The following is a 139,442-nucleotide window of genomic DNA, read 5'->3' on the forward strand; positions in this document are numbered from 1 at the left end:
TTTTCTGCAGGATGAAGTTCACAAAAGCTTAAACTTGTTTTTCATTCTTGCCATTCAACATAATGTATAATTATAAATGTGGTGACCCCACATGAAGGTTATTAGTTCTAAGGCTTTGTGTAGAAGGACCAATGACTGCTCTGTGCTGTGGACACCGCCCAAAGGGTCTCACAGCGTGGAAATTGTGTTAGCTAGCTGACATCACAACCCAGATGAGTCAAGACATTAGAACCAGGGTCTGCTCACATGGTCTTTCATCTTCCCCTCAGCCCTGAATAGCCTATGGTCCAGACACGCTGCTTCCTCAGCAGACTTCTGCTAAAAGTGTAGCTGAGCGTCTACGAGCATCTAGGCAGATGACAGGAAGTCGGTCATCAAGTTTAAGGCATCTTTATTTAAGCTGGTACCATATATACAACAATACTTTGCTGATTGGCTGAACATTCAACTGTCATTCACTCAATGTGCTCCATTCAAATAAAATTAGGACAGACAAACCTCTACTGTCTGGAAACGGCACAATAATTCCTGTATTAAAAGTTCAAAGTCAAGTCAAAAGTATTTTATGGTAATCGTGATAGGAAAACATTTCATACAGCGATATCAGAGATGGACAGCGCCCTCTAGTGTCCGGTGTGGTGTTCCACACCACTGATCATCCACGTTAAAGAGTCGGGTTGGTTCCTGGATACTTGGCTAAAGACGCGTCTCCGTGGGCGACAGAGGGTTTTGTAAATCAGTTCTGTTCTGGTCCGGACGTGTCGGAGCTCCAGGTGTCGACATGTCAGCCGCTGTGGGAGCGTAAAGCGGGTGAGCTTCAACCCTCCCTGACTTTGGCAGCGAGCGCGGAGTTCTCCTGCCGGATGGCCTTGTAGTCGTCCAGAATCCTCTCCAGGTTCGCCACCGTTTTGTTCCCGTGTTCCGTCTCAATCTGTAGATCAGAAGAGACCCAAAGTCAAGAAACACCAACAGCATCCACAGGTCTGACCTGCTATGTCAGAGACACCTTAACTAACTAGTAGCCCAGCTTAATTCTGTAACAAGAAGGCCCACCTGCTCCTCTAGATCCCGAATCTCTCTCAAGATGGTTCCGGTGTCCTCAATGGTTTGGATCAGATGATTGCAGTTCTAAAGAACGATGCAGGGGGAGAGAGAACCCGTTAGGAAGTCCTCTGAAGACGGCTAACATTCATGGATGTCATCCAGGTGTCATGCGTTTGGGACCGCACGCTAGCAGAGTGAGTAGTGCCTCACAGCAGGAAGCCTCTGGTTCCATTCCTTTCTATGTGGACTTCACATGTACCACTTACTTCATGCAAGGCAGCCAGGTACTTGTAGGACTTGCGGACGGATTCATCTTTTTTGGCATCCTACAAAGAAGAACAAAAATGTTTGAACACAACATGATCCAGAGCTACAGGTTCACAGCACCAACACTACAGGTCTGGTTGTAAAGGAAGAGCAGAACACAGTTCTGTGATTGGCCACTCATCTGTTGTTTGTTAACTGTGGTGTTAAAGTCCTCAAACAGAACAGAAGAATCTCGGGTACCTTGAAGACCAGCTCATCGGTCACAGCAAAGGTGCGGTCCAGCTTTCCTGTCAGGCTGTTGATCTCTTTCTGCAGCTCCTTAGTGTCTGACAGGATCTGCAGGAGAACATAGTGTTGATGAGAGGCTGCAGCAGGACACAAATTCATGTTTCCCGTCAGAGACATGACAGGTGGCGGTACCTTCGTGATCTCCTCTTTCTGTTTCTTGATGTTGGTGACGATCTCCAGAATCCTCTGGGTGTACGCGGACCGAGACGCGTCCTGAGGAAGACTTTCTAACTCTGTCACCTGTGTTGGAGAGCCCATGCAAAAAAAGAATAAATGAGGCCAGTTTTCCAGTTGTGAGCTTGTGCTACTAAACTTTAGCTCAAATGTATTGGCTAGCATCCACTAAATGAGCAGCAGAATCCATTACTAGTTGCTTGTATATTTCTTCCTTGCTCTTGGCCTCTTCTGTAGAAACACGGATTTTGTTGTGCAGGGACTTGATCTCAGACAACTTCCTGGTCGACTCCAGCTGGGGAACCAACAGATAAAGGATCAGAACCAGGTTCCGTCGGCTCAAATGGAGCAGACACTTCCTGTGAGAGCCCGGTTACCTCCTGGGTGCTGCAGATCTCTCGGAGTCGCCGGTGCTCATCGATGAGTGGAGCTCGGTGCTTCTCCCACTGAGAGGCCAGGCTCACCACACGCTTGGTGCTGGCCTCCACCACCGCCTGGAACGAGGAACATAGCGGCTCCAGCTCCGTGTGTCCTGCTGAGGGTGACGACATGAACCTCAGCCGGTCGTCCTACCTGAAGCTGGAGGAGGTTGTTGTCTGCATCTGGCAGGAGGTCAATGGTTTTCTTCTTCACCTGCATCCTTTCCTCCCTCTCGGAGTTTCCCAGCTGCCTCTGCTTCAACTCATCCAACACCTACAGGGGCACAGGACAAGTTCACGTCTGCCATACAGAGCAGATCAGTCAACATGAACACAGACGAGTCGACCGGTAACCAATCAGCGACACCACAGCATGACTGCAGCTTCTCTGGCTTCTAATTGGCTCAACCTCATATTATTACCCTTCTATCCCCAGGCGTAGCTCCTCACAGCTACACCTAACCAATACAAAAACACCAAGGCTAAAAGTACCAGCCAATCAGAAGCAGAGCTGAGTGAGTATTGGCCCACGAGGATCAGGGGTCAGGGGGATGAGAGCTTCCACAGCTTTCAAAAGTTGTGTACTGTACTGGTATGTGTTAAAGAGTTCGGACTCATCACAAAACTCCAGAATTAGCAACTCTCATGAACCAGGAAGAATCTCTGACACCAGACGTCACCACCATTCAGTGTCACTCCTGTGACGACAACCACTAGATGGCCTCAATACCCAAGTCATGTGATGCAGGTCTACAAGTCAAGAACACAGCCTCTGATTGGTGGACAGATTGAACTCTAGGTGTCACGTGATAGATATTGGCCGTCTGACAGGAAGTTCACAACTCATGGAGACTCTGCATTCAGCCTTTTTTAAATTAAACTGTATGTAGCTATTTCACGCCCTGGATCATTGATTCAGGCTAAAACGAAGCCACTGGACGAGCTGTGAATCCATCGTTCAACCCCAGGTTGGGGTGTCACCTGTGTCGAAGTGACGCTCATGTTCTTCATGTCTGCTTCCAGCTGCTCGATTTGACTGCTCAGCTGCTGGACCTGCTGCTGCAGACCCTTCAGCTCGTCCTGCTGTCGGAGCTGGACGTCCCCCTCCGACTGGAGGGTCACGGGGGTGGAGCTCGGTGGCGCCGCCTCCTGGACACACAGAGAACTCTGGATCACACTCTGACGCCTCCTGTCTGCATCCACTCATGGAGCTCTCCTCACCGGGGTGAAGCTGAACTTCTGGGTGTGGGTGAAGTGTGTGCCCTTGTTTAGGATGTCGTCGCTGGGGGCGGAGCTTCTGAAGGCCTGCAGCAGCTCACACAGGTCAGGGGTGGAGCTCGGAGCGCCAAAGGCACTTTCAGACGTGGGTCCAGAGGCGGAGCGCAGCTGCTCCTCGATACGTTTACGCAGCCGGGTCACTTTCCTGCAGCGATACTCCTGTTCAACAGAAAACCATTTAAGGTGGAATGTTTTCAGCAGCACTGCAGCCCCTCTGGATCAAGAGTCAGTAAGTAACTAACTAACCAACTAACTAGTTAACCAACTACCTAATAACTAACCAATTAACTAGCCATCTAATTAACTAAAACTAACCAACTCACTAAAACTAACCAACTCACTAAAACTAACCACATAACTAACTGCAGTAACTAAAACTAACCAACCAACTCACTCACTAAAAGTAAGCAACCAACCAACTCACTAAAACTAACCAACCAACTCGCTAAGACTAACCAACCAACTAAACTAAGACTAACCAACCAACTAAACTAAAACTAACCAACCAACTAAAACTAACCAACTAACTAAAACTAATCACATAACTAACTGCAGTAACTAAAACTAACCAAATATCTAACTAAAACTAACCAACCAACTCACTCAATAAAAGTAACCAACCAACTCCCTAAAACTAACCAACCAACTCAACTAACCAACCAACTAAAACTAACCAACTAACTAAAACTAACCAACTAACTCACTAAAACTAACCAACAAACCAACCAACTCACTAAAACCAACCAACCAACTAACCAAAACTAACCAACTAACTAAAACTAACTAAAAGCCTCCCCCTGCCTTTGTGGAGGGCGGCGGTGACTCAGTGGTAGAGCCACCTCTGCCCCACTCACTGACCGAGTAACTCACCGACTAACTAACAAACTCACTCACCCACTCGCTGACTCACTAACTAACCCACCAGCATATGGCGGGGGACACTTGCCTGTGGGGTGAGGCGGGACAGCAGCCCCTGACTCTTCCACTCGCTGTCCCACTCCTGAGCAGCGCTCAGCTCAGCCGTGTGCTGCTCCAGTATGGACGCCACCACAGAGGCACGGTGGGAAGGCTGGGCAGTCACAGGAGGAAGCAGGTCACGCTGGTAGTCCTTTACATCTGAAATCACAGCAGACACATGGTCCGTTGTCATGGGAACTGTTAGCATTGTTTAAGTTAACAGATCAATCCAGAGCGAGCACACTCAAAAGTAAAGAGTCTCTGGAATCTGATATCACTACAAGTAAACCCTGTTGTCCGTCACGGCCGGTGAAACGGTCGGTCTGTCAGACAGCATGACGGTCGGTCTGTCAGTTGGTCAGTCGGTCGTGTGACGGTCATGTATTGGTCGTGTGATGGTTGGTCTGTCGGTTGTGCGACGGTCGGTCTGTCGGTCGTTTGTCAGTCGTGTGACTGCCGGTGTGTGATGGCAAGTCTGTCGGTTGTGTGTTGGCCGTGTGATGGTCGGTCTGTCGGTCATGTGTCGGTCGTGTGATGGTCATGTGACACTCACCTCTGAGGCGCTGCTCTGACCCCTTGGCTCCGTGGGGTAAACTGAGGGGCTGCGAGTGGAACCTGTGAACCTGAACAGGAACAAACAGCCTTGAACACACTTTTAACGTCTTTCCTTCACGCCGTTTAAACTGATTGGTTTATCTGCTCATTCATCAGCACGCAGGTGATTCCCTCTCATTACTGATCAACAGGAAGTCAAGCATCTGTAAAGGTCCCGCCTCTTCCTGTTCCTCATCCTCTAACCCAGCAGTTCCCAACCTCTGTTTCTCGACCCCCCACGCCCCCAAAAGCCAGCTTGAATAGGCTCCAGCACCTAAGGATTTTAACGTTGCTCCGACAGACTTTACCTGTGTGTCGCCGTGTGTGGGGAGCCTGCAGTGGGGGGGCAGCCAGGGAACAGCCAGCTGGGCTCTGACAGCAGCGGCGACGGCCCTCTGCAGGACCACCGACTTTCCTACAGGAAGACAGGCGACCGGTTAGTGAAGACGACAAGTGACACACCGAGTCCAGAAGAATGGTTCTTACCAGGACGGTGAACCGTTCACAGAACAAAAACGAAAACCACAAACTCATATATTTCAGATGGTGGCGTTTATATTTTAATGTTATGGAACAGAATCGGTTTTGCAAAAATAACCTGTGGGCTGGTCTGAGGTCTCGGCGGGTTCTCGGGGCAGCTTCTCCACCAGGAACATGAGCAGGGAGCGGATCTCCGGCTCGTTGCTGTAGAGGAACGTCTGGTAGCCGATCTCTCCTTTATAGCCCACGTCCTGCAGGACAGACGTGGACACAAACGTCACCAGTGGAGCTCCACGGAACCACAGCATCACCCTGAGAGCCTCCCACTGCTTCTAGTGACATCTGGTGAACAGCCATCAAACGTGTTTGTATAAACGGAGCTGTCATCATCGTCATTCGACGACGACGACAGCGATCATGAGATGTGCCTGAAGCTCCGCCCACAGCTGGCAAGTCTGTTCAGTTAGTTAGCGGTTAATTCAATTAGGTCTACAACACAGCCCGGTTGTGTTTAACAAAGGTTCTGATGGGTTTCAGGATGGTTCTCAGGTGATTCAGCTGATTAATACTAACAACAGATTAGTGAGGCGCGCTGGAGAACACGTCGTTTGTCTTCATTACAGTCAATTCTGTCTCAATATTTGTCCTTTTAGCTCCTTTTCAACAGATGGTTGCTGGTTTGAACATTTTTAAACGTTTTAAGAGAAATAAAACTTTGTGACATCCTCAATCTTTGTATCTAACGGGTCAGGACGATCCAGGACCGATGGGTTATAACGGGTCAGGAGGATCCAGGACCGATGGGTTATAACGGGTTAGGTGGATCAGGACCGACAGGTTCTAACAGGTCAGGACGATCCTGAGTTCAACTCAGAAGAACCCCCCGGGGGGGGGGGGGGTCTTACCTGGCAGGCCTGTGCCAGGCTCATGCCCACCCTGAAGCGGGCAGACATGCCCGGGGGCAGCGAGGTGGGCAGCGTGCCCCCCAGGCCCGGATCGATGACCCGGATGCATCGGACCGCCGCCTCCACGATCAGCTCGCTGGTGAACTCTCTTATGCTGCCCGTGTCCTCACCGATGTCCCTGTGGACGGCAAACCAACACTGAACCCACTGACCACGTGACTCACGGCAGCAGACCCACTGACCACGTGACTCACGGCATCAGACCCACTGACCACGTGACTGCAGCTCACGGGACTGACAGGAGGTCTGCTCACCGGAGTCCACGCCAACATGTCACTCCGGGTGTGGGGCAGCTGACCCCCACACCCACACAGACCACCGGCGCGCCACACTTACGTGCCCACTTGTCTGAGGGCGTGAATCAGGATGTTGTCCACTTCTTCCATCGTGGAGGTTCACGAGCTGCAGGAGCACACAGGTGACACGAGAACGTCAGCTAGCAAACCCACTGACGACACTCCCCGTGGACGTCCCCACGCACGGCAGCAGACACGACCCGCTAACATCTCCTGCTAGCTACCGTCCGCTCACGGGCTAGCAGAAGCAGCTACTTTGTTAGCATAGCTGTGTAATTAAACGCTACCAACCTGCATGAGTGGAGCTCCACGCGTGTCCGTGGAACGACTGGCAGCAGTGTGTGTGTGTATGTATGTGTGTGTGTAGTGTGTGTGTAGTGTGTGTCTGCTCGGCCGGCGGTACAAACCTGACATCTGACTCCCGTTCCGCGACAAACGCAGCCATAAAGAACGGACACCGGTGGATTCTGGGATATGAAGTTCTTTACCTGAGTTTACTGGCCTGGAACGAAAGGGAATTGAGCGGATGAGAAAATACATGTCCCACGATGCACCACGACAGACAGTCTCATGACCGGAAACATGCTGGACAGTCCGCTCTCTGTCGCCCAGCTGGGAGGAGGGGGGTGGGCAGGAGAGGAGTACAGTAATCCCTCGCGCATTCGCACATCAACACTCGCGGCTTCGCTACACCGCTGACTTTTAGTCGGCAGTCACATGATACCGGACGCGCATTTTATTGGCTGACGACATCCGGAAGTGCGCTACGTTCCGTGAGTCTCTGATACTGGTTTTTTTAAACGGTATCAGAGTGTGGGAAATGGTAATACAGATAGAAGGTGGTTTAATATCAGTAAGGGGAAGGTTCATAAACGTTGAAATTACTGTAAATAATAAAATAAATAGCTCGTCACTATATTGCGGAATTTCTTTTTTGCGGTAGGTTCCTGGAACGCATTAACCGTGAGTAACAAGGGATTGCTGAGTGTGTTTTTGTGGAGACGGCGTGAAACTGAAGAATATTTGGTTTTTATATATATTTAGAGTGTGCGGTAGAGCGGGTCATCCAGCGCCCCGAGATCGGCGGCTCGATTCCCGCTCCCACCCCAAAAAAAAGAGGAGGTGCCCGCCACTCCACCTCCCTCTGCATGCGTACGGGCCCCCTGTGTGTGCTTGTTTTTCAGGGCCTGTACACACACATGCATGTGATTGGATTTGACTGACTAGAGTGTGCTCTTACTTTCCCTTTTGGGATTACTAAAATATACAAACTAAAAAATTTTTTTAAAATTACATCCCGCTTCAAAGCGGTGATGTATTGTAATTGTCAGTGTGCGTTGGTCTGCACGTCCGTCCGTTAGTCCACCAAATATCTTTGCAACCGTTGCAGATAGAAAGATGAAACAAAGAGCACATTACTGGGGCGGCAAAGGGGATGAAAATTAGATGATGACCTTGACCTCCAGAAAATTAGGTCAAGGTCAAATTTCAACTTTTTGTACACTCAGGAACCGGATCAGATAGAAAGACGAGGGAGGCCAGTGTGAGTATGACCAAAGATCAAAGCTAGTGCTTTGATCAGTGACAATAGGTCAGAGCATTAGCTTTGATCTTTGACCTACGCAAATAGGTCTGGGTAAAATGTAGAATTTTAGGGGTGTCGCAGGATGTTGCAGTCTGTGACTGCCTTGTTTGATTATTACAGATTTGCTGACATAGTTTTAATATGACAGAACCCGACAGGAGCGACCCAGTGACCCATAGCGTGTGTCTGTGTGTCTGTGTGTGCACACGCGTGTAGTATGGTGGGTGGGAGGGTCTTTCTAATAGTTTTTCTTTCTTCAATTGTTTATTATTTTTAATAATAAACGATGTTCGTGAATGAAATGTGCTTTATAAATAAAGTTAATTTTATATTATGTTGTATTTACATTTATGGATACTCTAAAAAACTTTGCTCATACATTTAAGAGGTTTATAATTTTTAAAAAAACGTTTTTTTCCGTCTAAGAAAGCAAACGGCAACACTTCCCCATTTTAATGAGAAGTTCTTGTGCCGATTTGTTTTTTATTATCCTGATTTTTTTTTTTAATATGTTGATGGGTTGTTGGGGTTTATTAATTGCCAATGTTGATGTTTTTCTTTGTTTTTCTATGTTGTTTTGTTTTTTTCTTGCGCCAGAAAGTCAGGCCGGCGCTCCGTGCGTGACGTCACTCGTGAGGTCAAGGACCGTCCAGCAGGTGGCGGCAGCACGAGCTCCACTCTGTCCAACCGCAGAAGAAGAGCCGGACGCGGAGGCGCTCCGCTAGCTGCCCGTCTTGTTATTGATCACCATGTCGATAGAACACCCGCACCGAGTCGGACCCGCCGCCCGGTTCTGAAGTCCACGATGGCCGGCGAGGAGGAGAGGGGCGTGGTGCGCGTCAAGGTCAAGGTAGGCTGTGGGCGTGGGGAGTGTGTGTGGCTAGCAGCTAGCCGGGAGCTAGCAGCTAGCCCGGAGCTGTTTGTTTCACCAGCTGTTCGGCAAAACACGTCGCGGGGCGTCACGCAGAGAAAACACGCAGCGCCACGCGTCCACTCGTGTTTGTAGACCCAGAATGCGGCGCCGCGGAGGCCCTGATATCGATCCGTTTTGTTTATCGACAGCTTTATGTCGTTAGTGCTGTGTCTGAAGTGCTAATCGATATTTATTTGACTGACGAAAACACCGCAGGACACGTGACCCGCTGCGTCACTGCGTGTGGAGTCAGTGTTCAACCTGACACCCACTCAGCAGTGGACCCTCACGGACACCGCTGACGTCACCTGGAGGCGCGCGCTCGCGGGTGCACGAGACAACGCTTCGTGACGTGAGGTTTGCTGTCTTCACTTCCGGCTGTGGCTCACAACACGAACCGGTCCTCAGTGGAACGGGTCCACACAAGTGACGGCGTCACGCGCGGGTGTGGGTGGGGCGGTGCTACTGGAGATGTTTGATGTGTGTGTGTGACGTGTGTGTGACGTGTGTGTGTGTTTCAGAAGTGCGATGGCGTTCTTCCCGTGGAGCTGCGCTCCTTCGCTGTGGATCCTCAGATCACGTCGCTGGAGGTCCTGCAGCACATCCTGATCAGAGCCTTTGATCTGACTGGGTAGGTGTGTCCACTCATGACGTCATGTGTGTCTCCGTCCTCTGGTTTCACCTCTGGTTTGACCTTTGTAACAGGAGGCGGAGCTTCGGGGTCAGCTACTTGTCCCGGGACCGGGGGGGTTCTGACCCGTACGTGTCCCTGGGGTCCGACTGGGATCTTGACGCCGCCTTCATGAGTTCAGCCAAACCACACCTACAGCTGAGGATGGACGTCAAGCCAGCAGAGGACAGTAAGACATGTCTGTGTTGTGTCTGTGGACAGTAAGACACGTCTGTGGACAGTAAGACATGTCTGTGGTGTGTCTGTGGACAGTAAGACATGTCTGTGGTGTGTCTGTGGACAGTAAGACACGTCTGGACAGTAAGACATGTCTGTGGTGTGTCTGTGGACAGTAAGACACGTCTGTGGTGTGTCTGTGGACAGTAAGACATGTCTGTGGTGTGTCTGTGGACAGTAAGACACATCTGTGGTGTGTCTGTGGACAGTAAGACACGTCTGTGGACAGTAAGACACGTCTGTGGTGTGTCTGTGGACAGTAAGACATGTCTGTGGACAGTAAGACACGTCTGTGGTGTGTCTGTGGACAGTAAGACACGTCTGTGGACAGTAAGACATGTCTGTGGTGTGTCTGTGGACAGTAAGACATGTCTGTGGTGTGTCTGTGGACAGTAAGACACGTCTGGACAGTAAGACATGTCTGTGGTGTGTCTGTGGACAGTAAGACACGTCTGTGGTGTGTCTGTGGACAGTAAGACATGTCTGTGGTGTGTCTGTGGACAGTAAGACACATCTGTGGTGTGTCTGTGGACAGTAAGACACGTCTGTGGACAGTAAGACACGTCTGTGGTGTGTCTGTGGACAGTAAGACATGTCTGTGGACAGTAAGACACGTCTGTGGTGTGTCTGTGGACAGTAAGACACGTCTGTGGTGTGTCTGTGGACAGTAAGTCACGTCTCTGGTGTGTCTCTGGACAGTAAGTCACGTCTCTGGTGTGTCTCTGGACAGTAAGACACGTCTGTGGTGTGTCTGGACAGTAGTGTGTCTGTGGACCTGTGGTCATTAGTGTTTCAGGACAGCAAGACACATCTGTAGTGTGTCTGTGGACAGAAAGACACATCTATGGTGTGTCTGTGGCCAGTAGTGTGTCTGGTCATTCGTGTGTCTGTGCTCAGTATTGTGGTCAGTAGTGTGTCTGTGGTCAGTAGTGTGTCTGTGGTCAGTTGTGTGGTCAGTTGCGTGTGTGTGGTCAGTAGTGTGTCTGTGGTCAGTTGTGTGGTCAGTTGCGTGTGTGTGGTCAGTAGTGTGTCTGTGGTCAGTCATTTGTCTGGTCAGTAGTGTGTCTGGTCAGTAGTGTGTCTGTGGTCAGTAGTGTGTCTGTGGCCAGTTGTGTGGTCAGTAGTAGACGGTTAGCCGTGCTGAAGTTGATGCTTCTCCTGCAGGTCCTGTGATGGAGGACTGGGACATCATCAGCCCTAAAGACGTGATTGGCTCGGAGCAGCTCCTGGTGGAGAGGACCCGGTCTCTGGCGTCTGCAGCGCTGCCTTTCACCCAGACCCTCCTGTCCCAGGTTCGCTTGTCTTCCTCCATCTTCATCACACCCCACCTGCTCTGTAGAAACGTCTGTCGTTCATGTCCACTGCTGTCTGTCCAAGATCACATGTTGTATTAGTAGACCGACTGACTCTCCTCTCATGGCTGCTCACCATGTTCTACATTTAATTCGTTATTTGTCCCCAAGGGGCAATTAAAGGCACACAAAGCAGCGGTGGTGGTGCAAAAGACAGGATTGATGCAGAAAAAGGTAATGCGTAGTGGAAAGAGCAAAACACCGGACTAAATATACAGGAAAAAGAAAAACTAACACTTGAACATATAAACATGTATGTTCAATGACATAATCAATGTTTCCTCCTCTGTGTCCTGCAGCCGGGGCAACGGAGACGACGTTGTGAGGGGAACCATTCAAAGGAGGAGTGTAGTGACCAGCCATAGATTCCATCCAGAACTGTTGTGGTTCTAGATGGAATCAGATGAGTCAAACCTGTTGGCTGTGTGACACTGTGTTGTTTGGGACAGACAGAGTGGACCCGAACGAGGGCCCGATGAGACAGCCGTTGGGTTTGAGTTTGGTCATGGGTTCTTTAGGATCTCTATCGGATACGATCCAGAACAATACTAATCATTTTTATGGGAATCTGTTTTTGGTTTGGTTGGGTCCAGGTGGGTCGAACCCTTTCCAGAGTCCAGCAGGTGTTCAGCTGGTCTTATGGAGAGGAGATCAAGCCTTTCAAGCCCCCCCTGAGTGATGCAGAGTTCCACAGTTACCTCAACGGACAGGGCCAGCTGACCCGACCCGAAGAGCTCCGGCTGCGGATCTACCACGGCGGGGTGGAGCCATCGCTACGCAAGGTATAACACGCATGTTCGCTCTTGGTTCCGTGTCACACACGATTGAATGAAACCCGGTTGAGTGTGAGGTTGGACTCGGTTCTCTTGAGCACAGCTTCCAGGTTTTGTGTCTGGATTGGTCCAACCCGGGGGATTGAGTCTGTTTGTTCAGTGGAGCGGTTCAGCAGTGGGTGACTGACCATGTCTGGTCTGTAGGTGGTCTGGAGGTACCTCCTGAACGTCTATCCTGACGGCCTGAGTGGACAGGAAAGAATGGACTACATGAAGAGGAAGACAAGGGAGTACGACCAGCTGAAGCGTGAGTGGACGGCCCGGGTGGGCCTGGAGGACCTGGACTTTATCCGTGGGAATGTCCTTAAAGACGTGCTGAGGACGGACCGGGCCCATCCATACTACGCGGGCTCCGAGGACAGCCCCCACCTGACGGCCCTCACAGACCTGCTCACCACGTTTGCCATCACTCACCCCCAGGTAGGTGTGAGGTTTATTGACTACCATTGACCTGTAACGGGTTGGGTTCAGACTGGATCAGTGTCGGTTGTGTCTTTCAGATCTCATACTGTCAGGGCATGAGCGACATCGCCTCCCCCATCCTTGCAGTAATGGACAACGAAGCGCATGCCTTCATCTGCTTCTGCGGAATCATGAAACGGCTGGAGGGGAACTTCCGGCCCGACGGGCAGCTCATGTCGGTGAAGTTCCAGCACCTGAAGCTGCTGCTGCAGTACTCGGACCCCGAGTTCTACTCCTACCTGGTGTCCCGGGGGGCCGACGACCTCTTCTTCTGCTACCGCTGGCTGCTTCTGGAGCTCAAGAGAGAGTTCGCGTTCGATGACGCTCTGAGAATGCTGGAGGTGACCTGGAGTTCCCTGCCCCCAGACCCTCCTGAAACAGAGGTGGAGCTTCTTGGGCCCCCCCTGGAGGCCCATGAGGGTCTGGCCTGCAGAGACCAGAGCACGCCGGTGGAGAACGGCTTCGGAGACGACGAGCTGAAGGAGAAGCAGCGCAGACGACACATGCTGAGGCCTTCCAGACGCGATTCCGACCTGAGCAGGAACACCGTCGCACAGGAAGAGGAAGTGGCTGGGAGCGGCGGTGGGGGGTTCCAGTACGTGGTCCCTCGGGTGGCCCTGGAGAAGGTTGATACGCAGACCAATCCTTTGGAGAGGCAGACAAGCTTTGGAGAGTTTAAATACTACAGCGCCCGGCGTGAAGACAGCTTTGATCTGGAGGACGTGGAGCCCCCCCACGGCCTGGCCCCCCCCAGACGCCAGTCCACCGCTGACAGTGAGGACGACCCCGGAGAAAGGACGCCGCTCATCAACAACTGTGACGGTTGCTCGCCGTTGCCGCCCGTCTGTCCTGGTGGTCGACCGGCCTACCGGCAGCGTGAGCCCGTTGCCCCCCCCACATCTCCACCACCCCCCTCCAGCTGGCCGGGGGCGTCTCCAGACACCTCTCCAGAGTCCCCATGTCTGTCCACAGTAGGGGGCATCTGTCCAACAAGTGTGTCCGACGGATCGCCTTCCTCTGCCCAAGCTGTCCCCCCTCCAGCAAGGAACTCGCCCACAGCCCCCACCATAAAGACTCCGGCGTTATCTCCATGTCATAGCCAGAGCCCGTCCCTGCTCGCTTCACCCATCCTGTCTTATGGCAGACGTTCTTCGCTGTCTAACAACCCCCCCTCCCCCGGCAGCAACACGCCAACCTTTTGTAAAGCGGACCCCACAAACCTGAAGCCCTGCTCGCTGCCCCCCCCTGAGGAGTTTGGGCGGGGCAACCCCTTCATGCTGTTCCTGTGCCTGTCCATCCTGCTGGAGCACCGGGACCACATCATCAGGAACGGGCTGGACTACAACGAGCTGGCCATGCACTTCGACCGCCTGGTGCGGCGCCACCACCTTGGCCGCGTGCTGCAGCGCGCCAAGGCCCTGTTCGCCGACTACCTGCAGAGCGAGGTGTGGGACTCAGAGGAGGGGGACGAGGTCAGCTCGGACTCCCCCACGTCGGCCCCCGCTGCCCCCTGTTCACCCCCAGCCGTCTCCATCAGGCCCCTCTATAGCCCTTTGGGGTCACCCCAGTCGTCCTCACCGTACTCCACCTACAACCTGGCAACTACCATTCCCTCCTCAGCAGCTCACGCTGCTGTTTGTCCCACCCCCTGATTCTATCGGGCGTAGCTTGTGGTCGTTTGTGGGCCTCCTGTGGCCCACTGGAGGCTACCTGTGGCCCACTGGAGGCTACCTGTGGCCCACTGGAGGCTACCTGTGGCCCACTGGAGGCTACCTGTGGCCCACTGGAGCCCCACTGGAGGCTACCTGTGGCCCACTGGAGGCTACCTGTGGCCCACTGGAGGCTACCTGTGGCCCACTGGAGGCTACCTGTGGCCCACTGGAGCCCCACTGGAGGCTACCTGTGGCCCACTGGAGGCTGCCTGTGGCCCACTGGAGGCTACCTGTGGCCCACTGGAGGCTACCTGTAGCCCATTGGAGGCCCACTGGAGGCGGGGGGTCGGGTGGTTTCTTGGACAATATTATGAACTCATTGTCTCTACGCTTGACTATAAAGATTCAAGCTGAGCTTTTTTGTTGTCTTTCCTTAAAGAAGGAATGAAGGCGTTTGCTCTCTGGTTTTACTGGCATCCCATAATTCACGTGTTTATCCGGTCGTTTTGGTCGGACCACAGCCAGCCAACGTTAGCCACCTGCTGCATTGAGCCTGCCTTTGTTCTGAACATCTACAAATTCATGTTGCGTCCCATGAGGTAGAGAAGCATCAGTTCACCTGACATCATGAAGAGACCGCCAGGAAGCATTGACCTCGCTGGTTAATGCTTCCTGGCGGTCCCTACCCCCTGGTCTACTCTGTAGTCTCCACCCTGGTCAGCTGTTTTGCCTTGATGAACTCAGGCAAACCAGCATGTAAGATCTCCAGGTGGGATCTCCAGCGAGGATGCCGTTCTCACACCTCATCGTATTTCATAGACAAGTGAGTCCTGACACTGGGATAAGTAGTTTCCTCATGGGAGGATAGATGTTCTTGTGGACTAGCATGTAGCTGTGCTGGTTGTTAGCTGGGGGTGGGGGTGAGTAATCCAAAGTCAAAGCAGAGGGCCACAAGAGACTGTTGAGGACACTGAACAGGACCCAAAGAACAGAGACTTGTTCAGTGACTGACTGGCGTTCTGTTGTGAAAAAGACAATCTGAACCCTTGACAGAGATGAGGGGATTTCTGCTTCTGGTTCTGTTACTTCTCGCTCTCTGAGTCCTGCAGCGTTGCCCTGGAGAGATATCAGGCTCTGCCTGCGAAGAAGTCGCCCCGTGTATGTTTTACATTTGACTCTTTCATTAGCTGTCAGTCCATTAGCTGATGATAGTCTGGCGCTAGCAGCAGCAGGTTTAGCTGCTCTGCTGCTGTATTGTGTCTAGGGTTTTAGAGTTTGCATCCAGACACACAGTTCTGAGACAGGATGTTGTGTGTGTCAGCTGACTCCTTGAACCAGTGGGGTTGGTGCGTTCTGGACTTATACGTGCCTCCATTGTTTGACATGTTGCCTTAAAGAAGTCAGAGCTGTTGGAATAATGTCACTAAAGGACCAGGGTGACCCGCGAAGGTTCTAGGTGAAAGTCCTACATAATAGAAACAATCTGTTTAACTGTATCTGATTCATTTTATCTGGTTAACTGTATCTGGTTTACTGTATCCAGGTAATGGATGAATAACACATTAACCCTGGTGCCATTTAGTTTCTGGTCTCATGCAGACCGGTTCTTAGTTGACAACAACGGTCACCAGTACCTTCACCTGGAACTCTATGATGACAATGTGCAGAGAAACCTCTGAGGAGCTCAGAAGAAACTCATGGACAGTATGGATCTCTAGAGAACAGACATGTTCTCTGACCTCTGGAGAACAGATGTGTTCTCGATGGAACACTGGCTGATTGGGGGCGTTTACCACAGGTGGTGACTGCTTATAGAGCTTGACCTAAGTTATTTTGTGTATGTGTTGTTAGGGTTAGGGTCAGGGGTCAGGGCAGTTGCCTTTTTCCGTCCAAAGACTGGGTGTGTCAGACACCAGCTGCCCAGCTAGACAGACGGCTTAGAGAGAAAAGTGTTAGGGTTCTGTGTTCTTCTGGTTTCTGCTTTTAGATGTGCGTGAGCCAAACTTCCCGTTTGTCATTTTATGTCATTGTCTGTTGGTTGTAGGTTCTATCCTCTTCCACCATGGGTGCAGTGAATAACAGACATCTTTTAAGGGTTGTGTTTGTGTGACGTTCTGATGTGTTTTCACCCCAAGAAGAAACAGTTCATTTATTTTAAGTATTCAAGTCATGAGGGAAGACATGAAGGTAGTTGGTGTGAGAGAAGAGGATTCAAAGGACAGGGCTAGATGGAGGAAATTGATTCGCTGTGGCGACCCCTGAAGGGAAAAGCCGAAAGGAAAAGAAGAAGAAATCAAGTGTTGTCTTGATACTATAAAGCAGTGGTCCCCAAACTGCGGCCCGGGGGCCGGATGTGGCCCGCCTCTACATTTGGCACGGCCGCCTTAACATTACCAGAAAAAATGCATTTGAGGTGAAACTAGCACTGGTTTTGGAACAAGTGAAAAAACACAACTTCATCCATCTCCCTGCTACCCAACACCTCTCTGCAGAGAATCCGGTGTGTGAAACACTGGAAACATAGAAGGCGGAGCTCCTTGTGTGATTCCGTGAACTACATGCTAATGCAAAAGAAGTCCTCATTTTCCAGAACCCCTTTGTTTCCGGCATCGATGAAGCCCAGCCTTCTGATCAGTTTGAGTTGGCCAAGTTACACAACTGTGATGTTCTGAAATTCTGATTGGATTCTATTCCGCCCTCCCAAATGACATAATAACTGGGAAGGGTTATTAATAGTCGTGTGGCTTTCTGGAAGACAATAAATGTTTACCTCTAGGCACCCCTTTTCTGTTACAAACAAAGAAGGAAAAAGTTATGTGGCCCTTACAGAACGAAGTTTGGAGACCTCTGCTATAAAGGCATGGAATTGTGTTAGAATCAAAAAATAAATCCTTCAGATTAAAATTACAAACTCAAATTGTTTCTAGACTCCATGATAATGTCATGCAGAAATGATTGGATAAAAATAAATCGATAAATATTTCTATAGTCTGGTAAAAGTATGATTGTAAATTGTAATCCGATGAAGTCGTCATCCTCTAATGAGACTTCCTGCAGCTTCAGGTGGTGCCACGCCCTGAGTCGTTCTAAAGGTGTGTGTTTATAACGTCAGATGTTGTGAACGTCTTTGTGGGCAGCTGGTCGGTTTGTGGTGCGTTGAGGGGTCCGTCCGCGAGACGTCACAGGGATGAGTGTGGTTTTTAGTTCACTTCCATGCTGTTAGTAAATCTGGATGTGGCTCAGCCAATCAGTGCTGGGCGCTGCTTGGGCTGGACAAACGACAACCCTAACCTTAGCCCCACCCCCGCCCACCCTGGATTCGTACATTCAACTACAACAGCAGATGGAGTGCTGTATGTGATTGAAACATGTGGAGGAACTTGGATCTTTTTATCTCTTGTTACAGTTCTTTGACCGAGCCTTGATTCGTTCTCTGATTTCAGAGAAACCACAGCGACGTGTCTGAATCACACTGGTTTAATAGTTGCAGACGTTAATTATTGTTAGTTGTTTTTTTTTTAATTGTTAACTTATATTTCATTGGTGTGACAGACATGAGATCTGGTGTGATGCCGTTGACGCGCCTAAAGCCCAACAGGAAGTGCGTATTTGGCAGTGAAGTGCCTGACCGTTTCACACGTGTGTTTCCTTGGTGTCTCCATCATGTCACACTGGTTTACTTTTAAAGCCAGTTCAGTGTCTGGATGAAGTCGCTGTTGGCTGAACGTTTCTCATCTTCAGCACATCCTGATGGGCTAGGACTAACTCCTGACCCTGTGTTTCCATGTGTTTTCAAAGCTGGAATCTATTGATTATAAACCGTGTAACCGTTCACAGGAAACACCGCCGGTCAGCAACAGTATGCTGATGAGGAGCCGCTTTCCCCCTCTGTAAATTTATTTATTAAATTATAAACTGTTGAATAAATACAGAACTGCTGCCAATGGCTGCAGCATTACAGACAGACGGGGAACTTTAAGCACAGAGAAAACATCACACAGTGTGTTTGAGTGTCGGTGTGGAGAGGACACCACAACACATCAGGTTGGTACGCTGAGTTTCCTGTTTCAGTGGCAGAGCATTAATATGTGTGTGTGTGTGTGTGTATAAATATATATAATATATATATATTATATATTATATATATATATATATATATATATATATACATATAGTACACACGAGCTCAGTAGTGGAATGGAGAGGAGACGTCCTCCTCACGTGTGAAAACTTATGTCATTACTGTAGTTCATAAGGTTGGGTTGTGCCTCCTTTTGTAAATCAATATTTAATAGCATATTGATAACTGAACTGAGTAAGCTGACTCAACTACTTACATTTGGAAGAAAAAAGGTTTTCTCATGTTAAATTGTACCTGTGCACAAAAATCAAACTTTTTATCGTACCTCTCACGAAAATGTTACTGATTGTATATCAGACATAAATAAATAATCAATGCAACTAATCTGATGAGCAATGGCTGTCTTTTTTTAGTTATATTTGTCTCATTTGGATTCCGGAGCCATGAGAACGTGCAGGTTGAACGGTGAATTACAGCTTCATGATTTCCATGTCCTTGCATTTGTGGATGTCTAGGGTTGCCGTCTGGTTAAAAAGAAAAAAGAAAATTGTGTTTATATGTACACACACACACAAACACACATTATATATACTTTTTTTTTAAATTAAAAAGTATACATATACAGTATGTACTGTATACGTGTATATGCATGTATAGAAAACATTTTCCCCATAATTAAAATTAAAATAGTTTAATGTTTATTTTGGATTTATGGCAAATCATATTTTCAAGCATTTTTTAAATAGTTCAAGTATTATAATTTACTGCTCATAAAACAAACCTCTGGTGTATCATTGTTCATAACATCGTTTCAGAAATGCTTTATCAAACAGAAACGTTTAGACTGAGGACGCCCCTGCCTCCCCACGCTATGCATTGTGGGATGTGAATTGTGCTTTATAAATAAAGTGGATTGGATGGGATGTGAAGTTCTCTGAATGAGTCCTCTCGGGCGCTTTTCCTGAAATCACCCCTAGGTGGCGGCAAGACTCCCCCGGAAGTCACGAAGAAGAAGTGTAAACCCTGCAGTTTCCGTTTCCGGGTTACACTATCCTTCACGGAGCAGAGCGATGTTCACCCGACTGTCGCGGTTCGGGCCCGGTTTGGCCCGGTTGTGGTGTCATCCACCGGCCCGGCTCATCTCCCAGTCCAAAACCACTGGTTCGACCGCCGTGACGGAGCTACATCCGGTACCGGAGGCCGGTTCCCACGCGGAGGTCAGCCGGTACGTCAAGGTGAGCGGAACCGTGACGGGACTGTTGTTGGTTGTTGTCCGCAGAAGTGTGTCTGTGTGATTACAGTAGTGTGTTTGTTCCGGTGACTGGTCCGAACCGGTCACCGACTGATGTCAGTCTGCTACACACACTTCTACAGACTGTTACACACACTGCTACACACACACTGCTACACACACACTGCTACACACACTTACACACTGCTACACACACTTACACACTGCTACACACTGCTACACACTTACACTGTTACACATTTCTACACACACTGCTACACACCTTCACATAATTACACACCGCTACACACACAGTTGCACACTGCTAGCACTGTTACAAAATGCTACACAATTAGATACTGCACACACTAGTGGCAGTAGACACACTGTTAAACACCGCTACACACTGCACATACCGCGACACACTGCTGCACACACTGTTACACACTGTTATACACTCCACTTACACACTGCTGCACACACGTACACACTACACACACACACTGCTGCACACACTGTTACACACTGTTATACACTCCACTTACACACTGCTGCACACACTTACACACTACACACACTGACACACTGCTGCACACACACACTGCTGCACACACTTACACACTACACACACTTACACACTGCTGCACACACTTACACACTACACACACTGACACCCTGCTGCACACACACACTGCTACATGCTGCCACACACTCTGTGTCAGTGGACTCACAAGGTTGCAGACCTGTGAAGATGTCCAGACTCCGCTGGGTTAGAGCTAGGTGGCGGTGACGGCCTGTGGACTGACCCAGGACTTCTGGAGATGTTCCACTGGATCAGAGCTATGCTCGGGATCACTAACTGTGGGAACGCAGACGAGGAGATAGTTGTTCTAGAGTTTTGTGAGGCCCTCACCTGGTGGGAGATCTTCCTTCGCGCTGTGTGTCGGATGTTTCTCCTGACTAAAGTCTTGTTTTTGTGTTTGGACAGAATCCAGACTATCATGGCTTCTCCGACGATCCGGTGGAAGACGAGTGGAACGTGCGTTTGGGCTTCTTCTTTGGCATCTCGGTCGCTCTCGTCATGGGAGGAGCGTTCATTCACTACCTACCAGACCAAGGGTGAGTTTCCACTTCCTCATCCTAGCTGTGGTGGATCTTAGTGGGTTTCTCTTGAGAGCGCCCTGATGTGGGGAACTAGAACCCAACTGAACACATGTAGGGTTCCATCCCAGGTATTGTAACCCCCCTGTTCCATCACCTCTGATGTTCTGATGGTTCCTCTTCAACCTGGATGACCAACACCAGCCAGAACGCAGGAGTGTTCCACACCCAGAACAGTTTTTCAACTGTCCCGTGTGTGTGTGTGTGTGTGTGTGTGTTGCAGCATGTATCAGTGGGCGCGGCGGGAGGCGGAGCATGTGATTGTGCAGAGGGAGAAGGCGGGGCTTCCGCTGTTGGACGAGAACTACTACGACCCACAGAAGATCATCCTGCCGTCCGATAAAGAGGCGTAGCTCCCCCTGCTGGTCGGGCATCAACAGAAGAAGGGAGGAGAGTTGTAACGAGTTGTCCTGAAGGGACTTGAAACAATGATCACTGAGGCCCTGAACACCGGATTATCACAGATTAGCAGTCAGATTACTAACCTGTCCATCGTCACACATCCAGTCCAGTGAGCACAGCCTACGTAGGACGATTGGAGTCTGGGTCTGGAGTGTGTGATGTGTGTGTTCTCCCTAAAATTGAGTGTTTAAACGTCGCCTGTGTTAAATAAAGATGTTCTGTTCTCGGCTGATGTTCGTCCTTTAAGTTCTGCTCCGTTCTGCCGCAGAGAACCACAGAACCGAGCCGTGAACGTGTGACCGTGAACATGTGAATGTGAACACGTGTGTGTGTGTGTGTGTGTGTGTGACTCCCCTGAAGCACCACAGGAAGGGGGCGTGATTGCGACCCACAAGGTTTTTAACCCGCAGGTTCTGGGGGAGCGTTCCACACCAACCACCCGTTGCACCGTCACTCCACCAGGAGCTCACGTGACACAACGTTTAAAGCCATTGTAAAAATCCCAGAATGCACCTCTTCATGGAAACGTGTGTGTGGATGGATAGAGGGCGGATGAAGACCAGTGCACCAGTGTCTGGACCGAAGCTAGAACCGTTCCCTCAAGTCCACATGACTTAGTTTAGACAGACAGTGTGATGTCTCAGTGCAGTGAAATCCTCTCTTCTGATTGGTCCATTCGTTTTTATTTCACGAACACGTGTGAATTCGTCCACAGTCGACACCCAGTGAAGAAACCCGCAGTCACTGAACATCACAGACGTCAGGCTGACGTTCAACGGGAGTGACGTCATCACGTCAGCCACTCTCCAGGCCAGCAGGGGGCAGTATGTCCCCGAACAGGTGCGTGTCCACCTACACAGGAGAAGAAGTCGCGCATGCGCAGTGGCCTACACAGGAAATTGGCGGCAAGTTCGCTGAGACCTCTTCTTCCCACGGGGTTGTTCGGGTCCGTCGTGGGTACCGGGGGCTCGTGCCGTGACGTCATTGATCCCACCGCGGGGGGGAGGAGCGCCATGACTTCCCTGCGGCTGAACGGGGTGACGGTCCGCTTCCCGTTCCCGCCATACGACTGTCAGAAGGAGTACATGAGCAAAGTGCTCGAGTGTCTCCAGAGGGTGAGTGGCTCGAGCCCCGGTCGGCGCGCGCGGCAGGCGCGCGACATGTGACACGACACGGGTCATGTCAGCTGAGCGGTGGTGGGGCACGAACCCACGACCACACGTGATCCACTGGGGGAGGGACTCCAACCTCCCCCACGCCTGAAGGGACGCGCAGCACCTGGCTCAAGGGTTCCGGTCCCCACAGACCGGAAGAGGGTGACGTGTTCTAGTGTCAGGTGGGACTGGAGCCCACGTCCTGGTGTGAAGCGACCTCACACCCACCGGCCGCACAGGGTGAGGTGTGACGTTACCATGGCAATCGCCGTGGTAGAGAGTGGTTGAGGGTTTGAGTCCCACCTGCTGCTGTCATAATGAGTGTGAAGTGGAGCAGGAGATGAGGCGGGTCTCGGGTTCTTTCTGTTCCAGAGCGTGAACGGGGTTCTGGAGAGTCTTTCTGTTTGTTCCAGAGCGTGAACGGGGTTCTGGAGAGTCCGACCGGAACAGGTAAAACCCTCTGCCTGCTGTGCGCTGCCCTGGCCTGGAGGGAGAGTCTCAAAGATGCCGTATCTGCCCAGAAGATCGCAGCTCGACTTGGGGACCAGGAGCTGTTCCCTGACAGACCGTTGGCCTCCTGGGGCTCCGCTGATGCCGACAGCAAAGCCCCAAGTAGGTTCTGACCCCCAGTCCGTACAGGAACAGGAACCTGGGACGGGGCTGCTGTGTGGGTTCCGAACCCAGCAGCCCTGTCCCGTCTCCTACGTTAGGCTAACCGTTTGAAAGAGCGAACAGGAAGTGTTTATCAGGCAAGAGGAAGAAACGTCCGCTCTTACTTTTTACTTTGTTGGTTTGTTGATGTAGACTGTCTCTAAAAAGCACGACCAACTCAAAGACAGGTGATCGTTCAGTCATGTGACGTTCAGCCATGTGGTTGTTAAGTCATGTGATGTTCAGTCATGTGACTCGTCTCAGGGATAACTCGCTGTCACATGTTCTTGTTTTCCAGACAGCTACACAGATGTTCCCAAGATCATTTATGCATCAAGGACTCACTCTCAGCTCGCACAGGTCGTAAGTGAGTTAAAGAACACCTCGTACAGGTAAACTACCATTAAAGTACCTGTAAACTACCTGTAAACCACCTGTGAACTACCAGTGAACTACCTGTTTGACTAGCACACACACTGGTCTGGATCTACTGGTCTTTGTTGGACTGTAGGAGGTTCTACTGGTCTTTGTTGGACTGTAGGAGGTTCTACTGGTCTATGTTGGACTGTAGGAGGTTCTACTGGTCTTTGTTGGACTGTAGGAGGATCTGCTGGTCTTTGTTGGACTGCAGGAGGTTCTACTGGTCTTTGTTGGACTGTAGGAGGTTCTACTGGTCTTTGTTGGACAGTAGGAGGTTCTACTGGTCTTTGTTGGACTGTAGGAGGTTCTACTGGTCTATGTTGGAGGGTGTCTGCAGGTGATCCACATCTCAGTGTTTCCTGTTTCAGACCAAAGGTGAGTGTCCTGGGTTCACGAGAACAGCTGTGCATCAACCCGGAAGTGATGCGTCAGGAGAGCAACCATGTGAAGGTGAGCGTATGGAAGCTGTTCGGTCATGCCCATGGACTTATGGGTAATCTCTGTCTCCTGTTAATCAGTGGTCTGTTCCAGTTGTGTAACACTTCTTAACAAAGCTGCAGGTCAGATCCATAAGCTGTAACCTGAATCATTGTGACTGTTTGTAGGTCCATATGTGCAGAAACAAAGTCTCCACCAGGTCCTGTGTGTTCTACAATAATACAGAAGGTCAGTGCAGGTCTGGAGAGGACCTCAGTGCCTCGCTGGAGGCGTCTCCAGCAGTGACTTGAGCATCTTGTGTGATGAGGTCAGCATGTCCTGGTGAACATTTGGTCATGTTTGTCCTCTAGAGAAAAGCACTGACAGAGACCTGGTGACCTCCATCCTTGATGTGGAAGACCTGGTCAAATATGGCAACAAACACAGGTGGGATTGATGTTGGTCTAGAGAACCCAGAGCTTTGCTGAGTCAGTAGATTCATCAGGAGATTTTGAAGGTTTCAGAACATCTGAAGGGATTGATCCATCACTGCCTGAGGGGGAACTTACAGATTTATTGTTTCCTGATGCTGATCTGTTTTTGTACAGTTGGGTTAATTCGTAAGATTTCTAGAATCTCACAACAACATGTGGTCAAGAAAGAAACCTTGTGGCGTCAGCCATGTGTAAGGGGTGTGTGTGTGTGTGTGTGTGTTGTGATGTAACGTGATGCGTCGTGCTGCAGTTACACCATTCACCCTAATGTCAGCGCTGTTTGCAGGGCCTGTCCCTACTACCTGTCCCGCTCCCTGAAGCAGCAGGCAGACATCGTTTTCACGCCGTACAACTACCTGCTGGATCCAAAGGTGAGCCAACCACCGGGCTGCAGTAGAGAGCTGCTGGAGGCGCTGGTGACTTCCTGTAGGAACATCAGGAACATTTTTACCTTGAGCTCTGTTTTCTGTCTTGTAGGTGTTTATTAGTCAACGGTTTTTAACGTAGTCCAGGAATGATTGTTTCTATGCTGGGGTTGGGTGACGGACACTGACTTCCTCCTCTTTGTTCCTCAGACGCGTCGGGCACACAACATCGAGCTGAACGGGGCGGTGGTCATCTTTGATGAAGCTCACAACGTGGTAAGACTGTCCTGGAGATATGGGTGATGTCAGGTTTGATGTCAGAACCTTTTAAAGTCCATTACAGGCAGCTTTCGTCTGCAGGAGAAGACGTGTGAGCAATCCACCTCATTGGACCTGACCCCCCATGACGTGGCCTCAGCCATTGCCGCTGTGGACCGGATGCTGCAGGAGCAGGCTAAGGAGGTCGGTCACCAGGACGCCGGTGGTGAGGACGGGAACCTGGAGCCCCTCCAGTCAGGTTAGGACGCCTGTGTATCCTTGCAAAGCAGGTGGAATGGTTGTGAGCCAACAACACTCAGCTGGGCGTGTCGGTGTCTTACAGGGCTCAACATGGAACTCAGCACCATCGCTAAAATCAAACGTAAGTGTTCCTGCAGGGACACGATGAATCTTCTGGTTGGGTGTTTGGATGTCACCTCCTCGCTGCTCCACAGAGATCCTGCTGGACCTGGAGGCTGCCATCGATTCCTACGACGTACCGAACGACAAGGGCATCACCAAACCTGGCATGTAGGTGAACGTGGGCTCGAAGCCCGTCGTGGAACATCGGTCTGTATCCTCGTGAAAATGTTTGGCTGCAGTGACGACAGAGGAAGGAGCTGAGCTCCAGCCTCTGGTCCGCAAGGTCAACGCGCCAGGTCATGTGATCAGAACCCTCAGTCCAAACTCAGCCCGCAAGCATCAGTACCAACACCACCTGTAAACAAACAACACCTGTAAACAAACATCCTGTAAACAAACCTGTAAACAAGCAACACCCTGGAAACAAACATCCTGTGGTGTTGTTTACAGGGTTCTGTTTATGTGCTGTTTACGGTGTGTTGTTTATGTTATGTTGTTGTTTACAGGGTGTTGTTTACAGCAGCGTTGTAGGCCTGTATGCTCACCAGGCTCTTCTCTATGTCCAGTTTCATCTACGAGCTGCTGGAAAGAGCCCACCTGACCTACAGGACCAGGACCCCGGTCTGTGAGGCTCTGGAGCAGATCTGTGGACACCTGGCAGGAAGTCAGTGCTGTCAGCTGGTTCTGTAGCGTGTCTGGTTCACACCTGGAGGGGAGGTGGGCTCAGTCCAGAACTCACCTGTGTGACGCTTCTCTCACCAGAACCTGGAATATTCTTGAACACCAGCGGACTGCAGAAGCTGTCTGATCTCATTCAGGTGTGTTCCATCAGGAAAGAGGGGGTATGGGGGTAAACAAAGGTTTGGTTTGAAGCTTCTACCATAAGCTCAAACTGATGAATTCATGACTCATGAAATAATCAGCAGCATATGGTCTGAATGTTGTCCTGTAGTTGGTGTTCTGTGGAGAACCTTCAGAGACGGAGCGACAGCAGCAGATGCATCTCAACACAGTCCATTTTAAGGTGCACCTGTCACACGCCGTAGGTGACCATGTTGGAATCATGTGACCAGCATCATTAGACATGTTCCTCTGTTCGGTTCAGGTCCACATCCATCGAGAAACCGGCTACCACAACAGAAAAGGGAGCGCCGACGTGTGGACGTCGTCTTCATCGAAGAAACAAGGTGATGATGATGATGGTGATGATGATGCACAGCCTGAGAACCAGACTCATCCACAGGGTCCTGGTGTGATCACCTCATTATGTTGGAGTCTGAGGGTCAGGTCAGAAGAGCCTCTACAAGAGAGAAGTTCGTCATGGCTGGACGTGGTGAAGCAGAGTAGCATGACTCAGCATCACTCTGGATGACTCAGCATCACTCTGGATGACTCAGCATCACTCTGGATGACTCAGCATCACTCTGGATGACTCAATATCATTCAGCATGACTCAGCATCACTCAACATGTTTCTGCATGACTCAGAATGACTCAGTAGCAATTAGCATGACTCAGCACCATTACATGACTCAGATTGACTCAATATCACTCAACATGACTCAGCGTCACTCAGCATGAGTCGGCATCACTCAGCATGACTCGGCGTCACTCAGTATCACTCAACATGACTGAATTTTACTCGGCATGACTCAATATCTCTCAGCATGATTCAGCATCTCTCAACATGACTCTGCATCTCTGCATGACTCAGCATCACTCAGTATCACTCTGCATCACTCTGCATGACTCGGCGTATCCATTTCCAGGAGTAACCGTTAACAGAGTGAACAAGTTAATGCATCATGTGTGAAAGTTGTCCCCGTCGGTTTGCTGCAACACGAATCACACCTCCGGGGTTCCTGCTGGTGTTTTATTGATCGTTATTCCTGACGGGATTAGTAACGGAGTTCCTGTCGTCAGATCTTCGGTGGTAGATGTTTGGTCTGATCCCCAGAACTTCATGCGCTGCATCGTTCATTAACTGTTCCTGTCAGATCCGTTTCTGTGTGAGCGTCAGACCCACAGGTTGATCTGTGACTCCACTTGATTGATTCCTCTGAACCTCCAGGAAACGTCTTGAGCTACTGGTGCTTCTCTCCCGGCTTCAGCATGCAGGACCTGGAGCGCCAGGGGGTTCGCTGCATCATCCTGACCAGCGGCACCCTGTCCCCCCTGTCCTCCTTCAGGTCTGAGATGAGAATGTGAGTCACCGCCGACGAGTGAACGTTTGCCTCTAATACTGATCTGATCACGCGGTTTCCTGGGAGTTGATTGGTCAGGAGCTTGTAGTCAAGAAGTAAAGCAGAGTCTTCACCTGAGTTAACGTCTTTAGAATGACCCGTTAGCTTGAGCTTCAGGTGAGTCTGGAGGCTAAAGACCTGGTTCACACACACCCGGATCCGTCGTGAGTGTGAACAAACGAACCGGAGCTGTGTCGGTGACCCGTTTGGGTCCTGACGACAGGCCAACCAGGAGCCTTCAGCCGTGTTGTTTCTGCAGAGAATTCCCGGTGACTCTGGAGAACGGTCATGTGATCGAGCGGGACCAGATCTTTGTGAGCGTCGTCGACCGGGGTCCAGATGGAGTGAACTTGAGTTCAGCATTTGATAGAAGGTGGGTTCAAGACTCGTTTCGTCTCTCGGTGGGTGTGTCCGCCCATGATCCCATCACTCCTGGCTTCAAAGTGGTCCGACTGGATCGGTAGGATGGACGGAGAGTAGACCCGGGTCTGAACTGGACTCTCTCCTCTCTGTTGTAGGTTTATCCCTGAGAACATGGCGTCTCTGGGCAACACAGTGGGTAAGTTCACGCCTCAGGTGTCCTGTCGGGCCGGGAGGTTCTGTTCCCCCCTCACGTTGGTTCCTGTGGTGTCGCCTCAGCAAACCTGAGCCGGGTGGTTCCTCACGGCCTCCTGGTGTTCTTTCCCTCCTTCCCTTTGATGGAGAAGACACTGGACTTCTGGAGAGTATGTGGAGATGGAGATGTTTCTGAAGGAATCTGTGGCTGTAATGTGTAAGTTGTGTTACATCAGTGTGTGTGTGTGTGTGTGTGTGTGTTTCCAGGGTAAAGGACATGCAGAACGCATTGACCATGTGAAGCCCATGTTTGTGGAAACAAAAGGAAAGGGTGCCTTCACTGAGGTGGGACTTGACCTAACAACCTTCATGTCAGCTTAAGGAGCTGGTTGAACGGTTCCTGTGAGCTCCAATGTCTGTCCCCAGGTGATTGATGGGTACTACAACAAAGTCAACGACCCGGCGTCCAAAGGAGGATCCTTCTTCGCCGTGTGTAGAGGGAAGGTGAGGTCCATGAGTTTAAAGAGCACAGGAACCTCACCTGCTGCTTCCATCCAGCACGTGTTTGTGTTGTCTGGTCGTCGTGTGAACGTGAAGGTGGGATTGGACCCTGGTTTTGTCCAAACGGATCCCGCCTCAGGTCCGTTCAGCGGCGGTGATGCGATGTCCATGTCTTCACCGTGACGTGTCGTCCTCTCAGGCCAGTGAAGGGCTGGACTTTGCCGACACCTTTGGTCGGGGCGTCATCATCACAGGCCTTCCTTTCCCGCCCAAGATGGATCCCCGAGTCATCCTCAAGATGCAGTTCCTGGATGAGATGAACCTGAAGAAGACTCCTGAGCTGAAGGTGAGAGGAGGAGCCTCGGTGAGTCACTGAGCAGGTTTGGAGTCACAGTCTGAGTGTGTGTGTGTGTGTGTGTGTGTGTGTGTGTGTGTGTGTGTGTGTGTGTGTGTGTGTGTGTGTGTGTGTGTGTGTGTGCAGTACCTGTCGGGGCAGCAGTGGTACCGACAGCAGGCGTTCCGAGCCGTGAACCAGGCCATAGGGAGAGTCATTCGCCACAAGGAAGACTATGGAGCAATCTTCCTCTGCGACGAGCGGTAGGCTTGGAGCCCTCCGTCACCCCTGGGGTTCAGTTCCGGGTAGGGCTCCCATCTCCAATCCACTCATCTTCTGATCTGGTCCCACAGGTTTAAGGGACTCAATGCCCGGGAGCAGCTTCCCTCCTGGATCCGGCCTTACGTTCGTCTGCATGACAGCTTTGGGAATTTGGTCCGTGAAGTCTCGCAGTTCTTCAGGGTGGCACAGAAACTGGTAGGACTCTGGACTAACACGTCCAATCACGTCGTCCTACCACATGGGATTGTCATTGGTTTCCATGGTAATCCGCACTGTTTGAATGGTTGACTGAATGCAGGCGGGTGTGGCATGGATACCACGCGTTAGTCCTGGTTGTTGGGGTGATGGGGTGATGGGGGCTGGTCTGAGCAGCATGTCTGTGTTTGAATGTCAGAGGCCAGTGGAAGAGAAGAAACCTACAACAGCGGGTGAGACGCTACGTCCAGCAGACTGGCAGTCCTCCAGCACCTCTTCACGCTCATCCTCCCAAAGCTGCCACGCCCAGAAGGCCAAGGTGTTGGACGCCCACCTCCCAAGCCTGAAGAGGAGGAGACTGGGTGAGTGAAAGAGAGACGCCTCCTTCACAGAGCTAACGCTATCGATGAGTCAGGCTCTCATATGTGGGCTCTGATCAGATGACCACACAAGAGCCAATGACATGTCCAGGATCCTCAGTGAGTACGAGGGTGAGGGGCAGGGGAGGAAGACGAGGCCAGCCAGCCTGTTGGAAGCCCTGGAGCGAGTTGACCACTGCAGAGGAAAGGAGGAAGAGGTCGGAGAGGAGAAGGTAGCTGCACCTGTCCGAAAGAATGTTCACGTAAAGATAACAGTTGTGATGAGGGTAACGTCTGGTACAGCAAGGGTTAGGGTGACCCTACGCCTTACCCTGACCGGATCGGACTTTACTGATGCAGCGAAACAGTGGTGGTGACGACTTCCTGTGTGCGTTCTCTTCGTAGGCACATCGTTTGTCCACGCTGTCTCTTCAGTACGACAAGAGGGCGGATGATGACCTACGGGGCGGCAAACGCAAAATCAGACTGGTCCACGGACAGGTAGGTTACCTCAGTGACCATCATGACCAGCTGAGAGGGAACGTGACCTGAACTAACTAGCTAACTAACTAGCTAACTAACTCAACATGATGCACCTTAATACCGCAACTGCAGCATGAAGGTTGTTGATGAGGCATCTCAGATGGGGCATCCCATTTATCTATCTATCCACCCATCCAGAAGACTGACCAGCTGTAGTTCCTATAGTATATTAGGTGATGTATTTGATCATTTCAGTGATGTTAAATGCTATACGGCGGGGGGAATATGTTTATCATGTATGTCTTTCGAATGTATTGAACATGGTTATCCCTCGTTTCCACATTTCTTTGTTGAAGAAGAGCAGCCTGGAGGTGTCTGATGAAGTCAAAGGCAGTAGAGCAAAGGCTTTATTGGCAGAAATGAAGAAGTCACTGAGCCAGGTGACCTTTGACCAAATTATTCAAGCTCTGCAAAACTACAAGAAGACCGACAACATGGACATCCTTCTGTCTGAGATCTCTGTCTTAAGTGAAGATGTCAATACACACAGTCTGCTCAAGGGTAAGTCTGCTGCTCAGGGGTTAGTCTTCAGCTCAGGGGTTAGTCTTCAGCTCAGGGGTTAGTCTTCAGCTCAGGGGTTAGTCTTCAGCTCAGGGGTTAGTCTTCAGCTCAGGGGTTAGTCTTCAGCATGTGGCATATGTGACATCCTGTGGGCAAATGATGGCAGCAGAAATACACTCGTTCTGAGTCCCAGCTCCTCGTGTGTGTGTGTGTGTGCGTGTGCATGTGCGTGTGTGTGTGTGTGTGTGTGTGTTTCAGGCATCTACCAGTTTGTTCGTTCGCATCATAAGCAGAAGTTTGATGAGAAATGCTTGGAGCTGATTGGTCAGGGCTGCGGGTACACACCTGATCACTCATTGGCTAAAGGTAAGAAGAAACAGCAGTGTGGACACCCCCTGAAATGTGTGTTGCAGGACTACCGTCATGCTCCTGACATGGTTTGCTCAGAGTGACACCGTGTTCGGTTGACCCCCCCCCGAACCCTCCCAGGTGTTACGGGGGGTCGGACTCTGAAGTGAAGTGAAGACAAGCGGTATCTCAGTTTTGTTGCTTTTGATGCCACAGACAGACAGATGGTTGAGGGTTTGAAACCCTCCAGCGGGGCGTCAGGCTGCAGCCAGCTGAACACACAGCAGCTCAACAGAGGAGGACCCCACCTTAGCCAGCAGGGTCTCCGGGGACCTCAGCCTGGAGAGACGTCACTTCCTGCTTCTGCTTCACGCACCAGCTTTCAGTCCACGTTTGTGGCCGAGGTGAAGAAAGCCCTGGGACCCGAGAAGTCAGCGCAGCTCTTCAGCGCCCTCTGCAGCTACAAGAACACGGAGAACTATGACAACATGGTGACCACGGTTGTGAGCCTGTTCACTGAGAGGGATGAAGACTTCCACCTTCTTGTCCGTACGTTCCCTCATTGGCTGCACACGTTCCCGTTCCTGTAATGTGGATTGGTTCTTCATGTTTGGTCTTCAAATGTTCTTTCCTCAGGGTTTGGCATGTATATTCGTCCTCACCATAAGAGGCAGTACAAACGCATGTTGAACGCTCTGGCAGGTCTGCCCGACCTGGAAGAGGACGCTTCTGCTGCCGCTGAAGGTCAGCAAACACAAGGTACTGTATCATCGATCAAGCCTCTTCTTCTTCATTCTTTGCTGGTTTATTCCCCATTTATGTTCGACGCCCATGTTGACTATTGGATGTGCAAATGGAGCTCAGCCAGTGGGACAAAGTCGCTGCAGTCAGCTCGAATCAAGACTGTCGTGTCATTATGGAGCACTGACTGACCACGGCAGCAGTTTCCTTTTTAAATATCCATTTCCGCAAATACAACAATAGTTTCATATTTTATAAAATGAAATCATATAACTACTGTTTGATTGCAACAAGACTCAAACTAATTGTTCTGGGTTGTTTTTCCAGCTCCGTCATCACCTACTTAGAAGACGCAGAGCAAGACTTCCAGTTCCCCAAGCAGCCAAAGACAATAGAATCTATTTCACAGCAATAAAGTGTTGTTGGTCAGCTGAAAAAATGTATTCAGATGAAAATACATATTTGAATGATAAAGACTGACACTGAACTAGATGGAAAAGTGGACGAATGTCTGCTGAATTTGATGGCTGATCAGCCAAGTTTAGGAGAACCAGATCCCTGACCCTGGAAAGTTTCTCCTAAACTTTGGAATAATGTGTTGAGTCCTTTAAAAGATGTTTTCTCACAGGGGTTCTGGTTGAATTGTTGTTCCTGCACTCAGACCAAATTGAAACTGACCCCTCCACAAACATGGGTGTGATTGTGTTGATCTTTGAAAGGTAAAATGTTGAAGGGCTTGTCACTTTAAGGGCTTTCTTACGTAAGCCCATCGAATCTGTTCTGTACATGTTCTGTTCATTTAGAAACACAACTAATAAAGAGAATTGAGTTCATTTTATATCGACTTTGCTGTTTACTGCTGGCTCTTTCTATCTAAAGCAGGGGTATCAAACTCGTTTTCACCAAGGGCCACTTCAGCATAATGGCTGGCCTCAAAGGGCCAGGTGTAACTTAAAAATGTAACTCAACGTACAGTGGAGGAAAAAATACTTAGTCAGCCACCAATTGTGCAGGTTCCCCCACTTAAAAAGTTGAGAGAGGCCTGTAATTGTCACCATAGGTACACCTCAGCTATGAGAGACAAAAGGAGGAAGAAAAATCCAGAAAATCATATCGTCTGATTTGCTAATTATGTTGGAAAATAAGTATTTGGTCACCTGCAAACAAGATTCCTGGCTCTCACAGAGCTGTAACTTCTTTTTTTAAGAGGTTCCTCTGTCGTCCACTCGTTACCTGTTTCAATGGTACCTGTTTGAATTCATTAGCAGTAAAAAAATACACCTGTCCATGTGAAAAAAATAAAATAATCTCATTCACTCACCCACATAGTTAATTTTAAATACAAGGGGGATTTCATCATTCATCAGTTGGACTTCAGCGGGGCAGTTTTTTACCACCAGTTCTGGGACGGTTTGCATCTGAGTGCGACGCGAGTGGGATGAGGACTTGGACTCGGAGTTGGGCTTAAGATCTCACCTCTACTTTCAGTGCGTACGATCGGAAAGGTAAAGTGACAGGAGATACAGCTGACGCACGGATGGAACTGAGCAGGTATTGTAGATGGATGTTTCTCATACAGCGCCTTCTCTGTTTTACCTACATTATTTATTTTATAAGGGCATTCCGTAGTTTAATATCCATAGATCGTTTGAGATACATAATATAAATATAATTTCAGGAGTTCACAGAATCAGGAAAGTGTTTCTGGATTCATTATCATTTGTGTTCACAACACCTCCAAAAGGTGGATAGCAGAGGATGGTTTCGATCCATCGACCTCTGGGTTATGGGCCCAGCACGCTTCCGCTGCGCCACTCTGCTGTTGATCACCCCAGATGGGACTCGAACCCACAATCCCTGGCTTAGGAGGCCAGTGCCTTATCCATTAGGCCACTGGGGCTTCTGAATGGGAGAGGTGACTGTTGTGTCCATGTGCTTTGAGTTGCACCACAAAGCACCAGTGAAGTCCATTGTGTCATGATGAATGACGTACCAATGGTCCCAGATGTTGTTGTGGCAGTGATGGAAAAGTGGACAAGAGAAAGAGAAGAACACGATGAACCTGTGACTGAATGTCTGCTTGAACACTGTCATAGCAGGAAAAAGTGGTTTGTGTCTTTCAGGTGGTCCTGGATTGTATTAACCACGGGTAACCAGGGATTAGTGTAGACAGCAATACCTTTAGCTACTGTTAGCTAACACGTGTTACCTACCTAAGTATTTTGCTGTTAACTAACAAAAACGTAGGCAAATCTGACATTTCACACATCTGACCATTAATCTGATCACACATTATAATCTATCAATAACAAATAAGGTCATAAATAGAGAAATGACTTACATGTGTGTTGCTCTGTAACAATGAGCCTCTGGGTGCTGACACCAGGTGTGTTGGTCAGACAGGTGCATCAGAAGTGACAGATGACATCAGATGTGGACGTGGGACAGTAAAAGTTGCTAAGAATTAAAGATTCATACAAGATTCCATAACAAAAAAATCAAAGCTAGTGATTTGATCTATGAAAAGCACTAGCTTTGATCTTTGACCGATGATAATAGGTCAAGGTAAAATTTTGAATTCAGGGGTGTCGCGGGATGTTGCAGTCTGTGACTGCGTTGGTTCTTGTCTAAAAAAGCAAATGGCCTCTTGTCACAAACATGTTTTATAAAGAATACCTGGAATATGAATAACTTTTCATTTAGAAGCTTTTGGAAAATAAACAACCCCTGAGGTCATGGATGACCCCACCTGTGCGTCTGAGGGTTAAAGAGCATGTTTATATCTGTTGACAACATGATGGAACGTGTAACTGTTGAAGTATCTGCCACAAAAAGAATAGCTGTGTCTAGAGGGCAACAGGCAAAAATAGAAAGGTTGAAAATGCTGGTTAGTGCTTGAATAAACACCGTCTGTCTGCTGAGGGAGGTTAATATGATCATTATATTCATTTGGGGAACACTGGCAAAGTCATATTCCTGTTTTGACCATCTATGATGGTCAGAAGGATCATTTTATTCTTTACAAAGGAAATAGGAGATACACAAGACCTCTAAAAGGTGGATAGCAGAGGATGGTTTCGATCCATCGACCTCTGGGTTATGGGCCCAGCACGCTTCCGCTGCGCCACTCTGCTGTTGATCACCCCAGACGGGACTCGAACCCACAATCCCTGGCTTAGAAGGCCAGTGCCTTATCCATTAGGCCACTGGGGCTTCTGAATGGGAGAGGTGACTGTTGTGTCCATGTGCTTTGAGTTGCACCACAAAGCACCAGTGAAGTCCATTGTGTCATGATGAATGACGTACCAATGGTCCCAGATGTTGTTGTGGCAGTGATGGAAAAGTGGACAAGAGAAAGAGAAGAACACGATGGACCTGTGACTGAATGTCTGCTTGAACACTGTCATAGCAGGAAAAAGTGGTTTGTGTCTTTCAGGTGGTCCTGGATTGTATTAACCACGGGTAACCAGGGATTAGTGTAGACAGCAATACCTTTAGCTACTGTTAGCTAACACGTGTCACCTAATTATTTTGCTGTTAACTAACAAAAAAGTAGGCTAATCTGACATTTCACACATCTGACCATTAATCTGATCACACATGATAATCTATCAATAAAAAATGAGTTCACAAATAGAGAAATGACTTACATGTGTGTTGCTCTGTAACAATGAACCTCTGGGTGCTGACACCAGGTGTGTTGGTCAGACAGGTGCATCAGAAGTGACAGATGACATCAGATGTGGACGTGGGACAGTAAAAGTTGCCAAGAATTAAAGATTCATACAAGATTCCATCAGAACTATTAGGGAGATATTTGACTCCACTCGAGGAAAAGTGGGGCAGTCATACAAAAACTGCAATTTTTTGAAATTGATTACATTTTTTACAACTCTGTATTGTAATTGTCAGTGTTTGTGTGTTCGTCCGTCCATCTGTCCGTCTTTTAGTTAGTAATATCTTTGCAATCGTTGCAGATGGAAAGATGAACCAAAAAGCACATTACACGGGCAACAAAGGGGATGAAAATGACAGGATGGTCTTGACCTTGAGAAAACTCGTTCAAGGTCAAATTTCCACTTTTGTACACTCAGGAACCTGATAAGATAGAGGGAGAAAGCCAGGGTGAGACCGTAGATCAAAGCTAATGCTTTGATCTATGAAAAGCACTAGCTTTGATGTTTGACCTATACAAATAAGTCAAGGTAAAATTTTGAATTCAGGGGTGTCGCGGGATGTTGCGGTCTGTGACTGCGTTGGTTCTTGTCTAAAAAAGCAAATGGCCTCTTGTCACAAACATGTTTTATAAAGAATACCTGGATTATGAATAACTTTTCATTTAGAAGCTTTTGGAAAATAAACAACCCCTGAGGTCATGGATGACCCCACCTGTTCATCTGAGGTTTAAAGAGCATGTTTATATCTGTTGACAACATGATGGAACGTGTAACTGTTGAAGTATCTGCCACGAAAAGAATAGCTGTGTCTAGAGGGCAACAGGCAAAAATAGAAAGGTTGAAAATGCTGGTTAGTGCTTGAATAAACACCGTCTGTCTGCTGAGGGAGGTTAATATGATCATTATATTCATGAGGGGAACACTGGCAAGGTCATCTTCCTGTTTTGATCGTCTATGATGCAGCAGGATCATTTTATTCTTTACAAAGGAAAGAGGAGATACACAACACCTCCAAAAGGTGGATAGCAGAGGATGGTTTCGATCCATCGACCTCTGGGTTATGGGCCCAGCACGCTTCCGCTGCGCCACTCTGCTGTTGATCACCCCAGATGGGACTCGAACCCACAATCCCTGGCTTAGGAAGCCAGTGCCTTATCCATTAGGCCACTGGGGCTTCTGAATGGGAGAGGAGACTGTTGTGTCCACGTGCTTTGAGTTGCACCACAAAGCACCAGTGAAGTCCATTGTGTCATGATGAATGACGTACCAATGGTCCCAGATGTTGTTGTGGCAGTGATGGAAAAGTGGACAAGAGAAAGAGAAGAACACGATGAACCTGTGACTGAATGTCTGCTTGAACACTGTCATAGCAGGAAAAAGTGGTTCATTACTGTCGCCAACAATACTGTTGGCTACTGTTAGCTAACACGTGTTACCTACCTAAGTATTTTGCTGTTAACTAACAAAAACGTAGGCTAATCTGACATTTCACACATCTGACCATTAATCTGATTACACATTATAATCTATCAATAAAAAATGAGTTCACAAATAGAGAAATGACTTACATGTGTGTTGCTCTGTAACAATGAGCCTCTGGGTGCTGACACCAGGTGTGTTGGTCGGACAGGTGCATCAGAAGTGACAGATGACATCAGATGTGGACGTGGGACAGTAAAGGTTGCCAAGAATTAAAGATTCATACAAGATTCCATAAGAACAAATCAGAGCTAGTGCTTTGATCTATGAAAAGCACTAGCTTTGATCTTGACCTATGCAAATAGGTCAAGGTAAAATTTTGAATTCAGGGGTGTCGCGGGATTTTGCGGTCTGTGACTGCGTTGGTTCTTGTCTAAAAAAGCAAATGGCCTCTTGTCACAAACATGTTTTATAAAGAATACCTGGAATATGAATAACTTTTCATTTAGAAGCTTTTGGAAAAAAAATTAACCCCTGAGGTCATGGATGACCCCACCTGTTCATCTGAGGGTTAAAGAGCATGTTTATATCTGTTGACAACATGATGGAACGTGTAACTGTTGAAGTATCTGCCACAAAAAGAATAGCTGTGTCTAGAGGGCAACAGGCAAAAATAGAAAGGTGGAAAATGCTGGTTAGTGCTTGAATAAACACCGTTTGTCTGCTGAGGGAGGTTAATATGATCTTTATATTCATGTGGGGAACACCGGCAAGGTCATCTTCCTCTTTTGACCGTCTATGATGTTAACAGGAAGAATGTAAAGATGGTTATGCTCTAGGTTATATCTGGGACGAAGGCTAATATCTAGAATTGCAGAAAATTGGATGTAAGATGTTCTGACTCCACTGATAAGGGAACGGACAGTTGAAACAACAATGTGACACAATGGGTGTCAAGATTCACTGTTTGAACTGGTTGAAGACATATTTTGATAAATGAATTGAATTCTGGGGGCGGGGACTGCACACGCCAGACGGCTTCTACCCATCAGCCCCGGGGGGTTTTTTCTGGATGTTGTTGATGTTGTGAATGAGATGAAGGTGGTGGAGACTGTTGTAATGACATGTATGAGAGGAATAAATAAATAAATAGGTATATGAATAAAACTAGTGCTTTATAAATGTGTGTTCACACAGGCGTGTATTTCTGATGACTATCATGGTATAGATGGGAAGAGAAATGGAGTAGGAGTTATCTTGAAGGAGGAGTTTGTTAGGAATGTCCTGGAGGTAAAAAGAGTGTCGGATAGAGTGATGAGTCTGAAGCTAGAAATAGAAGGTGTGATGTTCAATGTTGTTAGTGGGTATGCTCCACAGGTAGGATGTGAGCTGGAGGAGAAGGAGAAATTCTGGTCGGACTTTGATGAAGTGATGCAGAGCATGCCTAGAAGTGAGAGAGTTGTCATTGGAGCAGACTTCAATGGACATGTTGGTGCAGGAAACAGAGGTGATGAGGAGGTGATGGGCAGGTTTGGTATCCAGGAGAGGAACGCAGAAGGACAGATGGTAGTTGACTTTGCAAAAAGAATGGAAATGGCTGTAGTGAATACTTTCTTCCAGAAGATGCAGGAACATAGGGTGACCTATAAGAGTGGAGGTAGGAGCACACAGGTAGACTACATCTGGTGTAGACGGTGTAACCTGAAGGAGATCAGTGACTGTAAAGTAGTGGTAGGTGAGTGTGTAGCCAAACAGCATAGGATGGTGGTGTGTAGGATGACTCTGGTGGTGAGGAAGATGAAGAGGACAAAGACAGAGCAGAAGATGAAATGGTGGAAGCTGAAAAAGGAAGAGTGTTGCATGACTTTTAGGAAGGAGTTAAGACAGGCTCTGGGTGGTCAGGAGGTGCTTCCAGATGACTGGACAACTACAGCTAATGTGATCAGGGAGACAGGTAGGAGAGTACTTGGTGTGTCATCTGGAGGGAAAGTAGATAAGGAGACTTGGTGGTGGAATGAGGAGTTACAGGAGTGTATACAGAGAAAGAGGTTAGCTAAGAAGAAGTGGGACACTGAGAGGACTGAGGAGAGTAGACAGGAGTACAGGGAGATGCAGCGTAAGGTGAAGGTAGAGGTAGCAAAGGCCAAACAAGAAGCTTATGATGACTGGTATGCTAGGTTGGACAGTAAGGAGGGAGAGACTGATCTATACCGGTTGGCAAGACAGAGAGATAGAGATGGGAAGGACGTGCAGCAGGTTAGGGTGATTAAGGATAGGGATGGAAGTCTATTGACAGGTGCCAGTAGTGTGATGGGAAGATGGAAAGAGTACTTTGAAGAGTTGATGAACGTGGAAAATGAGAGAGAACAAAGACTAGAAGAGGTGACTGTTGTGGACCAGGATGTAGCAAAGTTTAGTCAGGATGAAGTGAGGAGGGCATTGAAGAGGATGAAGAGTGGAAAGGCAGTCGGTCCTGATGATATACCTGTGGAGGTTTGGAAGTGTCTAGGAGAGGTGGCAGTAGAGTTTCTGACTGGGTTGTTCAACAGGATCTTAGATAGTGAGAAGATGCCTGAGGAATGGAGGAGAAGTGTGCTGGTGCCCATTGTTAAGAACAAGGGAGATGTGCAGAGTTGTGGCAACTACAGAGGAATAAAGCTGATGAGCCATACAATGAAGTTATGGGAGAGAGTAGTGGAAGCTAGACTAAGGGCAGAAGTGAACATTTGTGAGCAGCAGTATGGTTTCATGCCAAAACAGAGTACTACAGATGCAGTATTTGCTTTGAGGATGTTGATAGAGAAGTACAGAGAAGGCCAGAGGGAGCTGCATTGTGTTTTTGTAGATCTGGAGAAAGCTGATGACAGGGTGCCCAGAGAGGAACTGTGGTATTGTATGAGGAAGTCTGGAGTGGCAGAGAAGTATGTTAGAGCAGTGCAGGACATGTATGAGGACTGTAAGACAGTGGTGACAGTGGTGTGTGTAGGTGTGACAGAGGAGTTCAAGGTGGAGGTGGGACTGCATCAGGGATCAGCTCTGAGCCCCTTCTTGTTCGCTATGGTGATGGACAGGCTGACAGACGAGGTTAGACAGGAATCTCCATGGACTATGATGTTTGCAGATGACATTGTGATCTGCAGTGAGAGCAGGGAACAGGTGGAGGAGAAGCTAGAGAGGTGGAGGTTTGTCCTGGAAAGGAGAGGAATGAAGGTTAGCCGCAGTAAGACAGAGTACATGTGTGTGAATGAGAGGTACCCAAGTGGAAGAGTGAGGCTACAGGGAGAAGAGATCAAGAAGGTGGAGGATTTTAAGTACTTAGGCTCAACAGTCCAGAGCAATGGAGAGTGTGGAAAAGAGGTGAAGAAGCGTGTCCAGGCAGGATGGAACGGGTGGAGGAAAGTGTCAGGTGTGATGTGTGATAGAAGAGTATCAGCTAAAATGAAAGGAAAGGTGTACAAAACTGTGGTGAGACCAGCGATGTTGTTTGGTCTAGAGACAGTGTCACTGAAGAAAAGACAGGAGACAGAGCTGGAGGTAGCAGAGATGAAGATGCTGAGGTTCTCTCTGGGAGTGACCAGGATGGATAGGATCAGGAATGAGTACATCAGAGGGACAGCACATGTTAGAGGTTCTGGAGATAAAGTCAGAGAGGCCAGACTGAGATGGTTTGGACATGTCCAGAGGAGAGATAGTGAATATATTGGTAGAAGGATGCTGAGTTTTGAACTGCCAAGCAGGAGGCCTAGAGGAAGACCAAAGAGGAGGTTTATGGATGTAGTGAAAGAGGACATGAAGGTAGTTGGTGTGACAGAAGAGGATTCCAAGGACAGGGCTAGATGGAGGCAATTGATTCGCTGTGGCGACCCCTGAAGGGAAAAGCCGAAAGGAAAAGAAGAAGATTGATACTCAGTGGTCTGAGTCATGAAGACTTTAAGATTGGATGACGGGGGGGTCGGATCATTTTATTCTTTACAAACGAAAGAGGAGATACACGAGACCTCCAAAAGGTGGATAGCAGAGGATGGTTTCGATCCATCGACCTCTGGGTTATGGGCCCAGCACGCTTCCGCTGCGCCACTCTGCTGTTGATCACCCCAGACGGGACTCGAACCCACAATCCCTGGCTTAGGAGGCCAGTGCCTTATCCATTAGGCCACTGGGGCTTCTGAATGGGAGAGGTGACTGTTGTGTCCATGTGCTTTGAGTTGCACCACAAAGCACCAGTGAAGTCCATTGTGTCATGATGAATGACGTACCAATGGTCCCAGATGTTGTTGTGGCAGTGATGGAAAAGTGGACAAGAGAAAGAGAAGAACACGATGAACCTGTGACTGAATGTCTGCTTGAACACTGTCATAGCAGGAAAAAGTGGTTCATTACTGTCGCCAACAATACTGTTGGCTACTGTTAGCTAACATGTGTTACCTACCTAAGTATTTTGCTGTTAACTAACAAAAACGTAGGCTAATCTGACATTTCACACATCTGACCATTAATCTGATCACACATTATAATCTATCAATAAAAAATGAGTTCACAAATAGAGAAATGACTTACATGTGTGTTGCTCTGTAACAATGAGCCTCTGGGTGCTGACACCAGGTGTGTTGGTCAGACAGGTGCGTCAGAAGTGACAGATGACATCAGATGTGGACGTGGGACAGTAAAGGTTGCCAAGAATTAAAGATTCATACAAGATTCCATAAGAACAAATCAGAGCTAGTGCTTTGATCTATGAAAAGCACTAGCTTTGATCTTGACCTATGCAAATAGGTCAAGGTAAAATTTTGAATTCAGGGGTGTCGCGGGATTTTGCGGTCTGTGACTGCGTTGGTTCTTGTCTAAAAAAGCAAATGGCCTCTTGTCACAAACATGTTTTATAAAGAATACCTGGAATATGAATAACTTTTCATTTAGAAGCTTTTGGAAAAAAAATTAACCCCTGAGGTCATGGATGACCCCACCTGTTCATCTGAGGGTTAAAGAGCATGTTTATATCTGTTGACAACATGATGGAACGTGTAACTGTTGAAGTATCTGCCACAAAAAGAATAGCTGTGTCTAGAGGGCAACAGGCAAAAATAGAAAGGTGGAAAATGCTGGTTAGTGCTTGAATAAACACCGTTTGTCTGCTGAGGGAGGTTAATATGATCTTTATATTCATGTGGGGAACACCGGCAAGGTCATCTTCCTCTTTTGACCGTCTATGATGTTAACAGGAAGAATGTAAAGATGGTTATGCTCTAGGTTATATCTGGGACGAAGGCTAATATCTAGAATTGCAGAAAATTGGATGTAAGATGTTCTGACTCCACTGATAAGGGAACGGACAGTTGAAACAACAATGTGACACAATGGGTGTCAAGATTCACTGTTTGAACTGGTTGAAGACATATTTTGATAAATGAATTGAATTCTGGGGGCGGGGACTGCACACGCCAGACGGCTTCTACCCATCAGCCCCGGGGGGTTTTTTCTGGATGTTGTTGATGTTGTGAATGAGATGAAGGTGGTGGAGACTGTTGTAATGACATGTATGAGAGGAATAAATAAATAAATAGGTATATGAATAAAACTAGTGCTTTATAAATGTGTGTTCACACAGGCGTGTATTTCTGATGACTATCATGGTATAGATGGGAAGAGAAATGGAGTAGGAGTTATCTTGAAGGAGGAGTTTTTTAGGAATGTCCTGGAGGTAAAAAGAGTGTCGGATAGAGTGATGAGTCTGAAGCTAGAAATAGAAGGTGTGATGTTCAATGTTGTTAGTGGGTATGCTCCACAGGTAGGATGTGAGCTGGAGGAGAAGGAGAAATTCTGGTCGGACTTTGATGAAGTGATGCAGAGCATGCCTAGAAGTGAGAGAGTTGTCATTGGAGCAGACTTCAATGGACATGTTGGTGCAGGAAACAGAGGTGATGAGGAGGTGATGGGCAGGTTTGGTATCCAGGAGAGGAACGCAGAAGGACAGATGGTAGTTGACTTTGCAAAAAGAATGGAAATGGCTGTAGTGAATACTTTCTTCCAGAAGATGCAGGAACATAGGGTGACCTATAAGAGTGGAGGTAGGAGCACACAGGTAGACTACATCTGGTGTAGACGGTGTAACCTGAAGGAGATCAGTGACTGTAAAGTAGTGGTAGGTGAGTGTGTAGCCAAACAGCATAGGATGGTGGTGTGTAGGATGACTCTGGTGGTGAGGAAGATGAAGAGGACAAAGACAGAGCAGAAGATGAAATGGTGGAAGCTGAAAAAGGAAGAGTGTTGCATGACTTTTAGGAAGGAGTTAAGACAGGCTCTGGGTGGTCAGGAGGTGCTTCCAGATGACTGGACAACTACAGCTAATGTGATCAGGGAGACAGGTAGGAGAGTACTTGGTGTGTCATCTGGAGGGAAAGTAGATAAGGAGACTTGGTGGTGGAATGAGGAGTTACAGGAGTGTATACAGAGAAAGAGGTTAGCTAAGAAGAAGTGGGACACTGAGAGGACTGAGGAGAGTAGACAGGAGTACAGGGAGATGCAGCGTAAGGTGAAGGTAGAGGTAGCAAAGGCCAAACAAGAAGCTTATGATGACTGGTATGCTAGGTTGGACAGTAAGGAGGGAGAGACTGATCTATACCGGTTGGCAAGACAGAGAGATAGAGATGGGAAGGACGTGCAGCAGGTTAGGGTGATTAAGGATAGGGATGGAAGTCTATTGACAGGTGCCAGTAGTGTGATGGGAAGATGGAAAGAGTACTTTGAAGAGTTGATGAACGTGGAAAATGAGAGAGAACAAAGACTAGAAGAGGTGACTGTTGTGGACCAGGATGTAGCAAAGATTAGTCAGGATGAAGTGAGGAGGGCACTGAAGAGGATGAAGAGTGGAAAGGCAGACGGTCCTGATGATATACCTGTGGAGGTTTGGAAGTGTCTAGGAGAGGTGGCAGTAGAGTTTCTGACTGGGTTGTTCAACAGGATCTTAGATAGTGAGAAGATGCCTGAGGAATGGAGGAGAAGTGTGCTGGTGCCCATTGTTAAGAACAAGGGAGATGTGCAGAGTTGTGGCAACTACAGAGGAATAAAGCTGATGAGCCATACAATGAAGTTATGGGAGAGAGTAGTGGAAGCTAGACTAAGGGCAGAAGTGAACATTTGTGAGCAGCAGTATGGTTTCATGCCAAAACAGAGTACTACAGATGCAGTATTTGCTTTGAGGATGTTGATAGAGAAGTACAGAGAAGGCCAGAGGGAGCTGCATTGTGTTTTTGTAGATCTGGAGAAAGCTGATGACAGGGTGCCCAGAGAGGAACTGTGGTATTGTATGAGGAAGTCTGGAGTGGCAGAGAAGTATGTTAGAGCAGTGCAGGACATGTATGAGGACTGTAAGACAGTGGTGACAGTGGTGTGTGTAGGTGTGACAGAGGAGTTCAAGGTGGAGGTGGGACTGCATCAGGGATCAGCTCTGAGCCCCTTCTTGTTCGCTATGGTGATGGACAGGCTGACAGACGAGGTTAGACAGGAATCTCCATGGACTATGATGTTTGCAGATGACATTGTGATCTGCAGTGAGAGCAGGGAACAGGTGGAGGAGAAGCTAGAGAGGTGGAGGTTTGTCCTGGAAAGGAGAGGAATGAAGGTTAGCCGCAGTAAGACAGAGTACATGTGTGTGAATGAGAGGTACCCAAGTGGAAGAGTGAGGCTACAGGGAGAAGAGATCAAGAAGGTGGAGGATTTTAAGTACTTAGGCTCAACAGTCCAGAGCAATGGAGAGTGTGGAAAAGAGGTGAAGAAGCGTGTCCAGGCAGGATGGAACGGGTGGAGGAAAGTGTCAGGTGTGATGAGTAATAGAAGAGTTTCAGCTAAAATGAAAGGAAAGGTGTACAAAACTGTGGTGAGACCAGCGATGTTGTTTGGTCTAGAGACAGTGTCACTGAAGAAAAGACAGGAGACAGAGCTGGAGGTAGCAGAGATGAAGATGCTGAGGTTCTCTCTGGGAGTGACCAGGATGGATAGGATCAGGAATGAGTACATCAGAGGGACAGCACATGTTAGAGGTTCTGGAGATAAAGTCAGAGAGGCCAGACTGAGATGGTTTGGACATGTCCAGAGGAGAGATAGTGAATATATTGGTAGAAGGATGCTGAGTTTTGAACTGCCAAGCAGGAGGCCTAGAGGAAGACCAAAGAGGAGGTTTATGGATGTAGTGAAAGAGGACATGAAGGTAGTTGGTGTGACAGAAGAGGATTCCAAGGACAGGGCTAGATGGAGGCAATTGATTCGCTGTGGCGACCCCTGAAGGGAAAAGCCGAAAGGAAAAGAAGAAGATTGATACTCAGTGGTCTGAGTCATGAAGACTTTAAGATTGGATGACGGGGGGGTCGGATCATTTTATTCTTTACAAACGAAAGAGGAGATACACGAGACCTCCAAAAGGTGGATAGCAGAGGATGGTTTCGATCCATCGACCTCTGGGTTATGGGCCCAGCACGCTTCCGCTGCGCCACTCTGCTGTTGATCACCCCAGACGGGACTCGAACCCACAATCCCTGGCTTAGGAGGCCAGTGCCTTATCCATTAGGCCACTGGGGCTTCTGAATGGGAGAGGTGACTGTTGTGTCCATGTGCTTTGAGTTGCACCACAAAGCACCAGTGAAGTCCATTGTGTCATGATGAATGACGTACCAATGGTCCCAGATGTTGTTGTGGCAGTGATGGAAAAGTGGACAAGAGAAAGAGAAGAACACGATGAACCTGTGACTGAATGTCTGCTTGAACACTGTCATAGCAGGAAAAAGTGGTTCATTACTGTCGCCAACAATACTGTTGGCTACTGTTAGCTAACATGTGTTACCTACCTAAGTATTTTGCTGTTAACTAACAAAAACGTAGGCTAATCTGACATTTCACACATCTGACCATTAATCTGATCACACATTATAATCTATCAATAAAAAATGAGTTCACAAATAGAGAAATGACTTACATGTGTGTTGCTCTGTAACAATGAGCCTCTGGGTGCTGACACCAGGTGTGTTGGTCGGACAGGTGCATCAGAAGTGACAGATGACATCAGATGTGGACGTGGGACAGTAAAGGTTGCCAAGAATTAAAGATTCATACAAGATTCCATAAGAACAAATCAGAGCTAGTGCTTTGATCTATGAAAAGCACTAGCTTTGATCTTGACCTATGCAAATAGGTCAAGGTAAAATTTTGAATTCAGGGGTGTCGCGGGATTTTGCGGTCTGTGACTGCGTTGGTTCTTGTCTAAAAAAGCAAATGGCCTCTTGTCACAAACATGTTTTATAAAGAATACCTGGAATATGAATAACTTTTCATTTAGAAGCTTTTGGAAAAAAAATTAACCCCTGAGGTCATGGATGACCCCACCTGTTCATCTGAGGGTTAAAGAGCATGTTTATATCTGTTGACAACATGATGGAACGTGTAACTGTTGAAGTATCTGCCACAAAAAGAATAGCTGTGTCTAGAGGGCAACAGGCAAAAATAGAAAGGTGGAAAATGCTGGTTAGTGCTTGAATAAACACCGTTTGTCTGCTGAGGGAGGTTAATATGATCTTTATATTCATGTGGGGAACACCGGCAAGGTCATCTTCCTCTTTTGACCGTCTATGATGTTAACAGGAAGAATGTAAAGATGGTTATGCTCTAGGTTATATCTGGGACGAAGGCTAATATCTAGAATTGCAGAAAATTGGATGTAAGATGTTCTGACTCCACTGATAAGGGAACGGACAGTTGAAACAACAATGTGACACAATGGGTGTCAAGATTCACTGTTTGAACTGGTTGAAGACATATTTTGATAAATGAATTGAATTCTGGGGGCGGGGACTGCACACGCCAGACGGCTTCTACCCATCAGCCCCGGGGGGTTTTTTCTGGATGTTGTTGATGTTGTGAATGAGATGAAGGTGGTGGAGACTGTTGTAATGACATGTATGAGAGGAATAAATAAATAAATAGGTATATGAATAAAACTAGTGCTTTATAAATGTGTGTTCACACAGGCGTGTATTTCTGATGACTATCATGGTATAGATGGGAAGAGAAATGGAGTAGGAGTTATCTTGAAGGAGGAGTTTGTTAGGAATGTCCTGGAGGTAAAAAGAGTGTCGGATAGAGTGATGAGTCTGAAGCTAGAAATAGAAGGTGTGATGTTCAATGTTGTTAGTGGGTATGCTCCACAGGTAGGATGTGAGCTGGAGGAGAAGGAGAAATTCTGGTCGGACTTTGATGAAGTGATGCAGAGCATGCCTAGAAGTGAGAGAGTTGTCATTGGAGCAGACTTCAATGGACATGTTGGTGCAGGAAACAGAGGTGATGAGGAGGTGATGGGCAGGTTTGGTATCCAGGAGAGGAACGCAGAAGGACAGATGGTAGTTGACTTTGCAAAAAGAATGGAAATGGCTGTAGTGAATACTTTCTTCCAGAAGATGCAGGAACATAGGGTGACCTATAAGAGTGGAGGTAGGAGCACACAGGTAGACTACATCTGGTGTAGACGGTGTAACCTGAAGGAGATCAGTGACTGTAAAGTAGTGGTAGGTGAGTGTGTAGCCAAACAGCATAGGATGGTGGTGTGTAGGATGACTCTGGTGGTGAGGAAGATGAAGAGGACAAAGACAGAGCAGAAGATGAAATGGTGGAAGCTGAAAAAGGAAGAGTGTTGCATGACTTTTAGGAAGGAGTTAAGACAGGCTCTGGGTGGTCAGGAGGTGCTTCCAGATGACTGGACAACTACAGCTAATGTGATCAGGGAGACAGGTAGGAGAGTACTTGGTGTGTCATCTGGAGGGAAAGTAGATAAGGAGACTTGGTGGTGGAATGAGGAGTTACAGGAGTGTATACAGAGAAAGAGGTTAGCTAAGAAGAAGTGGGACACTGAGAGGACTGAGGAGAGTAGACAGGAGTACAGGGAGATGCAGCGTAAGGTGAAGGTAGAGGTAGCAAAGGCCAAACAAGAAGCTTATGATGACTGGTATGCTAGGTTGGACAGTAAGGAGGGAGAGACTGATCTATACCGGTTGGCAAGACAGAGAGATAGAGATGGGAAGGACGTGCAGCAGGTTAGGGTGATTAAGGATAGGGATGGAAGTCTATTGACAGGTGCCAGTAGTGTGATGGGAAGATGGAAAGAGTACTTTGAAGAGTTGATGAACGTGGAAAATGAGAGAGAACAAAGACTAGAAGAGGTGACTGTTGTGGACCAGGATGTAGCAAAGTTTAGTCAGGATGAAGTGAGGAGGGCATTGAAGAGGATGAAGAGTGGAAAGGCAGTCGGTCCTGATGATATACCTGTGGAGGTTTGGAAGTGTCTAGGAGAGGTGGCAGTAGAGTTTCTGACTGGGTTGTTCAACAGGATCTTAGATAGTGAGAAGATGCCTGAGGAATGGAGGAGAAGTGTGCTGGTGCCCATTGTTAAGAACAAGGGAGATGTGCAGAGTTGTGGCAACTACAGAGGAATAAAGCTGATGAGCCATACAATGAAGTTATGGGAGAGAGTAGTGGAAGCTAGACTAAGGGCAGAAGTGAACATTTGTGAGCAGCAGTATGGTTTCATGCCAAAACAGAGTACTACAGATGCAGTATTTGCTTTGAGGATGTTGATAGAGAAGTACAGAGAAGGCCAGAGGGAGCTGCATTGTGTTTTTGTAGATCTGGAGAAAGCTGATGACAGGGTGCCCAGAGAGGAACTGTGGTATTGTATGAGGAAGTCTGGAGTGGCAGAGAAGTATGTTAGAGCAGTGCAGGACATGTATGAGGACTGTAAGACAGTGGTGACAGTGGTGTGTGTAGGTGTGACAGAGGAGTTCAAGGTGGAGGTGGGACTGCATCAGGGATCAGCTCTGAGCCCCTTCTTGTTCGCTATGGTGATGGACAGGCTGACAGACGAGGTTAGACAGGAATCTCCATGGACTATGATGTTTGCAGATGACATTGTGATCTGCAGTGAGAGCAGGGAACAGGTGGAGGAGAAGCTAGAGAGGTGGAGGTTTGTCCTGGAAAGGAGAGGAATGAAGGTTAGCCGCAGTAAGACAGAGTACATGTGTGTGAATGAGAGGTACCCAAGTGGAAGAGTGAGGCTACAGGGAGAAGAGATCAAGAAGGTGGAGGATTTTAAGTACTTAGGCTCAACAGTCCAGAGCAATGGAGAGTGTGGAAAAGAGGTGAAGAAGCGTGTCCAGGCAGGATGGAACGGGTGGAGGAAAGTGTCAGGTGTGATGAGTAATAGAAGAGTTTCAGCTAAAATGAAAGGAAAGGTGTACAAAACTGTGGTGAGACCAGCGATGTTGTTTGGTCTAGAGACAGTGTCACTGAAGAAAAGACAGGAGACAGAGCTGGAGGTAGCAGAGATGAAGATGCTGAGGTTCTCTCTGGGAGTGACCAGGATGGATAGGATCAGGAATGAGTACATCAGAGGGACAGCACATGTTAGAGGTTCTGGAGATAAAGTCAGAGAGGCCAGACTGAGATGGTTTGGACATGTCCAGAGGAGAGATAGTGAATATATTGGTAGAAGGATGCTGAGTTTTGAACTGCCAAGCAGGAGGCCTAGAGGAAGACCAAAGAGGAGGTTTATGGATGTAGTGAAAGAGGACATGAAGGTAGTTGGTGTGACAGAAGAGGATTCCAAGGACAGGGCTAGATGGAGGCAATTGATTCGCTGTGGCGACCCCTGAAGGGAAAAGCCGAAAGGAAAAGAAGAAGATTGATACTCAGTGGTCTGAGTCATGAAGACTTTAAGATTGGATGACGGGGGGGTCGGATCATTTTATTCTTTACAAACGAAAGAGGAGATACACGAGACCTCCAAAAGGTGGATAGCAGAGGATGGTTTCGATCCATCGACCTCTGGGTTATGGGCCCAGCACGCTTCCGCTGCGCCACTCTGCTGTTGATCACCCCAGACGGGACTCGAACCCACAATCCCTGGCTTAGGAGGCCAGTGCCTTATCCATTAGGCCACTGGGGCTTCTGAATGGGAGAGGTGACTGTTGTGTCCATGTGCTTTGAGTTGCACCACAAAGCACCAGTGAAGTCCATTGTGTCATGATGAATGACGTACCAATGGTCCCAGATGTTGTTGTGGCAGTGATGGAAAAGTGGACAAGAGAAAGAGAAGAACACGATGGACCTGTGACTGAATGTCTGCTTGAACACTGTCATAGCAGGAAAAAGTGGTTCATTACTGTCGCCAACAATACTGTTGGCTACTGTTAGCTAACATGTGTTACCTACCTAAGTATTTTGCTGTTAACTAACAAAAACGTAGGCTAATCTGACATTTCACACATCTGACCATTAATCTGATCACACATTATAATCTATCAATAAAAAATGAGTTCACAAATAGAGAAATGACTTACATGTGTGTTGCTCTGTAACAATGAGCCTCTGGGTGCTGACACCAGGTGTGTTGGTCGGACAGGTGCATCAGAGGTGAAAGATGACATCAGATGTGGAAGTGGGACAGTACAATTTGCTAAGAATTAAAGATTCATACAAGATTCCATAAGAACAAATCAAAGCTAATGCTTTGATCTATGAAAATCACTAGCTTTGATCTTTGACCTATGCAAATAGGTCAAGGTAAAATTTTGAATTCAGGGGTGTCGCGGGATGTTGCAGTCTGTCACTGCGTTGGTTCTTGTCTAAAAAAGCAAATGGCCTCTTGTCACAAACATATTTTATAAAGAATACCTGGATTATGAATAACTTTTCATTTAGAAGCTTTTGGAAAATAAACAATCCCCGGGGGTCATGGATGACCCCATCTGGGCATCAGAGGGTTAAAGAGCATGTTTATATCTGTTGACAACATGATGGAACGTGTAACTGTTGAAATATCTGCCACAAAAAGAATAGCTGTGTCTAGAGGGCAACAGGCAAAAATAGAAAGGTTGAAAATGCTGGTTAGTGCTTGAATAAACACCGTCTGTCTGCTGAGGGAGGTTAATATGATCATTATATTCATTTGGGGAACAATGGCAAGGTCAACTTCCTGTTTTGACCATCTATGATGGTCAGAAGGATCATTTTATTCTTTACAAAGGAAAGAGGAGATACACAAGACCTCCAAAAGGAGGATAGTTTCCATCCATCGACCTCTGGGTTATGGGCCCAGCACGCTTCCGCTGCGCCACTCTGCTGTTGATCACCCCAGACGGGACTCGAACCCACAATCTCTGGCTTAGGAGGCCAGTGCCTTATCCATTAGGCCACTGGGGCTTCTGAATGGGAGAGGTGACTGTTGTGTCCATGTGCTTTGAGTTGCACCACAAAGCACCAGTGAAGTCCATTGTGTCATGATGAATGACGTACCAATGGTCCCAGATGTTGTTGTGGCAGTGATGGAAAAGTGGACAAGAGAAAGAGAAGAACACGATGGACCTGTGACTGAATGTCTGCTTGAACACTGTCATAGCAGGAAAAAGTGGTTCATTACTGTCGCCAACAATACTGTTGGCTACTGTTAGCTAACACGTGTTACCTACCTAAGTATTTTGCTGTTAACTAACAAGAACGTAGGCTAATCTGACATTTCACACATCTGACCATTAATCTGATCACACATTATAATCTATCAATAGACAATAAGTTCACAAATAGAGAAATGACTTACGTGTGTGTTGCTCTGTAACAATGAGCCTCTGGGTGCTGACACCAGGTGTGTTGGTCAGACAGGTGCATCAGAAGTGACAGATGACATCAGATGTGGACGTGGGACAGTAAAAGTTGCTAAGAATTAAAGATTCATACAAGATTCCATAAGAACTATTAGGGAGATATTTGACTCCATTCGTGGAAAAGTGGGGCAGTCATACAAAAACTGCAATTTTTTGAAATTGATTACATTTTTTACAACTCGCTTCAAAGCGTTGATGTATTGTAATTGTCAGTGTTTGTGTGTTCGTCCGTCCATCTGTCCGTCTTTTAGTTAGTAATATCTTTGCAATCGTTGCAGATGGAAAGATGAACCAAAAAGCACATTACACGGGCAACAAAGGGGATGAAAATGACAGGATGGCCTTGACCTTGAGAAAACTCGTTCAAGGTCAAATTTCCACTTTTTTACACTCAGGAACCTGATAAGATAGAGGGAGAAAGCCAGTGTGAGTGAGACCGTAGATCAAAGCTAATGCTTTGATCTATGAAAAGCACTAGTTTTGATCTTTGACCTATGCAAATAGGTCGAGGTGAAATTTTGAATTCAGGGGTGTGGCGGGATGTTGCAGTCTGTGACTGCGTTGGTTCCTGTCTAAAAAAGCAAATGGCCTCTTGTCACAAACATGTTTTATAAAGAATACCTGGATTATGAATAACTTTCCATTTAGAAGCTTTTGGGAAAAAAATTAACCCCTGAGGTCATGGATGACCCCACCTGTGCGTCTGAGGGTTAAAGAGCATGTTTATATCTGTTGACAACATGATGGAATGTGTAACTGTTGAAATATCTGCCACAAAAAGAATAGCTGTGTCTAGAGGGCAACAGGCAAAAATAGAAAGGTTGAAAATGCTGGTTAGTGCTTGAATAAACACCGTCTGTCTGCTGAGGGAGGTTAATATGATCTTTATATTCATGAGAGGAACAGCGGCAAGGTCATCTTCCTGTTTTGATCGTCTATGATGCAGCAGGATCATTTTATTCTTTACAAAGGAAAGAGGAGATACACAACACCTCCAAAAGGTGGATAGCAGAGGATGGTTTCGATCCATCGACCTCTGGGTTATGGGCCCAGCACGCTTCCGCTGCGCCACTCTGCTGTTGATCACCCCAGATGGGACTCGAACCCACAATCCCTGGCTTAGAAGGCCAGTGCCTTATCCATTATGCCACTGGGGCTTCTGAATGGGAGAGGAGACTGTTGTGTCCATGTGCTTTGAGTTGCACCACAAAGCACCAGTGAAGTCCATTGTGTCATGATGAATGACGTACCAATGGTCCCAGATGTTGTTGTGGCAGTGATGGAAAAGTGGACAAGAGAAAGAGAAGAACACGATGGACCTGTGACTGAATGTCTGCTTGAACACTGTCATAGCAGGAAAAAGTGGTTCATTGCTGTCGCCAACAATACTGTTGGCTACTGTTAGCTAACACGTGTTACCTACCTAAGTATTTTGCTGTTAACTAACAAAAACGTAGGCTAATCTGACATTTCACACATCTGACCATTAATCTGATCACACATTATAATCTATCAATAAAAAATGAGTTCACAAATAGAGAAATGACTTACATGTGTGTTGCTCTGTAACAATGAGCCTCTGGGTGCTGACACCAGGTGTGTTGGTCAGACAGGTGCATCAGAAGTGACAGATGACATCAGATGTGGACGTGGGACAGTAAAAGTTGCTAAGAATTAAAGATTCATACAAGATTCCATAAGAACTATTAGGGAGATATTTGACTCCATTCGTGGAAAAGTGGGGCAGTCATACAAAAACTGCAATTTTTTGAAATTGATTACATTTTTTACAACTCGCTTCAAAGCGTTGATGTATTGTAATTGTCAGTGTTTGTGTGTTCGTCCGTCCATCTGTCCGTCTTTTAGTTAGTAATATATTTGCAATCGTTGCAGATGGAAAGATGAACCAAAAAGCACATTACACGGGCAACAAAGGGGATGAAAATGACAGGATGGCCTTGACCTTGAGAAAACTCGTTCAAGGTCAAATTTCCACTTTTTTACACTCAGGAACCTGATAAGATAGAGGGAGAAAGCCAGTGGGAGTGAGACCGTAGATCAAAGCTAATGCTTTGATCTATGAAAAGCACTAGCTTTGATCTTTGACCTATGCAAATAGGTCGAGGTGAAATTTTGAATTCAGGGGTGTGGCGGGATGTTGCAGTCTGTGACTGCGTTGGTTCCTGTCTAAAAAAGCAAATGGTCTCTTGTCACAAACATGTTTTATAAAGAATACCTGGATTATGAATAACTTTTCATTTAGAAGCTTTTGGGAAAAAAATTAACCCCTGAGGTCATGGATGACCCCACCTGTGCGTCTGAGGGTTAAAGAGCATGTTTATATCTGTTTACAACATGATGGAACGTGTAACTGTTGAAGTATCTGCCACAAAAAGAATAGCTGTGTCTAGAGGGCAACAGGCAAAATGGGAAAGGTTGAAAATGCTGGTTTCTGCTCTAATAAACACCGTCTGTCTGCTGAGGCAGGTTAATATGATCTTTATATTCATTTGGGGAACACCGGCAAGGTCAACTTCCTGTTTTGACCATTTATGATGGTCAGAAGGATCATTTTATTCTTTACAAAGGAAAGAGGAGATACACAAGACCTCTAAAAGGTGCTTAGCAGAGGATGGTTTCAATCCATCGACCTCTGGGTTATGGGCCCAGCACGCTTCCGCTGCGCCACTCTGCTGTTGATCACCCCAGATGGGAATTGAACCCACAATCCCTGGCTTAGGAGGCCAGTGCCTTATCCATTAGGCCACTGGGGCTTCTGAATGGGAGAGGTGACTGTTGTGTTCATGTGCTTTGAGTTGCACCACAAAGCCCCAGTGAAGTCCATTGTGTCATGATGAATGACGTACCAATGGTCCCAGATGTTGTTGTGGCAGTGATGGAAAAGTGGACAATACTGTTGGCTACATGTTAGCTAACATGTGTTACCTACCTAAGTATATTGCTGTTAGCTAACAACAAAGTAGGCTTAATCACACATTTGACACATTTGACCACTAATTTGATCACACATAATCTATCAATAAAAAATAAGTTCATAAATACAGAAATGACTTACATGTGTGTTTCTCTGTAAACTTGCCTATTCGCCCTCCAGAGTCTGGGTCCTGCCCAGAGTTTCTTCCTCAATGAAGAGTTTTGTCCCGGCCACCGTCACTTATGCTTGCTCTGGAGGGCATTGTTGGCTTTCTATCGGTAAAACGCTTTGAAATATCTTCAGATGTGATTAAGCGCTATATAAATAAAAGTTGATTGATTGATAACAATGAGTTCCTGGGTGGTGAGCTTGCTGACACCACCATGGATATGTTTGACAAGCACACCCCCTCTCGGTGTAAGCACTTCTCATATCAATTAACACAACTTGTTTTGTTGTAGTCCTTTTATTGTGCACACATTGAAGTATCACAAGGACAAGGGGGTTGGTTGCAGCAGATGATGTACTTCAGTTCACCACCAGATGTCCCTGTTCTCTGCGGTTTCATAGCCCCAACAATTTGGTTAATTTTCCAGCACAATCAGTTTGAATCTTTTTTAAATGCTGGACAGGGGTCCTGCTACAGCCTATCCTAGCTGGCTAGGGGCGAGATATGAGATATTGGTTTCTGTTGGGTTTGTCCGTAAATTGCTTCAAAATGTCTGTAGATGTGGTTAAGCGCTACATATATTGATTGATTGATTGTTTCCTGCCTCATATCCTATTCCAGCTGAGATAGGCTCCAGCTCCCCGTGACCCACTACGGTGGATAAAGTGGCAGAAAATGAAAGAATGAATAGGTGGCACACAATGTGGCCCCTTGATCGATCGATCAAGGGACCAGGTTGAATATCCAAGACACATCATACTGTATAACGACAACCGCTGGTCATCTCTGGTGTCCCAACAATTCTCCGGGGTTATGAGATAGGTTAGGCCAGGCTAAGCTAGGCTGAACATTGCTCAGACTGCCTCCCGATCATGGGACAAAAAGCGGCGGGTGACACCAAAAGTCAGCCCCAAGATTCTCCTGGGGATTCTCCTTCGTAGAAACAGAAATAACCGACACCACCACCTACCACCTACCACACCTACTGCAAAAGCAACAGTTGTTGTCGTCACTGTAAGCCATGTCCACCAGGAACGGTTTTTCTCTTCAGCTGGGTCTTTGTCTTCACTTGCTGCCTTTATGGCGATAAGAGTTCTCAATCTCTTCCTCTCCTCTTCAATCTCCCAGTCAATCAGTTGTGGGTCCAGAGGATAGAATCTCCCAAGAGAACTTTGAAAAGCTTCAACATTCATTTCATCAACAGTAAACATCGCAGAACAACGTCTCAGAGCTGCAGCTCAAATATATATATCATCTACTTACGTATATCACCCTGTGTTTTTCTGTGGATGTTAGGAAATCTCTTTGATCCGGACCTTTGATATTCATCATCTTCATTTGGTCTTTGATCAATTGGTTTCTGCTTGTTATCATTCCTTTTTCACTCTTTGATGAAGTGAATCTGTCTTCTTGGTTCATCCTTTCTACTGTAGAACTGTAGCAAACTGCATCAGCGACTTCGACCACCTGAAGAGGTGACTTCTTGAGTTTGCTCCAACTATCTCTTTCAAATCATTATTTGTGTGATTGTTTTCAACGGCCTTGTTTACAGAAAACCTGTTAGAATGATGTCATGTGACGTGAGGGGGTCAGATCAAACGAATGGATCAGTGGTTCTGATGTCACTGTCGTCACTCTGGCCAAACTTGGAGATATTTTCTTCAGTGATGTCTTTCTGTAAATCAGATGATTTGATTTAACCCTAGACCATCAGACGTCTTTGATGTCTGAAGGTTTGAGTGTTTTACTACCAAAGAGCTCTTTCTCCAACACGCTGTATAGGAAAAATCTCAAAAGTCCCAAACAGCAAGTTTCCAGTATGATTTTGAGGTTTTTTCTGTCCTTGAATTCCTAATTTTTTGGTCATTTTTGAACATTTTTTAATCACACCAGTCACATGACGGTTAAAGAGGAGAGCAGGTGTCTGTGTGTGTGTTCTGTTGTACATCCTTGGTCAACATGACGCTGCCAAAGAGTCAACAACAGGTGAAGGGGAAGGGAGAACAGACATCACGGCCTTGTACCCTCAGGAGGAGTTTCTTGTCAGCTGCTGACAACATGGGGAGGTAGGGCCAGAATAGAGAAGAGTATGGCGTTCAGAGCAGTGGGCAGCAGTGAGCGTCCCATCAGGACAGACAGGTTCCCCCGGACCAGCATTCCTTCTCAAACTGATTTTATCAATTGAATTGAGAGCCCAGATTATCGTTTCCATAATTGGTCCCGATGGTTTCAAAGAGAGAGTGAAGACAGGAGTTCGCCAGAGAGGACAGAGGAAGCAGCAATGAGAGTTAGCGAGGGGAAAACAGGGTATGCCAGCGTGGGTTTTTACATCAAGGCGGTGATGTATTGTGATTGTCAGTGTTCGTCCGTTCGTTCGTCCGTCTGTCCATTGGTTAGTATGTCCACCAAATATCTTCGCAACCGTTGCAGATAGAAAGATGAAACAAAAAGCACATTGCTCGGGTGGCCAAGGTGATGCAAATGAGATGACCTTGAACTTGAGAAAACTATGTCAAGGTCAAATTTAAACTTTTTTACACTCAGGAACCGGATAAGATGGATGACGAGGGAGAAGGCCAGTGTAAGACCATAGATCAAAGCTAGTGTTTTGATCAATCACAGTAGGTCAGAGCACTAGCTTTGATCTTTGACCTATGCAAGTAGGTCTGGGTAAACTTTTGAATTCAGGGGTGTCAAGGGATGTTGCAGTCTGTGACTTCATTGATTGTAGTTAACATTGCATTGGTATGATGTTAAACTGCATCCAACCTAGAAAGGGATGGGCGCCTCCAGGCTAAGTTGCCATATTATGACAACTGCGGGTCGTCTGTGGTGCCCAAACGACCCTCCAGGGTTAGAGGATAGGCTAGGCTAGGCTAGTCTTTATTATTCTGATTGGCTGTCCTCTTGGCTGTGTGTGTGTGTGTGTGTGTGTGTGTGTGTGTGTGTGTGTGTGTGTGTGTGTGTGTGTGTGTGTGTGTGTGTGTGTGTGTGTGTGTGTGTGTGTGTGTGTGTGTGTGCGTGTGCTAATATGTATGCATGCTTTTGATTAAAGAAAAACTATCTAGAGTGTTCTCTCTTAATTTCCCTTCGGGTAACAGACAAGTGTACAAAATTTAAAAATTTCTTCTTTTTTTGCAGAAAAGAGGTTTTCCGCAACAAAGGCCAGCGCCTTATCCATTTGGCCCTGGGGTTTCTGAAATTATATCAGCACCAATGAACAAAGAGTAAATGTACATAGTAAATTTTTAATTTTATTTAAATGCAGGTCCTGCTGGAGCCCATCCCAGCCGACCATGGGGTATATCCTGGATTGCGTGTCCTCACTTCATGTCCTTCACACATAGGCAAACATTCACGGTCACGCCCTCTGGACAATTGGTTGTGACCAGTTCGCGTCAGCTGCAGGTCTTTGGAGGTGGGAGGAAGCCGGAGTACCCGGAGAGAACCCACTCAGCCAGGGGGAGAACATGCAAACTCCACCATAAACATCTTATATTCACCTGCTTGTCCCCTGTGCGGGTCACAGTGTTGCTGGAACCTATCGCAGCTGGCTGGGGGCGAGATGCGGGGTACACCCTGGACACGTTGCCAGCGCATCAAGGGGCCACATTTTTTAGATGTTGCAGGTTTGTGTTCAAAATTATTTTACTGACATTCTGAATATTGTTCAGAATCCCATCAGACCACAGATAAGGGACAAAAACGGTACCTGACACCAAGAGGTTCTCACACAGGATCTTCCTGTAGATTCTGCTGGGTAGAAATAGTAATAGCCTAAACCACCAACTACCACACCTACTGCAAAAGCAATGGTTGTAATCGCCACTTTAAGCCTCGTCCACCAGGAATATTTATACTCTTCTTTGTGTTCATTTGCTGCCTTGATAGCAACAAGAGTTCTCAATTTCTTTGTCTCCTCTTTGATTTCCTCCTCAATAATTTGTGGGTCCAGACAAAACACATTCCCAATATATCTTTGAGTACCTTCGAAATTCATTTCTTTGATTACAGACCACTGTCTCAGAGCTGCAGCTCAAATATATCATCCATTTATATCATCCTGTTTCTGTGGATGTTCAGAAATATCTTTGATCCGGGACTTTTGATCTTCATCATCATCATTTCTTTGATCTTATTTGTGACCATTTGTTCCTTTTTCCAAACTCCACCTCAGGGATAGCCACACCCTTATCCATCGAGAGGATGTGTCAATCAAACAATCTGTCAATCACTCTCTAATACATTTTCTAATGCAGAAAAATAGATTAAGAAATGGTTTACTTGAACCTCTAGTTTAGGAGGGAAGATCTGGAAATACAAATATTGGAGCACAAGTTAGAGATGGGTGATGGTCACAGGTGAATCCTGTTAACTATTATAACGTTAACTACTGTAACGATACAAAAACTAACTTTGGATTTGCAGGAAGTAAAGATGACAAAATAAAATGTGTATTGTATGTTTTTATTGCTGGCTGTGGTGATGCTGTGGTGGTGACTTAGACTCTGAAATGACTTCTGACAGATGGCATCTCTCACCAGTCTGCCGTCCTGGATAGCAAGCATGTGGGTGGGGTCATCACCGGGGTCTAAAGTTCGTAAAGTAGAGTATTGTTTTCCTCTAAGAGTATCAATACTATGAAGAACACAATTAACCCAAAGCCTGAGTCTAGCTACATTACTTTTGAGAGTCTTAGCATGAATGTACTACGGTCCTCAAATAAATGAACTGATTCCATTGAATTTGTAATTTTATATCATCCTTATGGACCACATTACTCCTTTCTGATAGAATTTTCTGAATTTTTTTCTAATTTGTCTGCAACCAAAGATAAGGTTTTAGTAAAAGGAGATTTCAATGTTCATTTAGGGGAGGCAGTGGCTCAGCGGTAGTGCGGGTCGTCAAATGCTCTAAGATCGGCTGTCCGATTTCTGCTCCTGCCCAAGACCCCCCAGAGTTTGAGCTGCTAGTGGGAGGTGTCAGCTCACCATCGGTGCACTACTGAGAAGCCCTTGAGCAAGGCGCTGTCCCCTTTACAAATTGCTCATTTGGGGCACACCAAAGCAGGAGCTGCCCGGCACTCTGCCTCCCCCTGTTTGCGTAACGGCCCTTTTGTGTGTGTTTATGTGTGTTCAGGGCCTGTACACACTAATACATATATATTAGTGATGATAGTTTCTGCATTGGGTTCAAGTCTATATGACTCTCTAGGATTATAGCAGGTGGTGGATGGTTCTAGCCATGAGCACCACCACACCCTAGATCTTATTTTTACCAAAGGCGTAGTTATGCAGCACCTGACCTGACTATTCTCCCACAAAACAATGTCTTGTCAGATCACTCCCTGGTTACTTTTGAATTTGCCCTAACTAACTAGGGCAAAATATCCAATTGTCTTTCGGTATCGGTAGTGTCTAGTCGTCTATTGGTAATGGTAGTCAGTCAGTCAGTCATTTTCTTAACCCGCTTAATCCGCTTACGCAGGTCGCAGGGGGAACCGGTACCTATCCCGGCAGTCTCAAGGCGTGAGGTGGGGGACACCCCGGGCACGACGCCAGTGTACCGCGGAACCACATAGAGACAAACAATCACTCACACACACACTCACTCCTACGGTCAATTTGGGACCGGCCAATCAACCTGAAGTGCATGCTTTTTGGAGGTGGGAGGAAGCCGGAGAACCCGGAGAGAACCCATGCGGGGAGAGCATCAAGTCATTTTTTGGTATTGGTAGTCTCCAGTCTCTCGGTAGTCTCCAGTCATCTGTCGATATCAGTAGTCTCCACTCGTCTGTTGGTATCGTTAGTCTCTAGTCATCTATCAGTATTGGCAGTGTCCAGTCATCTATTGGTATTGGTACTCTCCAGTTTTCTGTATATGTTTGTAGACATTTTAGTTGGACAGCCAAACTCCCTCGTAATGGTATTAACATGCAACTCACTTCAAATACTGTTGCAGAGCGAACTGAAACCCATCTACCTAATTAGACAAAACCAAGTTGATTTCTCGTAAATAAGAATAGAATGTGGTGACACTAACCTGTGTGCGTTGTTGCCATGACAAGGGACTCTGACACAGGCACACATATTACATGACCAAAAGTATTCGCTCACCTGCTTTGACTCATACTATGAACTGAAGTGCCATCCCATTCCTAACCCTGAGTTCAACATGATGTCGGTCCAACTTGTGCAGCTATTACAGCTTCAACTCTTCTGGGAAGACTGTCCACAAGGTTGAGGATTCTTCCAAAAGCGCATTGGTGAGGTTACACACTGATGTTGGTTGAGAAGGCCTGGCTCTCAGTCTCCACTCTAATTCATACCAAAGGTGTTCTATCAGGTTTAGGTGAGGACTCTGTGCAGGCCAGTCAAGTTCATCCACACAAGACTCTGTCATCCATGTCTTTATGGGCCTTGCTTTGTGCACTGGTCCACAGTCATGTTGGAAGACGAAGGGGCCTGCTCCAAACTGTTCCCACAAGGTTGGGAGCATGGAATTGCCCAAAATGTTTTGGTATTCTGAATCATTCAAAGTTCCTTTCACTGGAACTAAGGGGCCAAGCCTAGCTCCTGAAAAACAGCCCCACACCATAATTCCTCGTCCACCAAATTTCACAGTCGGCACAATGCAGTCTGAAATGTACCGTTCTCCTGGCAACCTCCAAATCAAGACATATCCATCAGATTGCCAGATGGAAAGGCGTGATTCATCACTCCAGAGAACGTGTATATACCTTATGCAAATGCGAACCGAAACCGAACTACCTAGTTAGCGAAACAGAAGCTAACTATGTAGCTCGGTTGCTTATAGGCAACTGTAATTAAGATAAAATGTGGTGACACTAACCTGTGGCCTGTGTGCAGTTGCCGGGTCCCGTATTGGCTGGGATGGATGGATGGATAGACGGACGGACGGACGGACAGACGGTCGGTCATTTTCATTTTCTTAACCCGCTTAATCCGCTAAAGCAGGTCGTGGGGGAGCCGGTGCCTATCCCGGCAGTCTCAGGGCATGAGGTGGGGGACACTCTGGGCACGACGCCAGTGTACCGCAGAGCCACATAGAGACAATCAATCATTCAGACACACACTCACTCCTACGGTCAATTTGGGACCGGCCAATCAACCTGAAGTGCATGCTTTTGGATGGATGGAAAAGTCAAAGAAGAGCACCCTGACGGCACAGCCCCCGTGTCCAAGTAGGGGAGCACACGGTGGAGGAGGTACAAGACAGCGTCGTCAACCCCAACCTTGGCCTGATAGGCGAACTGGAGAGGGTCCATTGCACCCTGCACCTGTGGACGCTTGAGCTCCAGGACCAGTCACTCTAGGGTCTTCATTACGTGGGAGGTAAGAGCAACTGGTCGGTGGTCGTTGAGCTCAGTAGGGCGTCTTTTCTTGGGTACAGGGACGATGCAAGAGGTCTACCACAGTGACGGGACCCTCCCCAGCCGCAGACTGAGGTTGAACAATCACTGCAGAGGATCCCCTAGTTCCAAAGCACAGGCTCGGAGGAGTCTTGGGGAGACCTTATCTGGTCCAACCGCCTTATTGGGATGGAGCCTCCTCAGCGTTGTCGTCACCAGGTCTGCAGTGATGACGGTCTCGTCATGGTGGGAGCAGGAAGTCGTGGCGAGGTTGGAAGTCCAGTGGTTGAGGTGGGGCCGTCAAGCTTCGCAGCTCTTGGAGTGGGCTCGGGAGGAGTAGCATGGGTGGAAGGAGAGGAAGCACAGGAGGAGGGAGCATCAGTGGAGTGGTCTGCAGGGCCAGGAAAGGCCTGGGACGAGGAGCTGGGAGTGGTGGGGCAGCTGAACTGATTGAAAACGCTGTTTAGTTCATTCGCTCAGTCACTATTCCATATTCCCTACTGATAGAAGCCGTTGCACCAGATTTCTATGTCAGTCCTAGATATAAAGAAATTCACCCTGAGGATGAACACCCTTATGTAGGGAGAGGTGGGTACTCTAGAGCAGATGGGCTGAGCTATGTCTGTCACTGCTGTCAATCACTCCCATCGTTATGTCACAAGGGGCGCTGATCCATTTTTCTTTTGATACATGAAGCGTTTATTTTCCAGTCTCTGAGAGTTGGTAGGGTTAGGGAGGACCACTCTTTATATGTAGAGACCTGAAAAAATCTGTTTTTGATAATAGGACCTCTTTAAGAACTCACCTGTACAGGCGGTCGAAGATGCTCCACCTCCTCCAGTCGCTGATGCAGTCTGTTGAAGTTCTGAGGCTACATATGAGATGAGCACCTACAACACACCTGACCATGTGATCAAGTTGTGAGAGAAAAATGCTTTATTTTCTGTGGAACTTAGTTATTGCTTGTGAAACCACTGTGTTACCCTGGGTTAATTCTCATGGCTGAGACACTTTACAATGTACTGTAATTTATTTCTTTCATTTAAGTTAGATACCCCCATTTACCTGTCATTAATGATTTTCAATTGGATTATCTGTAACCTACCAGGTGTTTAAATGCTTTTTCTTAGATAGCAAATTATTTCCCCAGAGTTGGGTTCAGATCAGGTTCAAGCCCATGAAATCTGTATAGGTGTCACAGTTTTGCAAATTTGCAATTTCCTCCAGCTTAATAAAGCATATATTTATCTATATATCTATCTAGATCACAATATGCAACTGCAAGGACACACCAATTTACACTCTTCACTTAGTTCCTCATCCAGCTGCTGCTCGTGTGAACTGAGTCCAAAACTTTGCATAAAGTTACAAAACCAAAGCTTAGATTTCAAAATCTTTATTCTTACTTCAAAATTAGTGATTACCTGTGTGTTTAACTGAAAGAAAAATGTCCTCCAAATTTCACCCCTACATGATCTATATTCACTAACTAAAGACAAAGGAAATCAGCAAAAATGATACAAACAAACGACACTCATTCGGGAAAATACTAACCTAAGCTGGAGGAAGAAACAAAGGATGAACAACTCATTCATTCATCTTCTTATCACTTATCATCCGCTGCAGCAGGGAGCTGGAGCCTATCCCAGCTATGCCATCTTGTTTTTGAAAGGTGGGCGGAAGCCGGACAACCCGGAGAGAATCCACGCAGACACGGGGAGAACGTGCAAACTCCAAAAAGAAGGGGGTTGCTCCAAAAAGACAAATTCACTTCGTCAAAGGTCGTCAAAGGTGGAAAAGGAACAGTGTTCGCAAACAGAAACCAAGAGATCAAATGATGATGTTGAACATCAAAGCCCCCGGATCAAAGACATTTCTTAACATCTATAGAAGCAGGATTATATAATGCAGCTCTGACATGTTTTCCTGCTGTTTTCTGTTGATGAGATGAATTTTGCAGCTACTCAAAGTTCTCTTGGGACTGTTTATTCTATGGACCCACAAATGCTTGACGAAAAAATCAAGGAGAATAAGAAGAGATTGAGAACTCTAATCGCTATCAGGGCAGCAAATGAACACAAAGACTCACCTGAACTGAGAAAACGTTCTTTGTGGACATGGGCTACACTGATGATAGTAACCGTTGGTTTTGTAGTGGGTATGGTAGTTGGTGGTTTAGGCTACTCTTTCTACACAGAAAAATACTGTGTGCAAATGGCGAGTACCTCTTGGTGTCGGATACCATTTGTCTGTGGTCTAATGGGATTCTGAATAATATTCAGAATGTCTGTAAAATTATTTGGAACACAAATCTGTGACCTCTAAAAAATGTGGCCCCTTGATTCGCTGGCGACGTGTCCAGGGTGTACCACACATCTTGCCTCTAGCCAGCTGGGATAGGCTCCAGCAGCACCCCTGACCCGCACAGAGGAAAAGCGGGTGAAGACAAAATGTTTACGGTGGAGTTTGTATGTTCTTACTCTGTTTGAGTGGGTTCTCTCCGGGTACTCCGGCTTCCTCCCACCTCCAAAGACCTGCAGCTGAGGTGAACTGGTCACACCCAATTGTCCAGAGGGCGTGACCATGAATGTTTGCCTATGTGTGCCCCCCTGTGACGAAGTGAGGCCACACTTAGACGATCCAGGGTGTACCCCCTCTCACCCATGGTCAGCTGGGATAGGCTCCAGCAGGACCCGTGACCTGCATTTAAAAAGATTCAAACTTCACTTTATATATTTTCTCTTTGCTCATTAGTGCGGATATAATTTCAGATACACCCGTGGCCGAATGGTTGAGGAAGGGAGTGAGCTAGAGGACAATTCAAGGGGTGTGGCATGGTGACCTCTGATGCGCCTGAACCCGATCTGAACCCGACGCTGGACAAATGATTTGCTATCCTAGGGAAGATGGTGACACTCCTCATGGATTACAAACAATCTAATAGCAAATCATTTGTGACAACATATGAGGACACATCACGTGAAGAACTGACTGCATCAATTGTGTCGGCCAGCCGAAAGACTAAAACAATATAACTCACTGGTTAACACGTGCTTATACAAGAGTCAACAAACTTTCATAAAGAACATCATATTTTGCTCAATTTCTCCTTTTTGTTCATACTGTATGTAACGACGAAAGAGACAAAGACAAGCGATACCCAAAAGCATCATATTAAGTTTAATATCCATCATAATAACAATACAACGATAACCTAAAGGACTTCCACAAGAGACAAGTAAGAAAACATTCACTGAAATAATGACCAATTTAAACACCTATCCTCGCCAAGTAAGCCACAGAGAAGAACCAATCAGAGAGATCACCTACGGCATCCTTAGCCATAGCATCTCACACATTGGTCATGGTTTGCAGGGCCAATTGAATTATATGTCAGCGTCATTCTCTAGAATAGATGTAGAACACGAGGATCCAACCACAACACAAATATCTTCTTGAGGGGCCATTAACAAATCGAGAACTATACAGCTTTATAATGTCATCAAATGGAGAGCTGTGAGTTCCTCTCCAACACCAGAAATAGCAGCTACAGTATAGATTGATTGGCCTAGGCTAACCTAGCCTCTCCCATAACCCGGGAGAGTTGTTGGGGCACCACAGATGACCTGTGGTTGTCATCATGTGGTGTGTCTTGGTCAATTGAACCTGGCAGCGCTCATCCCTTTCCAGATTTATTAACAAATGCCTTCAATCACATTGTGTTTGAAAGGCCTTAAAGTAAATTTCTGTAAATAATGCGTTTTTATCCCTGCCAACCTGCAGAAAAAAGGAGTAAGTGACCTTTTGACCAGTACTCCAACGTTTAAATTCTGCCTGAAGAACTTTACTCCAAATGTCTTCATCCCTTTGAACTCAGTCAAAGTGATACTGAAGAAAGATGATTCGCAATGTTAAAAACACACCCTGTGTACAACAGTACACAAAATGCTAGCCATATATATCTTGCAAAGGAATGACGTTCCTGTGACGTAGATTGCCGCCATAATCTTAATGCGACAGCGTAGATGAGAAACTCTGTTTATTTCAGGTCATTGACCAAGCAAAAACCAAAGATATGATTTGATCGTACAAAATAGGTTTAAATATCCAATTTTACCCGTGCGATCAGACGGCAGGCGCTGTTTTTCCTTGGGTTGAAGCTGTCCTGTACTTACAGTTAGTGAGTGACACGTGATCAGCTTGCGACCGCTCAGTAGTGCTCAGACGCTGACCACAAATAACGGTCAGCTGCTAACAGCAATCAAAAGAAGAAATTAGAAAAGATGGAGTGTTTGGAGACGAAAACGAGCATTTTCAGCGATCTGTGGAGCTGTTTTACGGTGAGGAAGATGGCGATCATGAGGTTTTATCTTCAAGACGAGACGAGCCGGTTTAGCTACGGAGCGATGAATCGCCATTGATGAGAGCATCAATGGCGACAAACTAACCATGAATATTTACATCTTTTTTTTTAAATTTATTACCATATTGTAAAAATTACAAACCCATTTAATATGCACATAAAGTCCTGTATTCATGTAGGTTTATATACATAGTAAACCCTTGTTACTCGCGGTCAATGCGTTCCAGGACCACCAGCGAAAAACAAAATTCCGCAATATAGCGACCAAGAAAATTTTTTTTCATTTATGGTAATTTAAACATTTATGAACCCTCCCCCATATTGATATTAGCTCACCTTGTATATGCAATACCTTTTCCCATACTCTTATAGGTTTTGTAACAACCCTGGTGTTTCTTATGGTGGGCAAGGATGACGCATACACTATTCCTTAAACGGTCTTTATTTGTCGTCCAGGTTTCTTTTCAGCTCTGTAGCCAGGCTGGCTAAGAAACACAACAGTATTGAGCCTACTATTACTTTAAATCTGGACTGCGATGATTTTCTTAGGTTCCTTCAAAACAAATCTTAGGTAGGAGATCTGTCACGTAGTGCCAAACATTATTCCGATAGTTGAGGAATCGATTGAAACTAGCAAAACTGTCCTGGAGTGCCTTCAGCAAATGGAACTGTCCGACTTAAATTCCCTCATTTCTTCTGCTAAACCCAACTCCAGTCTGCTAGACAAAATTCCAACTATGCTTCTTAAAGAGGTTTTAACTTAAATTAACTTATACTGTCAACAATTAACCAGTCTTTAAAAATAGGCGATGTGCCACATTCTTTTAAGGTGGCTGTGATCAATCCCGTCCTTAAGAAACCAAACCTTGACGTTAGCCTCTTCTCCAACTACATCTCCGACCTGCCATTCCTAAGATTCTAGAGAACTTAGCGGCCAAACAGTGAAATGACTACCTGTTGGAGACATATTCGTTAGAGGATTTTCAGTCAGGTTTTAGAACGAACTACAATATGGAGACCGTTAAAAGTAACAAATGACCTTTTAATAGCAGACCTGAGTGCAGTATTCAATACTGTTGATCATGATATTCTTCTCAGGAGATTAGAAGATGAAGTGGGCATTAAAAACTCGGCATCCGCACCAGATGCCCAAACTACCTCAACTGACTCCCTTCCACGCGAAAGAGCAGCGGCTCTACTCTGAGCCCCTCGTGATCAGCAGTGTTTCTCACCTTATCTCTAAGGGAGACACCAGCTATCTGCCTGAGAAAGACCATTTCATTCGCTTGTATCCGCGATCTCGTTCTTTCGGTCATGACGGTAGATGGAGAGCTTTGCCTCTTGACTGAGCTCCCTCCTTTTGACAACAGTGCGGTAAAGCGACTGCAATACCGCTCCGGCTGCCCCAATTCTCCATCCAATCTCACGTTCCATTGTTCCCTCACTCTTGAACAGGACCCCAAGATACTTAAATTCCTTCACTTGTGGAAGGACCTCATTTTTCAAATATTGTAATTCACTTCGCTAACATTGCTTTATCCTCTACTAATGATGTCAGGAACTTGGGAGTGATTTTTGATCAAGATCTGTCCTTGAACTCTCATATTAAGTCTGTGTCTTGGACAGCCTTCTTTCAGTTATGAAACATTGCTTAAATTAGAAATTTCTTATCCTTTAAAGACGCAGAAAAAAAATAATTCATGCCTTTGTTACTTCTAGATTGGATTACTGCAATTCCTTATAATCAGGATTTTCAAGATCCTCCATTGGGACTCTACAATTAGCTCAGAATGCAGCTGCCCACTGACTGACTCGAACATTGGCTCCCTATAAAATCTAGAATATAATTCATGATCACAAATTAATCTGTTCACTATAAGGCTCCGTCTTTCATTGAAGATCTCATTGAAGTGTATCACCCTCCCAGGACTATTTGATCTGAGGATACAGGATCTTTGGTAACCCATCAGGTAAGAGTAGAACAGGAGGCAGAAGCTTCAGCTATCTGGCTCCTTTACTTTGGAACGATCTGCCTTTACTTTGGAATGATAGCCTCCTTGAGAGTAAAGTAATCCCATGCACATCCGCGCATCAACACACGCGTCTTCACCTCATCGCAGATTTTTAGTAGGTTGTCACGTGATACCGTACGTGCATTCAATTGGGAAGTGCACTTCGCTCCATGAGTCTCGGAACACAGCACACATCCGTGAGACACAAAAGTGCCTTAAACAGTCTATCAGAGTGTGGGAAAAGGTAATATAGAAGGTGGGAGGGTTCATAAACGTTTAAATTACCATAAATAAAATAAAATAAAGTTTGTCACTATATTGCAGAATTACGTTTTTGCAGCCGCGGTGCACTGGCGTCATGCCTGGAGTGTCCCCCACCTCACGCCCCATGCCGCCGAGATAGGCTCCAGCTCCCCGTGATCCGCTGCGGCGGATATAGCGGTGGCAATCTGAAGATGACTGACTGACGTTTTTGCGGGTGGTTTGTGGAACGCATTAACCGCGAGTAACGAGGGATCACCTTAGACTCGAAACCCTCTACTTTGATGAAGCCTACTAATAAAAAGAACACAGATTCCACTAGATAAGCTGCTATAGGCCGAGACTGCTGAGGGTATTTTCTCTGTGGCTCCCGTTAAAGGGAGACACTTTGGAGCTTCTGTTATTTCTCTTTCTTTGCTTATCCTACTAATATTAAATTAGACTTTTCAAATGCTTGCAAGATACCGCCGCTGTCTTTGTGCTTCTGCTCGACAGGTGGGGAACAAGTATGGAAGGCAGGAAATCCAAACGCCTGGAAATCCTGGCAACTACAGCACAATTTGGACTGCAAATTCTATCTGGTCTATCTGTCACTCTCTCTCTGTCTGTCCTTCTCTTTTCTTTCCCCTGTCTCTATCCCCAGTATATATCCTTTCCTACCCAACCGATCAAGGTGGATGACTGCCCTCCAGAGTGGGTCTTGCCGTAGTCTGCTCCCCAGTGTGGGAGTTCTTCCCCGGCCCCATCGCCTATGCTTCCTCTGGAGGGTTCTGTTGGGTTTTTCTGTCTGTTAAAGCTCTTTGAAATTTCTGATGATGTGATTAAGTGCTATATAAATAAAGATTGATTGATTGATTAACAAGGAACAAACGAGAACGTACCAAGATCTCCCACCCGTACTCTCACTCTCGCTCTCACGCCAACCTCCAAGTCTCATCAACACATACAGAACACACACGCAGGCCAACTCAGACAACAAACACTACAGAACAACGCGGGTTACCACAGACTCCTTAAAATGGCTGTACACATTGCCTGTAAGTCTGCAAATGGGCCATCTCATAAAAGTGTCATACAGAATTATTTTTTCTTTCAATTCATCAGATCTTTTCAGTTACTTGAGACCTATCCATACATAAATATAAGGTTTATTATAATTTTTATTATAATCAATTATGTTTATATGGACTTTGCCATAGAACTTTGTTTCTCTTCCAATGGGAAAAAACATGAAATATGCAATATTTCCTAAATTAGATACAACACTGATATAAATACAATATTGACCATGCCAATAATTGGTAACAATATTAACTTTAATACACTTAGTTTTTGGTATAAGAATTTAAGATTTAACTCACACATTGTCTGAAGGTCCACCAATGGGTCCTCTCCTCTTCCTTTCCTTTTGGCTTTTCCCTTCAGGGGTCGCCACAGAAAATCATTTGCCGTACTTGCATTCTATTGGCTTACTGCAAGTGCTCTCTATTCCGTGCTTTAAAGTGCTTTAAACAGTCGATGAGAGTATGGGAATATCAGTATGGGGAGGGTTCATAAACATTTAAATTAACATAATTAATAAGATTAATTGCGTGTGGTTACTGGGACTTATTAACCGCAAAGAACAAGGGCGCACAGTTTCTGCTGCTAAATTCTTTAAAAACTGAAGTCATTGTACTCGTTCCAAAAACTGTCTAGTGATGTCATCACCTTGGATGTCATCACTATGAGGCCAAAACCACCAAAAATGATACCTGAGGAATCTAGGTATCATTTTTGATCATGATCTGTCTTTTAACTCACACATAAAACAGGTTTATAGGACCGCCTTTTTTCATCTCTGTAACATTGATGAAATCAGACATATTTTAAACAAATTGATGGTAATCTGAAGATGACTGACTGACTGACTGACTGACATGGAGAAATTAATCCATGCTTTCATGACTTCCAGACTAGATTACTGTAACCCACTTTTTCTAGGCTGCCCCAAAAAGTCACTGAAGACACTACAACTAATCCAAAATGCTGCTGCCTGTGTTCTGACCAGGTCCGGCACCAGAGACCAGGCTCTGACCAGGACCAGCACCAGAGACCATATTTCTCCTGTGTTGGCTTGTCTGCACTGGCTCCCTGTGAAATACTAATTCTCACCTACAAAGCCCTGCATGGCCACGCACCGACCTATCTGAAGGAACCTTTAGTTCCATATAATTCATCTAGAGGTAAAGGTCTTAATTTTGTCATTATACAGATATACAACAAAATTGGAAGGTCAGATATAGAGTTGTTCCAGAGCCACTGCACCTGGGTGTACCACCACCACGGGCCAACATGACCCAATCCTTAGAAGCATGTTTTTCCTAGAGCATTATGCTCCCAACATACTGCAGTGGTGATTTTTTTCGATGGAGGGTGAAAAGGTGCACCAGGTAACTCCAACTGCAATGCCAGAACAAGTTGCATTGTCTGTGTAAATTATACTTTCTTCAAAAAACTGTCCACTAGCGTCTCTGAGGTCCCATTCTCCTGTCATTTCAAAGTCAGAAAACTTTGTGTAGTCATCACTAATTTGTTTCAGTCGTTTATGTCCATCTACGCGGGCCCTTCGTCTTAAGGTGGAACTGGACACGGGCAGACTATTCTATTCATTTTTATCGAAGAAGAAATATAATAGAAACAGGAAAGACAGTGCAAGGTGTGTAATACGGACCGTATTTTGTAGATGTTTTCAAAAATGAATAGCGTGTGAATAAACCAGTGTAAACATCTTCAGTAATATTTTGTCATGGTTTATAATTGTATCAAAATGTATTACTTCATGCCAAGACTGAAATCACCCAATGTGTCTGGCAAGCTGCACCTAGGTCAGCTGTGATATTTACTATATTGACTTCTAGAGTCTTTCAATAAAAATATGTTGCATTTAAGGCCACTGAGGTACAAATTGGGAGAACTTGTTTGGACGTATGTTCTGGCAACAACAAAAAAAAACAATGTCCAGTACGGCAATGTCTGAGTGCAGTGACCCATTTATTTTCACATGTACTCATCTTTACACAGGTTAAACTTTACATGTCTATTATTCATCTCAGGAAAGTTTCTATTTCGAGTCCATCACAGGTAAGTATCCATCATTTAACAGTTTGGATCCCGGCACAATACGCAACTCTTTACAAACTTGCTGCCACACACGGTCAAAAACAGTTTGCTTGTCCCGGTTCACACACACCTGCTGCTCATCACCAGCACCTTCCCTAAGTTACCTGTGTTCCCATAGTAGTGCTCCACCTTGTGTATAAACAACAGAACTGCACATCCCCGAAATGAGTGAGATGGTGAGGTGGATCTGCTGATGTGAGGGCGTGATCGATACTCACTAACTAAAGACAAGGGAAATCAGTAACAATGATACAAACAAACACAAACAAACAACAGTCATTCAGGAAAATACAACCCTAAGCTGAAGGAAGAAACAAAGGATGAACCAAGGAGACAAATTAATTTCATGAAAGAGGAAAAAGGAACAATTTTCACAAACAGAAACCAAAGGAACAAAGATCAAATGATGAAGATCAAAGATCAAATTTCTGAACAACCACAAAAGACAGGATTATATAAGTGAATAAAATGTTTGAGCCACAGATCAAAATGTTTTCCTGCAACGTAAACTGTCAAAGAAATGAACGTGGAGGATACTCAAAGTCCTCTTGGGGCAGTTTATTCTCTGGACACACAATTGCTTGACCTAGAAATCAAAGAGGAGACAAGGAAATTGAGAACTCTTATTGCTATCAAGGCAGCAATTGAACATAAAGTAGAACCTGAAGAAAAAAAACATTCCTGGAGGACGAGGTTTAAAGTGGCGATAAGTACCGTTGCTTTTGCAGTAGGCATGGTATTTGGTAGTGTAGGCCTTTACTATTTCTACTTAAAAGACTCTGCAGGAGGTTTCTGTTGGTGTCAGTCACCGTTTTTGTCCTTTATCTATGGTCGGATGGGATTCTGAACAATATTCAGAATGTCTGTATGGAACACGAATCTGTGACGTCTAAAAACGTGGCCCCTTGGCAACGTGTCCAGGCTGTACCCCATATCTTGCCCCTAGCCAACAGGAATAGGCTCCAGGTGACCTGCATTTAAACAAGATTCAATCTTCACCATATGTATTTACTATTTGCTCGCTAGTGCTGATATAATTTCAGAAACGCAGGTGGCCAAATAGATAAGGCACTGGCCTTTGTTGTGGAAAACCTCTTTTCTGCAAAATAAGGAAGCAATCACTAAAACTGAAGGTCCTGTGCTCCCAGGACCAGTACCAGCACAAACCTTGTTGGGGAGCTAAATCTGTTTTTTGCAAGGTTTGAAGTTGGAGAGGATCAGGATGCCCCCACGCTGCAGCCCACTGACACCCTGGCCCTCACTGTGAGCACAGAGGGGTCAGGAAGGTGCTCCATGTTTAGAACCCATTGAAGGTCCTGACAACATCCAGGAAGGGATGTTACTTCTATTTTTACCTCTCACTGGCCACATGCTCAGTACCCAGTTGCCTGAAATCTGCCACCATTGTGTCCATCCTCAAGAAGTCAGCAGCCTTTGACAAATACAGACGTGTGGCTCTAACTTCTGCAATGTACATAAAATCTCGACTGCCTGTACACAATACGTTGTTGGAACATTTTTCCAAATCATGTATTCTGTGCAATGTATTTTTTGCAACTGCTGCTATCAAGCCCTCTGCTGCACAGTACATTCCTCCACTATTATCGGCTCATTGTTAATATGCTTCTGTAATTGCCTTGTTTCTTTTACCTGTTTTCTGTTTTATATACTTCTTCTTTTTGCATCTGAGTTTTAGCACCGAGTTGTCTTCAAAATGTCGTCACACACTGGTATTTGATGACAATAAAGGGATTCTATTGTATTGTATTCTGTTCTATTCTATTCTGTAAAAAGAAGTCATTTCAGATCAGCCCCTTAGTCATTCCTACCCTCATCTATGGTCATGAACGATGGGTCATGACCGACAGAACAAGATTGCGCATACAAGTGGCGGAAATGGGCTTTCTCAGGCAGATAGCTGGCATCTCCCTTAGAGATAGGGTGAGATACTCGGATGACACTGCGATTGTGATTGTGTGCAGGAAAAGAGATATGGACCATCTTAACAGACTCATCCGCAGAGCGGGCTCAGTGGTCGGGCTGAGCCTGGACTCTGTGGAGACAGTTCTGGAGAGCAGGACCATGTCTAAAGTTAAGGCTATCATGAACAACACCAGCCCCCCCCCACACCACCTTCTCCCAGCAGAGAAGCACCTTCAGCGGCAGACTGCTGTCACACAGCTCCTCCACAGAGAGGCTGAGGTCCTCCTTCGTGCCCCGTGTCATCAGAGGGTACAATGACTCTGTCAGGAGGAGCGGGGGGGAGGTGGTGAGGTCAGCACGGGGTTGAATATGGATTTAATTTAATTTTATACTGTTTATATTTTAGTTATACTCTAGTATATGTCCTGCTTGTGTCTGTTAGTGTCGTGTATGTCCTGTGATGTCAGTTTGTTTTTTTCCTTCCTGGTGTTTATCCAGTATTTATTCATAATGTAATGCCTGAGCAGTGGATATATGCAATTTCCTCCGGGATCAATAAAGTGTCTGTCTGTCTGTCTGTCTGTCTGTCTGTCTGTCTGTCTGTCTGTCTGTCTGTCTGTCTGTCTGTCTGTCTGTCTGTCTGTCTGTCTGTCTGTCTGTCTGTCTGTCTGTCTGTCTGTCTGTCTGTCTGTCTGTCTGTCTGTCTGTCTGTCTGTCTGTCTGTCTGTCTGTCTGTCTGTCTGTCTGTCTGTCTGTCTGTCTGTCTGTCTGTCTGTCTGTCTGTCTGTCTGTCTGTCTGTCTGTCTGTCTGTCTGTCTGTCTGTCTGTCTGTCTGTCTGTCTGTCTGTCTGTCTGTCTGTCTGTCTGTCTGTCTGTCTGTCTGTCTGTCTGTCTGTCTGTCTGTCTGTCTGTCTGTCTGTCTGTCTGTCTGTCTGTCTGTCTGTCTGTCTGTCTGTCTGTCTGTCTGTCTGTCTGTCTGTCTGTCTGTCTGTCTGTCTGTCTGTCTGTCTGTCTGTCTGTCTGTCTGTCTGTCTGTCTGTCTGTCTGTCTGTCTGTCTGTCTGTCTGTCTGTCTGTCTGTCTGTCTGTCTGTCTGTCTGTCTGTCTGTCTGTCTGTCTGTCTGTCTGTCTGTCTGTCTGTCTGTCTGTCTGTCTGTCTGTCTGTCTGTCTGTCTGTCTGTCTGTCTGTCTGTCTGTCTGTCTGTCTGTCTGTCTGTCTGTCTGTCTGTCTGTCTGTCTGTCTGTCTGTCTGTCTGTCTGTCTGTCTGTCTGTCTGTCTGTCTGTCTGTCTGTCTGTCTGTCTGTCTGTCTGTCTGTCTGTCTGTCTGTCTGTCTGTCTGTCTGTCTGTCTGTCTGTCTGTCTGTCTGTCTGTCTGTCTGTCTGTCTGTCTGTCTGTCTGTCTGTCTGTCTGTCTCTACCTACCTACCTACCTACCTACCTACCTACCTACCTACCTATCTATCTATCTATCTATCTATCTATCTATCTATCTATCTATCTATCTATCTATCTATCTATCTATCTATCTATCTATCTATCTATCTATCTATCTATCTATCTATCTATCTATCTATCTATCTACAACGGGCTCAGAGTAGTCGTTGCTCCTTCTAGTGGAAAGGAGTCAGCTGAGATGGTTTGGGCATCCACACCAGATGCCCAAAGGAAGTTTGGGGCTCCCTGTTGAAGCTGCTGCCCCCGCGACCCAACTACGGATAAGCTATAGAAGATGGATGGATGGATATCTGCCAATCTGACAAAATACTAAAATACTACTGTCAGTAATGACCCTGGTGTGGCTCTTGTGTATCACGTGCTGTGATGACCCCGTAACTTAGGTAGGAATCTTGATATTTTCTTTTAAATGAAGATTTCTTTTTGCTAGCAGTCTGAAACACTTCTGCGGTCTCATTGTTTTCCCCTGGAAAATCTCTCCAGGGACTTTCTTTTGGGATTCATTTTTTTCAAGGGCTAGCGCGTGCGGTTAGCTGATGTGTGAAACGATGCAACAAAGTCAAATGCGGCAGTGAGGCGAAGGTGGAAACAGTTGCTTTTCAAAATCAGATCCGAAGCTCTAATAAAAAAACAAAACAATTTGTACCATGAAAGATTTTTTTTGCGGCCTGGTCTCAAATGACCGAGGGTTGCGGGCCCCTGTTCTGGTTCGCTCCCTTCCTCTACCAGCCTCCTGCTCCTCTAAACCGAGTCCAAAGCTTTGAATAAAATACAAAGACAAATCTTGCTTTTCCAAATCTTTATTCTCGTTTCAGCTTTTGCAGAAAAGAGGTTTTCCACAACAAAGGCCAGTGCCTTATTCGTTCGGCCACAGGGGTTTATCAGCACTAAAAATATAGTAAATATATGAAGTGAAGTTTGAATCTTTTTTTAAATGCAAGTCACCTGGAGCCTATCCCAGCCAACCATGGGTGAGAGGTGGGGTGTACCCTAGATTGAGTGACCTCACTTCATCACAGGGGGTACACATGGGCAGACATTCACGGTCACGCCCTCTTAACAATTGGGTATGACCAGTTCACCTCAGCTGCATGTCTTTGGTGGTGGGAGGAAGCCGGAGTACCCGGAGAGAACCCACTCAGACACGGGGAGAACATGCAAACTCCAGCAAATAATCTTGTCTTCACCCGCTTTTCCTCTGTGCAGGTCAGGGATGCTGCTGGAGCCTGGCTGGGGGTGAGATGTGGGGTACACCCTGGACGCAGCACCACCACATCAAGGGGCCACACTTTTTAGACGTCACAAATTTGTGTTCCAAATGACTTTAGACATTCTGAATATTGTTCAGAATCCCCTCAGTTCACAGATAGGGATCAAAAAATGGTGGGTGAAGCCAAGGATCGACAGCTTCTACAATGGCTACTGCTGGGTGGAAACAGTAATAACCGACACCACCACCAACCACACCTACTGCAAAAGCAGCGGTTGCTATGGCCACAGTAAGCCTCATACACCAGGAATATTTTTTCTCTTCAGTAGGTTCTTTGTGTTCAATTGCTGCCTTGATGGCGATAAGAGTTCTTAATCTCTTCCTCTCCTCTTCAATCTCCCAGTCAATCATTTGCGGGTCGAGAGAATAAAATTTCCCGAGAGAACTTTGAGTAGCTTCAACATTCATTTCATCAACGGTAGACATTGGAGGAAACGGTCTCATAGCAGCAGCTCAAATATATCATCCACTTATATCACCCTGCTTCGTTAGGAAATCTCTTTGATCAGGCGCCTTTGATCCGTTTTATTTTTTATTACATCCCACTTCAAAGCTATGTATTGTAATTGTCAGGGTTTGTGTGTTCGTTTGTTTGTTCGTCCGTTCGTCTGTTTGTTCGTATGTCCACCACATGTCCTCGTAACCGTTGCAGATAGAAAGATGAAACAGAAAACACAAGACACAAAACAAAACACAAAGGGGAGGAAAATGGGATGATGGCCGTGACCTTGAGAAAACTAGGTCAAGGTGAAATTTCAACTTTTGCACACTCAGGAACCGGATAAGATGGAAAGATGAGGGAGAAGGCCAGTGTGAGTAAGACCATTGATCAAAGGTAGTGCTTTGATCTACCTCTGCACTAGCTCTGATCTATGGTCAAAGCTCGACTCGCTGGAGAGATTCTCTCTCTTGGTTGGCCCAGGAGAACCGTGGGATCCCCAGAGGAGTCGACGGCAGGGGAAGAGGAGAGGAGTGTCTGGGATTAAACTGCTGCCTCCACAACCCAGGTCTGGAAAACAGTTTGAAACTAAGCACATGAAACTAAATCTACTCATCGTCAGTCACTATCTCTGAAATGTCTCGTGTGTCACCACAGTTTGAAATGGTCGGACGCAAGTTTGATTTTAAAATGAGGAAAAGCTAAAAAATGAGCAGTAAAATCAACTACTGGACAGACAGAAAAGTGACACCGCTGTTGATGTTTCATCAGCTGAAGCTCCTCTTCTATCTGCTTTGCTTCCACACCGTTTACTTCCTGTTTCTGAGGCAGCTTCTAAAGGCTGGCAGAATCTAGAGGAAACATCACACCTTTGGTCCTCTGCTTCAGCTGAGATGATAGAATCCATGACGATTCCAACGAGACAACGTGTGTCCATCTTGAACGGACAGCTGCTATTGGTGGAGACACTGACGATGTCTGAGGCTCCTCCTGCTGATCAATGCCTGACCTGAGCTGATCAGATTGGGGCAGCAGTAAGTCTTGGACTGGGAGCTTTAGGGTCACCAGTTCAAGACCCCTGTCGGGAAAAACATTTTGGAGAGTGAACTGGTACTGGTGGAGTCAGGTCACCTCCTGAGCACTGTTGAGGTTCCCTTGAGCAAGACACCGTCCCCTTTATAAACTGCTCATTGGGGCACCGTGAAGGAGCTGCACACCTGCTCGTCCTGTATGTGTGTGTGTGTCTGTGTGTGTGTGTGTGTGTGTGTGTGTGTGTACTGCAGAAGCATAAAATAACACTAGACTGGAAAAATAATTTCCCTTCAGGGATTGATAAAGTTGATTTAATCCAATCTAATCTCCACCCTGCTATAGTTTCCACTATAATCCTCCAGCTCTGTGTTCCATTCATCATCCTTCGTCTCTGTCTTCCTCTGGTCTCTTCATTCACGTCCAGACGGAACCCCAGTAAATCAACCACATGGTGTAATACTCTTGGCTAGCACCAGATGGCGCTACGGTGAAACCAAAGTCTTGCAAAAGCATCAACGTGACTCTCCTCAGGAGAACTCTGGTGGTGTTCAGGAAGCATCCCACCATTTAAACCCGGTTCCTAAGACGACATCAATTCCAGTCCGGTTCTGATTGGGTCCTGGTCGTCTCTCTGACACAACCAGTCCTACAGAACCGTCCTGTCCCAGTAGACATCATGCTAGAGAATCAGAATCCCTCAGATTGAAACCCCTCCCCTTCCTGTTCATCACTTCCTGTGGTACCCATGCTGGTGTCAGGACATCTATGGTACGGATGCATGTCTCCGGGAAATGGTCCAGTCTGTACATGCATGTAGTCCTGCATGTAGGCTCGTCCTGCATGTAGGCTCGTCCTGCATGAAGGTTCTGTTCTCTTTCAGGTTTACTGCCAGTTATAACTGATCATAATCAAACACAGCCAAAGACCAAAACATCCGTAAGCAAGAACAAATGCAGTCAGAGACTGCAACATCCTGCAACACCCCTGAATTCAAAATTTTACCCCGACCTACTTCCATAGGTCAAAAATCAAAGCTAGTGCTCTGACCTACTTTCACAGAACAAAGTAATGTGCTTTTTGTTTCATCTTTCTATCTTTCTATCAACGGTTGCGAAGATATTTGGTGGACTAACGGACGGATGGACGGACGGACGGACGGACGGACAAACTGGCTAACGGACTAACGGATGGACCTACAAACGCTAACAATTACAACACATCACCACTTTGAAGCGGGATGTACCAAGATATTCATCCTCAAAAAGAGAAATATGAATCTTTGCTTCTAATTCACAGGCAGATCCTCCTTCAAACAACTTTATTTATAAAGCACTTTTCATATAAAATACGACAACAATGTGCCCGACACCCCAGCGCCCAACACCAGCAGGACATGGGTTCAGGGGCATCAAAAGGAAACTTGGTGGAGCAGCAGCCCCAGCATCCAGGAGGGGGGACCCAGACCAGGTCCAACCAGCAGGTTGTTGGTTCCAGTCTGTCCAGTCAGCATGTCGACGCCGCTCCAGACACCCGTCAGGATGCTTCAGGTGAAATCATGGATTCTGATTGGTTCTCCCTGTAACGGCATCCCCTTCCTACCCCATGGTACAGGATCATCACAACTCCATGTCATCGCCGCCCCTCTTGTTGAGCCCACATTCATGTCACGACCTCACCACTATTCTCTGGGTTTGAGTCTCAGCAGCTCCTCTTTCTGCCTCACCCCCCCCTCACCCGTCTCACCCGTGGTCTCTGCCCCCCCGTCTCCCTCTCATTGACCAGTGGGACCAGTTCAGCTTCCAGTCCAGCAGCTGATGTGGGCGTCGCCACTGACGAGCTGCCTCATGTGAGTGACAGCGTCAGCTGTTTAGCCCTCCTCACCCGGAGGGGGCAGGGGGAGGGCTGGAGGGGTGAGTCAGAGGGGCTTTGCAGTAGATGAACATAGAACAGGGGAAATCATTTCTCTCCTCTTTTATTCTGTTCTCTTTATGCTCCTCCGTCTGATCCCTTCCTCTCATCTATCTCCTTCTATTCCTGGAAATTCCCTGGGGGGGATCTAGGAGAAAAACACGCCCTAAATAAAGCTGGGGGTATGCCGTCACTCCTCCCTCCTGCCCTCCCCCCACCACCATGGCCCCGCCTGCTACGGCTCTGAAACCAGACATCACCTGAGGGACGCCTTATGTTAATAGGACACGTCACAACAATACTTCTTTACTGGCATTTCTGATTGGATGCTTTTGGGGATCAGTCAAGATTCCAACCACTCCATTTGAGTGTTGCTAAGTGTGCTATATATATATATAGAGAGAGAGAGAGAGAGAGAGAGAGAGAGAGAGAGATAGATAGATAGATATATATATATAGATATATATATAGATATATATAGATATAGATATAGATATATAGATATAGATATACTGCAGATACATATATAGATATATCATCGAGAACAATATTTAAAGTATATATGTATATGTATATAATTTGAAAAGTCTGATGTAGTGAAGCCACGCATCTTGAAGCACAAATAAATGGGGAATACTAAATATATATTTACAATCCGTCTTCGTTGTTTGTATATATACATATATATATATATATATATATATATATACACGTATATATATATATACATATAGTATGTACATATATGTAACACACACACAGACATATATATACACAATAGTATATTCATTCATTCATTCATTCATTTTCCAACCCGCTTAATCCGCTAACGCAGGTCGCGGGGTAGCCAGTGCCTATCCTGGCAGTCTCAGGGCGTGAGGCGGGGGACACTCCGGGCACGACGCCAGTGTACCGCGGAGCCACATACAAACAAACATACATTCACACACACACTCACTCCTATGGGCAATTTGGGACCGGCCAATTAACCTGAAGCACATGCTTTTGGAGGTGGGAGGAAGCCGGAGAACCCGGAGAGAGCCCACGCAGACACGGGGAGAGCATGCGAACTCTGCACAGAGCGGGACTCGAACCCGGGTCCGCCGTGTTGTGAGGCAGCAGCGCTAACCACTGCGCCACCGTGCCGCCACAATAGTATATATATATATAAATATAATTACATATACATATATAAATACAGTGAGCCCTCGCACATTCACGCATCAGAGATTGGGACTCCACCTCATCGCGGATTTTTTGGAGGCAGTCATGTGATACAGTACAGTCTCGGACTTACGTGAGACACAAAAGTGCTTTAAACAGTCAATAAGGGTGTGGGAAAAGGTAATGCAGATAAATGGTGGTTTAATATCAGTATGGGGAGGGTTCATTGACGTTTAAATTACCGTGAATAATAAGATAAGTAGATTGCAATCTCGATCGCAGATTCCTCAGTCGTGTGTGGTTCCTGAAACACATTTACCACAAAGAACATGGGCGCACTGCAAATATATATAGTATTCCCTCTTTTATAGACGCTTCAAGATGCGCGACTTCACTACATCGCGGATTTTTCAAATTATATATATATTGTATATTAAATATTGTTCTCAATGACGTGTAAGTTCCATTTCATCGAGGACAAGGGAGAGCAAAAGGCGAGGAGCAAGTGTCACCCATGAGCTGTAGTCACGTAATATCGTACGCGCATGCTATTGGCTGACAGCACCCGTGTGTGCACTGCGTTCCTCCTGCAAGTTTACGTTTGCCTTGCGAAGTGGAATTTTTTCTTTGTGAAACCATTGTAATGTCAAGGTGTTCTAACAATTTTTCACTTCTCCAGTACACATAAGATTGATTGATTGATTGATTGATTGATTGATTGATTCATTCATCTTCTTGAAGATGATCTTCTCCTCTTGAGCTGCTTGTCTGAAGTTTCAGGTCAAGGTTCTGCTGGAATATATCCCAGCTGGCTAAGGACGTGAAGCGGGGTACACCCTGGATGCATCGCCAGGTCTTATTGCTTGTATTATTCTTATTAAGAGTTATAAGATGAAGCAGAGTCCTAAATTCCTGTTCCTTTAGCCTGTATTCCACTATAGCATCTGTAGTGTAACGCAAAAATATTCTAGAATTTATGTTTTTCCTTTCCTAGAAATCATTTGAATGATTTCTAAAACGCATGTTCTGAAGCTTCGTTTCAACTTCAGCAGATATTAGCCTTCAACGCTAGGATACTTCTTAGCTGTGGTCTCTATTGTGTAAAGAGCTCTACAGCATTCTGTCCTCTTTATGCTGCTCTTAATAGACATAGCTGAACTAACCCTACCCCCCCCCCCACACACACACACACGTACACACACACACACACACACACACACACACACACACACACACACACACACACACACACACACACACACACACACAATGCAGGGATGCCTGTGTTTAAAGACAACCTGTTGCGTGAGCTAACAGGTAACTCTTGACCTTAAGGACTGATCGCTGAGTCTCTCCTCTCTGCTTCATGATGGACTTCCTTCTGCCGTCTTCTGTGGGACAAACGGTGGGTTTTAGTTATGAACAACCACAGCTGCTGTTGTTTCCATGCCAATGAGACAGTCCTCCGTGCATAAATAGATTCCCCCTGAAAGAAGTGACAGATTGCAAAGCCTAACTGCTTAAAATTCCAGAGTGTCCACCAAGATCAGCAGCGACTCCTGGACTCGTTGTCAGTCCTGGACTTGTGTTCATAGAAAAGAACCTTAAAATAATACACACATGAACAGCTTTGTCCACTGCTTGGGCTGAAAGCTGGACTCTGGTGACCGCAAGACCGTTTTAACCCCGTTTAGCTTTTAACCTTTAACTGAAGCCACACAGGAAAAGATTCACTCAAAAATTAGTGAGGATGACAAGCGGTAAATTGGGGAAAAAATAGCAATGTTAGCATTGCTATTGTATGTTAGCATATGCATGGAATGCTTTCAACACACAGATCTGTGTGGTTTGAGCCACATGCGTCCTAATCCTGGACACGTCTCAAAGGTTCTTCACCTGCAGCTACCAGGATCTACCTGTCCTACCGCTGGAGTTAGCCTTTCATTGGTTGACATGCCAATTCTAGTTAACCTGTGTGTGGCTGTGTGAGATGATTGTGTTTGTTCATTTGTTGATGGGGTGGGAAACCGTCGCTGAAACGGTTAGCGATGCAGTCGAGCGCTTAAGTTACAGATAAATAGCAGCAAGGTCGAGTCAGCGGCGAGGAAGGGGTGAAGGGTGGATGGATGGGTGAAGAGACGTGTGGGGGCGGAGAGCCCCTGCATGCACGGTGACAATGTGTGTGTGTGTGTGTGTGTGTGTGTGTGTGTGTGTGTGTGTGTGTGTGTGTGTGTGTGTGTGTGTGTGTGTGTGTGTGTGTGTGTGTGCAGTGTGTGAAATCAAGTGTCCATCTGTACTGAGATGCTCAGTTGATCTTGTGCCAAAATAACCTCCAGCTGCCGCCGCCTGCACTGTTTTCTTTTTTTAATAAATGTCACTGAGCTTGTCTGTAATCTAAATTTGGGGGATCGGAGCGTGAACCACACAGGGGGGGTGTCCATCAGCAGTTTGGCAAACTAAAGTTGAATTTGATTGGTTCTCCCTTGTCTGAGGATGAAGTCTCTTGTCCAATCCTGGTCATTTTCATTAAAAGCGCGGTGGGATGAGGGGGTACTTATTGACGGGGTCGAGACCCAGTCCCACCTGAACCTGGGAAGCAGGAGACTCGTCCTAAAACATCTGTCCACTGGTGCTGATCAGCGCAGCCAGCCGCCATGGTAAGACCCGGAAACAAAACGGTGAAGGAACTGTGGTTTGAACAATGTGCTTTTCTCTGATGATGAGGACGAAACCCCAGTGGATGAAGAAGGAGAGGCGCCCACACCCACACCCACAGGTCCTCCAGCACAGCTGGCTCCAGCTACCCCTACTTTACCAGCTGTAACATTTGGACATCCTGACATTTTTATGAAGTAGCGCTGGATGTGCTTGTTTTAACCCACTGCTGGAAGCTTCCGTCTACATGTTCATCCACTGGAACACTTCTTGTCCTGTGCTCTGACCCGACTATAGTTTTCCATCACCTCTTTGTGAGCGGGTTGCTGTCTGAACTGGAGGCACACTAAAGATAGAAGCAGCTGAGTAAAGTGAGAGGACACGTCGTGTCCTCATGTAGGGCTGTCACCTTGACAAAATCCGTCTCAAATCCGCTCCCAAATTTCACCTTTAAAATAGCTTTTGTAGGTAGGAGCGAGTCCAGATGACAGTGACGTGTTGTTAAAGAGATACATTCAGGGAAATGTTGTTTTAGTTACCCTGGACAGATTCCTGTTGTGTGTGACCTAAAATATTAAGTTACAGAATGTTGCTTCAGAGTGGCTGTGGAAACAAACCGGAGTGATGGTGGGACTGGGACAACGGGTGGACGGACTAACCAAAGGATGTTGGGTCAGATACAAGAAATAGCCATTAGAACCAGTGTCCTGCAGGACTGAGATGTTTTGTGGCGTCGCTCCTGAAGAGCCGTCATGGACAAATGAGACAGCTGGCAGAGGATTAGACACTTCGTACCTGACGCGGAGCTGTTTATAGCCGCTGTCAGTGGCTTTGGGTTTCAGTTTGTTTTCTCAATGGAAACGGGGATGAAGTTCACCGGACCAACGGACCACACAAAAAAAGCTCATACCCTCACTTCTGTAGGTTTTACCACACAAAACACGCTTTAGCAAACATTTACTCCAATCCTAACAACTCATTGATGTCTTATTAATGATTTATTAATGATTTATTAATGACATTAACAACTTTTTAGCACCTCATTAATGACTTGTTAATGACTTACCCACTCATCCACCCATCTTCAACCGCTTATCCGGGACTGGATTGCGGGGGCAACAGTCTGAGCAGGAATGCCCATACTTCCCCCTCCCCAGACACCTCCTCCAGCTCCTCCGGGGGGATCCCGAGGCGTTCCCAGGCCAGCCAAGAGACATAGTCCCTGTAGTGTGTCCTAGGTCTTCCCCGAGGTCTCCTCCCAGTAGGACATACCCGGAACACCTCCCTAGGGAAGTGTCCAGGAGGCATCTGGAACAGATGCCCGAGCCACCTCAGCTGGCTCCGCTCGAGGCGGAGGAGCAGCGGCTCTACTCCGAGCTCCTTCCTGGTGACTGAGCTCCTCACCTTAACCCGAAGGGTGCACCCAGCCACTCTACGCAGGAAACTCATTTCAGCCGCTTGTATCCAGGATCTTATCCTTTCAGTCATTACCCAAAGCTTATGACCACAGGTGAGAGTAGGAACATAGATCAAGAGCTTTGTCTTGCAACTCACCTTCTTCTTCACCACAATAGATCTATACAGCAACTGCATCACTGTGGAAGCTTCACCGATCCGTCTGTCAATCTCACGTTCCATCCTTCCCTCACTTGTGAACAAGAGCCTAAGATACGTAAGCTCCTCCACTCGGGGCAAAGACTCTCCACCGACCTGAAGAGGGCACACCACCCTTTTCCGGTCAAGAACCATGGCCTCAGATTTAGAGGTGCTGATCCTCATCCCACTCAGCTGCAAACCGTCCCAGTGCATGTTGGAGGTCTAGTTTTGATGAGGCCAACAGGACAACCTCGTCTGCAAAAAGCAGAGATGAAATCCTTTGGTCCCCAAACCGGATTCCCTCCGGATCCCAGCTGCACCTAGAAATTCTGTCCATAAAGATTATGAACATAACCGGTGATAGAGGGCAGCCCTGCCAGAGTCCAACATGCACCTGCAACAGGTCTGACTTACTGCCGGCAATCCAAACCATACAGGGATACAGGGACCGGATAGCCCTCAAGAGAGGGCCCCAAACCCCATACTCCCAAAACACTCCTCACATGATACCATGAGGGACGCAATCGAATGCCTTCTCCAGATCCTCAAAACACATGTGGACTGGTTGGGCAAAGTCCCACAAACCCTTGAGCACTCGATGGAGAGTGTAGAGCTGGTCCAGTGTTCCTTGACCAGAGCGAAAACCGCATTGTTCCTCCTGAATCCGCGGTTCGACTATAGCTCTAATCCTCCTCTCCAGGACCCTGGAATAGATTTTCCCCAGGAAGATGAGGGGTGTGATACCCCTATAGTTGGAACACACCCTCCGGTTCCCCTTTTTTGAAAAGAGGGACCACCGCCTCAGTCTGCCAATCCAAAGGTACTGTCCCCGACTGCCATGTGATGTTACAGAGACATGTCAACCATGACAGACCCTGCACATCCAGAGACTTGAAGTACTCAAGGTGAATCTCAAGGAGTTTGGCAACCACCTCGGTGACTTCAGCTTGAATGATTGAAGAGTCCACCTCTGAGACTTCAGGCCTCTTCTTCCTCTGTGTAAGGCATAGTAGCGGGATTGAGGAGATCCTCGAAGTATTTCCAATATCCTCAGTCGAGGTCAGCAACATTCCACCTCTACTGTAAACAGTGTTGGCTGTGCACTGTTTTCCCTTCCTGAGGCGCCAAGTAGTTTCCCAGAATTTCTTTGAGGTTGACCGATAGTCCTCGTCCAGGGCCTCCCCAAACTCCTCCAGACCCAATTTTTTGCCTTTGCGACTACTTGAGCTACGCCTGGCCTGCCTGTACCTGTCAGCTGCCTCCGGAGTCCTACAATTCAACAAGGTTTGATAGGACTCCTTCTTCAGTTTGACAGCATCCCTTACTTGGTCCACTCTGACTCAGTGTCCCCAGCCTCCTGCGGGATCTGAAAGAAGCTATCCCTGAGGTGGGAGTTGAAGACCTCACTGACAGAGGGCTCTGCCAGATGTTCCCAACAAACTCTCAAAACACGTTTGGGCCTGCCGAGTCTGTCCGGCCTCCTGCTCTGCCAGCCGGTCTAGCTCACCAACAGATGGTGATTGGTTGACAGCTCTGCCCTTCTCTTCACCCGAGTGTCCAACACAGAGGTCTGAGGTCTGATGATACAACAACAAAGTTGATCATTGACCTCCGGCCTAGGGTGTCGTGATACCACGTCCACTTATGAACATCCCTGTGGTTGAATAAGGTGTTTGTTATGGACAAACTGTGACTAGCACAGAAGTCCAATAACAGAACACCACTCATGTTTAGATCGGGGAGGCCGTTCCTCCCAATCACCCTTTTCCAGGTCTCACTGTCATTGCCCACGTGAGCGTTGAAGTCCCCAAGGAGAACAAGGGAGTCCCCAATCGGAACACTATTCAGTACTCCTCCCAGGTACTGCAAGAAGCCTGGGTATTCCGCACTGCTGTTTGGCCCGTAGACCGAAACAACAGTGAGACACCTGTGCCCAACCTGAAGGCACAGGTTCCCTCTCATTCACTGGGGTGAAGTCCAACATATGACGGCTGAGCTTTGGGGCTATAAGCAAGTGAGTCATTAATAATTACAGTGCGACCTCGTTATTCGCGGTTAATGTGTTATAGGAACCACACACGAATAATGAATTCTGCAATATATTGACAAACTATCTTATTATTTACGGTAATTTAAAAGTTTATGACCCCTCCCCATACTGATATTAAACCACCTACTATCTGTATTACCTTTTTCCACACTCTTATCAACTGTTTAAAGCATGGTGTCTCATGGAAGTCCGAGACTCATGGCACGTAGCACACTTCTGGATGCCGTTAGCCAATAGAATATGCATACGATAACACGGGACTGCCTACCAAATAAATCCGCGATGAGGTGAAGTTGTGAGTGTTGTTGCGCTACTGCGCGAGGGCGCACTGTATTACTTATTAATGACTTACTAACAACTCATTGATGACTTATTAATGATTTGTTAAAAAACTTACTATTGACTTATTAATGCTGATGATTTCATAGAATGCAAAATGTTTTGATTATTTGTCTAGATATAATTTCTGACTTTCAAAGATACATGAAATCCATAAAAGCAATTCTGAATCAACTCAATTGTATCATCTCTGTTGTCTCATTTTCCGTAGATACTGACCCCTGACCTCTGTTAAGACCTCAGATCTGGATTATGTGAATAGCATTGGAACATCATGTGTAATCCCTGCATGGGTATTTAGATTCTAATTTGCCTTTTGTTGTTAGAAACTAAAGGAACTATGTCATGATGTCCACATCCTGGCTGTGGAACTGTTTCCTGGATTGCCCTCAAAAGACCAGGGTCCACATACCTGGTGGGGTTAAAAGTGTGGGCGTAACAGTGTAGGGGAAACAGTGTGGATCTAGTTCTGTAGATGTTTAGACGTAATGGATTCACCAGCGACTTAATCTAGATGTGAGGGAGGAAACAGGGTGCACTCATTGTGTTTCTACTGAAAACCGTCCATGCCCTGTTTCCCTGATCTGTACAAGTTGTGGGATGCTAGTGTGTAAACGTTGACACATGCAGGAGGTCTCAATCTGGACAGGTGCTGAAACAGTTGGTTACGTTTGATGAACCGCAGCTGACAGGAATCATGCCTGTCTTCAGGTCCTTCCAGTCATCCTCCACTGACCAGCCTCTTCTCTCTCTCCTCTCTTCAGCCCACCGATGCACAAAGCGACGCCCGCTCTTTCCTCACCGAGGAGATGATTGCAGGTCAGATCTTTTAGGATTTGCTGCCGGTAGCCACATTCAGTCTGTTTGATTTTAATGTTGTGTAACACACGAGAGCCATTGACATGTCCAAAGTGGAACTATTTCCATCTGTCTGCCAGAGTTCAAGGCCGCCTTCGACATGTTTGACACTGATGGTGGCGGTGACATCAGCACCAAGGAGCTGGGCACTGTGATGAGGATGCTGGGCCAGAACCCCTCCAGGGAGGAGCTGGACGCCATCATCGAGGAGGTGGACGAGGATGGTGAGATGATCCTCACACAGAAGAAACACGACACCACCATTTGCTCACTTCACATCTGTCTCCTCCCTTCTTCTCCTCCCGTCTCCTCAGGCAGCGGTACCATCGACTTCGAGGAGTTCTTGGTCATGATGGTGCAGCAGCTAAAGGAGGACCAGGCTGGAAAGAGCGAAGAAGAACTGTCAGAATGCTTCCGCATTTTTGACAAGTATGACAAAGATGCTAACGACTGATGTCACTGTGGGCAGTACCAATGCTACAAGCAGCAACCAATTAGAGTACTGGATCACTTTGGGCAGTACCAATGCTACAAGCAGCAACCAATTAGAGTACTGGATCACTTTGGGTGTTGCAAATGCTGCAAGCTGCAACAAATTAGAGAATTGGATCAGTTTGGACGTTAACAGTGCTACAAGTAATAATACTTGTACTAATAATAGAGTAGAGAGAGTAGAGTATAACTTATCCCTTATTTATCCCTTAATAATAGTGGTAATAATAATGATGATGATAATAATAATAATAATAATAATAATAATAATAATAATGTAACAATGATTAACAATATAATAATATAATAATAATAATAATAATAATAATAATGTAACAATGATTAACAATATAATAATAATAATAATAATAATAATAATAATAATGATGATGTTGATAATAATAAGGATAACAATCATCCTCATCATCATCATCATCATTCACACATACATCTTCAGTACCCGTACAGGGTGCTGGAGCCTATCCCAGAAGACTTGAGGCAGGGTACACACCAGGCCGACGTCAGTGTACCACGGCATCATCATTACCATCATCATCATTAAATAATTATGATATTAAAAATAATGACAATAATAATACTAATAATGAATATAATGATACTGATGATAATAATACATGTTATTATTATTAATAATAATATACAGTATGTTAATAATGATAATAGTAATAATGATTATAATAATAAATATTAATAATAATAATTATATTAATAATAAATTTTAATAATAATGATGATAATGACACTAGTAATAATGATGAAGATGTGTGTGTTACCGCAGGTGTGAAGCTTCGTTTAATGTAGGCTAGCTGTTAGCGTAGCTTACAGATGCTGGCTAAAAGTGTAACGCTGTTAAACTGAAGGATCAGCACATCATTCTTGAGCACCACCAGTGGATTAAGACCAGCATTCATTCTGAATTTTCTGTTTTGAAATTCATATAAGACTTTAACCATCCCTGGACTGATGGGTGTCACTTGACTGATTACTGCTCTTATAATATAGAAATAAAGTGTCTGATGGTGAAGGTGCCAGATTCATTTTCAAGTGTGAACAATGTCGCTGTGTTGATTTTGATGGACAGGAATGGAGATGGCTTCGTTGACCGGGAGGAGTTTGGAGATATCCTCCACATGACCGGAGAGCCCGTCACAGAGGAGGACATCGACGAGATGTTTGGCGAATCAGACACCAACAAAGACGGGAAGATTGATTTTGACGGTAAGACTCTGATGACGAGCTGCTGTTAAAGAGAGGAAAGTCTCCACTGGTCTTTGTGACTGGTGTGTCGTCAGAGGACGTATCACAAGAAGGTCATGATGGACAACACAGCTCCATGTCCCTCCAACGTGGAGCTGGGTTTGGCTGCTAGTTAGCTTAGCTTAGTTTGGCATAAAAACAGAGAGAGAGAGAAAGAACTTGTCTTGTTCTTCTGTACAAAAGTCAAATGGTGAAAACAAGCAGGTCTGTTCATGGAGCCTCCCCAGATCCTCTCTCAGAGCATTCCTTCAGTTTCACACAAACCATATAAAGCTGCTGGATGGGAACTGAATACAATGCGCCCTCGTTCCTCGTGGGTAATGCGTTCCAGGAACCAAACGCGATTAATGAATTCCACCATAGAACAACTATTTATGTAATTATTTACGGTAATTTAAATGTTTATGAGTTGGTTTGAGTGAAGAGGATTCAAAGGACAGGGCTAGATGGAGGAAATTGATTCGCTGTGGCGACCCCTGAAGGGAAAAGCCGAAAGGAAAAGAAGAAGAAGAAGAAGAAGAATTTAAATGTTTATGAACCCTCCCCATACTGACATTAAACCACCTTCTATCTGTATTACCTTTTCCAACACTCTAATCTACTGTTAAAGCACTTTTGTGTCTCACGCAAGTCCGAGACTCACGGAACATAGCGCACTTCCAGATGCCGTCAGCCAATAGCATGCACATATACAGTATCATGTGACTGCCTACCAAAAATCCGCAATGAGCGGATGAGTGTTGATGTGCGAATGCGCGATGGCGCACTCCAGTTTTCATGCTAAGCTAAGCTAAGCTAATAGGCCGCTGGCTGAGTTCTTGTCTCATCTTGAGCATCTTTCCACCGGGTGCTGTTGTCAGAATGCTCCAGGGATTGGCTGAAGGGTTCTGGGGTATCTATTAGCTCTCTTGGGCAGGAACACAAAGGGTAAGTGGCTGCAGTGCAAGTCTGATAACAACTTTTTGTAAATATACGTACTTGGATCCATGATTTTTATTTATTTCATCTTATTTGACTTTATTTAACCAGCAGAGGTCTCAATGAGGTTTAAGATCTCTTTCAAAGAATTTTGCTCCTTAGTCTGTGAGCGTTTGAATAGACTCAAGACTTAGCGTTGCAGGGGGAAGACGAGAGAAGAAGAAAGAGGAAGAGGACAAACTAGAGATCAGACCTGTTCAGTCATCCAGGCTGCAGGAGAGATCGTCTGACTAACGCCAACTGGCAGCATCCGATCGTTTCCTCCAGTCTGATTTAGAGTCTTAGAGCTGGTAGTGAATCATTTTAAACTTCTGGACGTGGACAGAAGAGGTGACCGATATCAACCCGTCTTTACTGCTAGCTGTTCAACTGCTCTGTTTGCAGTCACAACCGTGCAAGGGAGAAATCACCGACCTCAGAGAACGTCAGACTCTGTGTGCTCACACTAGTAGACAAGTCAACAACGTTCACCAGGAGATCACTGACGTTCACCAGGAGATCACTACCATTCACCAGGAGATCACTGACGTTCACCAGGTGATCACTGACATTCACCAGGAGATCACTGACGTTCACCAGGTGATCACTGACATTCACCAGGAGATCACTGACGTTCACCAGGTGATCACTGACATTCAACAGGAGATCACTACCGTTCACCAGGAGATCACTAATGTCCACCAGGAGATCACTAACATTCACCAGGAAATCACCAATGTTCACCAGGAAATCAACAACGTTCACCAGGAAATCACCAGTGTTCACCAGGAGATCACTAACATTCACCAGAATATTACTAATGTTTACTAGGAGGTCGCTAACGTTCACCAGGAGATCGCTAACATTCACCAGGAGATCACTGATATTTAACAGGAAATTGTTAACGTTCACCAGGAGGTCACTAACATTCACCAAGAGATCACTAATGTTCACCAGGAGATCACTGACGTTCACCAGGAAATTACTAATGTTCACCAGGAGATTACCAATGTTCACCAGAAGGTCACTAACGTTCACCAGGAGATCATTAACATTCATCAGGAAACCACTAATATTCCCAGGAGATCACTACGGTTCACCAGAAGGTCACTAACATTCACCGGGAAATCACTAACTTTCATCAGGAGGTCACCAAAATTCATTAGGAAACCACTAACATTCACCAGAAAATCACTAACGTTCACCAGATCATTAACATTCACCAGATCACTGAAGTTCACCAGGAGATTACTAACTTTCAACAGGAGATCACTAATGTTCACCAGGAGATCACTACCATTATGTGTCTACATTTAACTGTTGGACCTTCATGCGGATTGGTCAGAAATAGATGTCAGGTCCACCATCATGTATCTCTAGAGGCGTCATCTGGGAGATACCTTTAACAAGTTATTGATTTGTCTGATTGATTGGTGTGATTGATTGGTGTGATTGATTGGTGTGTGTGATTGGTGTGGGAAATTGGTGGAGGGCTGTTGGGTTATGCCTCTGGATTTCTGTCCACAGAGTTCCTGAAGATGATGGAGAACGTCCAGTGATGAGAGCCTACATTCCTCGGTGACGCGTCTTCAGAGAGAACCCAAACCGTTTGTTGGGGATCTACATCGACAGGATGGACAACTGCAGAGCTGATGTTGTTTAGAGACGTTAAAATGAAGTGAATACCCTAACCTTCACGTTCACCCTCACCCTCACCCTAACCCTCCCCTTCCCTCCACCTCCTCATGTGAAGCCCCGGGGGCTCGGTGGGGTACTATAAATATCTGTTGAGACCTTTTAAGACGAAGACGGCCTCCTTCTGCCGGCCCAGCTGTCCTGTTGGCAGCTGCTGTTTCTCCAGAAATGCTACACCACCTAGCCTCACAGCTCCTCCTCCTTCTCCTCCTCCACCTCCCTGTTCTGTGCTTTCTAAATAAATCCACTTTCTCCTTCTTCATCTTTGCATCTTATTCGGCCCCCCAGGCCTGACTCGCGCCCTCAGCTTGAATCTAATCTCACTCGTTTAAACCTACGATCCGTTCACAAGCACCTACACCTTCACGGCCACCGACCACGCCCTGCTGCACGTGTTGGGTCTTGTCCCAATCCAGATGATTCAGCCTCCCTCAGAGGTGTGTGACACCAGTGAGACGCCACGCCGTCGGCAGCGCTCGAGTCCCGAGGCACCATGAGTCCGTTCCTCCAGGCGTTCATCGCGTTTATAGTCTGCAGACCCCCACCTCCTCTACAAACCATCGGCGTGCCCCCCACTCCTCAGCATCCTATCCTCCTCTCCTACCCCTCACGTCAGCCCCGCCCCTCAGGAACCACCTACCTTATATGGATTCAGCGTCTATCCATCAGGCGGCGAGGCTCCACCCGCCGCCTTCGTCCTCCCTCAGCCTAAAAGCTGCCTGCTATTCAGGGCAAGGCCAGAGGGGGGGAGGGGGTTGTGGACCCATGGCCCTTCTCTCCTGGTCTTGAGTTTCACTCTGATCGAAATGTTCTCATCACAAAACCCAGAACCAACGTTACCGTGTGGGACACCTCCTGGTTCTGGCTCTGAAGGCCTGAGCAGAACTCAAGGCTTGTCTGACCCCCCAGCTCTGCTGCCAGTCCATCATTCAGGACCACCTTCTCCTGAACGATAGTCACCATCATGTTCAGAACTCCATGTGGTGTCATACACAACCTCACCTCAAACCAGTGAAAATGTTCTCTGCATCACTTTTTCTTTGCCTCTGGGTTCTTCACTGTTGGAACAACAAACACTCTAATCTAATCTAATGTAATCTAATGTAATGTAATGTAATATAATCTAATCTAATGTAATCTAATCTAATCTAATCTAATCCCAGCGCTGTCACTTCTTCCACATTCTTAATCTTGCAACTTCAAGAAATGGGAGTTTCCTGTCAGAAATGTGATTGGCTTCCAGTTACCCCCAAACCCTAAAAGTTCAGGGTACTAAATCTGGAGGCCTGTGAGAGGCGGGGGGCGGGACCTGGCTCTGGCGTTTAAAGTGTGTGTGATCCCTCAGTGGACGTCTAGTGTCTCTGCTGGGGGGAACACGGATTGAGCGTCGCTCCGTTGGACTGCTATTCCTTGGATATTTGGGGGGGAACACAAATCCACTAACATGGTAAGACCAGACATTTATAATGTTAATAATAATAATAACCCAATAACCTCCATGATTCTCAACTGGAATGGATGACCCATAGTGATCAGCTGATTGATAAATGCATGTTGAAGTGATGAAATCTGCTCACTGACTTTGAGAATCTTAATTCCTCCTGTTGAGTTGGAGATGCTCCACTGGTTCCTCTGAAAATGAGAAATTTAATGATATTTTATATAACTACAGAATTATAGACTAATAATGTGAATCATAGGAGTATGGTGTGAATTAATAGCATCCGGATTGATCTCATGTCCTTGTGATCCTGGTGGAAGGTTCAGGTAAAGCGCCGGCCGGCGTCACAGGAGACGCTGTGGTTCTGCTGCGGCGACAGATTCCTGGGGATTGGGTTTCTGCAGGCCTTATACAGCCGGACTAATGTGTTGAGCCCGAAATAGCTGCTCTCATTTACACCCCGCATCCAAACCTATCAGCGAGCACACATCCAGAAGACATCTAGTTAACCTCCAGAAAATATCGAGAAGACATCTAGCAAACATCCAGAAGACATTTAGAAAACATTAAGACACAATCTAGCAAACATCAAGACAACATCCAAGAAAAATGTAGCACACATTCAGAGAAATTCTAACAAACATCCAGACAATATCTAGCAAACATCCAAGAAAAAGCTAGCAAACATCTAGAAAACTTCCAGAAGACATCTAGCACACACCCAGAAGACATCTAGTGCACATCCAGAAGACATCTAGCGCACATCCAGAAGACATCTAGTGCACATCCAGAAGACATCTAGCACACATCCAGAAAATATCTAACAAACATCCAGACAATATCTAGCAAACATCCAGAAGACATCTAGCACACATCCAGAAAATATCTAACAAACATCCAGACAATATCTAGCAAACATCCAGAAGACATCTAGCATACATTCAGAAAACATCTAGCACACTTCCCGAAGACATCTAGAAAACATCAAGACAACATCCTAGAAACGTATAGCAAACATCCAGAAGACATCTAGCACACATCCAGAAAATATCTAACAAACATCCAGACAATATCTAGCAAACATCCAGAAGACATCTAGCACACATCCAGGAGACATCTAGCATACATTCTGAAAACGTCTAGCACACTTCCCGAAGACATCTAGAAAACATCAAGACAACATCCTAGAAACGTATAGCAAACACCCAGAAGACATCTAACAAACATCCAGACAATATCTAGCAAACATCCAGAAGACATCTAGCACACATCCAGGAGACATCTAGCATACATTCTGAAAACATCTAGCACACTTCCCGAAGACATCTAGAAAAACATCAAGACAACATCCAAGAAACGTATAGCAAAAATCCAGAATACATCTAGCATACATCGATAAGAAATCTAGCAAACATCCAGGAAACATCTAGGAAACATCCAGGAAGCCTCTAGCAAACATCTACAAAACATCATCCAGAAACCGTCCAGAAACTGTCGAGAAGACATCTACCAAACATCTAGGAAAGACCTAGAAAACATGGAGCAAACATCAAGACAACATCAAGCAAACATCCAAGACACATCAAGCACGTATCCAAAAAACATCTAACAAACATCCAGAAAACATCTAACAAACATCTAGGAAATATCATCCAGCAAACATCGGGAAGACAGACATCACACATCCAAAAAACATCTAGAAAACATCTAGCAAACATCCAGAAAACAGCAAACATCCAGGAAACATCTAGCACACCTATTAACATCTAGGAAACATCTAGAAAACATCCAGGAAACATCAAGCAGGAAACATCTGGCTAACATCCAGGAAACATCTAGCAAACATCTAGCAAACATCAGGAAGACATCTAGCACACATCCAGAAAACATCTAGCCAACAGACCCAGGGAACATCTAGCAAACATCCATGTCTTTATGCTGTATTGATGCGGTGTACAGTTATAAATCTAATTTCTTTTATAAAGAAGAATTTAATGGAGCTAATTCACTCATTCTGGGAAAGATGAACTGGTATGGATGTGTTGATTTCATTTTCAGGAAACATCTCGCAAACATCAAGAAAAGATCTAACAAACATTAAGAAAACATCTAGCAAACATCCGGGAAACATCTAGCAAACATACCCAAGGAATATCTAGCAAACATCCAGTAAACATCCAGAAAACATCTGGAAAACATCTAGCAAGCATCCAGGAAACCTCCAGAAAACATCCAGTAACCATCTAGCAAACACCCAGAAAACATCTACCATCTGGAAAGGGACTTGGACCCATGTGATTTCCTAACAATATATTCTTGTGTGCACCAGAACTACAATATTTTATTCGTTTTCATGATTTCCCTGAACACAACACTGCTGCGGTGCGTTCAGGGTCAGTGTTTCTGGTTTTACTGGTTGGTCAGTGAAGTGGACGTGAGGCCGTGGTGAACCTGAACGCGTCTCTGTTTCTTTCCAGACTGACGCGCAACAAGAGGCCCGCTCCTACCTGAGCGAGGAGATGTTGGCCGGTGAGTAGAACTAACGCCAGACCCCAGTCACGTGACAAAACCTCTAGACGGAGCCTGACGTCATTGAACGTCACCTCCTCAACATCAATTAATCAAACAATTAAAAGCGAGCAGAAAATGACCAGAATGCGAAGCTAACGATGATAGTTTTTATTTCTAGGTTCTACTTTTTGTTAATTTCCCGTCGGACCGACATCCGTTCTCCTGCTCCGACGCGTCCAACGTGGGACTCTTTGTGTTTCTGTCCGCAGAGTTCAAGGCCGCCTTTGACATGTTCGACACCGACGGCGGCGGTGACATCAGCACCAAGGAGCTGGGCACCGTGATGAGGATGCTGGGCCAGAACCCCACCAGAGAGGAGCTGGACGAGATCATCGAGGAGGTGGACGAGGACGGTGAGCCACGGTGACACCCGCTCCGTGCGCCTCTGGTGCGCACTGCGCGTAACGGTCGTTTTTACGCACGACCAGTGCGTGACCGAACAACTAAGCGCAAAGCTCGACTCCATGTGACCGGTTCCGGTGGGTCACACTGGATGTGTTTTAGGAGGTAGAAGAAATTCTTTTGATTGAACTCGGTTCGGGGCCGCGCGCAGTGACGCGCACGGAGCGGGAATCGAGCACATGACGTCGGGCTGGTCCTCAGGCGTTTGGCTGCCTTATCGTCCGCAGGTAGCGGCACCATCGACTTCGAGGAGTTCCTGGTGATGATGGTGCGGCTGCTGAAGGAGGACCAGGCCGGAAAGAGCGAGGAGGAGTTGGCGGAGTGCTTCCGCGTGTTCGACAAGTGCGTCTCGTCTCCACAGTCACGCATCACGCACGACGAATCTTTTGCTCTAATCACCGTGTGTGTGTGTGTGTGTGTGTGTGTGTGTGTGTGTGTGTGTGTGTGTGTGTGTGTGTGTGTGTGTGTGTGTGTGTGTGTGTGTGTGTGTGTGTGTGTGTGTGTGTGTGTGTGTGTGTGTGTGTGTCTCCCACGCAGGAACGGCGACGGCTACATCGACAGAGAGGAGTTCGCGCTCATCATCCGCAGCACCGGAGAACCGATCACGGAGGACGAGATCGACGAGCTGATGAAGGACGGGGACAAGAACGCCGACGGCATGCTGGACTTTGACGGTACCGAACCCACAACACACACACACACACACACACACACACACACACACTAGTGACTCGTCTCTCTTTTCAGAATTCCTCAAGATGATGGAGAATGTGCAGTAGAACCTGAAGGACTCGTGGACATTCCTCCAATCCATCTTCACCCCGTCCCCCTCCTACCTGGACGCCTCCCCTCCCACCTGGACCCTCCCCCTCCTACCTGGACACCACCCCTCTCCCTTCCCCCTCCCTCCTGAACCACAGATAGCTATAGGGGCCGGGTGCGGGCCCCGCTGGGGCTCCTCTCTGGCCCCTAACACCGGTGAATAGAGTGAAGGATGAGCTTCAGGCTGTGGTGTGGATTGAGTTTCATTCATAGGAGCATGTCATCAGCGACCCCGCCCCTGACCCCACCCCCCCACCCCCAGGTAACGCTCTCATCTAGAGCCTAGTCCAGATAGAACAGCAGCCTGTTAGCTGCTGCCTAGACCAATCAGTCACCTGCTAACAGAATAAACGAAGGAACCTGCTGACTCGTCGCTCTGTCGTTTTTATGGTCGTGTAAAAAGTTTGTTTTGAGGAAGATCAATAAATAAAACCTTTTGTTTCTCCTCTTTGTCCATTTTGTGTCGACCGGAGACGGTTTGTCCTGAACGGACTGGAGACGTTCCACTTCCTGCGGCTGGGTTTCAAGTCTGTGCTGAACCAATCAATAACCAATAAATCACTTATAATGAGGAGATGGGTGTGTGTCCATACACCTCACCCACTAGAGCCTTCTATCCGGGGCGACACACCACCAGTCACCCAATAACGTTGTTAACTAGTTCCAGGAGACGTTAGTTGAATGAACTCGTCTTATGTAGATAAACATTCCCAGTTTTGTGCTGAACTTTATTAAAAGGCAAGGCAAGTTTATTTGTATAGAACCATTCACACACAGGCAATTCAAAGTGCTTTACGAAGGCAACGAAATACAAGAACATTTCAAAGACAAAAAGGGATTAAAACAAAGACAATAAACTATCAATAAAAGAACATTTAAAATGAAAAAGTCAATAAAACAGGAGAATAAAATATTTAAAGCTATTGATTTTTTAAAAAATGCAGATAATTAAAGAACAAATTCAGGAAAATGCTGCAGTGAACAAAAATCTTTTTAGCCCTGATTTAAATGAAGTGACCGTTTGAGCCAATCTCAGGTAGTCAGGCAGTTTGTTCCACAGGTGAGGAGCATAATAACTAAATTCTTCTTCACTTTGTTGGGTTCTGGTTCTGGGAACACACAGTAAACCCGTCCCAGATGACCTCAGGGGTCTGGAGGCTTCATAAGGAATGAATAAATCTTGCATGTATTTTGGTCCAAGACCATTTAGAGATTTGTAGAGCAGCAGTAAGATTTTAAAATCGACCCTTTGACTCACAGGAAGCCAGTGCAGTGAATTAAGGACTGGTGTGATGTGGTCCAGTTTCCTGGTGTTTGAAAGGACTCTGACTCTGGTAATAGGCAGATTTAGTAATAGCTTTTAAGTGGCTGGTAAAATTCAGGTCTGAGTCTATAATTACACCAAGATTTCTGGCTTGATTTGTAGCTTTCAATGACATGAAGTCAAGGTGAGCATTGATCTCTGATCTTTCATTATTGGGGCCAAAAACAATCACATCTCTCTTGTCTGGATTGAGCTGGTGGACATTTTGGTCCATCCATCCATTGATTTGATTAATGCAATTGCTTAATGAATGTAAACGACTATAGTCTTGTGATGACACTGAAATGTAAAGTTGTGTGTCATCTGCGTAAGTATGATAGGAGATGTTGTGGTATTCCATGATCTGAGCAAGGGGCAGCATGTAGATATTGAATAGAAGTGGTCCCAGAATGGACCCTTGTGGAACCCCGCATGTGATCTTTGTTCGCTCTGACTCTTCACTACCGACTGAGACAAAGTAGTCCTCATCTTGCAAGAAAGATTTGAACCAATTTAACGCAGTGCCAGTAAATCCCACCCACTGTTCTAGTCTGTCCAGCAGGATTTTATGATCATTCGTGTCAAATGCATCACTGAGATCCAGCAGTACCAGGACGGTGGTTGTAAAGGCATGATTATTCATATGTATGTCATTTAAAACTTTAATAAGTGTGGTTTACGAGCCCCAAATTAGCAACCTGTACGGGGGTGGGAAGACCTAGGACACACTGGAGGGACTATGTCTCTCTGCTGGCCTGGGAACACCTGAGGATCCCTCCAGAGGAGATGGAAGAGGTGTTTGGCAAGAGGGAAGTATGGGCATCCCTCCTGAGACCGTTGCCCCAGCGACCCGGATAAGAGGATGGATGGATAGCTGGACTATAAAATAATGGGCAGAAAAATATATTTTTTGGAAAATAAAGTCTTAATGGGATCTTCTGAGAAATTTGTCCAAAAAAAAAGATTGGATAATTTTTTTCTAAATCCGAAATTCTCTCTGCACCACAACTTATAGCACTCAAACATTTTATGTGTCGTTTTTAAACTCAGTACCATTTCCAGTGCAGGACGTTTATTTAAAGCAGCGGTTGTGTGGGATGGTAATGACTTCTCTGACCTCAGCGGTGTTTCTGATTTCTTGTTCCATGGCTATAAATCAGACACACGTTGGACCCAAAAGAATGCACAAAGAGCCTCACCGGCATTTAAACATCAGGGCATTTATTAAACGGGCCCAGAACCACTCTCACAGAACATTCTCAGTTAAATATGTAGGAAGCATTACATTAAACACCCACAACGTCAAACGTGTGTTTAATGTTCAGCTTTACCCAACAGACGCTGGACCGGAGCTCCAGACTTTTCTGCTCGTCCATTTTATACAAGACACTTCATTTAGATACAGACAGACGATCATTGATCAACGCTTGGACAAAACTGTATGAAAGAACACCATCACAAAAGAAAGATCTTAAACAACTGGTCCAGAATGGACATCAGGTCCCGTCTGGACATCAGGTCCCGTCTGGACATCAGGTCCCGGTCTCTAGCTCGCCCCAGGTCCAGGCTAGGAGCCATAATTGGCCTCGTCGAAGGCCTTCCTGGCTCTCTTCAGCTCCTCGTTCATGGTCAGGAGGTCTTTGACTCTGGCGAACTTCCGGGGGTCCTTCCGGATGAGGAAGACGATGTCCTCCACCTGGACGCGGCCCTGCCGCCCGATGGACATGGCCTTGTGCGTCATCTCCGTGATGAACTCGATCACCAGGTCCTCCAGGATGTCCACCGACTCGGTGTACGGGTTCTGGTCGTCCCCGAAGCCGTACATCATGCACCGGAGCTCCTTGGAGAAGAGCCTCTTCCTCCGGCCGTGACACACGTCCACCCCGCCGGCGCCTTCCTCCACCTCCTCATCGAACCCGGGCTCATCTTCCTCATCCGCCATTGCGCTGGAAACACACACAGGCTGATTACACCACCACTCTGGCAACGCTGCGATCGATTGAAGCTAAACTCGTTGCCGTAGTAACGCTCGTCACCGTGTTTCGAATCGACGGCGACTCTTCTTCGTTGGTTTCCGCCACTCTTCGTGACCGCGGAAGTGATTTAATCAGGAAGCTTAACTCGATGAAGCTGCCTGCCCCCTGGTGGTTGTCCCTTCCACTACACCGCACCACGGAGACCCGCCCATCTCCACCTGTGATTGGCTGGCATAACGATGACGTACGACTGCCATTGGACTCTTCGCCCTGAGTTGTGACTGAACGGCTCGTGTGGATCGATGTCGCGCAGCCGTTCGTGGACGTGAGTAGCGGCTGGTTCGGAACTCGGTTCTCAGGAGGAACTGTGGTTCTGGCGTTAAACAGACTTTACAATCATTTGGTTGAGCTGTTAATGTGTGAGCACCACCAAGCTAATGCTAACGACTAGCAGCTAGCAGGCGTGAACTTGGAGCCCAGTTGTCTGACTGCGGGGGGGACTTCACCGGGCTGCTGCTGAAAGGAATCCGCTAAATTAACGGTGTTGCCATGCGTACCGGAGGCGGAGCGGACGGCATTCTGTCCGTATGCAGAAGCCTGCCGGCGTAGAACCCACCTCCACGCGTGAAAACAGATGTTAACAGCGCCTGTCTGCGCAGGTCGTTGTTCAGTCAGTGCTACACCGACGTAGCTGCCCAGCTAGCTAACGTGGAACCCACACTCTGAACTTTGACCTTTGAACTCCTTGTTAAAGCTGATGATGTCTGATAACGAGCGATAAAATAACCGCTGACGTCACGTAGGTGTGTTTAGCGTCGGGTCGCGGCTAACGGTTAGCTGACGTGGATGAGCAGCTGACAGATGTTAACCTGACACTGAGTTAACACGAAGTTAAGCTTAAGTTAACACCAAGTCAGCCCCGAGTTAACGCTGTGTAAACTCCAAGTTAACAGGAAATTAAACCTGAATTAATAATGACTTAACTCTAAATTAACCCTATGTAAACACTGAGTTAACCCTAAATGAATTATGAGTTAACACTAAGTTAAAGCTAAGTTAACCCTAAATTAAACCAAAGTTATTACTAAGTTAACACTAAGTTAGCGTTAGGTTAATGCTAAGTTAAACCTTAGTTAACGCGAAGTTAACCCAATGTAAACACTGAGTTAACCCTAAATTATCACTAAGTTAACACATCAAGTTAACCCTGAATTAACACTGTTAATCCTAAATTAACCCTAACCTAACACTGAGTCAACACAAGGTTAAACCTAAGTAAACAAAGGTAACCTTGATTAACTCAAGGTTAACCCTGAGTTGACACTAACTTTCGGTTAGCATCAAGTTAACAGTAAGTTAACCCTAAATTAACCCAAAGTTAACAATGAGTGTTAACTCTAAATGAACCCTAAGTTAATAGTAAGTTACAGCTAAATTAACCCTAAATTAACAATGTTAATCCTAAATTAACCCTAACCTAACACTGAGTTAACACAAGGTTAAACCCACTAATTTTGGGTTAGCATTAAGTTGACAATACGTTAATCTAAAGTTAAGCCTAAAATAACGCGGTGTTATCTCCAACTGGTGACCGGTTGGAACAGGACTCGAATCCCCCTGTTAGCCCCACAAACGTAATAACTCCCACAAGCGTAGTAGCCCCACAAAAGTAATATTTATTACGTTTGTGGGAAATAAGGTACAGTCAACCCTCGGTTTTCGAACATAATCCGTTCCAGAAGGCTGATCGAAAAGTGAGTTGTTCGAAATCCGAAACTATTTTTCCCATTATAATTATTGTAAATAATTTTAATCCGTTCCAAGTCTAAAAAACAACTTTTTTTAAGGTTTTTTTTTTACTATTTTACACCATAGACTGCACTGTATACTGTTTACCATAAATAAAAAGGGGTAGAAATAGACTCTGTGTTTTATTTTAATAAAAGATATCCTATCGAACTTCGAACACAAATGCACTACGGAGGAAGCATCCTGGGCATTCGAGTTCGCTGGGCTCCTAAGTGAGTTGCGTTCAGGTACGCTCGGCTTCTTTTGGTTTGGTCGGGAGCTGAATTTTGGTCGAGTTCAGAGACGTAAAATTCTCAGATTTTCTGGTCGAAAACCGATTTGGTCGAGTACAGAAGCGTTCGAAAACCGAAGTTTGACTGTATTACGTTTGTGATAGGCGTTTGTGGGAAAGTTATTACATTTGTAGGATTATTACATTTAAAGTTGCAATTTTTTATTACATTTGTGGGAGTTATTACGTTTGTAGGGCTAACACTCGCCCCTCTCTGTCTGCAGGAATGGCTACAGGTCCAGTCTGGAGATGAGCTGTCCTCTGTAGCTCCCTCCAGGTCTTCCGGTCCTGACTGCCCTGGATGGCGTGCCCGGTCCAGTTCATCTGCCGGGGGGTCCGCACTGTGGGGTTGATCCTCTTCTACTACGTGTTCTCCATCGGCATCACCTTCTACAACAAATGGCTGATGAAGGTGAGCCAATGAGGATTAAGGTGTAGTCACTCCCATAGTAACACCGTTCCTCTGGAGCCGGGTCTGGTGTTGGGGTCTTCAGTGGGTGGGTCTGGTGTTGAGGTCTTGTGTGGGTCAGAGTTGTGTTGGGATGTTCAGTTGGTGGGTCTGGTGTTGGGGTCTTCAATGGGTGTGTCTGAAATCTAGGTCTTCAGTGGGTGGGTCTGGTGTTGGGGTGTTCAGTTGGTGGGTCTGGTGTTGGGGTGTTCGGTGGGTGGGTCTGGTGTTGAGATATTCAGTGTGTGGGTCTGGTGTTGGGGTCTTTGGTGGGTGGGTCTAGTGTTGGGGTCTTCGGTGGGTGGGTCTGGTCCCACCAGGCCACCCTGACTGGTCTTCATCCCTCCAGGGCTTCCACTATCCCCTCTTCATGACGTTGGTCCACCTCAGCATCATCTTCTGCCTGGCCGCTGTGACTCGCTGGGCGATGCACTGCTGGACAGGGAAACCCCGAGTGGTGCTGAGCTGGACGGACTACCTCCACAAAGTATCCCCTACAGGTGAGACCTCAACCGGCCCCTACTGGTGAGACCTGAATCAGAGTGTCCACCAGTGTTCCAACAGAAGCAAAACACATTGAGATACTGTAGGTGGTGATTAAAAATCAGGGTCTACCATTGATTGGGGGGGGGTGTAGGAACAGCAAGGGTTCATAGCCCGGCTGAAGTCCACGCTGATGGAACAATGACATCGCAGCTGGGAGGAGGCGGGGCTGTTTTTCAGCTGTGTTCGAACACACATCATGTGTCATTATTTATCTTCATATTGGATGACATCATCAACACTGCTGCTGCAGATGCTAATGGGCGTAGGTCAGGTAAGACTACAGAAGGTGGAGAGTTTGCAGCTCAGCAACATCAGCTAATGGTAACTGGTTTGGAACCAGCCTTCACCTCCATCCAGGCGGGATTCTGCTCCAGGAATAGGGAATTGTTGACCTCCTCACCTCATTGTTCCTTCTTTCCCAGCTCTGGCCACAGTCCTGGACATCGGGCTCTCCAACTGGAGCTTCCTCTTCATCACCATCAGTCTGTAAGTGAGGCTTTTTGAATGAGACACCTGTTCCAGTTTTTACTCATTACACCACTAGATCAGTAGAACCACTAATGTACTGTAATATACAGTAGATCATTGGACCCATTCTGTTCTTTGCTTTTGTTTCCTTCATTAGGTACACCATGACCAAGTCTTCAGCCGTGCTCTTCATCCTGTTTTTCTCCCTCATCTTCAAACTTGAGGAACCGGTGAGTGGATCAGATCTACCTGATGCTGAATCAGATCCGTCTGATCCTGGATCAGATCCGTCTGATCCTGGATCAGGTCTGTCTGATGCTGGATCAGATCCACCTGATGCTGGATCAGATCTACCTGATTCTGGATCAGATCTATGTGATGCTGGATCAGATCTACCTGATGCTGGATCAGATCCACCTGATGCTGGATCAGATCTACCTGATGCGGAATCAGGTCTGTTGTGGCTTCCTCTCACCTCTTTAGTTTTATTCATCTCTTCTTCTCCTGTCCCTCTGGATCAGAACCCGTTCCTGATCCTGGTGGTCCTGCTGATCTCATGTGGTCTGTTTATGTTCACGTTTGAGTCCACCCAGTTCAACCTGGAGGGCTTCCTCATGGTGCTGCTGGCGTCCTTCATCGGGGGGATCCGTTGGACCCTCACTCAGGTCCTCATGCAGAAGGCAGAGCTGGGTCAGTGCTGAGAACCGGTCCACATGGAGATGCTGAAGATCAGGGATTTAGACACTTGAACACCTGAACACATAAATAAGGATGAGCTCCCTTTGTTAATGTAAATCCTCACACCGTTAATCTGAAACTTCCCACCGTTAATCTGAATCCTCTGACTGTTAATCTGAATCCTCCCACCATTGATCTGAATCCTCCCACTGCTATTCTGAATCTTCCAGCTGTTAATCTGAATCCTCGCATTGTAAATATGAATCATATCACTGTTAATGTGAATCCTCTGAATGAATGAATGAATGAATGAATGAGTTAATGAGTGAGTGAGTGAGTGAGTGAATGTTTTGTGTATCTCGATGTAACTCCTCGTTCTGATCCGTTCCTCCTCCAGGTCTTCAGAACCCAATCGATGCCATGTTCCACCTCCAGCCCATCATGTTCATTGGGCTCTTCCCCCTCTTCCTCTACAATGAAGGTAGGCGTCATGTGACTGTTTGCCATCGTCCAACCAGGATGTGTGTTACGTGTGAAAACTCGATTAAACATCAGCGTGCCTCAAACTGGTTCTAACCGGTTGGTAGAATAAACAGTTGCGTGTTGGCGGATGGGAGCTGCTCGCTTCACTTTGCCCGAGGGAAGGGTGTTGTCACGGTTAGCAGGGATAGCATGGCTAGCAGAGCTAGTAGGGTTAGCTGAGCTAGCAGGGCTGTTGGTTTTGTGTTTCTGGTTCTGTTTTCATGCTGTTTAATCTCATAGGAACGTTGAAGGTGGCAGAACAGGGTTGGGGTTGGTAATGCGACTCCATTACCAACCTCAACAGGTTGAAGGAGTCGAGTCTCATTTCTTCAACAACCTCGTCTGAAGACACGTCCCATGGTCGTGGAGAAGATGATGTCTGTTAGATAAGGTCCAATCATCAGAGGAAGCATGTGGGGAGACTGCAGTGACCACTAGCATTGGGTCGAGAACAGTCCAACACATTATTAACAACTGGAGGACAGTCAGGACCCGTCATCTACCAGGAAGAACATCCTGAGGGGTCGTGATCAGCGATCACTGAAACGTTTGATGAAATCAGATGGAAGAAAAACAACAGTAGAACTCAGGGCTGTGACTAATAGTGAGAGTAACACGCTCAGTGTGAAGGGAGCAGCTATGTAGCCTTCAGAGAACCTCTAATCAGGAAGGGAACAGCTGGAGAGCATTTGGAGAACCTCCAATCAGGAGGAAACAGCTGGAGAGCATTTGGAGAACCTCCAATCAGGAAGGGAACAGCTGGAGAGCATTTGGAGAACCTCCAATCAGGAAGGGAACAGCTGGAGAGCATTTGGAGAACCTCCAATCAGGAAAGGAACAGCTGTGCAGCCTTCAGAGAACCTCTAATCAGGACGGCCAACTGGAACAAGAGCTCTCAGTTTTCTGGGGAGCGTAGCAATTGGACTCTGGAGCAGTGGAAGAAGGTCATGTGGTCTGATGAGTCCAGACTGACCCGGTTCCAGAGGTGGGGGCAGGGTTCTGGTCTGGGGTAGCTGATGAGGTCAGCTGACTGCCTGAAGATACTGATGACTAGGTGCCTAAATGGACTTCTCCTTCCCTGATGGCATGGGTGACAGTGTCAGGTGTCATTGGGCTCAGGTTCTGAAGGGCCCGTTCATTGCAGAAGCTTCTCAAATACTGACACAGTGAATGTCACAATCTAAGCTGAAGGCGGTCAGACCAGACATTAGAGGTTACACGGTACCAGAGCAACAACCACACGGTACCGGAACATACAGAACATGGTGCCAACGGATCTCAGACGGAATAACAGACCAGAATCTTCAACTTTCTAAGAGTTTAACTGGTTTAAATGTGGAAACTGGTCAGTCACCAGAATCTGACCTGACTCATGACCCGGGTCCTGACTCGTCTCGTTTGACTTGACCTTAAACAGCGACTTGACTCACCTGAGACTTGAAGGGTGGATCTACTCAGTACCTCCACCTCTGCTATGACAGGTCACGTTAGTACCGTGGGATGGATGTCCAGCCCTGGACATGTCCCCCATTCTGGTCTCTGTCTCCAGGACTCAGCCTCAGCACCTCAGAGAAGCTGTTCCGGTCAACGGAGCTCTCCCCTCTGCTGTACTCCCTCTTTACACTGAGTCTGGGCGGGGGGCTGGCCTTTGGTTTGGGCTTCTCCGAGTTCCTGCTGGTGTCCCGGACCTCCAGCCTCACTCTGTCCATATCTGGGATATTTAAGGTATCTTCATTTTCACTCCACCATGCCGGGTAGCTCTTAGTGTTTCACTGGAACTCTACCGGTGAACGTCAGTGGTGTGTTCCTGAATGTCAGCTCACCTGTCACGTGACTTCCTGCAGGAGGTGTGCATCCTGCTTCTGGCCTCGTCGGTGATGGGGGACCGGCTGAGCCTCCTGAACTGGCTGGGCTTCGCTGTGTGTGTGTGTGGCATCTCACTCCACGTGGGCCTCAAGGCCTATTACTCCAAAAGTAAGTGTGTTTAACTTTGGTGGTTCCTGTTGGTTCCTGTGGGTTCCTGTGGTGCGTTGTTGCACCCTGATCAACCTGAACCATCTGACGTTCTAACGCTCATCCCCCCGGCAGATAAAGGCCCATCTCTACGGCAGCTGGCTGGCAAGAGCCCGGAGCTGGAGCTGCCGTTGCTGCGGCAGAGCCGAGACGAGTCCACCGACGAGTACGACGCAGAGGAACACGAGATCAACCTGCACTGACCAACAAGCGGCGAGCCCACGAGGCACAGCTGAAGGTCCAGAGCCCCAAAGGGAACCGATCACAACACCTTTAATGAGGTTCTAGTGTCTAGTCCAACATGAAGGACCGTCTCACCCCAGAAGGAAAGGTCGGTCACCTCCGATCTGATTGACCATTAAACTAAACTTCATCCACTTGATGGCTCTGGAGCTCCAGCGCCAACCAGCAATGCAGCATTGACCCAAACACCTGCAGGAGACGTGACGAGCTTCAATGTTAGAAAACAAACCCACATAGACACGATTCCGTGTCTGTGTGGCTTTGGATGTAATTCAAACCTCCCAACCTGTTTAAGGTGGAATCTTCACTGTAGCCTCAACACTAACGTCCTCAGCGTGGCTCCTGGGGATGGCCGGTGATGTTACCACACCATCTTAGCATTCGCATTGTCAGGTCATCTACGTTCTGTCCATGGCGCCTCAGAAGCCAGTGGACAGAACAAGAACAGACCGTTGATGGGAGCCTCAGCTGGACGTCATGTGTTCAGTTGAGCATTGTTGTAATAAATTAAGAAATAAACGAAATATTTATTTCAGAATAATCCTCTCAAATCTGTGAAGCACATTTTAAAATGTTTTTGTTCATGACTGAAGATTTTCTTCTCTTCATTCGATTTGACAAGACGCTGAGTCACAGCTGTTTTCAGTTTTTTACCCCCACTTTTATCAAAAACCAGACAGGATCTCCCTTAGCTTCATGTTCCTGGAGGTGGGAGGAACCTGGAGAACCCGCGAAGAACGCACACGTACAACATCTTCACAACCATTGCAGATAGAAAGATGAAACAAAAAGGACATTACTCGGGCGGTAAAGGGGATGAAAGTGAGAAGATGACCTTGACCTTGAGAAAAGTAGTTCACGGTCAAATTTAAACTTTTGTACACTCAGGAACCGAATAGGAGCTAGGCCAGCGTAAGACCGTATATCAAAGCTATTGCTTTGATTTACCTATGCACTAGCTTTGATCTATGGTCTTACTCACTGGCCTTCTCCATATGTACCAGTCAGGTACTACCCTCAGGGTACCCTGACCTACCCTGAAAGTAGGTCAGGGTAAGTCGAGGGATGTTGCAGTCTCTGACTGCCTTGTTTTCTTCTGTGTTATTTACAAAAAAGGACTGGAGACACAAAAAGTAATCAGTTACACTTATAATTAGAAAACATGACATCTTTTAATTTTGGTCCGTAAAAAATTGCTTTCAGTAAAAAAACAAAAACGAGTTCATCTAAAAAAGGTGGGACAGATGGTGTTACAAAATTCACATGGAGATAAACAGACGAGTTGAGGTCAACGTAAATAACGAAACAACGCAGGATTACACTGGTTTCAACCAGCGGGGGGAGTCGTGGACAAAGCAATAGAAGCACGGACTGCAAAAAGAACGTCAAATACTGGTACCAATAAATTATGTGTATAAATAATGTTGATTTAAAAAATAAAGCTGTTTTTGCACATTTGTGTCCTAACACTCCTAATATTGACTTCTGGAACTTCCTCTGAGTGTAAACCAAACAGGAAGCTCGTCTAACTTCAACAATGCACAGAGTTGGAGCTAAAGTTCATGCTATTAAGACTTGGCTGGCGCTAGCATGCCATGACTAGCTAGCACGTTAGCTTGGTGGAGTAGTCGCTAGCTGGCCCTGAGAGTTGTCCCTTTGTCACTGCTGAGTCATGACACCGGTAGGACTCACTGCATTAACTCGTTCACATGTTTTGCTGTCCCCATAACTACAGGATTATGTCCACCGAGTTCACCGGGTTTTGTACTCAGTTTTATGCGAACAGAACCAGCTCACAACAAAAGTCATCTTAAGGCACTTTCCAGGTAAAGCAGGGAAAGACTAAAAACAAACATGAGCAGCACTTTGGTGACGGAGGCAAGGAAAACCTCCCTGAACAGGAAGAAACCTGGAGCAGAACCCAAGATCACAGTGGGTGGAGAAAGAGAGAGAGACAGAAGAACAACACAGTACAACAGCAGACAGAACGTGTTCCATGCTACTTAGAGGAAGCTAATGATTAAAGATCTGTATAAACGAAGAACTGAAACTACAGATGATGATGCTAGCAGTGATGCTGACAGCTGGGCTGATGATGTCAGGCTGTTGTTTTATGGTTGTATAACAGTGTGTTTGAATAAGGCGTGAAATGGACAGATCGTGGCTTTGTTGCCTTTACAGCGTTCGACTAGGAATTCTACCGTATGCAGAACGCAAAATAGAGACACCGAAACACCAGAGTCGAGTCCCACGTGGTGTCACTTCTACCACACACGGGCCTCCAATGTGTCAGTGAAGACGCCAGCGTGACATCATCAGCCTCACACTCAGACACAACCACAGAAACAGTCACAGTGAGATTGTCCTCTTTTGTGTCACTTTGTGTGCTTTGGTTTGGGGTGTGGTTATGGTTACGAGAGTCGGTGGGCGGCTCCACCCATACAGTCAGTGGCGGTGATGGCGTCATAGGCTGGCGTGTGGGTTGACAATGACGCCATCTACAGGCAGGTCTTTGATGGGCAGGTCACTCCCATCCCTGCCTCCATGGTCGGTGCTCTCGCAGCTGCTCTGAGGCGACTCGGGAGGAGGACGGTACGAGACGCTCGCTAGCCAGAGGAAGACCAACCCCATAACCTGAGGAAGAGGACGAACAACAGACGTCTGACAGTATGAGACGCTCACTAGCCAGAAGAAGACCAGCACCAATCTGGAACCGACCAATCCACCTGACGTGTATGTTTTTAGTAGTAGAAGTTTTAATAATAATAATAATAGATTGGCAGTAGTAGCACCTAGTTCCCTTAATGTTTGAATTCATTTCAGTGCCCTGTCGTCTTGTAGCAGATAAATGATGCGTGTCGAGTCGGGTCATAGATGATGAAGGTTCACCTTATAGATGACGCCCGCTGCCATGGTGTACCAGCTCATGGCTGAGTTCCGATAGAGGTAGCAGGAGCCTTGCTCACCACACTTATCCTGCCACAGAATGCAGGAGTTGTCGATCAGAGAGCCGAACGCTATGGGTCCTGGAATGCTACCTGATGGGAAAGATTGGACAGGACTATGACATCTGTGTGCAAGGAGTGAAGCTTCACAGGGTTAGCATCAGATAAAATGGACCTACCGATGGCTCGCACCAGAATCCACTGAATGCCCAGTGCGAAGGACTTCTGGCTGTCTGGGACACACCTGAACGACACACAGGGAGTGTATAGACGCCGTATAGAACACACACCGTTTCATTCATTTACAGCAACAGCAGGAGGATTTACATCAATGTTATTTGTTAATGTCATTCATATTTCAAGATTTACTTTTCAACAACAAAGCAATACAAAAAAAGCGACTCTTTGAGAAATGAAAGCTACAGTTCAAGCTTTTGGCCACTTGGTGGAGAAATTTACTAGCATTTGACTTCGGCATTAAAAAGTAAAATATACAACTTCATAGCCTGTGCTGTTATTTGTGCTCTTAAACAAAAAAAGAAGCACAAAATCCTAACCCTATATATTTGAAAAAAGACGGCATTCATTCTGGCTCTGCTGGCGTTCCACACAGGGTCCAACCTGCTGTGGGCCGTAGCAGCAACATGGAACTCACCTGAGAGTCACGGTTAGCGCTGGGATACTAGCAAGGAAGGTAAAACTGATGATGATGAAGAGGAAGGACAGCAGCACTGGAATATGTGGGCAGGAGGTGCTGCACTTCCCTGGCAGGGCGAAGCCCTCGCCCTCCGTTGACCCGTTGCCCCCCACACAGCGACACCCAGAGTACTCCTGAAGGAACACAGACAGCACACAGACCAGCCATGAGGTCACATGACAGGGCTGTTAGCTTGCAGGGACGACTCAGCCAGGAAATGAAGCGCACCTCTCTGCCTGAGTGTCTGCTGCCGTTAACGGAGCTGCAGCCGGCGTGGCACGGAGAGTAGTACATGACGCCGTTGGCGCCGCACACCGGCTCGTACGAGTCCCTGACGCAGTGACAGCCAGCGTTACAGCCCACCGTCAGGTTGACCTGCAAGGAGGAGCTGCAGACATGGGCGTGGCCACAGGAAGGGGGGCGGGGTAACAGACATGAGGGGAGGAGCCAGAGACAGGAGAAGAGGAGCCAGAGACAGGGGGAGGGGGCACAGACATGAGGGGAGGAGCAGCAGACAGGACGGGAGGAACCAGAGACATGAGGGGAGGAGCCAGAGACAGGGGGAGGAGTCAGAGACATGAGAGGGGGAAGAGCAGATAGGAGTGGAGAAGCCAGAGATATGAGGGGAGGGGCAGTAGATGTGAGGGGAGGAGTCACAGACATGAGGGGAGGAGCCAGGGACATAGTTAATTCTAATGAGGGCAACTATTATTAATGATCAGTGAATGAGAATAAAACTTTAAAACCTTAATTTCTGAATATCGTTGGTCAAACAGCTGAACTCCTCGGACAGACGCTGTAATGGAACCACTGAACAGTGCCCACCTGTTGTCCAGGTACCGGCCTGTCAGACCGGGCTGGTATGGCGCCGTGACCCCCGCCATGGGCACATCAGGGCACTGGATGAGGAAGACGAAGGTGGCGAGCAGACTGATGGATGTGCACATCATGCAGAACCGGATGATGCCTCGACAGCGCAGGTTGAACCTCTTCACGAGGTACCCGCCCAGGAAGGTGCCACCGCCCCCTGCAGGCACCACCATGTACCCTGAGTAGGGAGAGAAACCGCATCAGGGAGCACGCTCCTGACAATGAGGACTAGAACTAGTCTGGAAAAGAGTTCTAGATGTCTCTGATGGCCACCATCTCTGGAGTTATGGTAGTCCTCTCACTAATGAGGCTCTCAATGACACCCCTTTCTTTCTGAACTGTGACCTGTGGAAAGGTCCAAACAGCTGTTTGTCAGGACGCTGTTCTGTTACTCACATGTTTAATCGCAAATCTCTGCCTATCTTGGCCTCATCTGTTGTCAGGCTACCATGTCCTCACTTCATTCCGCTAGTCCATTCATGCTGCTGTTTGGATACCCTCCCCCTCTCCATCATGGCCGTCAAGATTCACCAAAGTTATCATTTTTATCAAACTCCTCAGTCTCAACTGAGCCATCAGCCACCAGCATCAGTGTCTGGACTGCCAAGGGAAATTGTGCTGGTGTGAGATGCCTTTCCAGTTACCCCATCGAGGCGTAATGTGTACCCCAATGAGGACCCAATGAGGACCCCAGTGAGGACCCCATTGAGGACTAATGATCACACGTCACCTGATTAATAACCATGTTTACTTCTATCACAAGTCAAGGCTGCTTAATAAACTAATAAATTAATAAACTAAACTAAAGTAAGACAAAAAACAAACCGTACTACACTAATCCCTCGTTTATTCGTGCTTTAAGATGCACGGCTTCACTATATTGGGGATTTTCAGTAGGTAGTCACGTGATACCGTACACGCATGCCATTGGCTGACAGGATCTGGAAATGCGCTGTGTTCTGAGACTCAAGGAATGCAGCGCATTTCCATGCATTAAAGAAACACTTAAAAGTGCGTTAAACAGTCTATAAGAGTGTGGGAAAAGACAATACAGATAGAAGGTGGTTTGATATTATTGTGGGGAGGGTTCATAAACAGTGAAATTACCGTAAATAATAAAATTAATAGTTTGTCGCTATATCGTGGAATTCCTGGTCCTGGAACACATTAACTATGAGTATTGAGGGATTCGAAGACCAAACAAGTCTATAATTAGAAACTGAAGTGCTGGCCATGCTGAGATTCTTTGAGCTGCATCTTTGGGTCTGACAGCCTGCTGGTGTGTCTCCACACCAGCGACTCACCAAACATGGTGGCAGCCTCCGAGGCGCTGAGACTGAACTGGGACTCCAGGAACTTTGGACCAAACGTGGCCATGCTGGCGATGAGGGTGGCCTCAGTGGCCCCAACCAGACACAGGAATATGAAGGTAGGGTTCTTAAGGAGGAGCAGCATTGATCTGAGGAAATGAAGAACAACAGTATGGAGCTTCTGTTAGAATGAAACCAAACCAATGAAAACAGTGTGGAGATAAACGCCATGAGGGAAGACAGCCATAAGCATCAACAGGGAACATGGCCCTTAAAGCTACCATCGTTCTACAGCTAGACCTCGGCTCACGTCGTCTGGAGTTACGTCGTCACTGACTCCATTATTGGGGGCGGAAGTGGCTCAGCGGTAGAGCAGACGTCTTAAGACCAGACATCGCCCAGACATCGGCGGTTGGAATCCCACTCGCGCCGGACATCGTCGGAGTGTGAGCTTACAGTGGGAGGTGTCAGCTCACCTCCAGGCCACTGCCGGGGCTGGAGCAGGGCGCCATCTCCCCCACAAGCTGCTCATTTGGGGCGCACCCAGAAGTCGTGACCCTTCACTCTGTCTCCATGTACTAACAATTGTTGTACTAACTGCATGCTTACAGGCCCCTGTTGTGTTTGCTCAGGGGCCTGTACACGACATTGTGTGGATGGTTTGACATGTACAGGATATGCATGTATGAGTGTAAAGATAATTTCCCCGTAGGGGGTCAATAAAGTTGACTTTCTTTCTTTCTTATACGTCGGTTTTCCCAAAAAAAAATAGGGAAAAATAAAAATCAAGGACTGGGAATGGTCATCTACAGTTTAGTCTGGAGACGTTGCATCTCCTGGAACTAGTTAACGACGTAAACTGAGGTTGACCCGTGTCTGTAACGACTTCCTGTCGGTGCGACTCCTTGGTGCGAACCGTCGTTCGGGTTACGGTTAGAAGTTCTGAGTTTTTTCCTGGATGTGACACGTTTTAACATTTCAGTGCATTCTGCACCTTTACGGACGTCATGATGCTTGTTGGCGGGGGAGTGGGGTTACCTCGGCATGTCCTTGAGCGACCTCCCAAACTGGGGGTCTGCGGCTGAGGCGTGGCTTCCATCCTTCAGCTGGTGGGCTTCAGACACTCGCTTGACCGCAAAGTCCTGGGAACCTGCAGATGCACAAGCAGAAGAGTTTAAACAGGATATGTGATGCTCTACCGCTTCTGAACTTCCTGTTTCATCAGAGTGAAGCTGCCCATGGGGGCGGAGCACTACCTGGTAGCTGCCGTGGGTAGCCCAGGATGGGGAACGCCACGAGTAGAGCTGCTGCCCCTCCTATCAGGAAGCCGATCCACCAGGCTCCCACCCACAAGGGGTTGTCGGGGGTCATCTCCGTCCTGTCCACACACACACACACACACACACACACACACACACACACACACACACACACACACACACACACACACACACACACACACACACACACACACACACAGGAGATGAATGACCCGACTAGAGCCAAGGTCTGAGTGTGAACGTCCTGTCCTACTCTACTACGTTAGAAATGTCAACCAGTTGAGACTGAAGGAGCACCTTTAAACTTTGGTTTTATAAAAGTGTAGTTTAGTGATGAACCATTATTTTAAATACTTGATAACAAAGCCAATAAAACAACTGAGGGCTGTTTGCAGCAAGTGTAGATGAAGAGCACACTTTTAGCAGCCAGGTGACTTCCTGTCCAGCCAGACAGTGCTGCTGAATGAGTTTTGAATTAACTCGAGCGAACACAGCTAACTGGCTAACCTCCTCCGATTATAGTGAGACCTCGGCTCACGTTTGGAATCACATCGGTTTTCAAAGAAAAAAAAAAACAAAACATGGAAAAGTAAAAATAAAGTTTACATCATTTACTATATTAAAAATAAAATGTAGTTGTTTGTCATCTTGTTTGTCATTCTGTCACGAGGTTCACCTACAAGCCAGAAGCCAGAACGGTCTAGTCTGTTATCTAGCTTAACTATCCAAATTATTAACTAAAGCAAAATGAGATGTTGATTCTTTCTGCTTCATTCTAAAACTGTGTTCTTTTGTAGCCTGTTCTAATCTGTTCTAATCTACTCTAATCTGCTCTCATCCAGTCTTCTCTCCCATCCAGTGGAACTCACGTCAGGTGAATGTCGGTGAAGATGGTGAGGGAGTATCCTCCAAACAGGTAGCCTGCTGCTGGACCCAAGATGGCCGCTGTGTAGAAGATCCCTGTGGAGAGACAGAAGGAGGTCAAACACGGAGCCAGAGCGTCTGCTTCCTATTTCCGTCCTCCAGCAGGGGGCTGGCCCATTGTTCTCCCGGCCCCCTGTGGCCCCTGTGGCCCCTGAGTCCTACACAAAGGCACCGGTAGGCCACAGCCGTGACCACGCCTTTGAGTGGGTTACGCTGCTCCTTGAGACGGGAACCAACAACAGGGTGCGAGACATCCAACCAGGACGAGAGTTCATAAGGTCTGTGTGCACCAATAAAATGTCTGCGTGGCAATTTCTGCAAAATAAATAGTAATTTAAATAAACGTCTGGGTGAATTAAACTCTGGCTCACAGCTAGTGCATAGGTAGATCAAAGTACTAGCTTTGATCTATGGTCTTACTCACACGGGCCTTCTCCCTCGTCTTTCTATCTTATCCAGGTCCTGAGTGTACAGAAGTTCAAATTTGACCTTGACCTAAATTTCTCAAGGTAAAGCTGTTCAAAATAAAGCACATTTAAATTTAAATTAAATTATTGATAAATGTAAAGTCAAACACAATCTTAAAGGATAATGATGTGATTCAGTCTTGACCAGCTGTAGCAAGACTAATCACTAGTGATCAATCACTGTCAGACTTATTGTTACCCAAGTAATAACACCAATAATAATAATGATAATAATAATAATAATAGTATATCATGGTGTGTTTTAGCTGTAGTTTGATAGCAGCACTCTATGGGACTCCTATAAAACCAGTTCCAGGAAGTTTAAGTCTGATAGAAACCAGTTCCAGGATCTCATACCTGCCACTGACTAACCCCAACACAACATCTCTGGAAGAACCTTGAGAGGTAAGTTCAATATTAAAGTGAGAAATGTAGAATCCACCAGCCCCGTTCACATGAACGCCTGATCCACTCACACACGTGTTCAAACACGGGGGTTGTGTTCACACGTTGAGATGCTACAGCGGCATCAAACCAACAACCTTCTGACCATACCCAGCACACCACACAGGAACACACCGCACAGACTTCTGGGACGTTCAGCTGTGGGACCAAACCGGCGCCGATCGATAACTCACCAATGTACACAGGCGAGTAGTCGGAGTTGACGTTTTCATCCAGGTAGGTGACCCCTAGTGTGTAGAGAGGGGTGGAGCCCATCCCGTGCAGGAACTGCCCCAGCATGAAGACGTAGCGGTAGCTAGACAGCCCCCCAGTCTCCTGGTCCTGGCAGGGGCTGGTACCATTGGCGGAGCACATTCCTGTTCCTTCGGGCATGTTGACCTGGTAGGGCGGCGCGGCGAGGTGAGGCAAGGCAAACACGAGAGAGCCCAGCCCCATGACCAGCACGCCCCACCCCAGCCAATGAGGCTTGTGTCCCCTCCCCCCCAGGTAACTGACGAAAACCAGGCAGACGCAGGCGGCGATGTCGTAGGAGCTGACGATCAGGCCGGCCTGGTAGCTTCGCAGGTTGAAGCGCCGCTCGATGGAGGTGACCACCGTGTTGATGAAGCCGTTGATGATCATCCCCTGCAGGAAGGAGGCCATGCACAGGAAGAACAGAACCCAGCGGGGGCTGTTGAAAACCTGCAGAGCCTTTGGCGTCACGGGCCCCCAGCCACAGCGCTGCTCCGGGTCGGTGGAGAGCACGGAGCCAGCAGGGGTCCCCTCATGGAGTCCTGTTTTTATCCTACATAAAGGCCCTGGGGGTGGGGAGGCAGGGCTTCTGGGCTCTAAGCTTCCCATGTATGAGTCCATGGGGCTGGGGGTGTACAGAGACGACCCACCAGTGGTAGGACAGTCCTGTAGGTCCAGCAGCTCCAGTTTGGAGCTGAAAGACACATCTGCATTAAAAGAGACTGACATCTCTGGAGGCTCGTGGTGGCGTTACCTCCTTAAGGTGGCGACACAGTGATGGGCTGTTGTGATTGGCTTATACTGATGGGGAATCACGTCCTGTGGAAGGTGCAGAGAGAGAATGGATCCGTTAATATGAACCAACCAGTCTGTCTGTCTGTTTATAAAATCAAATCCGACATGAAATGTAAATTACGGTATTTTCCTGACTTAAAGTCGCACCTGACTAAAAGTCGCAGAACCAGCCAAACCACAAAAAAAGTCAATAGTGCAACCTTTATTTATATAGCACTTAATCACATCAAGTGTGACCTTAAAAAAAACAACAACAGACCAATGACAGTTTTTTCTGAATCATTTCACAATGTAACTCGGTGAGTGACAGATGTCAGCCAATCATACGATACGGTTCCCCTACACTACGCAGCCAATCATGGCATAGACCTGTTCGCGGATGTGCCCCGCCCATATGCGCTGTGGCGGCGTGCAGAGAGAAAAGGCACCAAAAGAATTTGACCCCGAGCCAGTTACACTGGAGTTGATCAAAGCATTAGCTTTGATCTATGGTCTTACACTGGCTTTCTTATCCGGTTCCTGAGTGTACAAAAGTTGAAATTTGACCTTGACTTAGTTTTCTTAAGGTCAAGGTCATCATCTCATTTTAATCCCCTTTGTTGCCCAAGTAAGGTGCTTTTTGTTTCATCTTTCTATCTGCAACGGTTGCAAAGATATTTGGTGGACTAACGGACGGACGAACAGGTGGATGGACGAACAAACACACAGACACTGACAATTACAATACATCACGGCTTCCCGGGATGTAATTACCGAAGACACACCACATGATGACAACCACAGATGGTCTGTGGTGCTCCAACGGCCCTCCGGGGTTATGAGATAGGCTAGGCTAGGCTAGGCTATGCAAAAGAGAATTGACTGATAACAGACCAGTGGCGAGGTTCGGCTACAAAACGTTGAGTGATTCAGAGTTCAAGGTTCCTCTCACTGCTCTGGAAGACGTTTGGGGTGAGCGAACACGAGCAGAGATTCTTATACCAGCAAAGCAATTTGAGGACGTTTAACCTCGTAACGGACTCAGAGGTGCTCTGAGATACTGGACTGAAGAGTAAACGGAAACATCACAGTCCTTACTGTTTGGATAGGTTGGCGACTCTAGAGTGACTGGAGGAGACGTTTGCTGTCTCCTGGTTGTTCGGTGGAATGGATTGTGCTCACGTCAGGATGGCTATATGAACAACAAGGAAGGAGGTACGACTGATCTGTGGGCTTTGAACATCACCGTAAGGTCGAAGGTCATGAAAGCATCAAAGCAAAGTCGTTGATGAGAGTTAATCAGCCTCATCAAACCGTCTACATAGTGGTGACGCCCCCTAGTAAGCCACTAACTGACTCTAACCCCAGTGACGGTTTGATTTAAGCTCTCATGTTTAGCAGAGGGTTGCCTTAGCCTTAGTCGTAGCCGTAGCCTTAGCCTTAGTCATAGCCGTAGCCTTAGCCTTAGTCTTAGCCGTAGCCTTAGTCGTAGCCGTAGACTTAGCCTTAGCCTTAATCTTAGTGTAACCCTGTCACCATCGGCTCCTGAAATGTGCTACCCTTTATTTAACACTAAATAAAGAATTAAACCTATTCAAACTCAAATTTATACTCATATGGTGAAAGAGACATCTCAGTGTAAAGTATCGGTCTAGGGTAAATTATGATTCTCGCTTTGTTGAATGCATATCTAGAGGCTAACAGGCATACTTCTGGATTTTTACCCTTATAATAATATAAACTACACAAAACACCCTAAACAGGAGGCAAAAACACACAAAGACTGAATGTCAGTTTAGAAAATATATTAACAATATTTAAATACAAACACCAACCCTTAATTATTCTTAATTCTTGAGTGTAGTGTCTGAGTGTACTCTTGGTTTAAATTTGCTTTACCAAGCTTGCATTTTTGATCGTTGGTGCCCTTTAAAGTTGGAGCTCATACAGATATGGTGAAGACCATGTTGACTTGCAAACCGTTAATAGTCCAACTAAATAAAAGTACATCCACATGGTAGTCTGTCTCCTCACTTTCGTGTCTCCATGCTCTACGCCAGCGGTCCCCAACTTTTTTTGAGTTGATTTTCACGGACCGGCCTTCATTTGCTCAGTGATCGTTAATGATGCCAGGGCAGCTGGCATCATCAAACTTTACAGGTCAATACTGTTACACACAACTTTGAACAGTTTTAAAGTATTAAACCAGCAGTGAAATACATTCGTATTTGAACTGTAAATTATTAATATATTTTAACCTCTTATTTATCTGAATTTGAATGAAACCATGACAACTGAATAATAACCAAGCATTCTAAATGACAGGGGAAAATGTATACAGTACATATAACTAACATTAATCAGGTTATTACATTAGCCTTAGCCTTAGTCTTTGCCTTAGTTTTAGCCTTAGCCCTAGCCTATCACATCCTGGAGTATGCCTTCGGCTGAACAGACACATCCAACTCTGGCGTAGCGTCCGGAGTGTAGCCTGCCTCATACGCCCTGTCTGCTGGGATAGGTTCCAGAACCCCAGCGACCCGCAGCAGCAGAAGAAGCGGTATTGAGATGAATGAATGAATGAATGAATGAATGACCCAAACGCTGTTACTGTTATACAATTTAAACAGAAATTCTAATAAAAAAACTGTAATTGGATCTTTTACAGACAAATTATCACAAGTTACACCACACTTCACCCAAACCACACCTGTACCTCACCCAGACCGCACCTGTACCTCACCCAGACCGCACCTGTATCTCACACAGACCGCACCTGTACCTCACCCAGACCGCACCTTTACCTCACCCAGACTGCACCTGTACCTCACCCAGACCGCACCTGTACCTCACCCAGATTGCACCTGTACCTCAACCAGACCACACCTGTACCTCCCTCAGACCACACCTGTACCTCACACAGATCACACCTGTACCTCACACAGATCACACCTGTACCTCACACAGACCACAACTGTACATCACCCAGACCACACCTGTACCTCAACCAGACCACACCTGTATCTCACACAGACCGCACCTGTACCTCACACAGACCGCACCTGTACCTCCCTCAGACCACACCTGTACCTCACACAGATCACACCTGTACCTCACACAGATCACACCTGTACCTCACACAGATCACACCTGTAACCTCACACAGACCACACCTGTAACCTCACTCAGACCACACCTGTAACCTCACTCAGACTACACCTGTACCTCACACAGATCACACCTGTGCCTCACACAGATCACACCTGTAACCTCACTCAGATCACACCTGTGCCTCACACAGATCACACCTGTAACCTCACTCAGACTACACCTGTACCTCACACAGATCACACCTGTAACCTCACTCAGATCACACCTGTGCCTCACACAGATCACACCTGTAACCTCACCCAGACCACACCTGTACCTCACCCACACCAAAGCAGGACTCACCTGTGATACTGTTGTGGCCACAGACCTGATTTTGCCTCATTCTTAAGCTGCGTTGTTCATTGTTCATGAAGAAGAAAACCAACAGACACATGGCAGAGGCAGCTCTGCTTCAACAGTGATCAAATAGAAAAGTGTATGGCTGGTAAGCAGCAGGTTTAGAACCAATAACCTGAGGGCTTTAAAATACAAAGAAGCTCAACGGGGAAGTTACAAAAGACGCTTCAAAAGCAGAAACAGAGCAGAGAATTATTCAAGACTATTCTATGTGCTCATGATACAGGAAACCAAACGTGGGCCAGTGCTGGGAAAGACCTATGACCGAATCGCAAGAAATGGAAAGTGAAATGAGTGTGAAAGCTTCAAAATAAAATAAGAAACAACTACATTAAAACTCCCAACACAAATGAAAGTGTTTAACAGGAGATTCTGTGTCTGGGATTGATGTCCGGTAATGGAATAAAACAAGAACGGGACTGGACGTTTGGATCAGACGGGCCGGTCCAACGTCAAAAATAAGACAGAAGAAAGTTCAAGTGCATGAATACACACCGTAAAGGAAGAAAATAGACATGAAGACACACACACACACACACACACACACACACACACACACACACAAACACACTCCAGTGCCAGGATGAATAACATTACTATCAGCTCCACCGACCTCTTGTGTGTCTGCAGGCAGCAGGAAACGACAGCAGGTGAACATGAAGCCTCCTACCTTCAGAGAATCAGCAGGTCTGGTGACGTTCATGTGTTAAAGAGTCAAAGCGGAGTCTCAGGGGCCGAGTAGAGGACCTGAGCTGCTGTCAAAGCCTCTTTAAGCCCTGCTGAAGCAGCACACCTCCTCAGTGTGTGTGTGTGTGTGGGGGGGGGGTTCTTCACATAATCCACCTGTAGCAAACGCTCTCTGCAGCGTGGCTCCTCCCACTGGAGGTGATCTGTGGCTCCTACCATTGGAGGTGACCCCGTGGCTCCGCCTCAAACCACAGCATTGCCATGTGAGCTGAGGAAACGCTGCTGTCTGTTCAAACTGAGGAAAAAGGAAGTGCTTTTGAAAACAGTTGGCCAGGTTTCAGAAATACTCTCACATTCCAACTCACAGGTAGTGATCAGTTCAGGCTGTCAGAACTCAAGAAGAAAAACACATTTCTACGACCTTCACATGAAGAACTTACAAGAAGACCAAAGACAGGTCAGATCTGACGCCTCATGAACTAAAAACAGCATAACATACAACATTCTGTGCGATTATCTTACACTGTAAACTACAACAGCACCCAGCATGCTGGTGGCTCCTATAACATCACCATAGCAACACAGCAGCAGCACAAATGGATTGACTGACTAACCCGTATAAGGATTTTGTTTGTTACTTGGCACATAATGCATAACATACATCAAATGAATCCATGTTAATAAATGTGAGTCTGACTGATTTATTACATGATTTTAAAGTCTGTTTGGGTTCCTCATCGTCCAGATCCAACCAAAAAAGAGTCAACTGGGCCTGCTGGTTGAAGACCTAGTGTTAGGATTAGGGTTAGGGTAGAGTTAGGGTTAGAGTTAGGGTTGGGGTTAAGGTTAGGGTAAGGGTTAGAGTTAGGGTTCAGGTTAGGTTAAGTTAGGGTTAGAGTTAGAGTTAGAGTTAGAGTTAGAGTTAGAGTTAGAGTTAGAGTTAGGGTTGGGGTTAAGGTTAGGGTTAGGGTTAGGGTTAGCGTTAGGGTTCAGGTTAGCGTTAGGGTTCGGGTCGGGTTAGGGTTAGGGTTAGAGTAAGGGTTGGGTGAGGGGTAGGGGTTAGGGTTGGGTTAGGGTTAGGGTTAGCGTTAGGGTTTGGGTTAGTGTTAGCGTTAGGGTTAAGGTTAGGGTTAGGATTGGATTAGGGTTAGAGTTATGGTTAGGCTGTGGGTTGGGTTCGGGTTAGTGTTGGGGTTAGCATTAGGGTTATAGTTAGGGTTAGGGTTAGGATTAATGTTTGGGTTAGGGTTAGAGTTAGGGTTAGGGTTGGATTAGGGTTAGCGTTAGGGTTAGGGTTAAGGTTAGGGTTAGGGTTAGGGTGACGTGTAGGGGTTAGGGTTAGGGTTGGGTTAGGGTTAGCGTTAGGGTTCAGGTTATTAGGGTTAGGGTAGCATTAGGGTTAGGGTTGGGGTTAGGAGGATGGGATTAGGACATGACTAGGACTAGGACTGCCTCTTTGACTTTAACAATACACACATTGTTAAAACATCACACAGCTGTCTAGTTTCATGGAACTTATATAGTAATGAGTTTTCTTAAATTCCTCAGAAGTGACTTTATGGGAATCAAAAGCCTTCATTGCCTCCAGCTGCCTGCATTCACACCCTAACCCTAACCCTAATCCTAACACCATCGCAAACACCAAGAATGCTGCAGTGAATCAATAACCAGCTGGTTTACTTGTTTATTCACCATCAGCAGTGACCCGAAGTTAACGACTGTCTGCAGGACAGGATTCATCCAGCTTCAGACAAAACCACATGACAGGACGTGTGCAGAGCCCTGGACACCCCGGTCCCCATCCGACCAGCTTCATCCCAGCAGATCGTTCACAACCAGACACAGAACACAGTGAGTGAGGATAAAATAGACTTGATTTCTTCATTTAACGTGTAGTTGATGTTTTTTTTTGCTTCCACATCAGGTGATGATGAGGTGGGTGTCTGAGGCACACAGAGGGACTCTGGACAATGAGGTGAGGTCAACTCTCACTTTTCTGCCGCTCAGCTTCTGAATCCAACACGACTATACAGTGGGGAAAAAAGTTTTTAGTCAGCCAACAATTGTGCAAGTTCTCCCACTTAAAAAGAGGAGAGAGGTCTGTAATTGTCATCATAGGTATACCTCAACTATGAGAGACAGAATGAGAAAACAAAATCCAGAAAATCACATTGTCTGATTTTTGAAGAAATTATTTGCAAATTATGGTGGAAAATAAGTATTTGGTCAACAAAAAAAGTTCATCTCAATACTTTGTTATATACCCTTTGTTGGCAATGACAGTGGTCAAACGTTTTCTGTAAGTCTTCACAAGGTTTTCACACACTTGCTGGTATTTTGGCCCATTCCTCCATGCAGATCTCCTCTAGAGCAGTGATGTTTTGGGGCTGTCATTGGGCAACACAGACTTTCAACTCCCTCCAAAGATTTTCTATGGGGTTGAGATCTGGAGACTGGCTAGGCCACTCCAGGACCTTGAAATGCTTCTTACAAAGCCAATCCTTTGTGTTTGGGATCATTGTCATGCTGAAAGACCGAGCATACGTTTCATATTCATTGCCCTCGCTGATGGAAGGAGGTTTTCACTCAAAATCTCACGATACATGGCCCCATTCACTCTTTCCTTCACACCGATCTGTCGTCCTGGTCCCTTTGCAGAGTAACAGCCCCAAAGCATGACGTTTCCACCCCCATACTTCACAATCGGTATGGCGTTCTTGGGATGCAGTTCAGTATTGTTTGTCCTCCAAACATGAGAAGTTGTGTTACTACCAAAAAGTTCTGTTTTGGTTTCATCTGACCACAGGACATTCTCCCAGTCCTCTTCTGGATCATCCAAGTGCTCCCTAGCAAATTTCAGACGGGCCTGGACGTGTACCGCCTTCAGCAGGGGGACACGTCTGGCACTGCAGGATGTGAGTCCCTGGCGGCGTAGTGTGTTCCTGATAGGAGCCTTTGTTACTTTGGTCCCAGCTCTCTGCAGGTCATTCACTAGGTCCCCCTGTGTGGTTCTGGGACGTTTGCTCACCATTCTCGTAATTATTTTGACCCCACGGGTTGAGCTCTTGCGTGGAGCCCCAGATCGAGGGAGATTATCATTATGTCTTCCATTTTCTAATAATTGCTCCCACAGTTGATTTCTTCACACCAAGCTGCTTGCCTATTGCAGATTCAGTCTTCCCAGCCTGGTGCAGGTCTACAACTTTGTTTCTGGTGTCCTTTGACAGCTCTTTGGTCTTGGCCATAGTGGAGTTTGGAGTGTGACTGTTTGAGGTTGTGGACAGGTGTATTATATACTGCTAATGAGTTCAAACAGGTGCCATTAAAACAGGTAACCAGTGGAGGACAGAGGAGCCTCTGAAAGAAGTTACAGGTCTGTGAGAGCCAGAAATCTTGGTAGTTTGCAGGTGACCAAATACTTATTTTGCACCGTAATTTGCAAATAAGTTCTTTAAAAATCAGACAATGTTTCAATCTCACTTTTCATTTGTCTTTTCAAAGTGAGATCTGACAGAGGAACTGCAGTATTAGTCAGCAGCAGACCCCGGGCCCGGGCCCTTCATCTGCACAGAGGGACCCTGGACAATGAGGTGAGGTCAACGCCCGCACGTTTGTTTTTCTGCCGCTCAGCTTCTGAATCCAATCCAACTATAACTGAAAATGTTTCAATCAATCTCACTTCGCCTTTTCATTTCTGCTTTCAAAGTGAGATTTGCGTGAGGAGTGGGAGTATTAGTCAGCAGCGGGCCCCGCCCACACGCCGGACCCTTCATCTGCACAGCGGGCCCTGCTCTAGGACAGGGAGCCCGTCTTCCTCTGTGGTAAACAAACGCTTTTGAAGTCTGGAGGGAAAGTGTGTGTGTCGCTGTCACACGTCTGAGACCCGTCCGACTGGAACGCAGGACGCTGCAAGGAACGAGGAATCTAGAGTGTAACCGGGGCAACCAATTCGGAAAGCAACAGCGAGAACAATTGAATCTGCTTCTGATGTGGTTCCAGGAACTAGACTGCACCCGGAACTGATACCACATGAGGCCGATTGGGTTCCACAGGAAGCTGCTCGAGTTCTTAGAAATACTTTTGACATTCAGTTTCATAATGAAGAGTCCTTCATTCAGAAATCTGATGATCGCAAGTTTGAATACGGAGGGAATACAGTCGCCATGGCGAAGGGTAACACAACACCTTTAAAATGACATTATACGCTCCACTAATTAAAGCAAAGCAGGTGTAACATAGGTAGGAACAGGTAAAACCTGTTTGGACAGAGATGATCAGAAACAAATAAATCACTGTTGATTTTGGCTCCAGAAAACGATCTTCATTCAACTGTTTGAATCCAGAAACAGCCGCTCTTATCTGACCTCATCTGACCTCAACTGACCCTCATCTGACCCTCATCTGACCCTCATCTGACCCTCATTCCCACTCTGTCTGTCCGTGTAACAGTTTCCTTGTTTCTGCTCACATCATGTCGGGCAAATTCAAGAGATCTCTTAAAAAACCAGCAGGATAAAACATGAATGATGTGTTGCTGCTCCAGAACAAATGCATGAAGTCATGAAGTTCTTCTTTTTCTTCTTCTCCTTTCGGCTTTTCCCTTCAGGGGTCACCACAGAAAACCAGTGTCCTCCATCTAACCCTGTCTTCTGCATCCTCTTCTTTCACACCAACTACCTTCATGTCCTCTTTCACTACATCCATAAACCTCCTCTTTGGTCTTCCTCTAGACCTCCTGCCTGGCAGTTCAAAACTCAGCATCCTTCTACCAATATATTCACTATCTCTCCTCTGGACATGTGACAGGCTGACAGACGAGGTGAGACAGGAATCTCCATGGACTATGATGTTTGCAGATGACATTGTGATCTGCAGTGAGAGCAGGGAACAGGTGGAGGAGAAGCTAGAGAGGTGGAGGTTTGTCCTGGAAAGGAGAGGAATGAAGGTTAGCCGCAGTAAGACAGAGTACATGTGTGTGAATGAGAGGGGCCCAAGTGGAAGAGTGAGGTTACAGGGAGAAGAGATCAAGAAGGTGGAGGATTTGAAGTACTTAGGCTCAACAGTCCAGAGCAATGGAGAGTGTGGAAAAGAGTTGAAGAAGCGTGTCCAGGCAGGATGGAACGGGTGGAGGAAAGTGTCAGGTGTGATGTGTGATAGAAGAGTTTCAGCTAAAATGAAAGGAAAGGTGTACAAAACTGTGGTGAGACCAGCGATGTTGTTTGGTCTAGAGACAGTGTCACTGAAGAAAAGACAGGAGACAGCTGGAGGTAGCAGAGATGAAGATGCTGAGGTTCTCTCTGGGAGTGACCAGGAAGGATAGGATCAGGAATGAGTCCATCAGAGGGACAGCACATGTTAGAGGTTCTGGAGATAAAGTCATGAAGTAATGAGGTTAGTTCAATAAATGAGACCAAACACAACTACCACTCATCCACACATTATAAACTGTCTGAACTTTTCTTATAACCTGTAGTAACGTAGCTGCTGAGCGACTTAACACCACTGAGTAGCTCCACAGACAGGCTAACCATGAACAACGGTTAGCCTAGCGCCAGCTAGCAGGACTCTCACCTCCAGCCCAACATCACCTAACACCTGTCCACAACTCTGAACTCTGTTCCTACAATAACTGTCAAACTGCTAACGGCTGCTAAGCTAGAGCAGGTGAGCGTCACGCAGCACTAGTGTACGCTCAAACAGGAAGTGACACGTCATGGCTCAGGCCCATGTGACCTGGTGCAGAGCTGTGGACGTGGAGACCCTCTGTCTGGACGTCTGTCTGTGAACTGGGTCGGAAAACCTCCTCAAACTGAATTAAACAGCATCAGTTCTGCACAACGCTCATTGCCATGGCAACAGCTGTGTGCTCTCTATACACAAGAACCCATGTTCCACATCCCATACCACAACATGATGAGCACACGTGATGAAGTGTGTGTGCGTGCGTGTGTGTGTGTGTGTGTGTGTGTGTTTGTGACATGTTTGGTCTCAGGTGTGACTTCCGTCTCCATGGGTTTAAATTATGACCACTAAAGACATGTGAGGGCAACGAGGTCTACACACACACACACACACACACACACACACACACACACACACACACACACACACACACACACACACACACACACACACACACACACACACACACACACACACACACAGACACACAGATTAACAGACTGCAGTCTTTACCTGTCAGGATTATAATCCAGATTGGGTCTTTTCCTTGACTGTTGCTGATCTGCCTCAACTTCTCTCCTCTCTCTCATCACGCACTGAGTGAATGACAGGAAGGAAAACATGAGGTTTATATTCAAGACCGGAAAAAAAAACCGGTATTAACTGGTTACAATTATTTTATGTTTCGATTTTGTTCCAGATCGTTAAAAATAAAATTATATTTTCGGTTTCGTTTTCGTTCAAAATAAGAAAAGTTTCTGGTTTTTTCAGTTTCGTTCCATGAACTGTTTCAAAGCCCCGTGGTGGAAACACACACGTCTGTCTACCTGAACGTCAAATGGACACACACACACACACACACACACACACACACACACACACACACACACACACACACACACACACAAGTGTGTTTTGCTGTGCCCTAACCCAGAGGTCTGCAGGGAATCCCCAGGATGCTGTGTCCCACGGGATGTGTGTGTGTGTGTGTGTGTGTGTGTGTGTGTGTGTGTGTGTGTGTGTGTGTGTGTGTGTGTGTGTGTGTGTGTGTGTGTGTGTGTGTGTGTGTAGGTGTGTAGGTGTGTGTGTGTGACAGGAAACACGGCGCACAGGCGCGAGCTGCGGATGACTGGCGGGAACCTCCGCGGTGGTTTTTGCGGTCATGTTTTCCACGCGGGAGACGCGGTGCGCGTGACACCACCGGATCGATCAGGTAAAAAACAAACGAGTCTTTGTTGATCAGCAAACACCTGGTGTGGCAGTCACGTGCAGCGGCGCGTGGGTGATGAGGAGCCCACATGCGACACGCGGGGAGACGGTACCTGAGGTCCTGATGCTGAGCCGCGGAGCGCGTCCTCCGGACCCACGCCATCCGACTGAGGCTCACCTTCAGTTCGTCGCCATTGGTGCGATGCTTCTCGTACAGCGATGACGTCACTCTTGTCTCGAGAGGGAAAGCCTCAAACGTGCAACAGAGAGAAGAGCAGTTGGATAGCGCGCTTCTTTAGAGCGCCAGGGGGCGCTGTGGCCCCAATGTGGAGGGGGCTACAGGAAGACTCTCCAGAATAAAGGAGAGAAATTTATTGATTTATTTATTCCGGGGTGTTTTTTTTTTCTTTCCACCCATTTATTACAGCAGACTTTTGCTTTCATCAGTTTTGGAACATCAACAACAACATCCGAAAACCCAGAACCCCAGTAAGGATAGAAAAATAAAAACCACAAGAACCCACAAATAGTACAATAACCCACTCTGTTGTGTGGACAAAGTTCAGGTGAAGGAGGTCATTTTAGGGTCACCCTCCCCCCACACCCCAGAGGACACAGGTCCCAGGCCATAGCCCCATTCCCCACTGCACCTCTGGACTAGTACTGCACCTCTGGACTACCCTGTGTCTCAGTTCTATGTTACGTTATTCTCATGTTGATTTTGTCACCAGCTTATTAAACGTCACTGACTCTTAATCAGATTTGATGATCAGCTGATTAAGGTGGAGGGTGGGTGATTCAGGATGTGGTCTCCTGAAGTCCACCGAAGGTCCAGCTCCACCTTGCTGTCCTCCAGTAAGGTTCCTCCGGTAGGGTCCTCCTCAGAGGTCAGAGGAGAATGGCTTGACGGGTTCCAACTGATAGAAAGACAACAAGAACTCAAGTAGCCACTAGGTACAACCGAGGTCTGCTGCAGAGCGTCTATGAACACGTGAAGCCTTGAGGTAGATGTTCTACAGCAGCAGAAGACCACATTGGTACCACTCCTGTCAGCTGAGACTAGCTGAGGCTACAGTTCACACAGAATCATAGGCTAACCCTAACCCTCTAACCCTAACCCTAACCCTAACCCTGTAACCCTAACCCTGTAACCCTAACCCCTAACCCTAACCATAATCCTGTAACCCTAACCCTCTAGCCCTAACCCTAACCCTGTAACCCTAACCCCTAACCCTGTAACCTTAACCTTGTAACCCTAACCCCTAACCCTGTAACCCTAACCTTGTAACCCTAACCCCTAACCCTGTAACCCTTACACTAACTCCAACCCTTTAACCTTAACCCCAACCCTAATCCTGTAACCCTAACCCTAACCCTGTAACCCTAACCCTAACCATGTAACCCTAACCCCTAACCCTGTAACCCTAACCTTGTAACCCTAACCCCTAACCCTAACCCTGTAACCGTATCCCTAACCCTGTGACGCTTACCTTAACCCTGTAACCTTAACCCCTAACCCTGTAACCCTAATCCTGTAACTCTCACTCTAACCCTAATCCTGTAATTCTCACCATAACCCTAACCCTAACCCTGTGACCCTAAACCTGTAACCTTTACCCTAACCCTGTGACCCTAATCCTAATCCTGACACTAACCCTAACCCTGAGCAGGAACCTGAGGCTACATTCACACAGAATCACCAGAGTCAGACAATAGAGGACTGGAAACACGTTGGTCTGGTGAGTCTAGATTTCTGCTGTGACATTCAGATGGTCGGGTCAGAATCATGACAGCATGGATCTATCCTGGTACCAACTGCTTAGGCTGCTGGGGGTGTGGTGGTGTGGGGGGAGTTTTCTTGGCACACTTTGGGTCTCTGAGCACCAACTGAGCGTTGTTGCTATCCCACAGCCTACCTGAGTGCTGGTGCTGACCACATCCATCCCTTCATATCCACAGTGAACCATCTCCTGAGGGCCACGTCCAGCAGGATAACACCACGTCATGAAGCTCCAGTCATCTCAGACGGGTTTCTACAACATGAACTCCAACGGCCTCCAGTCTCTGGATGTCAGTGCAACAGAGAACCTTCTGATGTGGTGGAACCTGGTTGAATCTGATCCACCAAGGATGAAGGAGTTCTGAAGGCAAAAGGGGAAATTGAGACGCAAGCCATTCCATTGGGGGGAAGTGGGGGAACAGCTTGGTACCAGGTGAAGGAGACTCGACCCCGTGTCCTCAGTTAAACCAGGTAGAGACTGGGTTTTTGGCCAGGCAGTGTAGAAGACAGCACGGGGTCCTGATCGGGAGTCTGTCACCATGGATACCAACTGCCAGTCTTTAATTGCTGAATCAAAGAAGGAGGATATTTACATCCACAGGGGGGTGGGAGGGGTGGGCGCTGGCATTGTCTGACTCAAGCCATCACTCTTCTGTTTCCATTTGATTTCCCGCCATAGGCTCCGCCCACGAGACACCCTACACGTGACTAAAACCCAAAAGACTCAAGAAAAAAAAAACTTTCTTTACACAAACAGTAATAACCAATAACCCTGTACAAACGGTGTACAATGAGCATTGAACAATCACCACAATCATGTGCAAGAACAAGACTTACATTCACACAATCTGTAGGTGATCCAGACATTCAACATTTTTAACGCCTTTTTCCTCAGCGACCCACTGGAAAATTTTATATAAGCCAAAACAGTCTGAATGTCTGAATGCAGGTCTGTGCTGATTATATTTGCATTTATGAATATAAAACTTTGCAGAAAAAAATTAAGAGGATTTTAATAAAATAATATATCATTTTCTTTGATTTCTTAAAAAGCTAAACACATTTTCCCATTTAAAAGAGAGGTTCTTATGAAGTCCACAAATGATGAAGGTGCTGATGAAGGATGTGTGCAGGTCCAGAAGAGGTGCTGGACGGTCTCAGGATGGTGTCAATAGAAATAATATTTCACATCAATTTCATTTTGTGGTTTCAGGATAATATTTACGAATAATTCTAAAAGAAATTTCTCTTATTTCATTTGTCGCAAAATTGTGAATTGTTCAAACTTTCTTCCAGTTGATGTCTTTCATAAAAGAATTCCAGTGTGAAACAACATATGGACCTTCTGTTCCACATATTGGAATAAAGAACATTTACGGCTTTTGCTACTGTTTCTATTTGGGCAGAAGAACAGGCAGAACATTAAAATCAACACTTTAAAGTGTGAATAGGACAGAAGTTGTGCTTATATATTTAGGACCAGGCCAACAGTCTATATTATGGTTGCAGTATAATATAAAATTCAAACCACCAAACCTAGAAAAAATCTTCTTTTCCTTTTGGCCTTCAGGGGTTGTCACAGCGAATCAGCATCCTCCATCTAACCCTGTCTTCTGCATCCTCTTCTCTCACACCAACTACCTTCATGTCCTCTTTCACTACATCCATAAACCTCCTCTTTGGTCTTCCTCTAGGCCTCCTGCCTGGCAGTTCAAAACTCAGCATCCTTCTACCAATATATTCACTATCTCTCCTCTGGACATGTCCAAACCATCTCAGTCTGGCCTCTCTGACTTTATCTCCAGAACCTCTAACATGTGCTGTCCCTCTGATGTACTCATTCCTGATCCTATCCTTCCTGGTCACTCCCAGAGAGAACCTCAGCATCTTCATCTCTGCTACCTCCAGCTCTGTCTCCTGTCTTTTCCTCAGGGACACTGTCTCTAGACCAAACAACATCGCTGGTCTCACCACAGTTTTGGACACCTTTCCTTTCATTTTAGCTGAAGTATAGCTGAAATATAACAATAAATATAATATATTTATTGTTATACTTTTCTAATGTGAAAAGAAGAACTTGCCTACACCACGACCTGAGATGAACTGTTTTCAGTAACCATCCGCCATCGTCTGGTCTCCTGTGGTGTAACTCCTACTCTGACCACTAGGTGGCGACATCTCCACAGGTAGCACAAGTGGACCGCAGATCGGACTGTTCTTCGTTCAGAAGAAACGTGTCGACCTGGTGATGACGAGACCTGGACACGTCCTCCATAACCCTACAACAAGTCCATCAGTGTGGACACGTCCTCCATTCGTCCAGGGGACCCAGTTTTGGAGAAACAATGAAGACGTCCCTTCACTGTAATGACATGCAGCCGTTGATGGACATATTTATGAACACGCTGTGTCTCCATGCTATACTATGCTAAACTAATCGTCCCTGGCTCATGTTTCAGAGTTATTGCTCCCCTCTGAATAAGAACCCCCAAATCTCAGGCTGTTCCTTCAGACAGATGATTGTGTGGACATGTGGGTGATTCAAGGTGATGGTTGAAGCGGTGTTCTTTAAACCATGAGGTGTTCGTGTGCGGTTACCTCATGAATAAAGTTCGAAATGTCACCGTCTATTTGAATGTCAGGGTAGGGTTCTCCTACTATGTCAGGGTTCTTCTCCTACTAGAGAAGAACACATCCTGTTACCTGTTGCCTGTAACCTACAGGAGGTCAAGGGTCAGCCAGTGAATGGACGGCTCGTGAAATTGAAGCAGTGTGAGCTCCTGGTGATTCCACCCGTCTGGATGGGGTCCGGGTCTTGTGTTCCTCACAGCTCTTCTCCAAACAGAGACCATTGCATTCCGGCTGTAACCGACGCTGTAGCCAATGGGCTGCTGTGGTGTCTTTGTCTGACGCTCATTCTTCTAACAGGGGATCCATATCATCACCACCGGTGGTTTAACCGGTGTTGATCCGGGGTGCTGCGGCGGTATTCCCCTCTGGGAGAAGTTCTTACACCAACAAACACCATTACAGAAGGTGCGTCCATTGTGACAATAGCTGCCCTGAGGCTCGTGTCAACTCGGCGCTTTGTTCCCACCCATCAACACCCCAACTACCATTACCAACCGTCAGACGTGTGTCCTGGGGTCTGACCCACCTGACACCACGAGACGTGACGTAGTCCCTAACAGTTTAACGGGAGCCAGTGTTTATCATGTCAGGGGGGTTGAGGAACAGTGAGGGCGTGGCATCAACAGGAAGGGGGGAATGGGCAGGGCTAATCTCTGTAGACATTATATTGTTTGGGTTATCATTAGCTTTGCTTGTAACATCTCATGCTCATTCTTTAAGAGTGTTTACCTGCCTCTCAGAGACATATCTGTTTGTCTCCATGGCAACAAGCAATCATCTGATACGACTGACAGGAGTGGGTCTGTGGGACCCGACAGGAGCCACCGACCCACTTCTGACTCAGTAAATCCACTAGAGACCATATGGTGTTGGTCTGCATGCCTGGGCCCCTAATAGAGGATATTGATGATCTATTGATGATCATAGAGCAGCAGCGACGTTCTCTGATATCAGCTGAACTACAGCCGTTTAGAAAGCATCCAGTCTGTTGTTCTGTCACCCAAAGGAGCCATAGATCTGACAACGGCCACAGATCTACTACAACCAGAACAGAACACAGCAGTCCAACATGTCCAACATGTCAAAAGTGTCCAACATGTCCAACATGTCCAACATGTCAAAAGTGTCCAACATGTCCAACATGTCAAAAGTGTCCAACATGTCCAACATGTTCAACATGTTCAACATGTCAAAAGTGTCCAACATGTCCAACATGTTCAACATGTTCAACATGTCAAAAGTGTCCAACATGTCCAACATGTCAAAAGTGTCTAATATGTCCAACATGTCAAAAGTGTCCAACATGTCCAACATGTTCAACATGTTCAACATGTCAAAAGTGTCCAACATGTCCAACATGTTCAAATGTCAAAAGTGTCTAACATGTCCAACATGTCAAAAATGTCCAACATGTCAAAAGTGTCTAACATGTTCAACATGTCAAAAGTGTCCAACATGTCCAACATGTCCAACATGTTCAAATGTCAAAAGTGTCCAACATGTCCAACATGTCAAAAGTGTCCAACATGTCCAACGTGTCCAACATGTAAAAAGTGCCCAACATGTCCAACATGTCCAACATTTTCAAATGTCAAAAGTGTCCAACATGTCCAACATGTCCAACATGTCAAAAGTGTCCAACATGTCCAACATGTCCAACATGTCCAACATGTCAAAAGTGTCCAACATGTCCAAAATGTCAAACATGTCTGGGGAGGAGAGGAGGAAGAGGAGGAGGAAGAGGAGGTGAAGCCTCCTGGTGAAGACTGAGTGTAAACGAAGACACAGATAGAACATCTACTGAAGCACAAACACGTGACCGACTACATGACTTCATCAAACATAGTAAATCGCTTTAGGTCGACATGTTTGGATGGAGTCAGCCTTCATACATCCTGTTTCCAGGCTTTATATTAGGCTAAGCTAAACTAAGCTAAGCTAAAATAACCAACAACTTAATTTGTTAAACAGAAATATTCCGACCACTTTCTAAAGTCTCAGAGGAGACGTCCAACACTGGGGTGACCCTGAACCTCTCTGAAGCAACCCAATCAGCTTCACCGGTGAGGAGACTTTCATTACTGAAGCGAGCTAACGGGTTAGCATCTGGGTTAGCATTGAGAGAAAACACACTGCACTGGAGTAGAGTCACCAAGCCCCCCCCCCCCGGCCTGCTGCGGCTAATGGCTGCTAATCCCAAATCAAACCAAATTAACAGTCTGTGATTGGTCATGAGGCGTCTGCTGTGTGTGTGTGTGTGTGTGTGTGTGTGTGTGTGTGTGTGTGTGTGTGTGTGTGTGTCTGTGGTTTTAGGACCACACACACACAGCAGACGCCACTTAAACGGCTAACGCTAACAATTCACAGAGACACACAACACCACCCTCAACAAAAGCCTCCCAGACACACCCCCCCCCACGGCAGCCCCCCCCCCCCAGCCTTCCATCTTTTTTAATGGTGGTGATGGATGGACTGGGGTCACCGTGGCAACCACATGGTTGGCTGGATGCAGGACCTCATGTGGCCGTTATGGGTGTCTGTGCCACGCCTGCAGGACACTGCCCCAGATCTCAGCTGACATGTGTCAGCCTTCAGCGTGTGTGTGTGTGTGTGTGTGTGTGTGTGTGTGTGTGTGTGTGTGTGTGTGTGTGTACAGTAGGTGAATGCGGGGTGGGGGAGGGGCCTGGCGCGGCTCGTCTAATGGGAACATTTGGATGCGTCTCATCTGGCTCCAGGAAAATGTCTTTCATGTTGTGGCATCACTGCTGAGAGGAAGAGGACTAAAATATTCATCTGCATCACCCAAACGAGGCCAAACACTCGTCGTCTCGTCAGATTAAAGATTCTCTTTCTCTGTCCTCAGCGTTCCTTTTTTCTTTTGGGGTTGGGGTGGGGGTTGAGTTTGAGGCTCTATCGTGTCATTTTAAAAAGGTTTCATTCTCTTCCTCTGCACCTCGTTACTGCAGACAAAGGTAGAGAATGAGGGATGATGAGAGACAAAGAAATGATGATAGGAAAGAACACATGCATGATGTCATCCTGATCATCTGTAATGAACTGTGTAGTAGAAACTGATAATAATACAGTAGAACCTCAGATAGAAGTTCAATCCATTTGTGACTGTTGTAAGTCAAACATTAAAATAACTCAAATCATTTAAATCCGTTCCAGCTTTGTAAAAAAAGACCCAAACCCCCTAAATTATATAAAAAAAACATATTTTAATCCACCAATAGACATGAAAACTTTACCTGCGTATAATTAAATATATATAAGTTACGTAAACAATGATAAAGAATATAAAGAAACACAAAAGTCACAAGAACACACAAACTACGTCTTTACTCCGCCAACGAGAACGAGATCCGGTCTCACCGATGTTGTATTCATCCACCAACACGTGGTAAAGAACGAGATCCGGTCTCACTGATGTTGTATCCATCCACCAGCTAGCGCTGGTGTCTTGGAGCATGGCTTGTATCTCAGATTTTTGCTTGCATGTCAAACAAAACTATGGACCCAGTGACCGTCACCGAGCAGCTCGTATGTTGAGGTACTACTTCATGCCTGGATCAAGCAGTAACACAGTAAGTCAGCGTTTCCCTCAGGGCAGACCTCCAGTCATTGCCTGGATAAATGCTGACCAATAATCTCAAGTTAACGTGTAAACCTGGTTTTGCCGATCGGTTCACACTACCTGTTGTACTCTGTGTGTAAAGCTTATAGAAGGGTTCTGTGGTTCTGGATGAACTCTGCAGAGACTACAGTCTGACTTGTGTCAATAAGAAGATGCTACCAGGCCTTGAGATAGTTCAACTTTATGCAACTCTGAGGGCGTGGCACCTGAAGGAAGTGGAACCAGCAGAGAGGAGGTGTGTTAACGATCAGCTGACTTCATGTATTCACCCCCACAGACAGGGTCTCTGTGTGCAGACCACTAACAGGGGTCCACTCTGGGGACAGATTGCACCAGTCTCCATTTTCTTTCACAGCACCGACATGAAGCCCAGACGACCGGAGCGCTGCAAGCTCACGTCTTCGGGTCTGAACCATCATCAGCGGTCTGAGGCAGAGCACCAGCATACGGAAACTCTGATGCGTTCATGGGCCCAGTCCCCAATCCCCTGTAGCCCTACCACTTAGCCCTACCCCTGTGGTTCTCCCACACGGGGCGGCATGTCTCGTTACTTCAGGGGATCCAAACTATGTTTTCTGTCTTCACTACTCTTTCTGATTCACTGAGGAGCAGATTCATGTGGAACCGGATTGTTGTGATACACACCAGGTTTTAGACCCTATTCTTGTGCATTTTAAAGACATTAAACTCGTGTTTTTTGCTTGCATTTTGTTCTTGTGGAAGTTATTCCTTTGTTCAGTCCTGTAAGTGCAGTGAGGTTTGTCGTTAGGTGATGAAGACCAACGGGTTTCTACAGAACTATAATACTTTCACGTTTTTGAGGCATCTCAAATGATGATGGACACGACCGATGCATGAATGTCTGCGATGAAGATCTCAACCATCAGTTGACGTGTCTCCTGATGACTTAAAGAGGGGCGTCCCATTTCCTAAATCAGTGATCTCAGCCTCCAGCCTCCAACACTTTGTTTAGAAGGACACTTTAAAACATAAAGAAGGAAATGGGATGGGGCCCTGATGGAACAGTTCCAGTTCTCACTGACTCCGACTATGAGTATAACAACTAAACTAAACGTCTGTCGTATAATAATGGAACTACTTTGTTCAGTCAATCAGAGCAGTAGTCACCAGCTAGACCCTGAGGTCCAGGAAATGATACAAACAACAGAGACGCACGATTTAGTCCTCAAAGGAACTGAAGGGAAAACACTGAACAGCAAGTGTAGACTAGAAAATGTTCTAGTAGTAGTAGTGATAGTAGTAGTAGTAGTAGTAGTAGTAGTAGTAGTAGTAGTAGTAGTAGTAGTAGTAGTAGTAGTAGTAGTAGTAGTAGTAAAAGTAATAGTAGTAGTATTAGTAGTAGTGGTAATAGTAATAGTAGTAGTAGTAGTGGTAGTAGTAGTAGTAGTAGTATTAGTAGTAGTGGTAATAGTAATAGTAGTAGTAGTAGTGGTAGTAGTAGTAGTAGTAATAGTAGTAGTAGTAGTAGTAGTGCTAATAGTAATAGTAGTAGTAGTAGTGGTAGTAGTAGTAGCATTGTTATTGTTATTAGTAGCAGTAGTAGTAGTAGTAGTAGCGGTACTAGTAGTAGTAGT

General features: G+C 46.6%; 9 protein-coding genes, 1 long non-coding RNA gene and 9 other non-coding genes across 26 annotated transcripts; 7 read left to right on the top strand and 12 right to left on the bottom strand.

Moving 5' to 3' along the window:
- Positions 1-374: 374 nt before the first annotated feature.
- ccdc22 (coiled-coil domain containing 22) lies at positions 375-7,223 on the bottom strand. Its single transcript, XM_068327714.1, has 17 exons — positions 7,170-7,223; positions 6,803-6,868; positions 6,407-6,584; positions 5,620-5,752; positions 5,330-5,436; positions 4,981-5,050; positions 4,417-4,586; positions 3,414-3,629; positions 3,174-3,341; positions 2,347-2,466; positions 2,151-2,267; positions 1,967-2,068; positions 1,732-1,839; positions 1,552-1,647; positions 1,311-1,370; positions 1,054-1,128; positions 375-931 (listed from the first exon to the last, which is right to left on the bottom strand). The coding sequence occupies exons 2-17, from the start codon at positions 6,850-6,852 to the stop codon at positions 818-820; spliced, it is 1,884 nt and encodes a 627-aa protein (XP_068183815.1). The 5' UTR covers positions 6,853-6,868; positions 7,170-7,223; the 3' UTR covers positions 375-817.
- Positions 7,224-8,961: 1,738 nt separating this feature from the next.
- On the top strand, positions 8,962-19,118 carry tbc1d25 (TBC1 domain family, member 25). Its single transcript, XM_068324641.1, has 7 exons — positions 8,962-9,197; positions 9,782-9,891; positions 9,966-10,120; positions 11,332-11,459; positions 12,113-12,301; positions 12,497-12,772; positions 12,853-19,118. The coding sequence occupies exons 1-7, from the start codon at positions 9,153-9,155 to the stop codon at positions 14,464-14,466; spliced, it is 2,517 nt and encodes an 838-aa protein (XP_068180742.1). The 5' UTR covers positions 8,962-9,152; the 3' UTR covers positions 14,467-19,118.
- A 443-nt stretch (positions 19,119-19,561) lies between these two features.
- On the top strand, positions 19,562-21,587 carry ndufb11 (NADH:ubiquinone oxidoreductase subunit B11). Its single transcript, XM_068324654.1, has 3 exons — positions 19,562-19,782; positions 20,767-20,897; positions 21,163-21,587. The coding sequence occupies exons 1-3, from the start codon at positions 19,618-19,620 to the stop codon at positions 21,290-21,292; spliced, it is 426 nt and encodes a 141-aa protein (XP_068180755.1). The 5' UTR covers positions 19,562-19,617; the 3' UTR covers positions 21,293-21,587.
- Positions 21,588-22,234: 647 nt separating this feature from the next.
- Positions 22,235-32,887, top strand: rtel1 (regulator of telomere elongation helicase 1). 2 transcript variants are annotated; one of them, XM_068324619.1, is made up of 32 exons: positions 22,235-22,456; positions 22,909-23,107; positions 23,445-23,538; positions 23,935-24,016; positions 24,172-24,232; positions 24,355-24,430; positions 24,764-24,848; positions 25,053-25,118; positions 25,203-25,359; positions 25,444-25,482; positions 25,556-25,631; positions 26,030-26,127; positions 26,226-26,281; positions 26,416-26,487; positions 26,569-26,650; positions 27,534-27,666; positions 27,965-28,078; positions 28,224-28,264; positions 28,345-28,430; positions 28,528-28,605; positions 28,687-28,764; positions 28,961-29,107; positions 29,243-29,358; positions 29,449-29,572; positions 29,772-29,934; positions 30,013-30,164; positions 30,337-30,432; positions 30,771-30,975; positions 31,234-31,341; positions 31,540-31,872; positions 31,960-32,082; positions 32,392-32,887. In XM_068324619.1, the coding sequence occupies exons 1-32, from the start codon at positions 22,355-22,357 to the stop codon at positions 32,409-32,411; spliced, it is 3,462 nt and encodes a 1,153-aa protein (XP_068180720.1). In that variant the 5' UTR covers positions 22,235-22,354; the 3' UTR covers positions 32,412-32,887. The 2 variants fall into 2 exon arrangements, with proteins under 2 accessions (XP_068180720.1, XP_068180728.1); XM_068324627.1 differs by having other exon boundaries at positions 30,774-30,975.
- Positions 32,888-33,891: 1,004 nt separating this feature from the next.
- trnar-ccu (transfer RNA arginine (anticodon CCU)) lies at positions 33,892-33,964 on the bottom strand. The gene has a single exon. It is a non-coding gene; the product is annotated as a tRNA-Arg (tRNA).
- A 1,240-nt stretch (positions 33,965-35,204) lies between these two features.
- trnar-ucu (transfer RNA arginine (anticodon UCU)) lies at positions 35,205-35,277 on the bottom strand. Its single transcript has one exon. It is a non-coding gene; the product is annotated as a tRNA-Arg (tRNA).
- A 1,565-nt stretch (positions 35,278-36,842) lies between these two features.
- On the bottom strand, positions 36,843-36,915 carry trnar-ccu (transfer RNA arginine (anticodon CCU)). The gene has a single exon. It is a non-coding gene; the product is annotated as a tRNA-Arg (tRNA).
- A 4,335-nt stretch (positions 36,916-41,250) lies between these two features.
- trnar-ccu (transfer RNA arginine (anticodon CCU)) lies at positions 41,251-41,323 on the bottom strand. Its single transcript has one exon. It is a non-coding gene; the product is annotated as a tRNA-Arg (tRNA).
- Positions 41,324-45,658: 4,335 nt separating this feature from the next.
- Positions 45,659-45,731, bottom strand: trnar-ccu (transfer RNA arginine (anticodon CCU)). The gene has a single exon. It is a non-coding gene; the product is annotated as a tRNA-Arg (tRNA).
- A 4,335-nt stretch (positions 45,732-50,066) lies between these two features.
- Positions 50,067-50,139, bottom strand: trnar-ccu (transfer RNA arginine (anticodon CCU)). The gene has a single exon. It is a non-coding gene; the product is annotated as a tRNA-Arg (tRNA).
- Positions 50,140-51,322: 1,183 nt separating this feature from the next.
- trnar-ccu (transfer RNA arginine (anticodon CCU)) lies at positions 51,323-51,395 on the bottom strand. The gene has a single exon. It is a non-coding gene; the product is annotated as a tRNA-Arg (tRNA).
- Positions 51,396-52,937: 1,542 nt separating this feature from the next.
- trnar-ucu (transfer RNA arginine (anticodon UCU)) lies at positions 52,938-53,010 on the bottom strand. Its single transcript has one exon. It is a non-coding gene; the product is annotated as a tRNA-Arg (tRNA).
- Positions 53,011-54,554: 1,544 nt separating this feature from the next.
- On the bottom strand, positions 54,555-54,627 carry trnar-ccu (transfer RNA arginine (anticodon CCU)). The gene has a single exon. It is a non-coding gene; the product is annotated as a tRNA-Arg (tRNA).
- Positions 54,628-83,870: 29,243 nt separating this feature from the next.
- On the top strand, positions 83,871-93,500 carry LOC137607787 (troponin C, skeletal muscle). The gene is made up of 6 exons (XM_068333761.1): positions 83,871-83,975; positions 88,723-88,777; positions 88,897-89,040; positions 89,131-89,245; positions 90,411-90,547; positions 93,071-93,500. The coding sequence occupies exons 1-6, from the start codon at positions 83,973-83,975 to the stop codon at positions 93,100-93,102; spliced, it is 486 nt and encodes a 161-aa protein (XP_068189862.1). The 5' UTR covers positions 83,871-83,972; the 3' UTR covers positions 93,103-93,500.
- A 1,064-nt stretch (positions 93,501-94,564) lies between these two features.
- On the top strand, positions 94,565-98,919 carry tnnc2.2 (troponin C2, fast skeletal type, tandem duplicate 2). The gene is made up of 6 exons (XM_068333777.1): positions 94,565-94,685; positions 97,157-97,208; positions 97,460-97,603; positions 97,880-97,994; positions 98,190-98,326; positions 98,400-98,919. The coding sequence occupies exons 1-6, from the start codon at positions 94,683-94,685 to the stop codon at positions 98,429-98,431; spliced, it is 483 nt and encodes a 160-aa protein (XP_068189878.1). The 5' UTR covers positions 94,565-94,682; the 3' UTR covers positions 98,432-98,919.
- A 2,063-nt stretch (positions 98,920-100,982) lies between these two features.
- Positions 100,983-102,537, bottom strand: taf13 (TATA-box binding protein associated factor 13). 2 transcript variants are annotated; one of them, XM_068328185.1, is made up of 2 exons: positions 102,370-102,537; positions 100,983-101,723 (listed from the first exon to the last, which is right to left on the bottom strand). In XM_068328185.1, the coding sequence occupies exon 2, from the start codon at positions 101,717-101,719 to the stop codon at positions 101,345-101,347; it is 375 nt and encodes a 124-aa protein (XP_068184286.1). In that variant the 5' UTR covers positions 101,720-101,723; positions 102,370-102,537; the 3' UTR covers positions 100,983-101,344. The 2 variants fall into 2 exon arrangements, with proteins under 2 accessions (XP_068184286.1, XP_068184278.1); XM_068328177.1 differs by lacking the exon at positions 102,370-102,537 and adding an exon at positions 101,814-101,933.
- On the top strand, positions 101,953-109,292 carry slc35c2 (solute carrier family 35 member C2). Of its 2 annotated transcripts, XM_068328154.1 has the most exons (10): positions 101,954-102,078; positions 104,058-104,245; positions 104,631-104,781; positions 105,250-105,313; positions 105,453-105,525; positions 105,817-105,985; positions 106,371-106,454; positions 108,045-108,220; positions 108,340-108,469; positions 108,584-109,292. In XM_068328154.1, exons 2-10 carry the CDS (start codon positions 104,135-104,137, stop codon positions 108,709-108,711), a joined length of 1,086 nt encoding a protein of 361 aa, XP_068184255.1. In that variant the 5' UTR covers positions 101,954-102,078; positions 104,058-104,134; the 3' UTR covers positions 108,712-109,292. The 2 variants fall into 2 exon arrangements, with proteins under 2 accessions (XP_068184265.1, XP_068184255.1); XM_068328164.1 differs by lacking the exon at positions 108,340-108,469 and having other exon boundaries at positions 101,953-102,078.
- A 130-nt stretch (positions 109,293-109,422) lies between these two features.
- On the bottom strand, positions 109,423-129,928 carry slco4a1 (solute carrier organic anion transporter family, member 4A1). Of its 4 annotated transcripts, XM_068328144.1 has the most exons (13): positions 129,913-129,928; positions 129,104-129,186; positions 117,883-118,759; positions 116,723-116,813; positions 115,830-115,951; positions 115,612-115,723; positions 114,568-114,722; positions 113,219-113,441; positions 112,622-112,781; positions 112,352-112,527; positions 111,872-111,940; positions 111,641-111,785; positions 109,423-111,385 (listed from the first exon to the last, which is right to left on the bottom strand). In XM_068328144.1, exons 3-13 carry the CDS (start codon positions 118,667-118,669, stop codon positions 111,215-111,217), a joined length of 2,211 nt encoding a protein of 736 aa, XP_068184245.1. In that variant the 5' UTR covers positions 118,670-118,759; positions 129,104-129,186; positions 129,913-129,928; the 3' UTR covers positions 109,423-111,214. The 4 variants fall into 4 exon arrangements, with proteins under 4 accessions (XP_068184245.1, XP_068184237.1, XP_068184220.1 ...); XM_068328136.1 differs by lacking the exons at positions 129,104-129,186; positions 129,913-129,928 and adding an exon at positions 123,065-123,175; XM_068328119.1 differs by lacking the exons at positions 129,104-129,186; positions 129,913-129,928 and adding an exon at positions 122,892-123,058.
- On the top strand, positions 123,223-127,208 carry LOC137604209 (uncharacterized). 2 transcript variants are annotated; one of them, XR_011037392.1, is made up of 5 exons: positions 123,223-123,365; positions 124,610-124,759; positions 124,833-124,883; positions 126,410-126,498; positions 126,615-127,208. It is a non-coding gene; the product is annotated as an uncharacterized lncRNA (long non-coding RNA). The 2 variants fall into 2 exon arrangements; XR_011037393.1 differs by having other exon boundaries at positions 123,267-123,365; positions 124,607-124,759.
- Positions 129,929-139,442: the final 9,514 nt, after the last annotated feature.

This window comes from Antennarius striatus, chromosome 2, assembly GCF_040054535.1.
Source record: "Antennarius striatus isolate MH-2024 chromosome 2, ASM4005453v1, whole genome shotgun sequence".
Classification (NCBI taxonomy): Eukaryota; Metazoa; Chordata; class Actinopteri; order Lophiiformes; family Antennariidae; genus Antennarius; species Antennarius striatus.

Excerpts from the sequence above, each read along its gene's own strand:
- tbc1d25 (XM_068324641.1), top strand. The coding sequence starts at position 9,153 with ATGGCCGGCGAGGAGGAGAGGGGCGTGGTGCGCGTCAAGGTCAAG. Across the intron at positions 10,121-11,331 it reads CGTCAAGCCAGCAGAGGACA|GTCCTGTGATGGAGGACTGG; the intron begins GTAAGACATGTC and ends CTTCTCCTGCAG. Across the intron at positions 12,302-12,496 it reads TGGAGCCATCGCTACGCAAG|GTGGTCTGGAGGTACCTCCT; the intron begins GTATAACACGCA and ends TCTGGTCTGTAG.
- slc35c2 (XM_068328154.1), top strand. The coding sequence starts at position 104,135 with ATGGCGTGCCCGGTCCAGTTCATCTGCCGGGGGGTCCGCACTGTGGGG. Across the intron at positions 105,986-106,370 it reads CATGCAGAAGGCAGAGCTGG|GTCTTCAGAACCCAATCGAT; the intron begins GTCAGTGCTGAG and ends TTCCTCCTCCAG. Across the intron at positions 108,221-108,339 it reads CCATATCTGGGATATTTAAG|GAGGTGTGCATCCTGCTTCT; the intron begins GTATCTTCATTT and ends GACTTCCTGCAG.
- ndufb11 (XM_068324654.1), top strand. The coding sequence starts at position 19,618 with ATGTTCACCCGACTGTCGCGGTTCGGGCCCGGTTTGGCCCGGTTGTGG. Across the intron at positions 19,783-20,766 it reads AGGTCAGCCGGTACGTCAAG|AATCCAGACTATCATGGCTT; the intron begins GTGAGCGGAACC and ends GTGTTTGGACAG. Across the intron at positions 20,898-21,162 it reads CACTACCTACCAGACCAAGG|CATGTATCAGTGGGCGCGGC; the intron begins GTGAGTTTCCAC and ends TGTGTGTTGCAG.
- rtel1 (XM_068324619.1), top strand. The coding sequence starts at position 22,355 with ATGACTTCCCTGCGGCTGAACGGGGTGACGGTCCGCTTCCCGTTCCCG. Across the intron at positions 23,539-23,934 it reads TTAAAGAACACCTCGTACAG|ACCAAAGGTGAGTGTCCTGG; the intron begins GTAAACTACCAT and ends TTCCTGTTTCAG. Across the intron at positions 28,765-28,960 it reads TCGCCGTGTGTAGAGGGAAG|GCCAGTGAAGGGCTGGACTT; the intron begins GTGAGGTCCATG and ends TCGTCCTCTCAG.
- LOC137607787 (XM_068333761.1), top strand. Across the intron at positions 88,778-88,896 it reads CACCGAGGAGATGATTGCAG|AGTTCAAGGCCGCCTTCGAC; the intron begins GTCAGATCTTTT and ends TCTGTCTGCCAG. Across the intron at positions 90,548-93,070 it reads CGGGAAGATTGATTTTGACG|AGTTCCTGAAGATGATGGAG; the intron begins GTAAGACTCTGA and ends TTCTGTCCACAG.
- tnnc2.2 (XM_068333777.1), top strand. Across the intron at positions 97,209-97,459 it reads GAGCGAGGAGATGTTGGCCG|AGTTCAAGGCCGCCTTTGAC; the intron begins GTGAGTAGAACT and ends TTCTGTCCGCAG. Across the intron at positions 98,327-98,399 it reads CGGCATGCTGGACTTTGACG|AATTCCTCAAGATGATGGAG; the intron begins GTACCGAACCCA and ends CTCTCTTTTCAG.
- ccdc22 (XM_068327714.1), bottom strand. The coding sequence starts at position 6,852 with ATGGAAGAAGTGGACAACATCCTGATTCACGCCCTCAGACAAGTGGGC. Across the intron at positions 6,585-6,802 it reads GCCCTCAGACAAGTGGGCAC|GGACATCGGTGAGGACACGG; the intron begins GTAAGTGTGGCG and ends TGCCGTCCACAG. Across the intron at positions 4,587-4,980 it reads GTCAGAGCAGCGCCTCAGAG|ATGTAAAGGACTACCAGCGT; the intron begins GTGAGTGTCACA and ends CTGTGATTTCAG.
- taf13 (XM_068328185.1), bottom strand. The coding sequence starts at position 101,719 with ATGGCGGATGAGGAAGATGAGCCCGGGTTCGATGAGGAGGTGGAGGAA.
- slco4a1 (XM_068328144.1), bottom strand. The coding sequence starts at position 118,669 with ATGTCAGTCTCTTTTAATGCAGATGTGTCTTTCAGCTCCAAACTGGAG. Across the intron at positions 115,952-116,722 it reads TTCACCGACATTCACCTGAC|GACGGAGATGACCCCCGACA; the intron begins GTGAGTTCCACT and ends GTGTGTGGACAG. Across the intron at positions 115,724-115,829 it reads CTACCCACGGCAGCTACCAG|GTTCCCAGGACTTTGCGGTC; the intron begins GTAGTGCTCCGC and ends GTGCATCTGCAG.